Here is a 144,179-nt window from a genome sequence, read left to right on the forward strand (position 1 = left end):
GATATGAAAATAACAGTAAAATACACATTTATGATACATGTCAGCGCCATATAAAGATGGGGAGATTATAAGAACACTGTATTGAAGTTATGAGATTAATTCTTGGCAAAATTCCTTCTTGAGCACAACTGCTGCCCCCATTAAACCCTGATTGAGCAGCAGTTACTCCCCCTCAGCAGGGAAGCGGCTAATCAGCACCCCTGGGTGGCTTCTATTACCAAGCTGCCCTGTCACCATAGCAACCCGTCCCGCCCTCTCCACCGCCTGCTGCCATCTTGCCCGCTGTAAAGTCTCGCGAGAGTTTGCCGCAGCGGCTGAGCGAGAGCGGGCGGGGAGTAACTTTGTTCTTAACTTGGGCAAGAGGAAAACGGAGTCCGGGAGGACCGGGCGGAGAACGTGTCGGTTGCCGTGGGGATGTTGACGGACAGGGGCCCGTAGAAGAGATGGGGGAGGGGTTATCGCGGGCTCTGGAAGCTGCTGATTTGTGTGCGGACAATGAGGGTCTGTGAGAGCTGCAGGAGGAGCCCTGACACAATCCCAGGTATGACTTGTGTGTGTTCTACTGCTGCTGGAGATGCTGCAGAGACATTGTATTCTCAGTCTCATGGATATATAATTATATATTTATACTCACAGCTCAGTCCCACTGTATTTATGTGCAGGGAGCTGCTACACTAACTAAATGCTTTGCTACAAATGTCTCCCTGTATTGCGGGGCTGATGTACAAAGGGCGCCGACCCCACAGCTGTTGTCCTTGTGCAGGAGGAGGAGGAGGAGGAGGAGGAGGAGGAGGCAACGCTGAGCGGCTTTTGTCTCATGGAGACACTGGAGTGAAGATGTTGTGACTGTGACTCTCACTAATGTACCACGTGACTCCCTCTAGTTATTGTTCAACACTTGAGACTTGCAGGGGATTCTGGGAGGAGGGTCACACACTGGACGTCCCTGAGCTCCATTAGTCTTTCCCCCCGAAGCCTTTCTGTGATGCCCAGGTCTCTGGATCACTATTTCCACCTAATGTTGTGCCCGTAGTGTTGTGCCCGTAGTGTTGTGCCCGTAGTGTTGTGCCCGTAGTGTTGTGCCCGTAGAGTTCTGCCCATAGTGTTCTGTAGTGTTGTGCCCATAGTGTTCTGTAGTGTTCTGCCCGTAGCGAGTTCTGCCCAGAGTGTTCTGTAGTGTTCTGCCCAGAGTGTTCTGCCCGTAGCGAGTTCTGCCCGTAGCGAGTTCTGCCCGTAGCGAGTTCTGCCCGTAGTGTTCTGTAGTGTTCTGCTCCTAGCGTGTTCTGCCATTGTACAGTGCTACCATGTATTCATAGTTTCTGGTAATCGATATTAATGTGCCGCACCCCAATTTCCCTCATATTATGTACCACATCCATCTTGCACCGTTGGCACATATTGTAAGTACTGATATAAGTATATTATTGTAGGGGTCTAGTAAATTAGCCACCCGTAGTAATATTGGCAGGCAATTCACCAGTGTTATGGATGCCTAAATGGGTCCTAATGGGGGGCCTATTTCATTATTCTGGCAGGAAGGGAATGGGTAGTGGAACCTAGGTACATTAGGCCTAGTAAAGAATAAGCTATTCTCTGTGATAGGTCACTCTAGGAGTGATAGACAGGTTATTTAGTTGAGCAACCTAAGGGCAGAGACACACAGTCAGATTCAGGCAGATTAGTCGCCCGGCGACAAATCTCTTCTTTGGCGACTAATCTCCCGAAAAGCCTTCCCACTGGCTAAAATCTAGATTCATGTAGGGATGGCAATCGGAACGCTTTGTTTTCCGAAGTATCTCATTAGGCAACTTTGTGTGACTTTGGAAAACGAAGCGATCAGAGTGCCATCCCACCGTCATTTTTCATTCTAGCCGGCTGGAAGGCAGTTTGGGGAGATTAGTCGCCCCACGAAGAGGAGATTTGTCGCCGGGGAACTAATCTCCCCAAATCTGATCATGTGTCTCTGCCCTAATGCTCCGACGAAGAGAGTTAGAGGGATTAAGATGCCGGGTACTAATTGCCCAGAAGTAGGGACTAATGTTGGCCATACACGGGCAGATAAAGCTGCCGATATCAGTCGTTTGGACCTATTTGACAGCTTATCTGCCCGTGTATGGGGGCTTCCGACGGGTCATCCCGATCGATATCTGGCCACTATATCAATCGGGAAGGTTGGATTTTTATCCGACCGACCCGTCGGAGCCACTTGGCACATCGTAATTCGATCGTTCGGCCATACGGCCGAACAATCGAATTACCCCCGATATAGCCTCGCAGTTTAGTGGCATATCGGGGAAAGATCTGCTCGTATGGCGATGTCGCCAAACGAGCAGATCTTTAAGTCTATGGCCACCTTAAGTGTACAGACTTAAGATGGCCATAGACGCAAAGATCCAATCATACAAATTGAGGATTCGTTTGATTTTTGGACCGCGGAGACTAGTCGTTTGGTCGATGGGACAGGTTAAAAGATTTCTGTCGGCTGCTGATAATATCTCTGCGTGTATTGCCGATCGTATGATTTTCAGTGGGAGACGTCACTAGCTTTTGTCGGACATAACTTTCGTACGATTACTGTCAGGGGCAGAACATCGGCTGATCTGTTCTTTTACTACTTTATTTGATCTGAATGGTTAGTGGCAGGTCGGGAGATGGGGAAATCAGCCAGCTTAAGATATGTAGAGATTCTCCTGGGTTCCATTTAGGGAAAAGGCTTGGGTGTACCTTTAATTGCTGCTGTGCCAGCAGGAACTAAGCTGATCATTGATGCTTGTGAGTATATGCGATCCTCTGTTGCGCTATGTTCCTGTTGATTTCTATCAAACTCCTATGTGGATGAAGCTGCTGAATAAACTATGTTCTTTGGTTAAGCTTAAAGAACCACTGGTGCTCAATTATTGTGCATAGTACATTATTACAGTTCCACTGCACCCTGCCTCCACACCGCAAAGGGCTTTACCCCTGAGAAAAAGGTCTCATCCGGAGCACAAAAATATGTTGGAATAAGCCACTCAGTTTACTATAGCTCTACATTATTATTAATGTTCAGGTCACCCTTCTGAAATACAGTGCCCTGTTCTCATGATGAATCGCATCTTTTATTTGCAGGACTCGGCAACTGCCAGCAAGGTACTGGCACTTTTAACTTCAAGCCATAACTTCTTGTTCCTAGATCTTCCAGTGTGTCGACCAGCATAGTTTATTTGTTTGTTCTAGCAGGGAAATGCATGTATGACCTATAGTTCCATAATGACAGCATTTAATTTCCATATTCCGATATTACACTTGCCACTTCCCAAATTGAATACATAGTCTATTTGTGCAGGAAATGTAGCAAATGTGGCATGTCCACTATTCATCCCCAAGAGATTGTGAACTGTAGCTCCCACAGACTTGATATTAAAGTTGTAAGTAAAAAAAATAAATACACCGTGTAATCATAGTAATATTTTCTAATGGTTTTTGATGAGCTTTGACTATTGGGCCTATGTGCCCTGTACCATATACACTGTCTCCCTTATTAGAGGACGCAATATGTACTGTACTTTATTTTTTATACCGTGCATTTTAATTGCACACATTTTACTAGTACGCCTGCTGTGACAAGCAGTTCTATTAGTTTGCACCTTATAATAATTGAAGCCTTTGCTGAATGTTGTCACTGCGTGGCACTAACATCAACAACATCAGTAGTCCTCAGGTTTGGTCCTTGAGAGTGACCTACTCCTCACACAACTATGTACATTTTAGGTTCATAGGAGTCGGTTAAATGTAATTAGTGAAGGTTAGCTATTTGTAGCTAGAGTAGGTCAGTTCTGCTATATATATGTGCCATGCTATATATGTGCCATGCTTCCCTTGGCTCACTTTCCTTCTCACCATGGGTTTTCCCCTTGACCCACTGCTTCCCCACCTGACTTTTTATAGGCAGGCTGCTATCTAAGTATACCCAGTACATCGAATTCATGGGCAGCAGGGATGAAAAATGCATGAACATCCACTACGAGCATGTTCCGCAAGCAATTGACCCCAGCTACGAACACTGGGAAATGTTTTTTGTAGTGGCCGGAGGGCCACATAGTATGTTAATACATCGAACCTTCTTTACTGCTATTTACATTCATTTCAAATAGAGTAACATTTAGGGGCCCATTTACTTAGTTCGAGTTAAGGAATAGAGGAAAAAAAGTTTGAATTTCGAATGGTCGAATATGGCTACTTCGACCATCGAATGGGCTACTTCGACCTTCGACTACGACCTTCATCTTCTAATCAAACGGTTCAAACTAAAAATCGTTCGAATATTCGACCATTCCATAGTCGAAGTACTGTCTCTTCGACCACCTTCTTCGCCACCTAAAACCTACCGAGGCCAATGTTAGCCTATGGGGAAGGTCCCCATAGGCTTCCTAACAATTTCCTGATCGAAGGAATATCCTTCGATCGATGGATTAAAATCCTTCGAATCGCTCGATTCAAAGGATTTAATCGTTCGATCGATTATTCCTTAGATCGTTCGATCGTAGGAATAGCGGTAAATCTTTCGACTTCGATATTCGAAGTCGAAGGATTTTACTTCGACGGTCGAATATCGAGGGTTAATTAACCCTCGATATTCGAACTTAGGTAAATGTGCCCCTTAGGGTCAGCGCACACGCTCGGATTCAGAGAGATTAGTCGCCCGGCGACAAATCTCCTCTTCTTCAGGGTGACTAATCTCCCCGAACTGCATCCTGTCGGCTAGAATGTAAATCGTCGGCGGGATGGCACTAGGAGCTCTTCATTTTCCGAAATCGCCCAAAGTTTCCTCATGAGGCAACTTCGTGTCTTCGGAAAACGGAGCGATCCGAATGCCATCCTGCCAGCAATTTACATTTTAGCCGGCGGGAGGCAGTTTGGGGAGATTCGTCGCCCCGAAGTAGAGGTGACTTGTCGCGGGCGACTCATCTCCCCAAATCTGAGCGTGAAAACGAAGTGTGCCATCCCCGTGTAGTGGTGATTCTCCAGAACAGAACTGTGCTTTTATCATTTTGCACCGCTGAATTGTCCATTCTTCCTGGGGAACACACTTTTTCTTTCTATCCTAGCACTATCTTAGTTTTAATTTCAGTCTAGACGTTATTTTTCTGTGAATCACACTTACTGCTTTGCCCTTTTGAATCATTGCTGTAAACAAAGCTTGCTACCTAGGCCTGTTGATGCAATTGAAATGCCGTCACAATTGAGTCAGTCACCTGCCAGTATCATTATTATTGTGGATACCTGGCTCTTTTGTTTGTGTAAAATAAGCATTATAGGAAGAGTAAGTCTTCATGTATGCACACTGAACATTCCATTTCTTTATATTTTATATATATTTAATTGTGAGAAGGAGCTGCCTATGTATTGTCCATAGGTAGTTCATCTAGTGGCCAGTAAATTGGCCAAGTGTAGGTACTGCCTTCCAAATATTTCCCTGCTGCGAAACTCATGCTCTGGTTTGGAAGTGTCCGTTGGCAGATGTGGTGATACCAAATGGGGCACAATGGCTGACAGCTGCTCCAGGAAAAGGAGATTTGAAAATCCAGCCTGTGTGTGCCAAAGCATGGTGCCCTTCCGTCTGTATGTACGGATAGGGTGAACACAGTGGCAGATATTAGTCTTTTTTTATTAGTTTTTTTTTTTTCAAAATGAATCAGTTAATAGTGCTGCTCCAGCAGAATTCTGCACTGAAATCCATTTCTCAAAAGAGCAAACAGATTTTTTTATATTTAATTTTGAAATCTGACATGAGGTTAGACATTTTGTCAATTTCCCAGCTGCCCCAAGTCATGTGACTTGTGCTCTGATAAACTGCAATCACTCTTTACTGCTGTACTGCAAGTTGGAGTGATATCACCCCCCTCCCTTTTCCCCCCAGCAGCCAAACAACAGAACAATGGGAAGGTAACCAGATAGCAGCTCCCTAACACAAGATAACAACTGCCTGGTAGATCTAAGAACAACACTCAATAGTAAAAACCCATGTCCCACTGAGACACATTCAGTTACATTGAGAAGGAAAAACAGCAGCCTGCCAGAAAGCATTTCTCTCCTAAAGTGCAGGCACAAGTCACATGACCAGGGGCAGCTGGGAAATTGACAATATGTCTAGCCCCATGTCAGATTTCAAAATTGAATATAAAAAAATCTGTTTGCTCTTTTGAGAAATGGATTTCAGTGCAGAATTCTGCTGGAGCAGCACTATTAACTGATGCGTTTTGAAAAAAACATGTTTTCCGATGACAGGATCCCTTTAATTATGGAAAAAATATACTTTGCACTGGCTTCGGGCATAAAGGAGAAGCTTATTGCTGTACCACCATCATAGTCTAACTTGTTTCGCACCCTTTAAAAATACATTGATTCATTGCATTTGCTGTTTATAATGGCAAGTTCAAATTTAAAATGTTACTTTGCATATTTCAAAATATGCCTTTTTAATATAATATAGTGTTTTGTTCTTGAGTGTTTCATGCATTGTGAGGATTACAGTGCAGATTAAGAGGTGGGCTAGCTTTTGCTAGAAATATTGTGCTTAAATATAGAAATCAATGGCAGGCTCTTGTGGCACCAAAGGTGATTTGAGGACTGCTGCCTCCCCTTAACTGCTAAAAGTGAACTGGCCAAGTTCCTGGGAAGGGAGAGGAATAAATATTCTCCCCTAGCTTGCTGTTATATACAGCTTTGCCATTCAGTATTGTATATCTGCTGTGCCTCTTTATTAAAATTTGTAGTTGGCAGATAAAAGTATTGGCAGGGTTGCCACTGGGGTAGAAAACTGGCTTATGGGCATTCAAGGGCACAATACTCAGGGCTACAAGATTTCTGATGGCAGCACTTTGCATTGGTTCTGAAAGGCAGTCTACTTCTATGGCTGTAGCAGAGCTTTAAGTTCAGGTTAAAGCATGTACTGGGGGAAAAGCTAATGATACACATTGCATATGTCAGACAAGAGCCACTCAATTGCTCAGTCTTCCCCTTTCTGGATTGTTTTACAAAAACATCATGCCTGTAGGCCTGGCTATGGTCACGTATTGTTTTATAGTGCTTTTGCAAAGCCATGTGTCTTGTAGTAATGGATCAAGGTCTGTTTGATCTCTCTGGAGGAACGTAAGCAAAGAAAGATTGCCTCGACTGGGGGCCCTGGAGCAAGGCCCTTTTGGTTCTGGGTTCTCTGGTGAAGCTCCTTATTTTATCCAGCACTAGAGCTTAAAGGGATCCTGTCATCTGAAAAAAAAAACCATGTTTTTTTCAAAACACATCAGTTAATAGTGCTGCTCCAGCAGAATTCTGCACTGAAATCCATTTCTCAAAAGAGCAAACAGATTTTTTTATATTCAGTTTTGAAATCTGACATGGGGCTAGACATTTTGTCAATTTCCCAGCTGTCCCCAGTCATGTGACTTGTGCCTGCACTTTAGGAGAGAAATGCTTTCTGGCAGGCTGCTGTTTTTCCTTCTCAATGTAACTGAATGTGTCTCAGTGGGACATGGGTTTTTACTATTGAGTGTTGTTCTTAGATCTACCAGGCAGCTGTTATCTTGTGTTAGGGAGCTGCTATCTGGTTACCTTCCCATTGTTCTTTTGTTCGGCTGCTGGGGGGGAAAGGGATGGGGTGATATCACTCCAACTTGCAGTACAGCAGTAAAGAGTGATTGAAGTTTATCAGAGCACAAGTGACATGCCTTGGGGCAGCTGGGAAATTGACAATATGTCTAGCCCCATGTCAGATTTCAAAATTGAATATAAAAAAATCTGTTTGCTCTTTTGAGAAATGGATTTCAGTGCAGAATTCTGCTTGAGCAGCACTATTAACTGATTCATTTTGAAAAAAAATTTTTTTTCCCCTTTAAGGGCTGGTGTTTATGAGAATTTTATCGACTGTCTACAGAGCAAGCCTCCTGCTGCATTCACTGGAAAACAGCATCCTCTACTTGCCAGTGATTTCTATCTGAACTCGTACCCCGAACTCGCACGCACCCTTGCACTCGCTCCCTGCACACCTTGGTATTTTTGTCAATTGCATTGGGGTGACTTATTTGATTTGTTTAAACAATTCCTATGCTTTGTAGTGAACTGATCTTGTGGGAAGGTTAATGTACGTTTTGCCAAATTGTAGGTGGATCACTTAATATAAACAAGGGCAAATACATGTAATGAAATATTCAAGTCCTGGTCAATGCAGAGTTATTGTTTCATTTCTAGACTGTGCATTAACCCTCTCTCTATCAGCAAGTACACCCAAATAAGCAGAATGTGTTTTGATACAAATGCAGTGCAATGTATGATTATTATTATTAATATTGACAATCCGTTTTCGTTTTCATTAATATATAACTATGGAGTTCATTCAATCTTGTATTCTGAACGGCTGCTTTCGCCCTTTTTCACTTTAATCTGCCATTTAAGATGATTATGTGCTGCGCTCTTATAAAAGAACGGTCACTTGGATCTTTCATGTTCCCCTTGCTGTTGTCTTTCTCGTTAAGTCAAGCAATCTAATGTTTTCACAATATACTGCGGTATGACATGCTTTCATTCTGCTATTACTGAAACATCAGCCTTCATCACCTTCTTGTCTGTGTTTGGGAGTTCACAGTGAAACAACCAGATTTTTTATTATAGTATGTGTCCAGCAACTCAGATGTTGATTGTCCCACTTGGTAGATCACTTCATTGTTACACTATTCTTTCCTTGCTCCCACGATGTGTGCCTGCTTCATTGTTTTCTTTGTGTGCTTAGCTAAATGAATCCTTTTCCTGCAATTTGTGTTTTTAGCACTGTACATCGATGCATTAAGGGAGAGATTTACAGTTCCCAGCTGTACAGTTCTTGTAATTAAAAATTCAGATGGTTTATTATAGGGCAAGTCATATTTTATAAAAGTGAGAAAGTAAAGGTGGCCATAGACACACACATCCTATCGTACGAATCGAGGATCGTGTATGGCGTGTGCCGACATCTTTCGTCCGGCGGAGATCGGTCAGGTTTGATTTTGACCCGCCCGATCCCGTCGGAGCCCATGGCACATCGTGATCGGATAGTTCGGCAATACGGCCGAACAATCAGATTACCCCCGATATAGCCATGCCTGTTAATGGCACATCAGATAAAGATCCACTCGTTTGGCGATGTTGCCAAACGAGCGGATCTTTGCGTCTATGGCCACCTTAGGCTTGGTACATATTTTATTTTAAGCTACTTTTTTAGCCTTTAGGACTACATGGTCGTTCTCACTGCAACAAAACGACAGCGCCAATGCACTCGCGGCGCTTTGATTTTCGAAGTCGCCCGTAGTTTCCTCGCGAGGCAACTTCGGAAATAGAAGCCAGGCGACTAAATCTCCCCGAACCCTTAAACAACTGTTCTCATGCTTCATTGAACTGTAAAATGAACAATCTTTTCACAATTGACCCAGTAGATTCATTATTTCATTCATTTTAACCTCCGCAGAGTAAACAATACGGGAGCTGTTTAAATACGGCTCTTTGTGCAGAACAACCAATAACTGTGTATTGTCCTGAGCATTTCTAGAAATAAAGAGAAAGTAACCTCACTTGTTTAACAGGGTGATTACTGCTAGGTGTTTTTTTCCATTTACCTTTATTGAATGCAAATCCTGTTTTTATAAAAACCCTCTTTAAACTGCTCAACACAAAAGCAGAATGCAAGGCCTATTCATTTGTGAGGCTAGAGGCACATTTGCTTTGTTAGATGCCCTGTGGCAAATTGTGTTATGTTCAAACCTGAAAGAAGTTGCTGGTCGTGTATTGTACAGGGCAAGCTACTGAAATACAGATTATTTTGTGCTGCTTTTGGTTTTTAAAAGGTCAAAACTTTAGCTTCATATAAAAATAATGCCCATGTGCAGGAAGGTAAAGTGTGTTGTTTACTTTTAAAAGAACAGTTCAGAGTAAAAATAAAAACTGGGTAAATAGGCTGTGCAATTTTTTTTCTAGTATAGTTATATAGCTAAAAATGTAATGTATAAAGGCTGGAGTGAGTGGATGTGTAACATAATAGCCAGAACACTACTTCCTGCTTTTCAGCTCTCTAACTCTGAGTTAGTCAGCGACTATAAGCGGGGCAACATGGGACATAACTGTTCAGCGAGTTTGTAATTGATCCTCAGCATTCAGCTCAGATTCAAAAGCAACAGTTATGATCCAGTCGGCCCTCCCTCAAGTCAATGATTGGCTACTGCCTGTTAACCAATCAGTGGAAACCAAGAGAGCTGCAAAGCAGGAAGTAGTGTTCTGGCTATTATGTTACACATCCAGTCACTCCAGCCTTTATACATTTTTGCCTAACTAACTATATTAGATACATGTTTTATATTGCCCAGCCTATCTATTTATACAGTTTTTATTTTTACACTGAACAATTCATTTAAAGATGTTTTGGCCTTCTTTACCATCCTAAAGGAGGCCATAGACTTAGAGATCCGCTCTGTTGTCGATGTTGCCAAAACTCGATTCGAGTTTTTTCTCTGAAAAAAAACTCGAATGTCAGGAAGGAACAAAACAACTCCAAATTGATTCAGATTGACTAAAACAGCAATTCAGCAGGTTTTAGGTGACAAATAGTCGAATTCGAGTTCTTAAAGGGCCAGAGTATGATAAATCTCTTAATCTTAATTAATTTGGAATTTCAAATTTATGGGGGTTTAGGGGAGTTTTTAAAAACTCGCATGAATTCAAAATTCGACCTTTGATTAATGTGCCTCTAAGTGTACTCATACACACCCAATAAACATTACAGAGTATCTAGTGACACCACAGTTTGTCCTGCATATTTTTTGTATGGAGGTTGCCGTCGGAATAATGGAACTTTTATAATAATAAAACCGATATACTGTCATCTTGTAGGTATACAGTATAACTCTGGCTCATTGCCTTATATGAGTAACTATTCTTGTAAATAATTAAATATAATTTGAGCACTTGTAAAAAAAAAAAAAAAAAAAAAAAAAAATGTGAGACAGAGAGGTAGAGCTATTTATAAAATGTAATATACCTCATTTATTTTTAGTTGCTTTACTTAATACCTGAGTTGTTGGAAAGCTCTTTAAATTCTATCCCTTTTTTGGCACACACTGGCTTGTGCTGTGATTATATAAGATTTTTTTAAGTTGGCTGCTTTTCTGCACATTTGACACCCTGTTATTTTGTCCTTTCATTTGCTGTATAGTGTTTCCCAGAATGCATTGCTGGTTTCGGCTGAAATTTCTTACATTTTCTCATCCAAGTCAGAGATATACTATGTCCTTTAAATGCAGGAATCCTAAATTTAATGTACACAATAAAAATCAAGCAGGGTACAAAGGATCACGAATCCTAATTTGCATATGCAAATTAGGGGTGGTAAGGGGAAAACATTTTTTACTTCCTTGTTTTGTGACAAAAAGTCACGCAATTTCCTTTCCTCGTCCCTAATTTGCATATGCAAATTCGGTTCAGCCTGGCAGAAGGATTCGGCCAAATCCGAATCCTGCTGAAAAAGGCCTAATCCTGCCTGAATCCCGAACCAAATCCTGGATTTGGTGCATCACTACTGCTTATATCCAATTTTTTTTATTATTTACATTTTTTATTTTTATTACCTATTGCATTTGCACTTCCCACTGCCATTGTTGGGGAAATAGCAGCAGTCTGGGTAGAACTCCACGGTGCGGCTTGAGCCGACACGTTGCCATGCAACAAAACGCATGCGACGTGTCGGATGTTCTGAAGATACAGGAAGTGAAGGAGAAATCGCAGGTAAGAACTACATTTATCCGACTGTCAGCTGAAAACTCGAGTAAAATTTTGGAGCAAATGTAACAACTTTTTAAATTAAGAAGTTTTATTACATACTCTGTGCACTATCATAAACTATAATGTTTGCCCCCCTCATCCAACAGTAGGATAGAGATTGCAAAGTGTAAGCAAGGTAGAGTCCTGCAGCAGGGTCGGGTACCTGTTTCTGTCCCCGCCCACAGTTTATGACATCACTTCCAGTTTGCAGCACAATCACTTCCTGCTTGATGGTGGTCAGCGGGTTGTGGGCCAGGTTGCGGATAAGGCAGTTGCGGTTTCCGTTGGCGGATCAAAGTGGGAAAATATGCGGGTTGTGTGGTCGGGTCCGGGTCTTAGAAATCCGTTCTGCCCAGTACTCTAATGCCAGGGACTAATTTTCCACTTTGCAAACATTTATTCGCATTGTAAATGATTTTTGCGTTAACAATATTACATTCCCCCAAAAGGCTTTTCCAACTAAATTGCTTGCTAGGAGCGTTAATTCTTCTCTTCTGTGTTGGTCCCATCATTCAACATTTTAGCAATAAAAAATTGATGCTCGTAAGCAATGCAATTGAACAGATTCAAGATTTAGAGATAGAAAGTTGAGATTTTTTAAGTAAATATGGTATAGTTTTTATTTAGATCATGCCCTTCTTTGGATTTGCAGTGGTCAGTTAGTGGTCCGTGGGTTTGGGATGCTCTCTGCAGGTGCAAGCTGTAAACAAAACCTATTACTATCATTATTATTATTATTATTATTATCAGCCAGGCTGATTGAGGACAGATTGTGTGCTGACTTAGCTCTAGTGAATGTGTTTCTCTTTCACATGCTGAAATCATCCCAGCTTGAGCTGGCTCTATATTCCTTCCTGTGGAGTATGAAATAAAAGGAGGGAGTGTGGTTGAAATAATGGATTTCTTACTTTTTCCATTTAGGGAATTTGGGAGCTAAATGAGAACTCGTTCTTGTGTAATTTAGTTTGAAATCTTATATGGAGAAGAAATTCACTACTGTGCAAAATGAAACATAAATGTATTATCTAAAATCAATCCATCATATTCTTATTAAAAAAAAAAGGCACTTCAAAATGATTTAATGTTTATGGAGCACCAATAACTGGTGTTTTGCTTGACCTTGACTAAAGAGCTGACAGTTTGTACAATTGTGCATAGGTGCAGCTTTAAATTACATAAAAAAATCATGTTGCTTAGTATTTTTTTTTTCATACTAGTTGTTCTGCAACATGTTGGACTTATTCATCCACTTTTGAGGCCTAAAATTTGGCCAGGGTCTCCATTAGCTTAAAACAAGATGACACACATACGAACATATTGCTAAAGTAGCCAATCAGCTGTAGCTCCAAAGATATCTTAGACATAAAAAGTGTTCCCCTCAAACTAAACTCCCCCCCTACCAAAAGCCCCCCCAAAACTTTCTTGCATTGCCTCTCCCTGCAATGTGCATTAGTTTAAAAAAAAAAAAAAAAACTTTAAAAAAAAAAAATCTAAATCTAATGATTTAGATTTCTAATCTAAATATAGTGATACTGACACTAAAAATTTTCTTTTCAAATATCAATCTACATTAAAAGATACATATAGGTCACGTTGATCGTTTTTTTGCTGATAGTTCTGCTTTTGTAAGTACAGGTATAGGATCCCTCATCCGGAAACCCAATATCCAGAAAGCTCCAAATTACGGAATGGCTGTCTCCCATAGACTCCATTTTATCCAAAAAATCCAAATTTTTAAAAATGATTTCCTTTTTCTCTGTAATAATAAAAGAGTAGCTTGTACTTGATCCCAACTAAGATATAATTAATCCTTATTGGAAGCAAAACCAGCCTATTGGGTTTATTTAATGTTTAAATTAATTTCTAGTAGACTTAAGGCATGAAGACCCAAATTACGGAAAGATCCATTATCCGGAAAACCCCATTATCCGGAAAACCCCAGGTCCCGAGCATTCTGGATAACAGGTTCCATACCTGTAATTGTTACTTGAAGTTTCTAAACCTGACTGTTTTGCCAACCTGACTGTCCCATCTCAGTCTGTCAGTTAGAGTTTCTAAAGCTGGCCATAGATGTTGAGATTTTTAAAAGATCAGATCCTCATCGTGAGACCACAATCTTCTCTGAACGATCGTACGAATTGACCATCAACTAAAAAGACCAATTTGGCAGGAAAACAAAGGGGAGCTGCTTGGCCCTGCAAACATAGATACATTGCACTGGGACTGACAAAGATTTTTTTAACCTGGCCAATCAATTTCCCGACAGATGTCGGCGGAAAAATCATAAGATGTTCGATTGTTCGAATCCCACTAACCGCACAATAATTTCGGAAGATCGGTCGGACTTCCCTAAAATTGGTCGTTCGGCAAGAAAAATCTTTGCGTCTATGGGGACTTTAAAGGGATACTGTCATGGGAAAACACTTTTTTTTCAAAATGAATCAGTTAATAGTGCTGCTCCAGCAGAATTCTGCACTGAAATAATTTCTCAAAAGAGAAAACAGATTTTTTTATATTCAATTTTGAAATCTGACATGGGGCTAGACATTTTGTCAATTTCCCAGCTGCCCCTGGTCATGTGACTTGTGCTCTGATAAACTTCAATCACTCTTTACTGCTGTACTGCAAGTTGGAGTGATATCACCCCCTCCATCCCCCCCCCCCCCCAGCAGCCAAACAAAAGAACAATGGGAAGGTAACCAGATAGCAGCTCCCTAACACAAGATAACAGCTGCCTGGTAGATCTAAGAACAACACTCAATAGTAAAATCCAGGTCCCACTGAGACACATTCAGTTACATTGAGTAGGAAAAACAGCAGCCTGCCAGAAAGCATTTCTCTCCTAAAGTGCAGGCACAAGTCACATGACCAGGGGCAGCTGGGAAATTGACAAAATGTCTAGCCCCATGTCAGATTTCAAAATTGAATATAAAAAAATCTGTTTGCTCTTTTGAGAAATGGATTTCAGTGCAGAATTCTGCTGGAGTAGCACTATTAACTGATGCGTTTTGAAAAAAACATGTTTTCCGATGACAGGATCCCTTTAAGTGTCCTTGGAACTACCAGCATGGCATGACATCTAATGACTAGGCATGCTGGGAAATGTGGTTGCAAAATTTTTACTGTGCAACCGCACTCTTTGTCCTAGAGCTGTGAAGATTTGAAATGTTGCTCTCTGTGTCCCAAAAAATGGCTTAATAAAGGCATTTTAATAAGCAGTGGAATGCTGCCCTTCGGAATGCTTTGAAATCAATGCAACGTGCATGTGCCTCAGTACTAGGCATGTATCCATGGCCGTGCAGCTGCTTGAGGATCACAGACTGGTTCATTTAATCTCACAGAAAGATATTTCTAGTTGCCAAGGGCTTTAATGGACGACTGTAAGACGAGTATTGTGGTATAGCATTTTTTGTTTTACTGTGTACAAAACAGACTGAATGTGAACGCATGCTTGAGCTCCAATAAATGCAGAAATTTCATTCCAGCGTATTGCTATCCCTGTGCTTCCATACAGAGTAAGCTATAGTAGGCTTATCCAGCATGGCATTGGTTAAATAAGCCTTTAAGCACAGTACAAGTAAAGGATTAGGACGTTTTGAATAAAGCAATTACTGGCTTTGTATTGCTCAGGAGGAGGTTAAAAGACTGGTGAACCAAATCAATACCATAACTATCCTGAATAGCTTCTACCCGCATGTGCAAAAGCCGCCCGTTGTGCGCAGCACAAAACAACTGCATTTAATGCGTAAAGATTTGTAGTTTGACCAGGGATGGGATTTAATGGATAGGTTTTCAGTGTCTGTTTGCTACACACTTCATTTAGGGACTTTGAGGTATAAATGAACATTATTTAATAATGAATAGATAATGTAAGCTATATATTATTAAATAGACTCTTGATGTAACATGGTTGAAGTGAATGAGCCTGGATGATAACCACAACAAGTGTATAGCTAGTAGTATCCTTTGGAGTGTAGTTTATTACAGTTTGAAGCATTCATTTTATAGATGGGGGAGTTAAACCCTTTAAAGGACAACTAAACTCTAAAAATGCCATGTTCCATACAATGGACTTATTGCACGAGGCTAAAGTTTGAGCTTGTCAATAGCAGCAATGATCCAGGACTTCAAACTTGTCACAGGGGGTCACCATCTTGGAAAGTGTCTGTGACACTCACATGCTCAGTGGGCTCTGATTGGCTGTTGAGAAGCTAAGCTTAGGGCTCGTCACTAATTATCCAGCAGAAAATGAGCTTCCCTGGCTGTAATATAAGCTGATTAGGGATGGGCGAATTTTTTCGCCTCGTTTCGCCGAAAAAATGACGCCCATAGACTCGTATGGCAGCGTGCGTCAAAAAAAAAGACGTGCGTCAAAACAGTTTTGCCGCGTGACAAAATTTTTTTGACGCCCATAGACTTTAATGGGCGTCTGCGACATTTCCCCGGCGGCGAATTTTTGGCGAAGCGAAACGGGTCAAATTCGCCCATCCCTGAAGCTGATGCTACAGGTTTGCTGATTATTCAATTCTGATGCTAATTGCACTGGTTTCTGTGCTGCCATGTCGTAATTATGTGTATTAATTACTAATCAGCCTTATATTGTGACATTTCTATTCTATGTGTACTGTATATTGTAAGTGGCTCCCTAAGCTCAGTAAGTGACAGCAGCAGCTACTGAGGCATCTTTGGAGACACCAATCTTTACTGTTAAAGGGCTGTGGTTGCCTTGGGCTTGTACAGAAGCAAAAAACATAACGTACAACATTTCTACCTATTTCTTTAGTTTAACTTTCTTTGTCCTTTAACCCACCGTTCAGTAATTCCGTGTGTATGAAAAACAGTAGTGATAATAGTCAGTAGTGGTGATGTGGCCCCTGAGGTTTGAGCTTAGAATGCAATTCAGGGCTTAATATTGTGTAGTTGTGTTTACGTTATATGTAACAATGTCTGTGTTCTTTGTCACTGCATTGCTGGAATAAGACCTTACTGGTTTCCTTTGGGTGGTGTAAAAACATTGTTGCTGGTGAAACCGTTACGTATATCACATTTGTAGTTTATCCTGTTTTTTTGAGGGTAAGGGCACACAGGCAGATTCGGGGGGATTAGTTGCCTCACGATGAAACTTCGGGCAACTTCAGAAAACTAAGCGCTGCAAGTGCCATCCCGCTGGTGATTTTTCATTATAGCCAGCGGGAAGTTAGGGGAGGCAGTTCGGGGATATTAGTCACCCCGAAGAAGAGGAGACTAATCTCCCTGAATCTGCCCGTATGCCCTTAACTGAGAGGACATAACCTGCTGCTATAAAGCTCTCCAATCTAATCATTGGCAACATGCTGCATGTTCAAAATGTGTTTATCAAAGTCTGGGTGATCATTAGTCTTCCCTTTACTCCTTTGTAGGTATATGCAATGTTATTGCCCTGGGTGATAGTGGGAGACTGCTATTTAGTTAAATTGCTCCCATCCATCATTCAGGATCTAGTCATGGTCTGTACTTCTGCTTGTTTCAAGTTTCTCATAATCTATACCTACACCTCCAAATGTAAATACTTGTCTCCTTTTGAACTTTTAGTTCCATGCGTAAAACTTTCCTGGAAAAAACATTACATGTAGATTTATGGCAGTGACACATGTGGCATTTTGTATGTTTTTTCCCCCCCCCCCAGGATTTTCTTTTTTAGAAATGTCAGTGTTGTTTTCACCCCCTACAAATCCTGGGAAAGCAGCAGTAGAAGCTCCTAATGGATTTGCTGACTTTGATGTTGTAAACTGTTCCTCATTCATATGAGTGTTTAGTCTTTCATTCTGATGCTATTGATCTTCTTGAGGTCAGTTGGTTTGACTTACTACACCCAAAGGTGGCCATAGACGTAGAGACCTGCTCGATATGCCCACAACCCTGAATTTTTTAACCTGGATCGAGATCTGGCCAACTTTTGCCAAGATATCGATCGGGGAAGCCCATCGGATGGCTCCACACACGTGCCGATAAGTTGTTGGCAGCTTGTACCTGCCCGTGTTTGGGGGCCGTTAGGGTCGACATGGATCTGTGCACACTATGGAGCATGCAGTCACACTCTCTGAAAATCGCCTAGAAATTGATGTAAAGGTGACTGAGTGGAAAATGTTTGAACAGTTTCTTGCATGGTGGAACTGCATTGAGCTACACCATTAAGTTAACTGACAATATGCAATTACAATCACAGCAGGAGTTCAAAATAAAAGTTAAAACGTTCTTTAAGAATTTTTTTTTGACTACATAGGTATTAAGGTGGCCATACACATAGTGATCCACTCGTTTTGCGATTTCACCAAACAAGCGGATCTCTCCCCAATATACCCACCTTGAGTTGGTCGATATCTGGCTGATCGGATCGTGTGCTCTAGGGCCCAACAATCAGATCATAATGTATGGCATACAGGTGGTCGGATAGCGGGACTGCATCAATGAACATATACGATCCGACGGGATTTTTACCCCTGCCTGATCAACATCTGGCCGACTTTTGCCAGATATCGATTGGGGAAGCCTGTTGGAGGGCCCCATACACTGGCCAATAAGCTGCCGACTTGGTCTGTCCGCAGCTTTTATTGGCCCGTGTAAAGGTGGCCATAGACTCAAAGATCCGCTCGTTTGGCGACATCGCCAAACGAGCGGATCTTTCCCCGATATGCCACTAACGGCATGGCTATATCGGGGGTAATTGAACGTTTGGCCGTATGGCTGAACGATCGAATTACGATGCGCCAAGGGGCTCCAACGGGTCGGTCAGGTAAAAATCAAACCTTCCCGATCGATATCGTGGCCAGATATCGATCGGGAAGACCCGTCGGAAGCCCCCATACACGGGCAGATAAGCTGTCAAATCGGTCCAAACGACAGATATCGGCAGCTTTATCTGCCCGTGTATGGCCACCTTAAGGCCAGCTTTAAGGTGGCCATAGATGCACAGATAATACCATACAAAACAAATTTTTGTACGGTATTTGGTGCGTGTATGGTGGGTAAAGAGCTGACTGATATCGGCAGAAGACTTGGATATCAGTCGGCTTGTTGATCGGTCTAGATGGAAAATTTTGATTCAGTGCCTTTGAAGGGACCTGATCATCGGCCATTGTTAGTGCTGAATCATCAGATACAGGTAGAATTCTATTGTTTCTATATGTATATCTGACCATTCAGCTCTACACGTGTGTATTGAAACCAATGATCTTTCTTGGTTCCATTACATGGTTCTATAAACAATTTCTGGGCAGTTTAAGCTGGCCATAGAGGTGTAGATTTTACCCAAACAATCGAACGTCCCAATCTTCTGACCTGCCACTAACCATTCAGATTAGATAAAGCCGTAAAATAACAAATCCGACAATATTCTGGCTGTGACCGCAATCATACGAAAGTTATGTCCGACGCGTTCTAGTGACAGTCCCCCACTGATATCATCAGATAGGCAATACATGCCGAGATATTATCGTTAGAAATCTGTCCGATCAACTAAACCATCAACCATCAATCTGTCCGATCAAACAATTGCCATGGAACGAAAAAACATCTGGACAATTCACACATGGTCCGAAAATCACAGGAACCTTCGATTCGTATGAATATATCTTTGTGTATATGGCCAGCTTTATTGGGTAGTATGCTTTGTTTATTAAGATGTATTCTGAGCCAGTATGTGTCTTGAGAAGCAATCCATAACCCCGTAATCTTTTCCCTTTTGTGATATGTCTTTATAAAGATGGTTAAACAAGCAGGGGCTTGAATAACAGGATTACTACTTGCGTGTCATAGACATGTGTAACCAGACTCAGTGCTGTGGGAAGTAATGACCTGAGTCATCACTTTTTATCCATACAGTCCTCTGTGTATAGCAACAAGTTCTACGGCAGACTTTTCTGGTGTGGTCAGAAGCCAGTGGCGAAAGATTGATTGATTCCTTACTGGAAATATTAACAGAGCCACCCAGACAAACGTTCAGTTATGAATCATGTTTAAACAGTAATGCTGCATAAATACACATTAATTGCTGATAAGTGAGAACATGACTCTTAATAAATATTAGGATCTATAGTGTCTCTAAAGCTGGCCATAGACGCAAAGATCCGATCGTATAAATCGAGGATTCGTACGATTTTCGGAACGTGTGTGGAGAGTCCCGACATTTTTCGTCCGGCGGAGATCGGTCGTTTGGTCGATCGGACAGGTTAGAAAATTTCTGTCAGCTGCCGATAATATTGCGTGTATTGCCGATCGTACGATTTTCAGTGGGAGACTGTCAATGGCTTTGGTTGGACATAGATATCGTACGATTGCTGTCAGGGGTTCTTTACAGGATCAGTTCTTTAACTAATCTGACTGGTAAGACTTTGATCTGAATGGTTAGTGGCGGGTCGGGAGATGGGGAAAGTCCGATCGTACGATGATTCGTACGATCGGATCTTTGCATCTATGGCCAGCTTAATGGGAATTACAGCTGCATTGTGTAGCAATATCAACTTTATTTTTCTCTTCTATTATAGTTTATTAGAATATTCTCCCTTTTTCAACACTGGTTCAGTGAATTGATCTGTTGTTTCACTGGGAAATGTATATGGTTGTGGATACTGTCATGGGAGAACGTGTTTTTTCCAAAACACATCAGTTAATAGTGCTGCTCCAGCAGAATTCTGCACTGAAATCCATTTATCAAAAGAGCAAACAGATTTTTTTTATATTCAATTTTGAAATCTGACATGGGGCTAGAAATTTTGTCAATTTCCCAGCTGCCCCCAGTCATGTGACTTGTGCCTGCACTTTAGGAGAGAAATGCTTTCTGGCAGGCTGCTGTTTTTCCTTCTCAATGTAACTGAATGTGTCTCAGTGGGACCTGGATTTTACTATTGAGTGCTGTTCTTAGATCTACCAGGCAGTTATCTTGTGTTAGGGAGCTGCTATCTGGTTACCTTCCCATTGTTCTTTTGTTTGGCTGCTGGAGGGAAAAAGGGAGGAAGGTGATATCACTCCAACTTGCAGTCACATGACTTGGTGCAGCTGGGAAATTGACAAAATGTCTAGCCCCATGTCAGATTTCAAAATTGAATATAAAAAAATCTGTTTGCTCTTTTGAGAAATGGATTTCAGTGCAGAATTCTGGCGGAGCAGCACTATTAACCGATTCATTTAAAAATGTTTTTTCCCATGACAGTATCCCTTTAGACATATTGTATATATGTTCCATTTACCTATAATCTATATACAGGCAAGCTGCACATGTCATTTTCTGTTGAAAGTCACCTCTGATGTTAAGGACACGGGGACTGCCTAAATATGCCGGGAAGCTTCTGAGCTGTCAGTGAAGGTCACTGATGTTTTCTTGTCTGGAACTGTTATTATTTGACTGGTGTTTTCTAACATAATGACTGTATTCTTCCTGCAACGCAATGTTTACAGTTCTCTCTTATTTTATATATTCTATAAATCTAATGCTGAAATATAATATGTTTATGTATGTATAGCTTTCTTTTTTTGTTCTGTGTGTTCTTTACGTTAATCTTGCCACCGCAGTCAGGTATCCTAGCAACTGAGGGGATGATCTCACCAGTTTGCCGAATTCCGTTCTTTAGGGGGGAAAAAAAATGCTGCATTTTATACTTGGGTTACTTAATTTGATTCTTAAAAAAAAAAAAAAAAAAAACTTTTTTGGTTTTTAAATTTTTGTTAGAGGTGCTCTTTGAAACTTTATTTTAAAAAGGCAAACAATAAGAAATAATTGTTGAAATGTAATTAAGTAGTGATTGCTAATGCATTTACCGTTGGCCTTTAGAGTAAAGGATTTCAGACATTTTTCCTTTTGGTTCCCCCATTTCGACGTCCAACATTTGGTCAGGCTACCCTTAAAGGAGAACTAAACCCTAAAAATTAATGTGGCTAAAAATGCCATATTTTAAATAGTGAACTTATTGCACGAGGCTAAAGTTTCAGCTTGTCAATAGCAGCAATGATCCAGGACTTCAAACTTGTCACAGGGGGTCACCATCTTGGAAAGTGTCTGTGACACTCACATGCTCAGTGGGCTCTGATTGGCTGTTGAGAAGCTAAGCTTAGGGCTCGTCACTAATTATCCAGCAGAAAATGAGCTTCCCTGGCTGTAATATAAGCTGATGCTACAGGTTTGCTGATTATTAAATTCTGATGCTAATTGCACTGGTTTCTGTGCTGCCATGTAGTAATTATGTGTATTAATTACTAATCAGCCTTATATTGTGACATTTCTATTCTATGTGTACTGTATATTGTGAGTGGCTCCCTAAGCTCAGTAAGTGACAGCAGCACAGAGCATGTGCAGTGAATCAGCAGAAAAGAAGATGGGGAGCTACTGGGGCATCTTTGGAGACACAGATCTTTACTGCTAAAGGGCTGTGGTTGCCTTGGGCTGGTACAGAAGCACAAAACATCATGTACAACATTTCTACCTACTTCTTTAGTTTAACTTTCCTTGTCCTTTAACTCAAGATTACTGATGAAAAACTTTAAGATATTATAATTTTGTCTTATCCATAGTGAAACCTAAGTCCAAGAATATCAAGGAAAGCAGGTTGGCAACTTTCTGTGCTGATAATACCGGCCTTCGGTTGGGGGGGGGCGGGTGACTATGTAATTGGGGGGTGGGCGATGATGAAAGGAGAGGTGAAAGTGGGGGTGGGGTGGGGCTAGTAAGGGCAAATAGAGCATGAGATTTAATTTAAGCACCAATTAAACCCAGTAGAATTGTTTTGCCTCCAATAATTATTAATTATATCTTGGTTTGGATCAAGTGCAAGATAGTCTTTTATTATAAAAGGAAATCATTAAAAACTTTTTATTCTTTTTTTACAATTATTTGATCAAGATGAAAAATGGATATCGTTTTGTTGGGGGAATGTCTGGGTGTGAGGGGAGAGTGGTTTAATAACTTTGCAGATCCCCCTTATGATCTAGAGAACCACTTTTTTATTAACATTTTATGAATCTCTAATAACATAAATACAAGTGTTTCTAGAAAGCTAGTCTTAACAATCCTGGCCCATTCTTAATATTCTTCTTAGACATGCTATTCAGTTAAAATAAAAAAGAGTTTGGACATTGGCATTGCATGTGTTACATTTGGGAATGAGACATTTTTGATATAAAGTAAGGACTCTTCCTTATATAAAAGGTCAAATTATCATCCATACCCAGATATTTTAGCTTCTGGAGAGGAAAAATAAAAAAGTGGAAACATATGTGAAAGTTTCAGTTCTGAATCGATAAATACTGTATATACTCGAGTATAAGCCGAGTTTTTTAGACCCCAAATATGCTGAAAAACTCTACCTCGGCATATACTCGGGTCAAGCGCATAAACGGTCGCCGCCAATCGGATCAGAAACCCTCAATTTTTTGATTGAAACTTACCAGAAGCTGCTGCATTTCTTACCCTAGGCTTATACTCGGGTCAATAAGGTTTCCCAGTTTTTGGAGGTAAAATTAGGTACCTTGGCTTATACTCGGGACAGCTTATATTCGAGTATATACGATATTCTTTCTCTGTAAAGGTTGTTGTCCAAGAACCTCAACCAGACTGTCTGAGGGACCACTTTTCTATCCTTATTTAAACAGCATATGCTTATGTGTTTGCCGGTTTTGGGAGGGCTATTAGTGGAAACTATTCGGAGTGCAGCAGCTCCTAGATATGGACACGTTCCTATGATTTTTATAGGAACCTGTTGGTATCGATTTAAGGGGATCTGAGCCCTATAAGTTACTATGGGAGTTTGTGCTTTCAGTCAGCTCACACCCCCATCATTACAGTAATTGACGTAATTTGTATCCTTTAAATGATACCAACACCTTCTAGTTCCAGTATGCGGAATACATACCATCTGTATTCATTTATAGCATCCTCTTCTCTCTAGAGAACGTGGCCACACACTGGCTGCTGATTTCAAGAGGATCAGAGATGACTTAGGGATCAGATGTGCATTTGGGGAGGCAAATCAATATTTTTTTGTCAAAACATTGACTGCTATAATTTTCCTTTTATTTCATATAACTGTTCTAATCATCAAACTTTGCAGCCGATTTGAAGACTGTTGGCATTCAAGTTGTCCTTTTATGAAGATATTCAGGAGTAATTTCAACCCACTTAGTCTTCTGTAACTCTGGTTGGTAGGGCGTCTTCTCTAACCTTATGATGGTGCTCTTCCCACAGACAAATATTGTGGGAAGCCTTTACTTCCCCTCATTTGTTTTATAGTGTGAGAATAGGGTCACTTACAATCCAATACTGAGATATCTGCTTTTTTTAAAATAGGTAATTTTTTATTATTTTCGGTTAACGGGTAGGATGCAGAAGAGAAAGAGGGGGTGTACAGTGGTAACCTGATAACATGTGAAGTTCCATGTTTAGTTGAGCAATAACAACATTATAATCGCCGTATCAAGGCAATTTTAACTAGGGATGCCCCGAATCCACTTTTCTGGATTCAGCCGAACCCCCGAATCCTTCGTGAAAGAATCGGCTGAATACCGAATCCGAACTCCAATTTGCATACGCAAATCAGCGAGGGGGAGGGTAAAAAGTGCCGCACAGCTAAAAAAATTTTTACATCCACATTTTGTGACGAAAAGTCACATTATTTTAAGAATCCTGCTGAAAATGGCCGAATACCAAACCGAATCCTGGATTCGGTGCATCCCTAATTAACAAATGTACATCCAGCCAGGGTTTCCATATGTTGCCAAATTTGTCTGGGGAACCCAAGGCTTCATGCATTAGTTTTATCAGTGGGAGCATTTAGTTTACATAGTCAACCCATTCATCTTTTTTAGGGGGGAGAGGGGCCATTCATCTCATTATTGTTATTTTCCTGGCATAGTAAAGGAGGCATCTCACTAGTACTCTTGCTATATTTGTTGTTAAAAGCTCATTCACTAAGCCCAATAAGCATATTTCAGGGTAAAGGATTGGAGGAAGATCTAGGGATTATACCATAGAGTATATTTAGTAACCTTTCCAATACCGATGGATGATAGGGCATGTCCACGCCATGTGCCAGTAGGATCTGTCGTGCTCTCCACATCTTTTATGTTCGGGAGTGGATTTTCCCATGCGGTATTGCCTATTGAGGGGTGAGATAAGTTCTCAATATGAATTGAGGTTTTCTGTCACTTCTTCCCATTTTTCATCACTTAGGTCAGGGATGTCCCTTTTGAATGTTGCTAAGTCTATAGAAAAAGGATTTGGGCAGTTTGACATTATAGAGGCATACAAGGTGGATACCATTTTGGAGGTGTCTTCCTTCCTGAGTTGTCTCAGAATCAGGGGTTCACCCATTGAGATATTTGTCGCCCCAAACTGACCTACAAATATATGGTGTAGTTGCAGGTATCTATACATCGGCAGGTTGGGCATGTACATTTTATCTCTGAGGGGCACCATGTCTATGAATCCTGATCTGTCCACCAAGTTAGCAAGATATTTTATTGTAACAAGTAACCTCTGTACCCAGAAATTGTTGCAGATGGGAGTTTCTCCACAACGGGAGCACTGGGCACCTGATGGGAGGTTTGACCACAGTTAACCATGCCATATATAGGGTGGGAGTTGCTGGCAGTCCACTAATTTCCTAAATAGACAGTTTTTCAGGGCCTCTAAGGAGCCCACCAGCCTGGCTTGTAAAATTACATTTGGATTCTCAAGATCCAGTGTCAGCCACCGGTTAATGTAGGCCAGCTGGGCTGCTAGGTAGTAAGTATAGAGGTTGGGAAGTCCCAGCCCCGTCAGAGTGCGTGAGGAGTAGTGATGTACGGGTCAGGTAAAACTCGCATCCGACCCTAACCCACCCAAGCCCAACTTCCGGTTTCCATTTTAAGGCCTCTTTAAAAAATGAAGCTGGAAGTCGGAAGCCGCCAGTTCCAGGTGGTGGGCGGGGACAGCAGGAAGAAGAGCTCAACCCAGACCCGCCCGCCACCCGCAATTTGAGGTGCAGGGTCGGCCGAACCCGCCCATCCCGCGGGAATCAGGCCTACCCGCACATCACTAGTGTGGAGACCCTTGGCACATTCTTGTTCCACAGGAAAGGTCTAATTAGTGTTTGTACAGAGTCCGATACCCCTTTGGCGATGATTACTGGTGAATTGTGAAGAATGTATAGGGATTTCGGCAAAAAGACAATTTTAATTACATTTAGTCTACCCCAGAGGGTAAGTGGAGAGGTACTCCAGACTGTCTACATATGTTTTACCCAAATAATCTTTTGGATTGTGTGGATGATTTGTATTGTTGCTTTTATGTTAGGTAGTATTTTTACTGAATGATGGCTCATTTAATATACATTCTTAATGAATAGCTGGTGGTTAATTTGAACCATTTATTTTATAAATGGTCTCCCATGGAATCTTAATGGAAAGCTTTTTATGCTTCCCGTCTTGTGCAAGGAGATAACACACTCTGTTTTACAAAGCATCCATAATACATTATTTATTAGCGGAGACACGGAGAGGATCTGATGCTGCACTTGCCTTTTCCCAGAGTCTCAGCATTTCATATTCTCGCATTTCTGTTCAGCATTATCTGTCTTATCTAATTATTATTATTATTTGGAACTAGTCGGATTTCCAGCAATGTTACCGTTAAAACATTTCAGTTGATTTTCCTTCTAACACCTACATCTGCAGCATTCTCGATTCTTTGGCACCGTTCCCTTTTGTCTTGTGTGGGCAGAAGATTTGCCTGACAGATACTTCACAACGTGTTGGGTGTCCACGTCTGAAAATTAACATGCGGCTGCATGAAATAACATTGGTTTCATTTGTACTTTCAAATCTTAAAAAGTTAATTGGATGGTTCTAGGTCTCTTTCTGTTGTCTTAAGCTGGCCATAGATGTAAAGATTTTTAAAAGATCTTTTTGGTTATCGTGAGACCACGATTATCTCGAAACGATCGTTTAAATATACAACTTAAAAGACCATTTCAAGCGATATTGCCAGGAAAACTGAGAGTAGCTGACTGCTTGGCCCTGCAAACATAGATTGCACTGGGGCCGATACATTTTTTTAACCTGGCCGATCAATTTTCTGATCGGGCAGAAATTTTAAGATTTGAAAGTACAAATGAAACCAATGTTATTTCATGCAGCCGCATGTTAATTTACAGATGTGGACACCCAACACGTTGTGAAGTATCTGTCAGGCAAATCTTCTGCCCACACAAGACAAAAGGGAACGGTGCCAAAGACGAACGAAAAATCGCAAGATGCACGATCGTTTGATTTCCACTTACTTCACGATAATTTGATGAATTGGTCGGATTCCGCTAAAATCGATCGTTCACCAAAGAAAAATCTTTGAATCCATGGGGACCTTAACACAAGATAACAGCTGCCTGGTAGATCTAAGAACAGCACTCAATAGGAAAATCCAGGTCCCACTGAGACACATTCAGTTACATTGAGTAGGAGAAACCACAGCCTGCCAGAAAGCAGTTCCATCCTAAAGTGCTGGCTCTTTCTGAAAGCACATGACCAGGCAAAATGACGTGAGATGCACCTACACACCAATATTACAACTAAATACACTTGCTGGTTCAGGAACAAATGTTATATTGTAGAATTAATTATTTGCAGTATAAACAGTGTAATTCAGAAATAAAAAATATATCGTAAAAATCATGACAGAATCCCTTTAAGGTCTTATTCTTGATCTGTTTTTACTGAATGGTATAATTGGATGGTTTGTTTTCCATTTAGTCCATTTTATGCTATAAAAGTAATAATTGTTCAACTGTTGTAGCATTTAAATCATAACCTCTTTTGGGGGGAAGTAGGGGGAAATGTTCTGTACACAAATAGGTGCGCCTGGACGCCTGGGCGTCAATCTCCCCGAATTGCTTTCCCCTGCCTTCCCGCTGGCTATAATGAGAAATTACCGGGGGGATGGCACTCGCGGCGATTTGTTTTCCGAAGTCGCCCGACGTTTCCTTAAGGGCAGACACGTTGCTATTCGGGGAGATTAGTCGCCCTGAAGAAGAGGATATTTGTCGCTGGGCGACTAATCACCCTGAATTGTAGCATGTGTCTCTGCCCTAAAGGAGAGACAAACCCCTTATTAAAAAAAAAACCCTACCCCACATAGACCCCCTACCTCCTCCCCGCCAGCCTAGATGCTACCCTGGGCAAATGCCCCTAACTCTTCAGATTCAGTGATAGTTCATGGCAGCCACCTTCCGGTTCTTTGGTAATCTGACAACGAGGCCGGCGTGGCAGCACATGCGCAGTGGGAGCAGTCTCCCGGTTTGCGACAACTGCGCATGCGCCAAAATTGCCAAAGCGCCGGAAGAAAACAAGAAGACCCGGAAGATGTCTGACGTGAACTCCGATCCCTGAATCTGCACTGAGGGGTAAGTAAAAAGATATCAGCATTTGCCTGGGGTAGCAGCTAGACTCGTGGGGAAGAGGGAGGGGGTCTATCTGTGGTAGGGGGTAGAGTTTTTTTTTTAATAAGGGGTTTGTTTCTCCTTTAACAACTATTTTAGTAAATGATGATATTTCCCTCTGACATTGACATTGCAAATGGTAAAGATGAAGTGGGTGCTGTTATTTTTAGACTGTTGTGCATCTCCTGTCAAAATATCATGTCTACATTCTTTTTTTGGTTCAGAACAGGGGTGCCCAAAAAGTAGATGGGGATCTACCAGTAGAACATTAGCTGGTGATCAGTAGATCTCAAGACTCTTTGAACAAACAGCTTGTCTATATCACCCTCCTGTTTCATTCAGATATTTATTACACATTATTTATTAAGATCGCATAATAAATAGTTGTTTGTTAAATATAGCAATATACATTTGCTCAAAAATCAATATATTTCAGTAATATATTCAATAGAACAGAATGCTAACAATGCTTTTATGGATGTAGATCATAATGGGACAACATCACAAAAAGTAGACCTCGCATTCGTATGGTATGGGCGCTCCTTTAGACAATACATGTACATTTAGGTTCCCATTGGTGGTGACCACAGGAACAACTTTTTCAATAGAGAATGCAAACTGTGATGTAGCTAGAATGCTACAGGCTGAGTTCACTTACTTTTTACTTTCTTGTGCAAAAGGGATATCTGTCCTACTGGCCCCCAGCTGTAAAACGACAACTCCCACAGTGTGAGTCCTAATGGCTTGTGGTCCAATCACTGCAGTTTTGGTGTTGTGTGTTTTAGATTGTGGCCACCCTCTTAGGAACATACTACTTAACCCTTGGCAAGGGTCTCTGGACTGCTCTGCACTTAAACCCACAAGGTTTTATAAGGTGGTTGAAGCACACACAACCTTTAATAATTTGGACCCTCTTAGGGACATGCCACATGGGAATATTTGTCACCCAATTTTCACTACCGCAGATGACAAATCTCCCGAAAAAGACTTTCCCTCGAATAACCTTATGATTGCTACATGTAGAAGTTAGTACTCGCTGCAATCCAGGTTAATCATGGTGTCTTAATGAATGAAATATGCTCAAGGTCCATTATTTTATAAAGAACATTTTGTTTTACTTTTTGCTTTATAAGCCATATCATTTGTGGACCTGTAATCCAGTTTACGTTAGCTGTAATTTTAGCGAGCTGCAAATTTCCTGTCGACGAATTAAGTTTGCAAATATTTATGCCATAAAATAGTCTTGTTTTATGGTGTTTATTATGGAGTGATTCATGGGCAGATAAACTTTATAGATATCAACAACACAGGAAACAGATTTCACCCAATCAAACTTGTAGGCATCATATAAATCCACAGTCACAAGACTTACCCCCTGCCAATAGAATCGTATAAATAAAATTCCTAAACAAGTTTTACCAATAAATCTGTGTGCATCAAATAAATGGAGTTTAATCTGGACTGAAGCCTTTGGTCCCTCCCAGCCATAATAAATCGTCTTTCAGCTGAAAAAGCTGTTGTAGCATCAGACAAAAGAATAATCCAAATCATCTTTGATTATCCTGTCACTTTAGAATGATGGGTAAAACAAGGTGTTATGGGATATTTCCTGTCCCGTTGAGAATTTTCTTGGGAAAAAATGATTTACCGCCACTATATAGGTGGCGGTAAAATTTTGCCAGTATTCTGGTGTTAATTTTGTCTTTCACACATTTCACTGTTTAGTAAACCCATAATCTGTTAAACTGTTGGCTCTCACACAGAATTCATTTTGGTAATTTTGGAGTAAAATTAAGGCTAAATTTATGGTTCACATTGCATTGGGTGCACAACCAGGGAAGTTCTGGGTTCTCTCTTAGTAGAAAGCACCACTTGTGTTTTGAGCAACTATGAGGACATAGTTTATTCTTTGTTCATTTGTGTTAACATTTCAGACATTAAATAAATGCTTGTCATTTATCTGCCTTTGTAGCTTGTTCAGCCAGAGTTGCTTCATTTGCTATAAGAAAATCAAAGCAGGGGGCAGATTTAAACTGAGCTTGCATTTAGGGCACTGTAAAACATCCAATCTTTGCGCTTCATTAAAAGGAGAACTAAAGCCTAACTAAAGAAGTAGCTAGAAATGTTGTACATGATGTTTTGTGCTTCTGTACCAGCCCAAGGCAACCACAGCCCTTTAGCAGTAAAGATCTGTGTCTCCAAAGATGCCCCAGTAGCTCCCCATCTTCTTTTCTGCTGATTCACTGCACATGCTCTGTGCTGCTGTCACTTACTGAGCTTAGGGAGCCACTCACAATATACAGTACACATAGAATAGAAATGTCACAATATAAGGCTGATTAGTAATTAATACACATAATTACTACATGGCAGCACAGAAACCAGTGAAATTAGCATCAGAATTTAATAATCAGCAAACCTGTAGCATCAGCTTATATTACAGCCAGGGAAGCTCATTTTCTGCTGGATAATTAGTGACGAGCCCTAAGCTTAGCTTCTCAACAGCCAATCAGAGCCCACTGAGCATGTGAGTGTCACAGACACTTTCCAAGATGGTGACCCCCTGTGACAAGTTTGAAGTCCTCGATCATTGCTGCTATTGACAAGCTGAAAGTGCCATAGGTTCATAAATTAAATATGGCTTTTATAGCCACATTCATTTTTAGGGGCAAATTCACTAAGATTTGTAGTTGCGCCAGGCGTAGTTTCGCCAGCGCTTCGCAAATTCACTAAAATCCGAAGTTGCGCTCAGGGGTAGCGTAAGGTTGCGAAGTTGCGCATGATGGTTAATTTCCATACGGCGCCAAATTCAAATTTCAATGGAGGAATACATACAATCACTACAAATGCCTGGGAAACCTTCAAAACATCAAATAAAAATTTTATTTTGCCCTACACATGTGCCCACTGTATAGTTAAGTTGCCATGAGTCAGGAAATGTAGGGGGGAAGGAGGGGAGCCCCAAAAAAATTTGCGATCTTTTTCAGCCTATCACCCATAATGTAGAAAACACACCAGCGTTTTTTGGGACTTTTTACTTTTTTTGAAGCAATCCCTATCTACTCTATTGCGCTTCGCCTGGTCTGATGTGGCGAAGGAAGTCTAGCGTAAAAGGTAGCGTTCAGTACACTGCGCGCGTTAGTGAATTTGCGTAGTTACGTCCGTAGCGATAATTCGCCAGGCGTAAGGGTGCGAAGTAACACTAGCGAATCTACACCAGCGTTCGTTAGTGAATTTGCGCAGTAACGAAAATGCCAAACGCTAGCGAAGTAACGCTAGCGTTCGGCGCTTAGTGAATTTGCCCCTTAGGGTTTAGTTCTCCTTTTAAAGTCAAAATATTTTTTTATACAATCACCAGAGTAACAGTTTTGCTAGAAAAGGATGTGGCATTGCTGCTTTTCAGATATACAGTAAAAATCCTGTTGATTTTGGAATGATGAATCTGAACTCCCGCGGCCTTTCTTAAAAGCTTATCCAACATTTCCAGCTCACACAGGACACATTTAATAATATTGAACTTTCCATGCTCCCTTTCATGCAAGTCCAAGTGAAGTTGGATTGTAAGTTTTAATAGCAATTTTATGGTTGGCTGGAGATATTTTGATATTAATAAACTGCTTCATAATTGGTTAGTGCACATATTGATTTACGTAAGCATAGAGCACATTCTGCTAGTGCTGGTAAAACATTTTTCATTTTTACAGGTTACAGTTTTCCCCCCTTTGTTTACATTGTATACTGATTACTTTTCAATAATATATGACCGTATTTTTTAGATTTTTTATTAGTTTTATTCATCATTTATGTTAATATTTTACCAGAAATCGTGCAGTTTGGGAATATGGTTTTTGCTTATTATTTGAATAGAGTGCAAGTGAGGATTCTGCTAACCCTATGTACACTTTTCTTTGTGTTGCTGGTCATGGACAGTAGACTTAAAGGGATACTGTCATGGGAAAACGTTTTTTTCAAAACGTGTCCGTTAATAGTGCTGCTCCAGCAGAATTCTGAACTGAAATCCATTTTTCAAAAGAGCAAACAGATTTTTTTTATATTCAATTTTGAAATCTGACATGGGGCTAGATATATTGTCAATTTCCCAGCTGCCCCCAGTCATGTGACTTGTGCTCTGATAAACTTCAGTCACTCTTTACTGCTGTACTGCAAGTTGGAGTGATATCACCCCCTCCCTTTCCCACCAGCAGCCTAACAACAGAACAATGGGAAGGTAACCGGATGGCAGCTCTCTAACACAAGATAACAGCTGCCTGATAGATCTAAGAACAGCACTCTAGTAAAATCCAGGTCCCACTGAGACACGTTCAGTTACATTGAGTAGGAGAAATAACAGCCAGAAAGTAGCTCCATTCTAAAGTGCAGGTACTAGTCACATGACTGGGGGCAGCTGAGAAACTCACAATATGCCTAGACCCATTTCAGATTTCAAAATTGAATATAAAAAAATCTGTGATGTGGTTCTGCAAAGATAATCATTGAGATATTTATTTACTAATAGACTAATAGACTAATTGGCTGCCAGTTTAGACAAAAAAGGCAAAATTATTAATATATTGGTCAGTATTTGCCCATTAAAAGGACAAGGCAACCTTTTTTTTCATTGTTTCCCCATATGATAAGCCCTCTTTGCTGTGCTCAGTCGCTAAATTATTTTTTCTCAGTAGAGCTTCATTCCGTTACTTGTTGGTTTAGAATGAGCACGAGCACGTGCCAATATAACCCTGCCTGCAAATTTTGAAATGTGGTACTTACTCTTGATTAGTCTGCCAATAACTGGTGACGCATACATTAGAAAGCTTCATCTCGCTGCTGCTCCAGAACCCTTCTAGATTCAACTGCGCAGAATCACAGTCTTGGTCTTGGTCCAGAGAGCAGCTTTATGGGTGTCTGAGATTTAAGTTGTCTGGGATATGTTTTGTACTAGCTTATTCTGCCCAAAAATGGATGTGATTTCGGGTAATTCAAGAGAGCTTTATAAGCTTTATATTATAGTAAGGCTTTTCCTATGCGACAGAATTTGTATTGGCCGTCTTTTAACAGTGTCTTATCTCTGAATGGAGCTGCAAATATCTTGGTACTCTGGATATCTCTGAATGTTGCAGGGAATACCACAGGGTCCCCTGTAGTAGAGTAACAGGGCCCTGAACTTAAAATGTTTTACCTTTGACATAGATCATGTTCAGCCAGTTTTGAATACATTAATCGTTCTTGTCCTAAATCTCATCTCAGAGAAAGGCTTGAATTACAAAGTGCCGAAATTTGGTGCAAACTGGCATATTTTTTTGCCCCCTTCCCTGCACTTTGTAAATCCCTTCTCTGTGATGCAGAGCTTTACGCTCAAAAATGGAGTTGTAGGGTTTTTTGAAGGGCTGTCCATTCAAAACTGCCTGCCAGGTTTTCCTAATTAGGAAAACCAGACAGGATTTCCTATAATTGACGTGGCGATCTGCCAATCACGGATCGTCACATCATAGCTCTGCCCTGATGCCACGACCAACCCCTGCCACATTGTGTCAAGGCTCCGCTCCTTGCCCTTGTTAAAGTCGAGGGTCGGATGAATTCAACCCAATATCAACAAATTCTTCAGGATAATGTTCAAGCATCAGTCACAAAGTTGAAGTTCCGCTGCAGGGGTTGGATATTCCAACAAGACAATGACCCTAAACTCACTTGGAAATCTACAAAGACATTTATGCAGAGGGACAAGTACAATATTCTGGAGTCCCCCGACTTGAATATCATGGAAAATCTATGGGATGATTTGAAGCAGACTGTCCATGCTCGGCAGCCATCAAATTTAACTGAACTGGAGAGATTTTATATGGACGAATGGTCAAAAATAGCCAAATCCAGAATCCTGACACTCATCAAAGTCTATAGGAGGCGTCTAGAGGCTGTTACATTTGTAACTAAGTATTGATGTTATATCTCTGTTAGGGTGCCCAAATTTATGCACCTGTCTAATTTTGTTATGACGCATATTTTCTATTAATCCAATAAACGTTATGTCACTGCTGAAATACTACTGTTTCCATAAGGCAAGTTATTAAAAGGAAGTTGCTACTTTGAAAGCTCAGCCAATGAGAAACAAAACTCCAAAAACTCTTAAGACATTAAACATTTTCCTATGTCTGTATTTAACTTTTATTTTGTATTATTTTGTATTGGCTGTACAATGTACAAGAATCCGTGGAACACACAAGTCCTCCAATATTGGATCTTGAATGATTTTCTTGCGGCTCTTAAATTTAAAAGTAAGGACATTTCAAGTAATAGATATAGGTGGACTAATAAAGTTTTAGGGCTTTTCTTGTTCTTTGATCATGTTGATATCTTTTTAAGAACAAGTATTTTGATTATTGTGAGAATAATAAAAAAACTGGAACATAGCCCAGGCTGAATGATCAGGGAGTAGTTCAAGGTTACATTTTGCATTTTTCATTCTTCAGAAAGGGCGTATAATTATAATATTTGTTGGAAAGCTGTATTTTAATACAAAAGAGGGTGTGTTGTCTATTATTAATTATTAATCGCTTGCTGGCGATGCAATTTCTGTGGATCATTTAGGCAGTTCTCATCTCGGCTGCTGATGATACACCGGCAGTAACACCAGGCATGTGAACTGGCAGAAAGCTCAGACAGTCAAAATGTATGTATGTATAACTTTATTTGTAAAGCACTATGAAGGAGCCGCATCGCTGTACAGTGCATAAAAGTACAATATATATATATATATATATATATATATATATATATATATAAGTATACATGGGGGAGACAAATCACATATAAATATATACAGAATCATATCAGGACAAAGTGCTTAATTGCTATGTGGTAAGATATATAGTTGGATGGAGGTCCCTTCCCCATAGAGCATACAGTCTTAGTGGATGGGAGGCTAATTGGAGACAAACAGGCACAAATTGGAGATGGATAAGGCATAGTCAGTAGGGACAAGACTAGGCTAATGTTCTAGTGCTCCAGCTCTTAATTTTTTCCTGAAGAGATTAAGAGAGGATTCCTTACGGAGGAATTCAGGGATGGAATTCCAGAGGTAAGGAGCAGCAAGATAGAAGGGTTTGAGACGAGAGTGGGGCAGTGGATGTGGATGGTGTGAAAAGAAGGTGACTGAGAAGAGCAGAGAAGACGAGCAGGAACGTATAGTGAGAAGAAATGTAGTGAGGAGCAGAGGAGTGAAGGGCTTTGAATGTCAGTAGAAGGTTTTTATTTGCTATTCTTTGCTTAACAGGCAGCCACATTAAGGATTTTAGTTGGGGTTGAGCAGGTTCCCTTTTAGGAGAGAGCAGAAGGATCCTGGTAGCAGAGTTTAAGATTGATTGGAGGGGAAAGAGATGGGAGTCAGGAAGACCAATTAGGAGGAGATTGCAATGGTCTAGACAGGATAGGATAAGGGCATGGATTAGTGTTTTGGCTGTTGTTTGTGAAAGAAACGTGTGTATCTTGGCTATATTTCGGAGGAAGAAACAACAGGTTTTGGCAGTATTATTAATATGATTAGAGAAGGAGAGGGACTGGTCAAAGATGACCCCTAAGCAGCGTGCTGAGTTAACTAGGTTAATAGTCATGCCATCAATAGTAATGGTGAAAGGAAGACAAGGGCTCGGTTTGGGTGGAAAGACCATAAGCTCAGTCTTGGCCAAGTTGAGCTTGAGGTGGCATTGGTTCATTCAGGAAGAGATAGCTACTAAGCAGTCTGCTATCTTGGTCTGAACATCTGAGATTAGTGGGGGAGTCTCTAAATATATCTGAATGTCATCGGCATAGAGGTGATATTTTAGGCCAAATCTAAATTGAACCTGAACTGGTTTGAGACACAAAAATTAGTCCCTGTGATGCTTTTTGATAGCGTTTAAGTTTCTTCCTACAATAGAAAATAGCTTTTAAAATGAGGCGCACCACTATTTCTTCCCCAAATTTTTGGTTGGAAGTACAGAAAAATGAATTCTAGAAAAAATGCCTATATGTTGCTATAAATGTGCATAAGAATCCAGATTATATGTTGAAATAAAGTGCTACATAGACATGAGGATGGCCATTATGGTGCTTAACTTATAGTCTTTTGTCTAGAGCAGAAATACTGAATTCTAATCACATGCAGCTCTTTTAATTACTGACCCAGAAAACAAAATATGACTCACGCATACTTCAGCGCATGGGTTTCTTTGTCTTCATTGTTAATTGTTCTGTACTTCGAGGAGACCTACTAGGAAATAAGCATCTAACCTAGTGGTGTCATGTTTCCCATGCTTAGAATAGTATTTGCTGCTTTTTAATTTCTAAAGAATGGATGTCATGTGACTCTCCTAAGACCAACCACTTGTATAAGGCCAGTGAAACTTAAAGTGTTACTTCTAACACGGTATTAGGTTATTTCTTATTATTTGTGTGTTCCAAGTTTGGTTGTTTTTGGTTGCATGCAACTAGGGATGCACCAAATCCAGGATTCAGATCCGGCCAAATCCTTCTGCCGGGCCGAACCAAATCCAAATCCCAATTAGGCATACCTCCCAACAGTCCCAATTTTAGAGGGACAGTCCCTCTTTTGACAGCTCAACCCGCAGTCCCTCGTTTGTACTGGAAAGTCCAGTTTTTCTCTGCAATGAACAGCCAGAAAAAGAAACAAAGATTCTAACTTAATTGGCTTTTGGCAGAGAGCCCAGAACAGCTACAGCAGCAGATGCTCCTGAGTGGGTCTGTTGCAAATGTAAGCAGTGACCTTTTTATTAGGGATGCACTGAATCCAGGATTCGGGTCGGGATTCTGCCTTTTTCAGCAGGATTCAGATTCAGCAGAATCCTTCTGCCCAGCCGAACCAAATCCGAATTTGCATATGCAAACTATGGGCGGGGAGGGAAATCACGTGATTTATTGTCACAAAACAAGGAAGTAAAAAATTTTATCCCCTTCCCACCCCTAATTTGCATGTGCAAATTCGGCTTTGGTTCGGTATTCGGCAGAATCTTTCACGAAGGAAAGTTTGTCCGAATCCAAAATAGTGGATTCGGTGCATCCCTACTTTTTATAAGTACTTGTCTGCAGGTGCAACCCTGCCAAATTGGAAGGGCTGGAATTACTACCTGATACTTTAATCCCCTCTCCACTATCTACCTGGGTTTAATGTATGTTCTACCCCAGCTTGTTTTTTATCTCCCCCATTCCCTAAAAACAAACAGGCAGGTTTATTGACTCTAGATAAAACTGACCATAGTGTGTGAATGTGGCAATAGAAGATATGATGGGTGGCACCCCAAAACATTGATGTGCAGGTGGTTACAATAAAAAAGGCAAGTTCCCCGACTGCATAAAATAGATTTTGTCCTTACTGTATCTTTAGCTGAACTGGCTATGGCAGCCGCGTACAGATATTTGCACTACTGGTGCAGTAATGTAATAAAATCTTACCCTGGTGGGGGTCACGGGGACGCCCGCCATGACTGTGTGCTGTGCTGGTTTCCTAGGGCACGCACGGCGCGCCTCTTGTGTCTTAAAGGCGCAGGCGCGCTGACGTCATACGTCATGGCGCGAAATTTAAAAGTACTTAAAGGTACATTTTCTTTTTACACATTGCCCGTTATAGGAGTTTATTCCTGGTGCTTTTGCTATCCTGTTTTGAACCTGCTTGATTCCTGTTGTGACTACTGCCTGGCTTTTGACTATTCTGACCTCTGGATCCTGACCTTTGCCTAATACCGACTACCTCTTCTGTTTAACCCTTCTGATTGACTTCCTGATTTGACCCTTGCCTGCCTGACGACATTTATTCTCTGCCTGCCCCGACCTGTAGTGTTTTCTATGTAAAATAGTGAACCTTCCTTCATGTCCTTTACTCGCTGTTTTGGAATTTAAATTTTGTTACTCTTTCAGACATACAGATTTTGGGCTCACTCCAGGCTTGTGTTTGAGGAAGCCGCATCTGGCACAAGTTTTAATGTCTGACCAAAGTTTAGCCAAAGGCATTTGGACTTGTAGCAGTCGTATTGGTTTTCCTTATGAAGTTTAACAGAAACTGCAGATTAAAGAAATTCTTTGTATATAGGAGTAATTTCTTAGCCCCCGAGTATAAACAGTGTAACTTGAACCCCATCAGAATTTCTCTTGGTTTCAGGTTCACATTCCACTGTACTGTTTGCACTTCTTTGTGTCTTTGCTCGTTGGAAAAAAGTCAGGGTCTTTTAAAGGAGAAGGAAAGCTACGGAGGCTTTTCATTGCCAATAGATTAGCTGCAATAGTGCAAGCTAGAATGCAATATTTTTTCTGTAGAATGTGTTACCATACCTGAGTAAAAAGCTCTGGAAGCTCTCTGTCTGTTTAGGATAGCAGCTGCCATATTAGCTTGGTGTGACATCACTTCCTGCCTGAGTCTCTCCCTGCTCATTTATAGCTCTGGGCTCAGATTACAGCAGAGAAGGGGGGGGAAGAGGAGCAAACTGAGCATGCTCAAGCCCGGGGGAAGGAGGTTTAAACTGAAAACAGGAAGTCTGATACAGAAGCCTATGAGTACACAATAGAAGGAAAGAAATGGGGTGTTTCTTTTGACAGAGGACTACTTTGAGGGTTTACTGGTATATTGAGGCAGACCTTTCTGATAAGGCTTACTTAGTTTTAACCTTTCCTTCTCCTTTAAGACAGTATTTAAAGGAGATGCAAATTACATCAAGAAATTGGCTTTGGAGACCGAAATGGTTAAAAATAAGCTGTGCATGTTGTTTTAATTAAAGGGAACTATCATTAAAAAAAGTGTGATATTCTCTACATGTAATTGATTAAAAATGATGTGCCATTTCTGAAATAATCATCTTAATGTTCACTATCCCCTTCTCAGCAATGGTTATTTTATATTTTCTGTAGGAAGATGAAAATGAACTGTTTTTAAGGTGATCATAATGACCCGGCATATAGAAAAGATGTTCAGCGTCAAGTGAAGTATAGGATTAATTTACCCAAAAAGAAGGGGGGTCCAGGTTTCTTAAGCTCCAGACCTTCAGTTTGGGGATGCAGAATTAGGGATGCACTGAACCCGCTATTTTGGATTCGGCCAAACCCCCGAATAACGAACCAAATTTGAATCCTAATTTGCATTTGCAAATTAGGGGTGGGAAGGGGAAAACGTTGTTTACTTGTTTTGTGGCAAAAAGTCACGTGATTTCCCTTACCGTCCCTAATTTTCATATGCAAATTAGGATTCGGTTCAGCCAGGCAGAAGCATTCGGCCGAATCCTAATCCTGCTGAAAAAAGCAGAATCCTGAACTGAATCCTGGATATGGTGCATCACAGCACAACATCACAACAAGCCTAACGCGTTTCGTGCTTTATGGTAGAGTCCTGCGCCGGTCCATTTTTTGGAACCCAATCCAAAACTCGCAACCCGCATTCTTACCCGCTTCCCGACCCAACTTGCAAGTACCTTATCTGACCCCCGCCCTGCTGACCATCAAGAAGTGCTGTCATTGTAAACCGGAAGTGACATCATTGGAAGTAGGCGTGATCAGAAAAACCCCGTAAAAATCGCTATTGAGAAGACCCGCGGCCTGACCTGCAACCCGCAGAACCGCTGACCCGCGTCTATACCCACATCCGGACCTTCTACCCGCAACCCACAGGGTACCGCAGGTTTTTGTGCGTACCCGACCCGCTGCAGGACCTTAAGGGCACTAAGTCATAGGCTGAACCTATGACTAAGTGCCCTTATGGCACGAAACGCATTAGGCTCGCTGTGATTTTTTGTGCATAAATAAATACTTTTTTACTACATCTGTTTGCGAAGTGTGGTTCTGGTATGTGCCAGCCCTTTATGATCTATGTTCATAATGACCCCCCCCCAGAAAAACACCTTGTAAGATCTGTGCGCCCTAATGTTTCTAATTGCTGTTACCTTTAAGAATATAGAATGCACGGATAACAAGAATAAAAAATGATCACACATTATTTGAACCTCTAACATCTTGGAGAGAGAAAATTCATTGGTTGCATTTATGCTAGGCTTACATATTTGTGCCAACCCTCACTGTAGTTTACACTTGGTTCCAGCATAGAGAAAATATTTGGCTGTTACTGGACAAGAAAAGAGCTTTATGGGTTACAGGTTCATTTTACCGCTTTAATGACTTTAAAGAGTATCTGTCTTTTCCTCAGAGTTGCTGTTTATGCTCTGCACAGACTGAATAGATCAGCTTGGAGAACGAAAGGCTCAATGAGGACAATTTCCTTTTGCGTTGGTGTTTCCCTGCATGTGTTAATGTATTCTCCGTAAACTTTCTGAAATAATTATTTCCAGACTTTTCAGCAGTGGTTGCTTTTATTATTCACACTCAGATGTATGTGCAGGCAGAAGTATTCAGGGTGGGGTTTTTATCTTTTTTTTTTTTCATGCTGCTTTATACGGGCAGTCATATTATTGGAAGGTTAAATACATTAATATTAAGCCTTGCTTGTGATTCTAAAGGGTAGTTCAGTGCCCGAATATTGCTCAAAGCGGTGTGGTAAGGATATACTTGTTCTTGGTCCAACCCATTTACATCACTGAAAATCAACCTACAAAATAGAAGTTTCAGAATACTCTCAAGATTGAGAAAACACCTGGTCCTCTTGGATTCAATCGAACAATGTTTGTGTGAATTAAGCTCAACGGTAGACAAACTACTTAATCTCATCACAAACATTTCTTTTTTGAAGAGACTCACCACGTAAATAGGGTTGCCACCTGGCCGGTATTTTACCGTCCTGGCCGGTAAAAATTATGCTTGATGCCAATGTTATTAATAGGGAAAAAAGGCAAGAATATAGGAAGGCCGGTATTTTTTTCCAGAAAAGGTGGCAACCCTACACGTAAACGAGGAGGCCCAGGTGCTCTGCCCCAAGCCTTCAGCATAAGGGAGCGGACATCACCGTATTGTTTGTAGGGTAGACATACAAAGAGCAATCTTCTAGGCCAGGGGCCCCCAAACTTTTTAACCTGTGAGCCACATTCAAATGTAAAAAGAGTTGGGGAGCAACACAATCATGAAAAAGTTCCTTGGGGTGCCAAATAAGGCCCATGAGGGGCTATTTGGTAGCCCCTGTGTGGACTGGCAGCCTACAACAGGCTGTACTTGGTTTAATATAAAAAGCTCTAAGGGTAAGGGCACACCTGGAGATTCGGGGAGATTTAGTCCCCCGGTGACTAATCGCCTCTTCTTTGGGGCGACTAATCTCCCCGAACTGCTTAACTGTGTCTTCAGTCTGCTTTAAAAAAAAAAAAACGCCTGTGCCAATGCACTTTGGGCGACTTAGGAAGTCGAAGTGCCGTGAGTGCATTGGCGCAGGCGTTAGACTACATACTGAATAGCCAGACATGGACTAGAATATGAAAAGTGTTACATTAAAAGAAACACGTGCAATAGTGATACAGCATGGCAGTTATCAGGACTGGGCATCTGTACCTCTTCTGTCCGTTGTTATTTCATAGAACAAGACTTTGCTAATGAACTCTAGTGTTCTCTTTGATACAAATACAATGCACAATTCACTGTGAATGCTTCTCTAGCTGTAGCTTTATTTAACATTACATTTTGGCATTATTACTGTTGATGACATGCTGAAAAAAATGGTGACCCTCAAAAGAATGTGATTGCACCACACATGAAAAGAATAACAAAATGCACTTTGGATAAATTTTCTGCTGGAGCTGATTCCAGAGTCTTTCCAGCCAACATCAGGAACACCAGTCAAATGATAATGCATCAAGCTGGAGTATCTGACAGACCTTTGTTTTCTTGGATGTATTTTCTGCATGACTGTCTCCCAAAGAGTGGAATACAAAACATTTTCATCAAATTACTTTTGCATAAACTGCATCACTCGGGCATCCAGAGCTTTTTTTGTCTCCAATGCTAACTACAGGGCTTTTGCTCATTACTGAAAAATACAAATCAATAATAGAGAGATGTTATGCCTGATTTTATTCATTGTATATAGCGTAAAAAATAAGCAAAATATTGACACATAAGTGCAAAATATATTGTAACAAACTTCAGGAGCATTTTGTACATAAAATAAGAATCCTAATTTTCAGACACAATTTTACAGGCAGACTATACCAGCCTTAGTGAAAGCATTTTCTAACATCTGGATAAAAGAAAAACAGTTTAGAGGCAGTACTAGGCTGAGGGTATGGAAGTAAGTTTCAGTAGCAAATGGTATATACAGAGCATATATACAGAGCATTTTGATGCAATATTCTCCTTGTAAAACTCAATCCACTTTATATGCCATGGGAAATGTGTTGCTTTTAGCCCACAAGAGAAAATACAAACTATTATACCTCCTTGATCTGGTCCCCTTACCCGTCTGACTGAAGATATTTATATGTTGCTGTTTCACTCATTGTGATCCTGAAAGCACTACAAAGATAACCTGAAGTTTACCAGGTGTATTTCCGGAACCCCAGAGTTTGCATACCTTGCCTCAGAGGTGATTTATTCTTTAGAAAGCTTTACCATACCTGAGTAAAAAGCTACAGAAGCTCTCTCTGTTTGTTTAGGATAGCAGCTGCCATTTTAGCTTGGTGTGACATCACTTCCTGCCTGAGTCTCTCCCTGCTAATTATAGCTCTGGGCTCAGATTACAGCAGGGAGGGGAGGAGGGAGAGAGAGAGAGAAGCAAACTGAGCATGCTCAAGCCCTAGCCTTGGAGGTTTAAGCTGAAAACAGTTAGTCTGATACAGAAGCCCATGAGTACACAATAGAAGGAAAGAAATGTGCTGTTTTGCTTTTGACAGAGGACTCAGAGCAGCATTACTTTAAAGGTTTACTGATGTATTTATATAGACCTTTCTGATAAAGCTTACTTAGTTTTTACCCTTTCCTTCTCCTTAATACTATCAATATGTCACATACTTTCATTTTAAAATGGTCCGCAGACTTATTTGATGTACACAACATTCCATGCACTTTACCTTCTGGCTGAACAGCCTATTGTAAATACTAATCTCTCGTTATTTTTAGAAAGCCTTTAGAGTCTTGTGGAGAACGTGGGAGTTATTGTCAGCCTTGCCATTAACTCTGCTGCTAAAACAAATGATTTTGCCTTTTGTCCTGCCAATTAATTGCTTATGGCTTTGCTCCTTAAAAGAGCTGATCAAAGAGTAACACTCAAGTAATTCCAATTAACACTTGCCTCAGCAGTTAATATTTTTACTTAAAAAACAAGTCAGGCTTGACCTTGTTTGTGGGTTCTGGCTAAATGACAGCTATATTAATTGACTATTTGGGACCTTTGGCTGTCACTTAACCTCAATTTCATTTACCTTCATTCACTCTATTGGGGCCAAATACAATTCATGGCTGAAAATGCACACACACTCGCACACTCCATTGCTGTTTTAAAGGAGACTTTCAGCCAAATAATGAAAAAAAAATGGGATTATGCATGATAAAACGATGGATATGTGTAGTACTTATTCCTCCTGCATATCAGACTGCTGACTGACCACTAATTGTGTTGTACACTGGGAATATAATTTATCTACCTTGCAAGGAACAAAGAGGGAGTAGCTTCAATTTCTCTGATTCATTTTATCTCCCATTTACTCACTACAAAACCCACTAAATACCTATATTATTTTTGTTCTTTTTTCCTTTTCTCCTCCATATTCATATCTGGCTCCTATACCTAATAATAAATCTGTACTTTTTTTTATATGAAACCTGACTGTATGAAATTCCCCCTTTATTTACTTGCTCTGACTGCTCCGTATAGAGTCCTGCGCAGAACCAATTTGTTAAACCCAAACCCGATCCGCAACCGGACCTGCATACTTAACCAATTGGACCTGCTGTCAGGGGCACCCATTGGCGATCCCGTCTCCGTCGGCTTCCAAATCAAGATGGCGGCACTCATGATCCGTCCTGATGCCGGCTTGATGTCATGCACCGGCACGAACGTTGAAATAAAAAGACTTCCAGGTCATGGGTTCGATGCCCGAATATAGGAATTGCTATATTGTGTTCCTAAAGTCCTGAATTCTTGCTTTCTGACCTTGGCTTGACCCTGATTCTGATTCCTGCTGCCTGCCTTGCTGAACATTTTCCTGAACTTGACTATGCTTACGCCTGACCCCTTTCTGGATACCGCGAACTTGGACTTTGACCCTAAGCTTCCTCCTTGGTCCTGACTACTCTCGCTGGGAGCCGATAGGCCCCCTGACACCTGCTACCTGACCCACAAGTACCTTATCCGCAACCCGATCCGCGACCCGCTGACCATCAAGAAACAGGAAGTGCTGTCATTTTAAACCGGAAGTGACATCATTAGAAGTGGGCAAGAAAAAAAGGAGTAAAACTCGCTATTGAGAAGACCCGCAAACCCGGAGAACCGGTGACCTGCGTCTGTACCTGCTCCCAAAACGTCTACCTGCAAGTACCCGACCCGCTGCAGGACTCTTAACCCCCGGAAACGAAAGAGGGCCCTTTATCTTTTATTACAGTTATCTATCCATTTAATATAATTATAGACAAGTGCAGTGCTTCTACCCTCTGCCAAATTAACTTACTCTGTTGCATCCAGCAGCTAATAGGTTTAATAGGTTTAAAATGACTTTCTTTGCTTAGCTTGGCTGTATTTAATATCTCCCAAAGGAGCACTGCTTTATTAGCAATGCCGGTGTGCTCAGCAAAGCGATCAGGTTTTTTCTTACAAAATTAACCAGCGGGGAATAGCTTTAGTTAATTTTTGGCCACAGATTTAGAGCCAGCTTTACTTGAAAGGACCTTATACACAAAAGCTGAATACAACACAAAATATTAGACTCGTGGTCAAATGATCACGAATTGATGCAGTGATTTATTTTCTTCTTTTCACTCCACATTTATTGTAAATTAGGGATACATCTGCTTTAAATGTAGCCTTCCCGATAAATGATAATACATTTTATAGAAGGGCAATTCTTGTTCTTGGAGATTTTTAAAGGGCTTTATAGCCTCTTATATTTCTTTCAAAAAAATTTGAGCTATCGCAGAGATACTTTGCATTACAGATAAAAGTGGGGTAATATAGAAGAAATAGAAGGTCAATATTCTTTTGAGTTTTTATTTTTTTTTATATTCATTCAGAGATATAATAGCAAATTAAAGGGGTGGAACTTTGTACCTTTCTCTAGCATCGGTGCAGGAGGTCAAAGAGAAAGTCAGGACATTTCAGTAGAAACCTGGGACTGCGGGCTTAGCTGTCAAAATCCGGACTGTCCCACAGAAAACAGGATAGTTGTAGTTATACAACCCCAGTCAGACATTGGTGTTTCGTCCATTGCTGCTTTTGACATTGTTCAAAGCACCTGACTTTGGTGACATCTCTGCATGGGAGGCAAATAGCCTTCTAAAGGAGAAGTTACATACCAATTTTAAAGAGCTAAATTTACAGTAAACTTTTTGGGTCCCTTTCTCCCCCAGACATTTGGGGGCAGATTTATAAAGAGTCGAATTGAAAATTCAATTTTTTTTAATTTAAATTTCGAGTTTTTAAGTCTAATTCGACTAGGGAATAGTCCAAATTTGATTTGAGTTTAAAACAAAAAAAATGTGATTCAGATTTCAAAATGTATCATGTACGGTCTCGTTAAGAATTCGAATTTGACTATTCACCATCTAAAGCCTGCTGAATTGGTGTTTAGACCTCCTACAATCAATTTGGAGTCTAATCCTATTCACCCGAATGTAAACAATTCAAATTTTTTATTAAATTTCGAGTGTTCGTTCTTTTTTTTGAATTCCGAGTTCATGGGAGTTTTTATAAACTCCCATAAACTCTCTAAATTCAGCCCTTGATAAATATGCCCCTTGATGTGTTCTTGAGACTTTGATTAAACGAAACATGCTATATATTTTTTTTTTTGTAAAATAAAGAAATTCAATCTGCTTCCCCCCAACCCCCAAAGATTGGCTCCTTAAGGTTGAAGAATTAGCCAGATTTAAAGAGCTTTTCTCTTTCACTGCCCAGCGAAAAACAAATTTTATGGATATATGGCTTAGTTCAGGGGTCCCCAACCTTTTTTTACCCTTGAGCCACATTCAAATGTAAATAGAGTTGGGGAGCAACACAAGCATGAAATAGTCCCTTGGGGTGTCAAATAAGGGCTGTGATTGGCCATTTGATAGCCCCTATGTGGACTGGCAGCCTACAGGAGGCTCTACTTGGCACTATACTTAGTTTTTATGCAATTAAAACTTGCATCCAGGAATTCAAAAATAAGCACCTGGTTTGAGGCCACTGGGAGCAACATCCAAAGGGTTGAAGAACAACATGTTACTCATGAGCTACTGGTTGGGGATCACTGGCTTAGATGATGGTAAAGCACTGCGTATCTTGACAGCGCTATATAAATAAATGATGATGATGATGATGATGATGATGGTTCCTCTTCAGAGAAACAGAAGAATATAAGCAGATATTAGACTCATAAAGCAAAGTGTAAACAAGTAGGTGGAATGAGTTGTAGAAATGGATACCATGCATATGTATGTTAGCTATTGATGTATGTTACATAGAAATGGAAGTGTGCAATACCACCTCTCCCCTTTTTTCTTTTTTCTGTACCCCGATTTATTTCTTTGTTGTTTGAAAAATTTTCAATAAACATTGATACAAAAAAAAAATTCATGGTGAACTCAAAAAGAGAGTTGATTAAAAATTTCATATAAATGTAAAAAAAAGCAGTGTTCAGCATCCATTTATGGAGTAGAGTGAATTGATGGGATTTCTATGCATTGATGTTGGCTGCTTCCTGCCCTAGAACAGTCTTAATACTCCAGTGAGGTGCCAGAGAGGTAAGTGGGGGGCAGTACCCGTTCCTCAGATTGCATGTGCCAGCCATTAAAATATTAAACTGAGATGTTCAGCTCACAGAAATGAATACTTAGGATATAACATATGCTGAAAATACATAAAAATTCAGCAGTTCGTTTGCTGGTGTGTTTAGACTGACATATATTTCTTTATTGCCGTAGTATTTTTCATTGTCAGTGGCTATACGTGAGACTGCTTGTTTGCATTTGTGTATGTCTGTGCCTTGTCTAGACTTTGAAGATCCTACAGTATTAAGGGCTATTACAAATCATCGTGTGCTACATACCACTCCAGGGTTCAACTGCCAGTTCTGTTACAGAAGTTGCCAGTAACCTCTATCTTAGTGAGACACCGGACATAAATCCTGTGTTTCCAGCACCTAATAAGGCAAACTTCCCAGCTCTGAATTCTTCTATTTTGATTAATTTCATTTCCCATATTGACCATTGTGATGCCATACAGCTTCTTTAAATATATATATATATATACACACATGTGCAGTGATATAAATCTCCCTGAGAAACCTATGGCCATGTGCCAAGAAAGAAGAACCTCATTTTCAGAATACTTTTAACTTAAACACTACTGAGAATTGTTTTATCTTTTCCTTTAAAGGGAAGGCATTTTTTTGATAAAGGGCAACCCCAAATAGTTCTACTCTGATCTGTTTATGATGGGGCTTAGAGAAAGTGTTAGAGATAGGCTTTTCAGGTGTGAGTATAGACACGGGGGTCGCGCGACGTGGGTCAGGTTGTGGGTCTCTTCCTGCTGCTTTCCCTCCACTCATCTCTCCCCTCTGGCACAGCACTCTTACATCACATGGTGCGCTTCTGTCCTGACTATCGGGCACGTGTGATGATGTCACTTCCGGTTTGCAGCAACATCACTTCCGGTTTGATGGTGGTTGACGGGTTGTGGGTCGGGTTATGGATTAGGCAGTTGCGGGTTCCGAGTCGTGTAGCAGTTCAAAGTTGGTAAATATGCGGATTCGGGTCAGGTCTTAGAAATTGGTTCCGCACAGGACTCTACCATAAACGGCTGTTTTTAGTCAGCCCTGTGGCATATACTCAGGTTGTATACCAAATATTTGCACAGAAGACAATAATTAACAAAATATTAAGGCTAATTTCAAGATCAGCCTAAATGCATATTGTAGGGCAATATCGTTCATCGTTTAGATGAAACCATGCAGTGCCTATGTTGTCTGCATTCCCAAATAAGGGGGGTATCTGGTTAATGTTAATAGGTACCCAATTGCAAAAGATTAATGGTAAATCTAAGTGAAAGTAACAATGTAAAAATGCACTTACTTTTTTCATCATATGCCTTAAATTTTCATCATATGCCTTTAATACAAGCCACGTGTAAAATCCAGATGCTGAATGGCAGACTTGTAGTAGCGAAAATATTTGCATTGGTTTTCAATTAGCCGTGCAACATGCAATCAGACTTATTGCTAATCAACCAAGCTATATAACCTATGATTACACACCTTGGGGACCCCTACCAAGTATTTCCAAAACCTAACAAACACCCACTAGGTTAGAGTTTTAGTGTATACTTTGTAGCTACATATGAAACTGTAATAAATACAGATTTTTTTTTATTATTGCTATGTTATATAAGCATATATTTTATGTCACCATAGAAGACATATGGATGGTATTATGTCGTCCTACTTTAATTTTTTTTTCCACCAAAGCATATGGCAGAGTCATCTGTGCAATAGGATGTCACAAGATTTCATAAGTTCTTCCAACTAAATAAAAAACGTAAGAATCTTATTTTGGATTGTGTACTTCCTCCAATGGTGGGTGTATAATAAATATCACATATACAGTGTGACATTGTTTTTTGGTGCGGAGCTTAAATATTGGGCTGCGTTTGCTGTACAATTAATCACTAATGTATTCTCTTATAAGTCACCGAGGAGTTCCATGACCATATAAAAGCATGAGGCTGAAGGCCGAGTGTTTTTTATACAGGTCATGGAACTCTGAGGTAACTTCTAATATCCTCATATTTTCCAACAAGGGGTACTTTATTTATTATAATACACAAGTTTTGAGTCATGTGACAAAAATTACATCACTACTCACCGTTTATAACCGATGGCATCAGTACTCACCGTTATATTCATGGCTATTGTGTATTATATAGTGAATAAATTACCCCCTCTTGTAAAATATAAGTATAAGTTACAGAGGAATTTCATGACCATATAAAAGTACGAGGCCGAAGGCCGAGTGTTTTTATACAGGTCATGGAACTCCAAGGTAACTTCTAATATCCTCATATTTTGCAACTGGGGGTACTTTATTTATTATAATACACAAGTTTCGGTGAATCCAATGACATCAGAACTCACCGTTTATAAGGATATAATTTACAAGATTTGGCCCAGGCACACTTTTCAATGTCCCATGAGACTTGACAACTGTGGGTTTCTCACTTTACAGGCGCTATCTCACTATCTACAAACATTGCTGAGTGCCTTGAGCCTGTCATCTAAGGGACCCCTGGCTGCCACATGCCAGTCATGATATTTTGAGCTTGCCTACACGCACCTCACTTGCATTCCAACCAGGGGCAGCAAAGGTGCGCACTATGTTCTGGATCTGAGAGGGAGCGGGCCTGGGTTGGTGAAGCTCAAAGGGATTTTTCCCCTTGTCCTGCCGGCCCAGTCCCCACCCTGACCAGCAGTTGGATTCTTCATTTACCAACCAGTAATCCACACTGCTAAGTGCCGTGCAGCACTGCTATAGCCTTAAAAAAGAAAACTGCTAGATCTTCTACTTCTATTTTATCATCATTTATAGCTCAGGGTTACATTACTCTCAATTTATCCCTTTATTTTATATATATATATATATATATAAGCTTCACAGACCAAAAACCGATTTGACTTTTCTCAGTAGTATTGAGTTTCTACTCCTTTTATAGCCTTGCTCATCAAAGGCCCCATTCTGGCATGATATATTTCGGTAAACACATGTACCTTTATACTTTCTCTTTGTTTCAACCAACTTAATTTGACCTTAATTTATTTGAACATTCTGAATTTGACAAATTACTCATTGGCTGCAATTAGTGAATTTTTAAAAAAAATTACTTCCATACATTGATAAGATGTCTTTTCTAGGTTGTTCCCGCCATTATAATTTAACATGGAATATACAGAGGTAAACTGGATACTCTGTGCAATGCAATATCCGTTAATGTTTCACTTTGGGCACTATTGTATAGGGGATTAACAAAAAACTTTGACCACAGCATTAATACTAGAAGAAGGATTGCTGTTAGTAATCAATCAGATCAAATGCCTTCCATCTGTGTTATCTTTGGTTCCAGAGATCTTTTAAAACCACCCTTCAATGTGTGTGCGTGTGCAATAGAGTAAAATTGTAACTTGACCCAAAAAAAAATAAAAAATATCCTTTTCTACTGTGTGTGCCCCCAGGGCCGGATAAAAGATCACCAGAAAGGACTGAAGATGGCAACGCTGTCCTTACTACCATTATACTGCTACCCAGGGTTAGATATCCAATAGATAAAAAAGACAAAGCAGATGACTTTATCAGTAGTAAAGTGTACCCTTTGGATGTCCTAATGTTAGACCTAAATGTGGTTGACTGTTTAAAGATAATTTTTAAACATATTATAATAAATACTAACTATAAATTATGTTTTCTAGGTTGCACTGGTTAGAGGCATTGCTTGGATGGCCTGACAAATCTGGATTCAGAAACCCTGGAAAGGAAGTCTTTCTGGAAAACACAAATAAAATGAAGACAGCTGTTGCATTCCATGCAAGTTACTAAGAAAAAACACTTTTTTCCCCTCCTTCTATCTTCACCTTTACAGATCTCATGAAACCAGTGCAATTTCTGGAGTATTTTCTCCAGGAGACCCTCGTACAGAACAAACATGGGCGTGTTTTATTCTGGAAGGTTTTAAGTTCAAGAGTATTTTCAGATCATGACCAGTTTGAAAAGGTCCCAGACTGAGAGGTCAGTTGCAAGTGGAATCCAAACTGCTGTACCAGATGGACCACAAAAAGCTCGTTCAGATGACTTTTATATGAGGCGTTTCAGGTCACAGAATGGTAGCTTAGGTTCATCTGCAATGTCTCCTGTTGGGCCACCACGCAGTGAAAGTTCCCATCATATATCTGCTACGCCTGGTGTTCCTAAGATGGGTGTAAGGGCAAGAATTGCAGATTGGCCTCCTAGAAAAGAAAATGTGAAAGAAGCAAGCAAGACTAGTCAGGATGCTGAAACAACAAGTATTGATACTGTGTCTGTTAAATGTAGTCCTAGTAGTCAAGTTAGCATGTCAAGCATGAATTCAAGTGATTCTGCTATGCTGAAGAGTATACAGAATACCCTCAAAAACAAAACCAGACAGGCTGAAAGTTTAGACTCAAGGTTTCTTTCCCCTGAAGGTTTTTCCAGCGCTAGCTCTCCAAGAAAAGTAGTTCGCAGGCTAAGGCAACGGAGCAACAGTGATATTACAATAAGTGAATTTGATATGGATAATTTTGAAGAGTGTATGTCGCCAACTTTTAAAACAGGCCCTTCATTACATAGAGAGTACGGCAGTACCTCATCAATCGATAAGCAGGGGACTTCAGGGGAGAGTTTGTTTGACTTATTAAAAGGATACAAAAACGAAAAATCTGACCACCGTGCCCATGGACCATCAAAACTAAGTGAACTGCTTTTGAGTAGTGGAAACCGAGGATCTGGCTTTTCATTGGATGTTATAGATGGTCAGAGGGAGGGGCATAGAGCTTTCAAGGATAGAGAAAAACAACTTAAAAGACGTTCCAAATCAGAGACTGGAGACTCTTCCATTTTTCGCAAGCTGCGTAATGCCAAAGGGGAAGGAGAATTAGGAAAGTCCTCCGATATAGAAGATAGCCGTTCTGATGATAGCCTCAGACCTTGGACTTGCCCTAAATGTTTTGCACATTATGATATTCAGAGTGTTCTGTTTGATTTGAATGAAGTCGTCATAAATAGACAAAATGTCATCAAAAGAAAAAATACAACAACAGGTGCTTCTGCTGCTGCTGCTGCCGCATCTCTTGTTGCTGGGCCATTGTCACACTCCTCGAGTTTTAACTCTCCAACAGGCAGCACAGAGGATTTAAACCCAAAAGAATCCATGGACCAAGGAGATGACAAAAGCAATGACTTGGTACTGAGCTGCCCATACTTCCGGAATGAGATGGGTGGAGAGTCTGAAAAGAAGGTCAGCTTGACAAAATCAAATTCTGGTTCCTTTTCTGGATGTGAAAATTCTTCTTTTGAGTCTACGTTGAGCTCACATTGTGCAAATGCTGGTTTGGCTGTTCTGGAGGTTCCCAAAGAAAACCTAGTTCTGCACATTGACCGAGCAAAAAGATACATTGTTGAGCATGTTGATCTTGGTGCTTATTATTTTCGGAAGTATTTCTATCAAAAAGGTAAGTTGTTTTTTTAGATATTTTACATCAAACAACATCATCTGTGCCTATTGGGTTTTCTGAATTGTTTTCTTAGCACTAGCATTCATATGGAATATTATTGGTAACATAATGTTTACAATAGTCATTGTAGACAAGTGGACTATTATAACCGAAAGTATAGCACAATTGAGGAATTTTTTCATTTGAGTTGTTGCACTTCTCAGGTAACAACCATTCAGTTGTTGAGATTCCGAAAAAAAGAGCTGCCTTGTTCTGAGTTCTTGAATCAAAACACTTGTTTCATTAGTCTCTCTGTAAGATCAGTGATTGTGGCAGATATAACTGCACAACCATTGTACATATTACTTTATGAGACACAATAAATACATCTAACTAGGTAAAGATATTGTGGCTCCCAGAGCTGCATGGAAGAACATATCCTGTCATGAAAAAATTACATTTAACCCTACCGCAGGGCCAATGGTTATTTGCCTGGCATAGATGTCCCATGTAAACCCATACGGAGAAGACTTCATCCATGGCCCGATGTGATCAAACTGAAAGTTTTTTCACTTTCCGATTAGTAAAAAATAACTTCCAGTTCAGTTCATGTTACTGACTAAGAATGCAAGGAATTGTGTTCAGTTTAGCTTTGTGGAATATTTTACGGTATTGCTTTATGCCACTCTGATTATAATCCTTGTATCACACCAGATTAGGCCAACACCTCCTTGTCTTGTGTTGTGCTGGATGTTTGTGACATTATATTGAAGTCTAATAAAACTCAAGCAAACTCCTATTTTACTCTGTAGTGAAAGCTACAAAATGGGTCACACCCTCCTCCACCCTGCTTATAAATTACTAGTTCCTTATTTCCAGTGCTGCCTTGGAAACTGATCTGTTTTTATGATGAGAGATTAAAAAATTATAATTATCAATAATACTTATAATATGGATGTTGGTTTTAATTATACAGATTAAAGCATTTTGTGCCACTTCTCAAGTAATAAAGGTATTCTTACAACCTTTCTCCCTACATGCAGGCTTTGTGCCAGAGTTGTTAAAATGTTTAATTGTTTAAGTCACTAAATTCCTATCTAGAGAAAGAAAGAGACAACTGCGATGTGCATGTTAAATTGTACCTTGATTAACAGAGTTTTATATATATAATGTCCATACTTGTTTTCATTATATTTAATTCTTTTGCTTTCTGTTCCAAAGCGGTATATCTTTCAGGCATTGTTTGCATTGATGCCAGGTTTTTTGCTACGTAAATGAAAAAAGACATTTATTGGAATTTCAGTATTGTCACTAGTTACCCAAAAAGCTTTTCTCACCTTATGTTGCATCATCTTTCATAAATAAATAATGGAAATATGTAGAGTTGTGTTCAGAATAATAGCAGTCTGACATCACTAACCTGATCAATCAGTTGTCAGTTACTCCCACACTCCTTGATGTCTCTGCAGTTTAGAAGTAGATAACCTCAGAAATAATTTGTTAGCTCAGTAAATAAGAAGGGGCTGGAGATATTGGAAGCAAACTGCAAAGTACAGTACCTATGTTTTCAGTAATGTCATTAAAACACAATGTTGAGACCAATTGCTATTGTTATTTGCACAAGAGAAATTACATGGTTACATAGTTAAATCGGGTTGAAAAAAAGACAGTCCATCAAGTTCAACCCTTCCAAAAGAAAACCCAGCCCCATACACACACCCCTCCCTACTTTTAATTAAATTCTATATACCCATATCTATACTAATTATAGAGTTTAGTATCACAATAGCCTTTGATATTATAGGGCACATTTACTTAGCTCGAGTGAAGGATTAGAATAAAAAATACTTCGAATTTCGAATTTCAATTTTTTTTGGCTACTTCGTCCTTCGACTTCGAATCGAATGATTCAAACTAAAAATTGTCGGACTATTCGACCATTCGATAGTCGAAGGGCTACTTCGACCCCCATAGGCTTTCTAGCCAATTTGTGATCGAAGGAAAATCGTTCGACCGATGGATTAAAATCCTTCGAATCGTTCGATTCTAAAGGATTTAATCGTTCAATCGAACGATTATTCCTTCGATCGTTCGATCGAAGGATTTAACTTCGACAGTCAAATATCAAGGGTCAATTAACCCTCGATATTCGACCCTAAGTAAATGTGCCCCTATGTCTGTCCAAGAAATCATCCAAGCCGCTCTTATAATCATTAACTGAATCAGCATCACAACATCACCCGGCAGTGCATTCCCCAACCTCACTGTCCTCACTGTGATGAACCCCCTACGTTGCTTCAAATGAAAGTTCTTTTCTTCTAGTCTGAAGGGGAGGCCTCTGGTACATGATCCTCTTTATGGGTAAAAAGGTCCCCTGCTATTTGTCTATAATGTCCTCTAATGTACTTGTAAAGTGTCTTTTTTTCCAGAGAAAACAACCCCAACCTTGACAGTCTTCCCTCATAATTTGTCTTCCATCCCTCTAACCAGTTTAGTTGCACTTAGTCTCTGCACTCTCTCCAGCTCATTTATATTCCTCTTAAGGACTGGACCTATAAAGAGACACACTTATGTTTTCATCCCTTGAGTTAATGCCCTTTTTTATGCAAGATAGAACTTTATTTGCTTTAGTAGCCACAGAATGAGACTGCCCAGAATTAGACAACTTGTTATCTACAAAGACCCCAAGATCCTTCTCATTTAAGGAAACTCCCAACACACTGCCATTTAGTGTATAACTTGCATTTATATTATTTTTGCCAAAGTGCATAACCTGCATTTATAAATATTCAACCTCATTTTCCAGTTTGCTGCCCAGTTTTCTGACAAATCACTGTGCAAAGTGGCAGCATCCTGCATGGAACCTATAGTTCTGCACAATTTAGTATCATCTGCAAAAATAGAAACAGTACTTTCAATGGCCACCTCCAGGTCATTAATAAACAAGTTGAAAAGCAAGGGACCTAGTACAGAGCCCTGAGGTACTCCACTAACAAGACTGGTCCAATTAGAAAATGTTCCATTTACCACCACTCTTTGTAGTCTATCTTTTAGCCAGTTCTCTATCCAGGTACAAATACTATGTTCCAGGCCAACATTCCTTAATTTAACCAGTAACCTTCTGTGTGGCACTGTATCAAATGCTTTAGCAAAGTAAATCACATCCACTGCCATCCCAGAATCAAGGTCCCTGCTCACCTTCTCATAAAAATAAATTAAGTTAGATGTATCTTTAGTTCCTTTATAATCTTCTAATTTCCCAGTAATATTTAAGGATAACTAGAAGGGTCAACAAAGAAGGAAGTTGCTAAATCATATTCTGATGACATTGTGGTTTCTGAGGTTTGGAAGGCAGCCATATATGTTTCCCTAAAGGGATCAAGCGCACATGCACTGGGTGTGTTCTCAGGAACTTGCTAGTGATGAAAGGTATTGCTTAAATCAAAGATACAGCGAATTTCTACTGCTCTATATTTGCAAGTGTGTAGCAAGAAATAAGAATAGAAATAATAGCAATACAAAGCAGGTGGGAACAGTTGGCTTATGGACAATTTTTCCTGTCAAATATTCCGGCTTATGTAAACAGCAGATCTCTTCTAAGTCTTAACTTCAGTTTTTCCTTTTGAATTGGAACTGAACTTTCTTCCAGACTGGTTTGGCACCTTGATTCAGCTGTGTGTATATTTATTAAACTTGAACTCCTCAGGAGTCTGTGCTTAGTGCTTTGTTTTTTAATTGTTCGTTAACGACCTTGCGGTTGGTATTGTAAGTACTGTCTTGTTTTTGCTCAATGTAAGGTCATCCGCAAAAGTTCCCTGGAGGAGGCCGGAACCTGGCATATGAGGTTAAATGTTGATTAATGCAGCTTTGGTAGAAGTAGCATAAATGTGAATTATATACTAAATGGTAGTGTGTTGGAGGTTCAGTGACAATTTGGAGATAAGAGCACACCCTACATGTACCGGTATGTAGAATTGCTTTTCCCTCTGGTGGCGTGTCTCTCTGATGTATGGCCACATCAGTGGTTGCAGTATTTATGGATGAAAAGGGGCCCAGTACACACTAATTATTGCTGCAATGATAGCTTATGATAGCCATACCAAAAATATACGTTTTGGGTTGTGCACACCTTCTTTCACCGTATATAGTGTGATGGAGGTCTCATTAATTGTGAACAATTTGGGGATTTTTGTGGAAACAATATACAAAGCCATAGACAGAGCCATTCATCGGCTGCTAAAGCAAATAAAGTTCCATCTTGCATAAAAAAGGCCATTAACTTGGTGGATGAAAACATTTATAGGTCCCTGTTAAGGCCTCACTTTTGGACCCATCCTTAAAGTGGACCTGTCACCGTAAGAAATTATTCCAAATCCTTTTCTATTGCGTTATTCAAGCAAAATAAACGCTATATAAATTATTAAAATTTTTAATCCTTCAGCCTTGAAATTCCCAATCACAGCAGATTGTAGATACTCTTATGAAGGCAAGCTTCGCATCATCCCTAAATCTTGTGTATGTTCCAGAGAGGTGTCTGATGCCCAATCCAATCCATATACTACACAGCAGCAAAATTGCACTATAACCAGCAGCACAACATTTTCTCCTTCCTTACTTAAAGGAAAACTATACCCCCCAAACAATGTAAGTCTTTATAAAAAGATATTGCATAAAACAGCAATATGTAAAACCCTTCATGTAAATAAACCATTTTCATAATAATATACTTTTCTAGTAGTATGTGCCATTGGGTAATCATAAATAAAAAATTGCCATTTCAAAAAATAAGGGCCGCCTCCTGGGATCATATGATTCATGGTGCACACAAACATATCAAACAAACTATACTTGTTAGGTCACATGAGCCAATTAACAGGCAGAGCTCTTTCTTTTGCTTCCACACTTCGTCCTGTTACAGTCAGAGCTGCAGTATTTCTGGTCAGGTGATCTCTTCCTGTTACAGTTAGAGCTGCAGTATTTCTGGTCAGGTGATCTCTTCCTGTTACATTTAGAGCTGCAGTATTTCTGGTCAGGTGATCTCTTCCTGTTACAGTCAGAGCTGCAGTATTTCTGGTCAGGTGATCTCTTCCTGTTACAGTTAGAGCTGCAGTATTTCTGGTCAGGTGATCTCTGAGGCAGCACACAGACCATCACTAAATATTGATTCTGCAATATTTACAGAATCAGCAGCAGGTCATGACTGTTGGGTTTCTATTACTCTACTACACCTACTAGTAAATTATTTGCCATGTAGTAATTTTGACCAAATACACGATTGATTGATCAGGTTAGTGATGGTGGACTGCTATTCTGAACACAACTTTATGTCTGTATGAATGTGCATAGATAGATATAGATAAACATCACACATACACTGGGGATTATTTTGTTTTCTTTTTAACCCAAACTATGTAGTAATTACTTTTAAAAAAGAGAGCAGGTGAGTTCACCCCTAATACTTTCGTTCTCATCATCTCTTACTCCCACACTCCCTTTATCTTGAGATTTTTTTTTTTTTGCTGTACCATATTGACCTTGGCAGAACCTTCGGTATCTAGTATTTAACTGCAAATGGCACAAAGAGAAATGTATATATTTTAGGGATGCGCCGAATCCATGATTCGGTTTGGGATTCGGCCCTTATCAGCAGGATTTGGCCGAATCCTTCTGCCTGGCCGAACCGAATCCAAATTTGCATCTGCAAATTATGGGCAGGGAAGGAAATCGCGTGACTTTTTGTCACAAAAAGGAAGTGAAAAATGTTGTCCCCTTCTCACCCCTAATTTGCATATGCAAATTAGGATTCGGTTCGGTAAGTGGGCGAATCTTTCGCAAAGTAAAGACTGTTGTAACAGTTGAAATTAAAAAAAAGTTAAAAGTTTATAAGCTGTCATGTTTTTTGCGGCTCCAGACTTTAGTGGAAGAGGGGGCAAAATGGCTCTTTTGATAGTAAAGGTTGCTGACCCCTGTTTTAGCTGCATTTTTAAATGAAACTGTACATTAACAAATTGTTTCTCTTTCAATGAACCACCACATTTCCTAGTTTCTTGTAGTATTTTACAAGCTTGCGTAATTAATTTACTTCTCTCTAATTACAAGCAATTCACTGAATTCACATTTAAATGTTTGCAATTGTATCAGCTTGCACATAACATAGTTACTTTCCTGCCAGGGTATTTCACAACATAACTGCCCTCACAGTAAATAGAAGTTTTTTTACATGACTGTACATTTTTTTAGCTTTAGTAGGCACTGCCGGACACTGCCTACAGTTGCAAAGTCTCTTATCCACAATAACCTCTAAATGCTTCTCAAATCCTACACATTTATGGGCATATTTATCAAGGGTTGAATTTCGAATTGAAAAAACGTTGAAATTCGAATTCAAAAAGACTAACCCAAATTAAGTCGAAGGAATAGGTCGAATTTGGACTATTCCCTAGTCGAAGTACACAAAAAATAGCTCGAAATTAAAAAAATTTTCATTCGAAAATTCACCTCGACCGTTGATCAATCTGCCCCTTAGGGTAGAACTAGATGATCAGTTTCCACTTGATTCTGCCGCCTCCCGCACACTGCGCCAAAACGCAGGCATCAAGTCGGATGCGACGGAAAATAACGTAAGAAATCGGAATCTCGCATGGTGTTGCATCGTTGATCCGACACGGCTGTCGGATGCAGACGCTGCACTTACCTTATTTTCCATTGTATCCGACATGATGCCTGCTGTACTGCAAGTTGGAGTGATTTCACCCCCTCTCTTTTCCCCCACAGCAGCCAAACAAAAGAACAATGGGAAGGTAACCAGATAGCAGCTCCCTAACACAAGATAACAGCTGCCTGGTAGATCTAAGAACAACACTCAATAGTAAAAACCCATGTCCCACTGAGACACATTCAGTTACATTGAGAAGGAAGAACAGCAGCCTGCTAGAAAGCATTTCTCTCCTAAAGTGCAGGCACAAGTCACATGACTCGGGGTAGCTGGGAAATTGAAAAATGTCTAGCCCCATGTAAGATTTCAAAATTGAAAATACGTTCAGGGCCGTTTCTGCTTAAAATATTCCTTTTCTTTCTTCTAGCTGTGCCAATAGTGACATTTTTACATCAGCTTTCAGCTAAAATGATTAGGAAGTAAAAATTCTTATTTTCATTATCGCTGCCTTTAGTACATGACAAATGCCTCAAAAACTGCGTTATTTGCACATCTCTGAAAATACATCTCACGGCATCCGCTCTACTGTAGGTGGTTGCTTGGACTTTCAAATATTTTTTCTCACCAGACCAATAAACCATTGTGTTGTATAAACGTTCTCCATGTTCATTACTCCTGTATTATTCTGGGGTACAACAAAATATTTCAACAGGAGAACTGCCAAACATTGGTGCTATATATTTTTTAAGAGAATGTGGGGCAAAACATGTTTTAGACCTCCACTGGTCTTTCCTCCGGCGCACTGAGCCATGGAGGAAGGACTTAAAAGGGAACTGCGAAATTTAAAATATAATACTGAAATAAGAAACTTTCTAAATATAATCAATTAAAAATTCTGCATTGTTTCTGAAATAATCAAATTTATCTTCACTATTCCTCTCTCAGCATCTGTTTCTCTTCATTCTCTCTTCATGCAGGAGTTGGGTGTCAGATGAATGATCCAATATATCTTATAGGGGGCTCCTTTTGCCTAGAAGATGTATTAGAGCTCACTCTATTAAACTCACCAGACATCATGTCTCTCTACATGCAGGATTTGTGCAAAAGGCAGTTATTTTGTTACATTTTGTTTGTACTGGAATCAGTTATTTGAGTGAGCTCTAATTCATCTGCAAGAATTTTTATTTGATTGTATTTAGAAAGTTTCTTACTTAGTATGAGGAAGCTTATATTAAACTTTCATTTTCACGATAATTCCCCTTAAAGGGTCAGGGCACACGCTCACATTCGGGAGATCAGTCGCCTGGCAACAATTCTCCTCTTCTTCGGGGGCGACTAATCTCCCCGAACTGCCTTCCCACCGGCAAGATATGTAAATCGCCCGGCGGGATGGCGTTCGGAGCTCTTCGTTTTCCTCGTGAGGCAACTTCGGGCGACTTCGGAAAGCAAAAGCGATCGGAGTGCCATGCCGCCGGTGATTTACATTTTAGCCGGCGGGGAGGCAGTTTGGGGAGATTAGTTGCCCGAAGTAGAGGAGATTTGTCGCCGGGCGACTAACCTCCCCGAATCTGAGCGTTTGCTCTGACCCTAAGACTTCCATTATGTATATGTAACCTCTCTTTGTATATTTATTTTACAAACCCAGATAAAGTTGCTCTTTTGTGACTGTGTAATTTATGGATGTATTGAATGGGAGTTTAAAGGTGAATACACTCCATTTAGAAAGTAGTTTTACAAACTGGAAGCACGCGTGCAAATAAAGGAAACTGTTTAAAAATTCGTAGTCCCCCCCTTTCTATTAAAAAGTAGATCTGAATGTCCGCTTATGTGAATAGGAGCTGTCATATTTTGCACCTTAGATTAGCCAATCTTCCTGGGCATCTACAGATCTTCAATTGTTAGATGTTGATTATAAATGGGGTGCAATTCTTTTGACAAGGCTACTGAGTAATGTCGTAGACAATGGAAACATGTCCACTTTCATTTACATTATTTACTCTAAGATGTTCTGTTTATACAGTGAATCCTCCGTTTTACATACCCTGATTTTTAAATTTTCCCTCATTTTACCATATTTTGTGGACCCATCAATCAATATATTATATTTCCCTAATTTCACATTTTACTGGATTTTAAATTATTTTTATCTGGTCCCCTAAAAAAATGTGGGTTCTACATTATTATAAGTTATTTTTTATGCACTATTTAAGTGAAAATGAGTAAAAGTTAAAGGCAAATTCTCAAATTGAATGCTGTTAATTTAAGGACTGGGTGAGGGCAGTGTTTCATAGCCCACCATACAGAGCTGCCAGATAATCCATTGCTCTAGTCCTATGTCCAATACAATTAGTTTTCCAAGATATGATTATTGTTTGCAGAACATTGGAATTACTTTGGCTCAGATGAGAACCTAGGTCCAGTTGCTGTGAGCGTGCGAAGAGAAAAGTTGGAAGATGCTAAAGAAAATGGGCCACAGTACAACTATCGTGTAATCTTCAGATCCAGTGAGGTAAACATTTCATTCCTTATTCTCTCTCTATTATATACCACCATCATCTTCATGCTGTCCTCTTACAGTAGGATTTTCCAGCCTTCTAAAGGTGGCCATAGACGTAGAGATCTGCTCTTTGGCGATCTCTTCCTGAAATGCTCACATTGAAGTGGGCGATATCGGGCCGATCCGACCGTGGGCCCTAGGGCCCAACGATCGGATCATAATGCATCTGAAACAGGCAGTCGGATCGTGGGACCGCATAAACGTACAGATGCAGCCGCGATCTGACTGGATTTTTCAACCTGCCCAATGGAGATTTGGCCAGATATCGTTCGGGGAAGCCCATTGGATGGCCCGACAGACGGGTTAATAAGCTGCCAACTCGGCCTGTCTGCAGCTTTTATCGGTCCGTGTATGGGGGGCCTTTGGTCATGCTGGGTCTTGATCAGATATAGATTAGATTGGCTGCTGTTTTGACCCAGGCTGCACACTTACTCAGCTGTGGCCGAGTTCATGGTCATCTTTATTTTATGAATCAAGCATGATAAACTTGCAGTTTCATCATATTGGGGTAATACGGAATATATCTTAAAGGAAGAGTAACGTAAAAAAGGGAAAGTGTTTTAAAATAATAAAAAAAAAAGGCAGTGTTGCCCTGCACTGGTAAAACTGGTGCGTTTGCTTCAGAAACACTACTATAGTTTATATAAACAAGCTGCTGTGTAGCCATGGGGGCAGCCATTCAAGCACAGGATACACAGTAGATAACAGATAAGTACTACTATAGTTTATATAAACAAGCTGCTGTGTAGCCATGGGGGCAGCCATTCAAGCACAGGATACACAGTAGATAACAGATAAGTACTACTATAGTTTATATAAACAAACTGCTGTGTAGCCATGGGGGCAGCCATTCAAGCACAGGATACACAGTAGATAACAGATAAGTACTACTATAGTTTATAGCAATTTGGGCAGTCATTCAAAGGAGAAAAGGCTCAGGTTACACAGCAGATAGGCTCTGTAGAACATAATGGTGTTATCTTTTATCCACTATTTATCCTGTGCCATATAGCTTTTTTTCAATTGCCGCCATTGCTACAGAGCAGCTTGTTTATATAAACTATAGTGTGTGTTTCTGAAGCAAACACAGCAGTTTTACCAGTGCAGGGCAACACTACATTTAAATTTTCATTCAATTAAAACCCGTTTAATGTGACGTGAAAACAGCAAATATGTGGCTTTTGTTAGTTGGATAAAATGTGTGTTGTTTATTTGAAGCTTATGACGTTACGAGGATCTGTGCTGGAAGATGCCGTCCCATCCACTGCAAAACATGGCACCGCTCGAGCATTACCCCTTAAAGAAGTCCTTGAGCACATTGTTCCGGAGCTGAATGTTCAGTGTCTCAGACTGGCCTTCAACACTCCCAAAGTCACAGAGCAACTGCTGAAGCTGGATGAGCAAGGGGTATGTATGTCTGTATGTCTGTATGTCTGTATGTCTGTATGTATGAATTAAGGTGGCCATAGACGTAACAATTACGATCTTTCTTGGAAAAGATGTTTCCAAGAAAGATCGTTGGTTTCAATACACACGTGTAGAGCTGAAGGGTCAGATATACATATAGAAACAATAGAATTTTACCTGTATCTGACCATTCAGCACTAACAATGGCCGATGTTTGGGTCCCTTCAAAGGCACCTGATCAAAATTTTCCGTCCAGTCCGATCGACGAACCGACCGATATCCAAGTCTTCTGCCGATATCGGTCGGCTTATTTTCCACCATACACGCAACGAATATCGGACGAAAATTTGTTTGGTACAATATTATCTGTGCGTCTATGGCCATCTTAACACGTTTCTTCAATGGCTTCATGATATGATATGGCACAGTAATAGATATGGTGCGAAACCTTTATGCTCGGGGGTGATGTTTAATGCATTATTATGCGTTATTTAGTGGAATTGAGCTGATTGGTTCGTTGGTGTATTAACGGCTGCAAAACGTTTGCACGATATACCATGAAGCTCATAGGCCTCAAACACTTGGCCCTTCCCTTGTGACTGGCATATAGGGGAATCATATAGGGGAATCGTATGGGGAAAGCGTATAGGGAAAGCTAATTATCACCCTGACCTCATACAGATCCTTTGATTTTTGCTGACAGGGACAACCAGTTATCTAAACTTTTACTGCTGGAGAGCTTTACTTACCCTTTAGGGCAGAGACACACGTGGAGATTCGGCGAGTAATCTCCCTGAATCTGCCTGTGTTCACTGACCCTAAAGGGTAGGTAAAGCTCTCCCGCTATAAATACCTTAGATAACTGGTTGTCCATCAGCCCATTCATATGTTTGTGTTATGTGTAGATTTTATTTTAAACAAAATGCCCAGTGAGTGGAATAAATTTTTAACCCTGATTATTTTTTTGTACCTGTAAACAAAGCGCATACTTAGTTCCTTTGCTCCTGTGTTTATTCCTTGTTACTGGAAGTATAGAGCACAAATTCAGAATTAGTCACCCTGACCTGACACAGATCCTTTGATTTCTGCTGAAAACTGCTTTCCTTTCAACACCTCTTCAGTCCTGCACTAATTACTTTCCCATTCATGGCCCTAATCAGAGCTGAATTGGCTGAATACACTACAAAGAGCACTGACAACCTGTTTGTTTTTCTATATAAATTATTAGAACTTTAAATTCACAGTCTACAGTGTGGGCCCTTAGGGTAAGGGCACACGGGCAGATTTGGGGAGATTAGTCGTCCGAACTGCCTTCCCCTACCTTCCCGCCAGGCTAGAATGAAAAACCGCCAGCTATAGAGACTACAACTTAAAAAGTTTTACATTTCTATCTCCAGTCTCTCCTGATGAAACATTAATTACTTTAACTATTGAGAATTAGATTGTTTGATAACCTCTGCAGTAAAAGTGCTCCCCAAGTCTTTTTGTGAACTTTAAGGGTAAGGCCACACGAGGAGATTCGGGGAGATTTTGTTGCCTGGCAACTAATCGCCTCGTCTTTTGCGCGACTATCTCCCCGAACTGCCTCGGCGTTTTTCCCCATAGGCTAGAATGAAAAGTCGCCTGCGCTAATGCACATGCGGCGATGCGTTTTCTATAGTCGCCTGAAGTTGCCTCACTGAGTCACGCAAAAAACGAGGCGATTAGTCGCCAGGCGACAAAATCTCCCCGAATCTCCTCATGTGGCCTTACCTTAAATACCATCTGTAGAACTCTCTGTAAAGTTGTACACATTGTCTGTCATTCTCCAGCTAAGCTACCAGCTGAAAGTGGGCATCATGTACTGCAAAGCCGGCCAGAGTACAGAGGAGGAAATGTACAATAATGAGTCAGCAGGACCTGCCTTTGAAGAATTCCTTCAACTTTTGGGAGAACGGGTGCGACTTAAGGGATTTGAAAAGTATAGAGCTCAGCTGGATACCAAAAGTAAGATTAAAGGCACAATTAACTTTTTTAAAAAAAAAATATTATATGATGTAAACCAGGGATCGCCAACCTTTTGAACCCGTGAGCAACATTCAGAAGTAAAAGGAGTTGGGGAGCAGCACTAGCATAAGAAATGTTCCTTGGGTGCCAAATAAGGGCTGTGATTGCCCATTTGGTAGCCCCTATGTGGATTGTCAACCTACATTTAGGTTCTGTTTGGTAGTGCACCTAATGCACCTGGTATTTATGAAACCGAAACTTGCCTGGAATTCAAAAATAATCCTCTACTTTGAGGCCACTGGGAGCAACATCCAAGGGTTTGGAGAGCAACATGTTACTCACGAGCTACTGGTTGGAGATCACTGATGTAAACAGTAGCAGAGGACCAAATAGATGTACTTCTGTTTTATACATGTATACATGCACAGAGCTTTCTGAAGGGTTCGGGTATTTATGGCCAACAATTTCTGCTGTTCCTGTAGGTGTGCTTCTGCTTGTAACATCTGCTTTGTTAAACATCTATTGTTCTAGATTATTTTCAAAGCCTCTTTTTTTTTTTTTTTATCTCCTCCCAAGATTCTAAAACCGGTCATGCAGTTAAAGATCCATTAATTTGGTAAGGTCACCAAATTAACGGATATTTGCATTGGCTTTCTGATTAGTTAAATGGTTGTATGTTAATAGGGACAACGCTAGAGATGAAGCAACTGGTAGAAGTGTTAGGAGTGAAGACACAAATGGCGATTTGTTTGTGTGACTTTTGAAACGAGTCACAGCAACTGATCGCCATGCCACAAGTGTCTTGCTATTCATTGCGTTGACTTGTGCATTAACTTACACCCGCTAAATCGCATCGATCATAAGACGAAGTTCTTGTTTTTAAAAAGTTGCAGCTACAAATCGCCATCTGTCTTTGCCCTTAAAGGGGAAGGAAACCTCGTCGGCGCTAACCCCCCTCCCCCCCTCCCGTGTATTCCCCCCCTCCCTCCTCCCCCCTGGCCTACCCCTCCCGCTGGGCAAATGCCCCTAACTTGTTACTTACCCTTCTGCGCAGGTCCAGTCCAGGGAGTTCACAGGCGACATCTTCTTCCACGCGATCTTCTTCCTCCTTTGACCGGCGCATGCGCAGTAGGATCGTTTCGCCGGTACGATCTACTGCGCATGCGCGTGACTTTTGGCGCATGCGCAGTAGATCCGTACCGGCGAAACGATCCTACTGCGCATGCGCCAAAATGCCGGTCAAAGGAGGAAGAAGATCGCGTGGAAGAAGATGTCGCCTGTGAACTCCCTGGACTGGACCTGCGCAGAAGGGTAAGTAACAAGTTAGGGGCATTTGCCCAGCGGGAGGGGTAGGCCAGGGGGGAGGAGGGAGGGGGGCAATACACGGGAGGGGGAGGGGGGTTAGCGCCGACGAGGTTTCCTTCCCCTTTAAGGTATCCAAGAGAAATCTGGCTCTTGCACACCCTAGTGTGAGATAATTCAGTGCTGTCTGGTGCACAATGGTAGAGGTCCGGCAACCCCAAATCCAATCTAGAAGTCAAGCAATCCAGAGGCACACAGAACAGATGCAAGCAAGGAACACCTTGCACGTTTATTGCGGTATAGCAGTGCAACGTTTTCGGGGTCTGGCCCCTTTATCAAGCATGCTTGATAAAGGGGCCAGACCCCCAAATGTTGCACTGCTATACTGCAATAAATGTGCAAGATGTTCCTTGCTTGCATCAGTTCTGTGTGCCTCTGGATTGCTTGACTTCTAGATTTGCCCTTAAGGTAGCCATACGAGGGCCGATAAAAGCTGCCGACAGACCCAGACAGCCGCTTATTGGTCTGTGTATGGGGCCCTCCGACAAGCTTCCGCATCAGATATGTGGCCAAAAGTCAGGCAGATATCAGTGGGCGATGCGATCCTCACTCCTACTGCCTGTATTCCTGTCGTTGTGATCTGATTGGGCCCTGAAGGTCTAACGATCAGCCCGTTATTGCTCACCTCAAGGTGGACATATCTGGGACAGATCTCCTCTTTTGGCAACCTCGCCAACCTCACAGATCTTTAACTGTATAGCCAGGTTTAATGTAAACATTCATAGGCTGACCTGCCCAACCTGAATGGACAGATACCATTTTATCGCTCCATATGTTTGGGCCAACCAGCGTGTCATTAAATGTGGCAGCCAACTATTAGTTGTGCATCACTAGTGATTTGTGAAGAGCACATCAGGTCATGTGGAATGGAGCATCAATATTTAAAAAGGACAGTAAATGGACAGATAAAGTATAAAACAATGTTATATTTATGCAACGCATTTCAAAAAGCCTTGTATTGCTTATAGTTTGACTGAATGCTTGCTCTTAAAGGACGAATATAATTTCAAGGTAAACATGTTTCATATAATTTACCTTATAGAACATTTTATTTATTTCATTTATTTCCTTTGTTAGTTCCTGTGAGTAAATGTAGATTTTTTTCCCCTCTGGTTGATATGCATTGCTTCATAGCAGATTAACAATTATTCAGCAGATAATGGTTTCATCAGTTATTCATCTATATGTGCACGATAACGGTGGTTTATAATTTCATAAAGCTATAAAGGTGCCAGCAAATTTCTTCCAGATTTCTTCCAATGCAACACTCCTCTGCTTGCCAAACCACTTCTTTTGCAAATCCCTATGATAGCTACTTATTTAATTTCATACCAGAAATAGACTCCTGACCTTTAAAGGGATACTGTCATGGGGAAAAAAAATTTTTTCAAAATGAATCGGTTAATAGTGCTGCTCCAGCAGAATTCTCCACTGAAATCCATTTCTCAAAAGAGCAAACAGATTTTTTTATATTCAATTTTGAATTCTGACATGGGGCTAGACATATTGTCAATTTCCCAGCTGCCCCAAGTCATGTGACTTGTGGTCTGATAAACTTCAATCACTCTTTACTGCTGTACTGCAAGTTGGAGTGATATCACCCCCTCCCTTTTCCCCCCCAGCAGCCAAACAAAAGAACAATGGGAAGGTAACCAGATAGCAGCTCCCTAACACAAGATAACAGCTGCCTGGTAGATCTAAGAACAACACTCAATAGTAAAAACCCATGTCCCACTGAGACACATTCAGTTACATTGAGAAGGAAAAACAGCAGCCTGCCAGAAAGCATTTCTCTCCTAAAGTGCAGGCACAAGTCACATGACATGGGGCCGCTGGGAAATGTTTTCCGATGACAGGATCCCTTTAAAGTTCTTTGTAACAGCAGCCACCTTATATCACGGAGCTCAATTCTAGATACTCTCTAAATGTACTACTACATTCCTTCAGTGAGCTCCTCATGCACACCTGCAGGATTCTCGGGTTGACCAGGCATCCAGCTTGGTCTTTACATTAGATTTAGCTGGCCAGGCAAAATCAGAACGTTGTGTGAATTCTTAAAACATCTCCTTCCCTGCATCTTTGGCATAACCAACTGGGAGTGTAGGGACCAAATGTTTAGTCTAGAGAACCATGGAGCCCGTCCAGGATAGAATAAAAACATATTTCTTGATTTAGAAGCAGTCTGTGTTTCAAGATCCCATAAATAGACACACTTTTAATTCCAAGAATTTGTGCGTTATCAACCCTACTCCAACATACATCTATAAAATTTTACTTTCACACAAAAATACTAATTGTCGCACCCCAAAATCAATTTATTCCAGGGCTTTCATTTAGGGAAAAGCAGTTCCCTAAGACATCGCCTCAACAAGGTAACTGATGAAAATAAGCTGGGGAAATGCATCACAGGCTAAACTGTGGATAAATAAAGCTCTTTCTATAGCGCGCAGATCTGCAATGCTTTTCTTTCTTTTTGTTTTTTTAACCTCTTTTGCCCCCAGGATTACTTTCTCATGGCAGTCAACTCATTAAAGGGATACTGACATGGGAAAAAGTTTTTTTTAAAAAATGAATTGGTTAATAGTGCTGCTCCAGCAGAATTCTGCACTGAAATCCATTTCTCAAAAGAGCAAACAGATTTTTTTATATTCAATTTTGAAATCTGACATGGGGCTAGACATATTGTCAATTTCCCAGCGGCCCTTGGTCATATGACTTGTGCCTGCACTTTAGGAGAGAAATGCTTTCTGGTAGGCTGCTGTTTTTCCTTCTCAATGTAACTGAATGTGTCTCAGTGGGACCTGGATTTTACTATTGAGTGTTGTTCTTAGATCTACCAGGCAGCTGTTATCTTGTGTTAGGGAGCTGCTATCTGATTACCTTCCCATTGTTCTGTTGTTTGGCTGCTGGGGGGAAAAAGGGATGGGGGTGATATCACTCCAACTTGCAGTACAGCAGTAAAGAGTGATTGAAGTTTATCAGAGCACAAGTCACATGACATGGGGCAGCTGGGAAATTGACAATATGTCTAGCCCCATGTCAGATTTCAAAATTGAATATAAAAAAATCTGTTTGCTCTTTTGAGAAATGGATTTCAGTGTAGAATTCTGCTAGAGCAGCACTATTAACTGAATTTTTTTTTTCCCATGACAGTATCCCTTTAAGAACAAAAAAAATCCACACCCATCTGTCTACTGACTCTTTCGCACTATCACAAAGACTGTGCGGCTGTATTGCTTTTCATAGTGTGGCCTGGCAAATGAATTTTGTTGATTCAGCATTTAGAAAGCCAACATTTGGGGTGAACATGGAATTGCTTTTAGACTGAGCATGGATCAGCTCACATTTAGAGTCGGTGTGTTGTGTTGTTTCATTTGTCCTTCCTAGAATAAGATTCTTAACAGCTGCAAAAGCCAAACACGTTGCCCAGAAGCTTTTAGTGTTAACTAAACAAAACCAGGCCCATCTGTAGAGCTATGAGGCATACTTAGTGCAATTGTAAGCAACACATGTTTCATGTGTTGTGAATAATTTAGGTTGAAGGCTGACAACACTGTTTAGAAGCTGAATCCTTTTTCCTTTGGAGATGTTTAAACATTAGGGATGCACCGAATCCACTATGTTGGGTTTCAGCTGAATCTTTCATGAACGATTCCTTCAAATTGAAACCCTAATTTGTATTCGCTAAGCAAAGGTCAAAAAGGGAACACAAGGGGGAAAAAAATCGCTATTACCTTGTGTGTGACGAAAAGTTATGTGATTTAACTGATTTGATTTCATTTTGGCCAGGCACTTGGATTTGCAGAATCCTGGATTCAGTTCAGCCCTATCATACGTGCTTTATAATGACTCTGACTTTTTAACATTCACCTTCTATTAGAGACTCTTGCTACTGTGAAATTATCATGAAATTATCATGTAAAAAAAGCAACCATGCTTTAGCAAATCTTAAAAAAGACTGCTTCTGTTTATAGGGGGCAATTTCATAAAGCAAAACGTTATTTCTCTCTATGGGGCAAATTCATTAAGATTCGTAGTTGCGCCAGGCGTAACTTCGCCGCACTTCGCCAGGTGTAGTTTCGCCAGCGCTCCGCAGTTTCACTAAAATCCGAAGTTGCGCTCAGGTGTAGCGTAAGGTTGCGAAGTTGCACTAGCGTTGATTCGCTAAGCGAAGCGAAATTACGCTAGCGATGGTTAATTTGCATACGGCGCCAAATTCAAATTTCAATGGAGGAGTATGTAGCAGCACTACAAATGCCTGGGAAACCTTCAAAACATCAAATAAAATGTTTATTTTGCCCTACACATGTGCCCACTGTCTAGTTAAGGTGCCATGAGTTAGGAAATGTAGGGGGGAAGGAGGGGAGCCCCAAAAAAAATTTCGATCTTTTTCAGCCTATCACCCATAATATAGAAAAAAACGCCGCGTTTTTTGGGACTTAGTAAAAATTTGAACTTTTTTTGAAGCAATCCCTATCTACTCTATTGCGCTTAGCCTGGTCTGAGGTGGCGAAGGAAGTCTGGCGTAAAAGGTAGCGTTCAGTACAATGCGCACGTTAGTGAATTTGCATAGTTTCGTCCGTTGCGCTAATTCGCCAGACGTAAGGGTGCGAAGTAACACTAGCAATGTTCCGCCAGCGTCCGTTAGTGAATTTGCGAAGTAACGAAAATGCCCAACGCTAGCGAATTGACACTAGCGTTAGGCGCTTCGGCGCTTAGTGAATTTGCCCCATCTATCTCTCTCTCCCCGTCCTTGCCTATAAAGTCAGTCTGTCGACAAAATAAAACTTCTTATTTACATTTAAAGTTTGTGCATGGGATATGCAGATTTCTTTGAATATTTCCAGGTTAAGAATTACTTTTTTGGTCAAATTATGAGATTAGAGAATGTTTGAACTCGGAGCAACATTTTTCAATTCTAATATGTTTTACGGTAATATTAAAGTAGCCTTCACAGCAATTTACTTATCTAATGATGAACTATGGAATTCGAATGTTTTTTTTCGTTTTCTTGCAGCTGATTCAACTGGTACCCACTCACTTTATACAACATACAAGGATTATGAGATTATGTTCCATGTATCTACTATGTTGCCATATACTCCAAACAACAAGCAACAGGTAAGATCTCTTTGTACATAAAAGGCCATCAAAGAATTGTTAGAAGGCGCACACTCCTAAAAAATTAAATGCGAGGTGCCAGTCCCATGGAGGCTGCCCATTAAGGTCTCCGATATAGTGATACTCAAAATAAAGAAAAGGGATTGCACACTCTAGAATGAAAAAAGCAAAAAGGTTTTTTATTTACACCAATTACAAAAAAAGGCCTTGGCAGAAATTGAAAAAAGGATTTATGGCACAGGATAAATAGTGGATAACGGATAACACCATTATGTTTTACAGAACACCTTGTTTATATAAACTTTAGTAGTACGTATCTGTTATCTACTGTGTATCCTGTGCTTGAATGGCTGTCCCATGGCTACACAACAGCTTGTTTATATAAACTATAGTAGTACTTATCTGTTATATACTGTGTATCCTGTGCTTGAATGGCTGCCCCATGGCTACACAGCGGCTTGTTTATATAAACTATAGTAGTACTTATCTGTTATCTACTGTGTATCTTGTGCTTGAATGGCTGCCCCCATGGCTACACAGCAGCTTGTTTATATAAACTATAGTAGTACTTATCTGTTATCTACTGTGTATCCTGTGCTTGAATGGCTGCCCCCATGGCTACACAGCAGCTTGTTTATATAAACTATAGTAATACTTATCTGTTATCTACTGTGTATCCTGTGCTTGAATGGCTGTCCCATGGCTACACAACAGCTTGTTTATATAAACTATAGTAGTACTTATCTGTTATATACTGTGTATCCTGTGCTTGAATGGCTGCCCCATGGCTACACAGCGGCTTGTTTATATAAACTATAGTAGTACTTATCTGTTATCTACTGTGTATCTTGTGCTTGAATGGCTGCCCCCATGGCTACACAGCAGCTTGTTTATATAAACTATAGTAGTACTTATCTGTTATCTACTGTGTATCCTGTGCTTGAATGGCTGCCCCCATGGCTACACAGCAGCTTGTTTATATAAACTATAGTAATGTTTCTGAAGCAAACACAGCAGTTTTACCAGTGCAGGGCAACAGTGCATTATATTTTTATTGCGTTTACTGTGTTACTGTTCCTTTTAAAGGCTTTTTTTTTTTTTTTTGCTTTGACATATTAAAGTGATAGGACAGTTTTTTTAAACCAATTGCATCATTGACTTCCTGGCATAAAATGACCCCTGGTTATATACTTAATTAGCTAATACAAATAAATGGTTAACCTTCATTATGACCTTTAGATCTCTCTTACTCTTTGTTGCCAAGTGTTTGGGGTTGGAATAAAGGGGGTGCTTTCGGTGCTTAAAATGCTTTTGCAAACTGAGCCCATCCGATCTCATGGTGTTGCCACTAAGACTGAAATTATAGTCGAAGGCTAAACTGCAGAGCGTTCATAAGATCAAGTAAAATAGGGGATGTTTTTATTCTTGTTCAGCTTTAAACATGATCGCGTAGCCTCGCATTCCCAAGATGTTTAGCACAATGTAGACAATGAAGAACCCTTACATTGCAGGTAATTATGCAGATCTCCTAGTGATTAAAGCAGTCGGTTCCATAGAAGGATAATTATAACTGTTACAGTCACCGGCTGTCAGCGCGTGTTGCTATAGAAACGGAAGCACCGAATTCTTGCGTCTTGTCGTATATGTACAAATAGATTCTTCTGTGCGTGTGAGAATGTGGGCTTCAAATAAAATCAGGAAGCCGTTATTCATATGTTCTGGTGTTCTCGTCATGTTTGTCATATATTTTAGAGTGTAGATTGCAAGGTCAGTCCTAAAGGTGACCATAGACGTAGAGCATCGCCAAACGAGCGGATCTCACCCTGATTTGCCCACATTGTAGCATCCGATAGGGGCGGTCAGATTGCAGGACCACATAAACGCACAGATGCGGCCCGCGATTCAAGCCCCGCGCCAACCCGCCGATGACGTCACAATAGGGGCGGGGCGAGCAGCAAGCAGCTATAAAGCCGGAAGTCAGAGAGCAGGAGAAGAGCTCAACCTACTCTCGCCTGCCACCCGCGAAGAGGAGTGTGGCGTTGCCGCGATCCTGCTGGTATCGGGCCAGCCCGCACATCACTATCTTATTTTATTTTGCATGGTCATGTGCTTTCAGAAAGAGAAAGCACATCATGCTATACCTTATTGCATACCTCCCAACTGTCCCGTTTTTCACGGGACAGTCCCAATTTTGACAGCTCAACCCACAGTTCCGGGTTTGTTACTGAAATGTCCCAACTTTCTCTTTGATCTCCTGCACTGAACAGCCAGAAAAAAATACAAAGTTTTTAATTTAATTGACTTTTGGCAGAGAGTCCATAATAGTTACATAGATACCTTTTTTTAACAATTTAAGATAAGCAAAGAAAGAATTATAATAATTTAAGATAAGCAGGTCTCTTGAGAGAACTGTGACGTGCAGCTTAAAGGGCAATTCACCTTCATTAGCAAAACTTTAATAACACATAAAAACCACAGAAATGTGTTCAAAGTTTAATAACTTGCCAAATTTTGTAAAATGGACATGGTAATTAGGAGGTGTTTACTGCTCTCTTTGTGTTCCTCTTTCTATTTACAAAATGTTGGTAGATATGACTTCTTGATTGTATAAGGCCAGAACCATCACTGTTATAACATCTAGAAAGTGTAAATGTTATAACTATTGCTCTTTTCTACCCTTGCCCTTTTAAGATGGACATACAAGCCCAGAATTTGTTGGGCTGTTAAGATTATTTTGATTATAATGTCGGAGCATCAGGGCATGCATGGCAGTCCAGGGGGGGCATTTAAACAGATGATCCTGTAATTCTGGTGGATCGAGGATTACCTGTACTAACGGCAAATTCCATAGGTCAGCCAAAAAGAAGGTGCAGCTAGAAGTAGTTCATATTTTTAGTGATCTTATGTTTATCTCCACACCCTAGATCTGTCTTGTATCATTTTTTGTGCATAGGTGGCTTTCATCTCCAAATAGTGTTTTTATGTCAGGTCATTGTTTAAAATTTGACCTAGGTTAAACCAATTTTTATAAAAATATCCATTTGTGCATAATTCATTTTCACAATAGATGCCTTTGTAATCACATTTACATTGCCAAGCTTTTACTTCATATAACTCAAGGTTTTTCAGCACTGATGAAGAACTTTGGTGTTGTATCTCTTTAAATGTCCAACGCTATGATTTTCTTTCATTGCAGCTGCTGAGAAAGCGCCACATTGGCAATGATATTGTGACAATAGTGTTTCAAGAGCCAGGAGCCCTGCCGTTCAGCCCGAAGAACATCCGCTCTCATTTTCAGCATGTCTTCGTTATTGTGAGAGCCCACAACCCTTGCACTGACTCTGTTTGCTACAGGTAGGACTTTCTAAGGATCTCTCACTTTTTTGAGTAAAGGTGCCCATACATGGAGAGATCCGCTCGTTTGGCGATGTCGCCAAACGAGCGGATCTCCCTCCGATATGCCCACCTTGAGGTGGGCAATATCGGCTGATCCGATCGTGGGCCCTAGGGCCCAACGATCGGATCGTAACGATGCCCAAACGGGCGGTCGGATCGTGGGACCGCATCAACGAATAGATGCGGCCGTGATCCGACAGGATTTTCTGTCCCATCCGATCGAGATCTGCCCAACTTTCGGCCAGATCTCGATTAGTGAAGCCCGTCGTGGGCCCCATACACGGGCCAATAAGCTGCCGACACGGTCTGTCGGCAGCTTTTATCGGCCCGTGTATGGCCACCTTTACTGCTAAAATTTTATATGCAAGTTTTCTTTTTATATGAAAGTTTTCAGGTGAAATCTCTACATGGTAAGTTGTCACATAGCAAATAAAGCCAGCATGAAACCTTATAAGTAACCTAGAAAAATTGATAAAGCTATGCTTTTAAATTCAGATTTAAATAAAAACAGGGCAGATTATTTATGTTTTCGTCCTCTAAGATCCCTCCGCTATTGATATGTCAATCACACTTAACTCTATTTTTGATGGCATGACCTATTGTGTGACCCTATAGGCTATTGTGCGACACTAAAGGTGGCCATAGACATAACAATTACGATTTCCAAGAAAGATCGTTTGTTTCAATACACACGTGTAGAGCTGAATGGTCAGATATACATATAGAAACAATAGAATTCTACCTGTATCTGATGATTCGATATCCAAGTCTTCTGCTGATATTAGTCGGCTCTTTTCACACCATACATACACCGAATTTCGTACGAAAATTAGTTTTGTACGATATTAGCTGTGCGTCTATGGCTATCTTAAGGCTTATTCGCCATGTAACATAGTGTTGCTAAATACGCCACAGATCATCAAAACCATGCTACACTGTGTGAAACCAATTGTTTTTATAATGTTGAATTGTGAATGTGTAAATTTCTGGTGTCACAAGGTGTTTGCTTACAGAAAGCTGTGTCAGTGATAATAAGCACCTTTGAGCCAACTTTTAACTTTGTAGTGGATTTAGTTAGACTCTGCGACCCAGTTTTTGATGTAAAGCTTTATAAACACAGTAGAACCCCCATTTTAAGCTTTTCAGGGGACTAGGATAATATGTAAGATCCTGGAAAATGTAAAATCAGTAGGGATGCACAGAATCCTGGATTCTGTTCGGGATTCAGCCTTTTTCAGCAGGATTCGGCCAATCCTTGTGCCTGGCCGAACTGAATCCAAATCCTAATTCTCATATGTAAATTAAGGGTGGGTAGGAAAAATCACATGACTTTTCGTCACAAAATAAGATTTTTTCCCACGATTTCTTTTGCATATGCAAATTAGGACTCGGTTCGGTATTCGGACAAATCTTTCACTAAGGATTCGGGGATTCGGCCGAATCCCAAATAGCGAATTCAGTGCATCCCTAAAAATCAGGGAAATGTGTTAAAGTAAATTTTTCTTCAAGTACTGAAAGGATATAAGCACAGGAGTCCGTTTTACTTTGTGATACAATATTCTGGACTAGCGCTTCTCTGCATCATTGATAATATATTTTTTTTATGTTGTAGCTTAGGATTCATACAATATTAATTAGAACCAGAAGCATTCATTTGGCTGAGATTTTTAGTTGGAAAGTGAGACCGTTCAAGCCTCTGGCTTAATATTCGGAGCGCACACACAAACCTCAAGACTCAACAACCATTTTATCAGGTGTAAGAAAGTAATTCATTATAATACACAAACGCCATGAATATCTTGTAAATTATATCCTTATAAACGGTGAGTTCTGATGTCATCAGTTATAAACGGTGAGTTCTGATGTCATTTCAGTCACATGACTCGCTGACATTTGTGTATTATAATAAATAAAGTACCCCCAGTTGCAAAATATGAGGATATTAGAAGTTACCTCGGAGTTCCATGACCTGTCATGAACCTCCTCGGTAACTTATAATATCCTTATATTTTACAAGAGGGGGTACTTTATTCACTATATAATTGATGTTCTTCTCTCTAAGTTTGACTTATTGGGGAGTATTAGTATTGGAAATGTTTGTTTGAGTTGTACTCGGTTATGCAAGCATGTTAATACCATCACATATTGATTTGTAGGTTCAATTCCTCATGGTTCATGAGTTCTTACTTTACAATATGTAGAGCATTTAAATTACAGTTATTTCAAATTAAAATATATTTCACTAGACCCTACATAGCACCCCCCCTTGTGTGAGATGCCATTGCATTGAGGTAGGTCGTAAAATCGTTTTACAGAGAAACCTATTTTGTTTTGATAGTCTCCATGAATAGAACATTTATTTTGTACTTGGTGAATCTCATTGCAATTGATGTTGTAATAAACTTTTTTATTATATAAAAAATACTTATTTCTAATATCATTTAAGCCATATTATTTTCCTAAAAAAATTAGAAGATTGTAACGTGTATTTTACCTTTTTTGTTTCTCTTAAAGTGTGGCTGTTACAAGATCCAGAGATGTCCCTGGCTTTGGACCACCTATCCCAAAAAGCTTTAATTTCCCTAAATCCACCGTATTCAGGGACTTCCTTTTAGCAAAAGTCATTAACGGTGAGAACGCAGCTCACAAGTCGGAAAAATTCTTGGCCATGGCTACCAGGACCCATCAGGAATATCTAAAGGACCTTGTTGAAAAAAATGTCACCAACACTTCTATCGACTCCTCCGGAAAGTTCCCTTTTATCTCTTTAGCCTCAAAGAAAAAGGAGAAGTCGAAACCATATCCTTGGGCTGAACTGTACAGTAATGGTGCCATAGTGTGGAATGTCCAAGTGGAAGACTTCAGCAATGCACTGGAGATCGAGTGCTTTTTGTGTATCTCTAATGAAATAATGGCACTGATTGATCACGATACAAAAAGTGTTATTTTTAACTGTTTCAGTCGGGATGTTATAGGCTGGACCTCCAACAACACAATGATTAAGATGTTTTATGAGAGAGGCGAGTGTGTTTTTGTCAGGAGTTTAAACAACAACAGCGAAGACATCAAGGAAATTGTCAAAAGACTGGAAGTAAGTTCTATTTCTGTTGGGGGCAGATGGAATGTAAGAAGTCCTGTCATAGCTTTGTGTGTCATTTATAGTGAACGGTTTTGGAAGATCTTTGTTGAGAACTAAATATACTAAAAAGTTTGGAAAAATAGATTGAGGTTTGTGACAGATGTTTTCCTAGTAACATTCTAAGAAAAACCATTAAATTTACATACTGCAGCCTATAGTACTTGTATTAAAGGGGACCCGTCACCCAAAAAAAATTATTCAAAATCCTATTTTATCACATTAGTCAAGCAAAATGAACTTTAATTACACTATATAAATTATTTGAATCTTGTTTCCTTCAGTCTGGGAATTCATAATTATAACAAGCAGGCAGGAGCCATTTTGTGGACACTGTTATTAAGACAAGTCTTGTATCATCTCAGTATCTTGTTTGTGCACCAGAATTGGGGGCCTAATGTCCATCCCCATGTCCTGGCTACACAATTAAATGGTGAAGAGAACGGGGGAATGTGGGGAGAGCAGTGACATGTAGGAAGTGCTGAATGGAAAGTGAAAGTAATTGTCTGCCACAGGCATAGAGGAGGGGCAGACAATATTTGATTGACAGCTGAGATAATTAAAAGAGCTCACAACAGCTATGAATGCTTTAATAAAAAATAGAAATTGGATTTCATGTTTAATTTGAAAAGGACTTTTATTATACAGATTTTTGTGTCTGGGTGACAGGTCCACTTTAAAGGGGTTGTTCACCTTCCAAACACTTTTTTTCAGTTCAGTTGTTCCCCAGAAATAAAGACTTTTCAATTACTTTCCATTATTTATTTTTTACTGTTTTTCCAAGATCTAAGTTTAAAGTTGAATGTTGGTGTCTCTGGCGTTTGAGTCTGGCAGCTCAGTAGTTCAGACGCAGACTCTGTTACTGTTACAGTTTTGCACCATTTAGTTCACTGGTCCCCAACCAGTAGCTCATATGCAACATGTTGCTCCCCAACCCCTTGGATGTGGCTCTCAGTGGCCTCAAAGCAGGAGCTTATTTTTGAATTCCAGGCTTGGAGGCAAGTTTTGGTTGTATGAAAACCAGGTGTACTGCCAAACAGAATCTCCTGTAGGCTGCCAGTCCAAGGGGCAACCAAACAGCTAATAACAACCCTTATTTGACATTCCCATGGACTTTTTCATTCTTGATCTCCAACTCTTTTTTACATTCAATGTGGCTCACCAGTAGAAAAAGGTTGGGGACCCCTGATTTAGTTGATACATTTATTAGCAGTATCTCTGGAGTATTAGCAACTATTGCATTAATTCTAACAGCCGCCTTTAATAAAACTCAGGGATTCTGCTCAACAGGGACAAAGATAAGAAATGTATCCATTAAATGTATCAATTTAGAACAGTTTGGGGGGTCGGCGTACCCCCCTGCCAGAGCTGCTTTAGAAGGTGAAGAATTACACTTCAATATTAGAAAAACGGTTACAAATCAAAACTAGAAAGTAATTGGAAAAAGTAGTTATTTCGGGAAATCTCTCTGAAAACAACTAGTTGTTTGAAGGTGAACAACCCCTTTACGTAGAGAAATGTACTCCGCAATAACTACAGTATATCCTTCAGATTCCTGCCCAGTTTAGTATTGATTTGGAAAAACCCTTGTCTACTTATTTAGTAGAGGTTCTAATTTCTGTGGTCTCCGGTACATAGGATTAATTGATTTCCTCAAATTTTGCAATGGCTGGTGCAATCTATGAATTTGTGACCACAGCTGAACTTTCGTTTCTGTATAGCACAGCTGGATATCTGGAGGCCAACTAAAAGAAAAGCTCCATAGACTTCTTTATACAATATCATAATTTTATTATAATCTTGCCCTCAATAGTTGTATGCTGGACAGCACATCTCTAAAGAGATCATTTATTCATATGGACAAAATCCACCCCATGTGTGCAGTGACTGGTGGATTGCCTTTACATTATACACACTATATTTGCGTCTGCCCAGCCCATTTCAGAGACAGGCGGGTAAAATAATATTGTATTGTGTTGTAAGTTTTGTACCCCCCATGTCTTAAAAATGCTTACTTCACACCTTTTTTGGTTTGTTAACACATGCAAGCAATGTATATTTTACCACCACAGATTAAAGTTTGTTTTCGCTCTTTCGAAGAGTTTACTTTGTTTAGAGAAGAAGGAAAGTCTTCTTCCGTTCAGGGGTGCCAAATGTTAGGCACCCCCAAGTGATTGTATTGACTTACCTCAAACTCCGGGGCCGGTGCTCCTATCAGCAGAAAATTGCACTGGCCCAGGATTCTTCCAGCGAGCGTCACGGAGCGATCCTCTTCCTGCTTCTTCTTTCTTCTCGCGGCTGCACTTGCACAGTAGAGAGCGAAAAGCCGAACTTTAACTAAAAAGTCGATATTTTGTTCAACTGTGCATGCGTCTGGGGTAGACAGTATTCTCGTCACTATCGGCGCTGATCCAGGACACGGCACACAGACAACAGCGTCAATGCAAAAGGTTGGCTTTATTTGAACACACACATGCGGTTGTGGATTACAGCGGTGGATACACAAGGCTGTCTGACTTACGCGTTTCTTGCCGGATCCCCCGGCACTTCCTCAGAGTCTGAGACTCTGAGGAAGTGCCGGGGGATCCGGCAAGAAACGCGTAAGTCAGACAGCCTTGTGTATCCACCGCTGTAATCCACAACCGCATGTGTGTGTTCAAATAAAGCCAACCTTTTGCATTGACGCTGTTGTCTGTGTGCCGTGTCCTGGATCAGCGCCGATAGTGACGAGAATACTGTCTACTCTACACTGAATACCGGCGGGAAGTGGCCGGCGTCTCGTACGGGCTGCGACCAGGAAAGCACAGCGCTACTGGGTGAGCTCCGATGCGGATCGCATCATTCTTTATATAATTAACTGTGCATGCGTCTGCCCCGGGAAATTTGAAGAAAGAAGAAGGCAGAAGAGGATGGCTCAGTGGTGCTCACTGGTATAACCCCGGGCCGGTGCAGTTTTCTGCTGATAGGAGCACCGACCCGGGGTTTCAGGTAAGTCAATACAATCACTTGGGGGTGCCTAACATTTGGCACCCCCAAGTGGAAGAAGATTTTCCTTCTCCTTTAAGTAACCATGGATGCTCCCACTTATGAATGCACAGGAGTATGTTAGCATATTTAATATATTAGGACATTTTAGCATAAATATTTGAATTTATGTGAATGTGTAGCAGCCATTTTTTAGACTAGAAATTTCAAACTGAACTTTATTCACTAACTTCAGTGGGTTGTTATAGGTCTAGAGTTAGTTTTGTTCAGAATAATAGGAGCGTGTTTTAAAACGTGAATAAAGCTTCCTTGTAATAAATTGCTTTTATTTCCATACAACCAAATGCATTGGGGGACACTGCACATTCTATTCCAAATCAATATAAAATAAATAAATATTTACCAAATTCGTGTTATTCCTTTACAGAAAGCGAAGAAAAGGGGAATATTAGGCTGTTCCATAAAATAGCAGTGTCTGCATTCTTCTTTACAAACTCAAACATTCACTGTATAAACTGAAAAATATTTCAAGATTTTACAACAGGCTGTATCAATGCACCGTTTAACTTTTACTCCATTTTTGTGAAATATTTTGCATGCCTTGTATATAACTAGATAGCAATTATTATCTGAAGTCTTTATTCAGAGTGTGTTAGGGCAGAGACACACGCTTCTTCGGGTGACTAATCTCTCCGAACTGCCTTCCCGCCGGCTAGAATGTAAATCACAGCAGGTTGGCACTTGGATCGCTTTGGCTTTTCGAAGTCGCCCAAAGTTTCCTCGTGAGGCAACTTCCGACGACTTCAGAAAATGAAGCGTTCTGAGTGCCATCCCGTCGGCCGTATACAATCTAGCCGATGGGAAGGCGGTTCGGAGAGATTAGTAGCTCGAAGGAGAAGCGATTTGTCGCTGGGCAACTAATCTCCCAAAATACCAGCGTGTGTCTCTGCCCTTAGACATATTGACCATTACCTACTTAAGTGCGATAAGAACTATTGGTTCTATTGGAATTGGTTAGTTTATGTTGTACAAACAGGTCTGAATTAATTATTTTCTATTGATCCATTCAAACATGCTATGCAGTGTAGTGTAAATATTGATTCTTCTACTGCCGCTGTTAAATTCCCTTCCTTATTGCTTTTAAATTTCAGAATATTACTAAAGGGTGTGAGACAGTTGAGATGACTCTAAGAAGAAATGGCTTGGGACAGCTTGGCTTCCATGTAAATTATGAAGGAATCGTTGCAGAGGTGGAACCTTATGGCTATGCTTGGCAAGCTGGATTAAGACAAGGAAGTCGATTGGTGGAGATCTGCAAAGTTGCTGTTGCCACACTGAGTCATGAGCAAATGATTGACCTTCTCAGAACGTCCGTGACTGTAAAGGTTGTCATCATCCCACCACAAGAAGATGGAATTCCTCGCAGGTATTTGGGGTTTTATAAATGCACTTCCAGTACTTTCACCGTTTTGTCAGTATTAATTTATTTAAAGGGGGTGTAAAGGCAAAAAAATAAAATCCCATTTTTACTTTCTCCAATGTACTTTAATAAAAATTGTGTACCATTTTTATAAGGCACCTGACTGTGTATGTAGTGAAATTCAGTTTTACTTGCTCTGACTGCTGCAGTTAGGAAACTTCAGACTGTCCCTAACTGCTGTGCAGGGAAACGATCATACAGGGGGAGCCCCCCCCCACCTTACTTCCCAGAACTCGAGCAGCTTTGTTTGTTTCCCTGTAGCAACTATGTAGTTTTGTATCCATAGACTCAGTACAGTCTGTATATTCTGATTATTAATCGGTCTTGCTGTATCGGCTTCTGGCAGATATTATTTGACTTGTGCTGTTTTGATCATTTATGACGATCCCTAAGCAGCCCAGACCACACTGAGCATGTGCACAGTCTTGGTCTTGCAAAGATGTTTAACAAAGTTACAAGATGGTGACCCCCTGTGGCCAACTTTGAAAGCATAAATTTGTTTAATTAGGCTTGTGGTGCAGTGCATGTTTATGTTTAGTATACAAAACACAGCATTTCTAACATTATTCTATTTTTTAGTTGCCCTTTAAGTACTCCGTTTGTAGGGTGCAAACACATCCTTGGTCTAGATCAGTGATGTCCAACTTCTGTCGTACAGAGGGCTGACATTTTTCTGGCCTACGCGGTGGAGGGCTGATAATGGAAGTCAGTGTTATAAACCCCCTGTTTTTAAACCACACCCACTTTAAACCCACTTAAAACCACACACGTTACCGCAAGAACGTTTGCGATCATTAATGGTGGTAGCAAACCTAAAAAACCAAATGGTTGGTTCTCAATGCAGGGTAATTACTCATCACTCCTGTGAAAATGTAGGTCATATTAAAACATACCCATAATCCATATGCCTTCTCCTCTGTGGATAACACAGCACCCCCAACACATAATTAAACACCTTACACCCCTAACAACAATTTCCAAATTCTAACAAAGCCCCAGAACAAACTACAAAGATGTGTTTTGACCTGATAAGCTCAGGTGACTCAATATAACTGAGTTAGACTTATAATAGGAGAATTAAAGATGATCTTGTCCTCCAGGGATTGGTCTGATGGTGGTACATTAAATGAAGTTAAAAAAACATACATGTGGGTTGAGAGAAATGTCATTTGATCGATGAAGTGATGTCAGAAGAAATGACGGATAAGCTGCTATTGTATCAATAATTAAATGATGTTCTTTTAGGGGCTGTTCGGAAACATTTCACTTACCGTCAGTAGAGTATAAGATGAATGAAATGGTTTCCTATGAACTGAAATTTCCATTCAGAAACAACAACAAGTGGCAGAGGAATGCAGCAAAGGGAGAGAGTGGTCAGTTGAGACAAGTTCCCTCGCAGTTGCAGAGTCCTGTTTCTTCAAGAGTGTCTTCTGTAAAGGGGGAAGGCAAGATGCAAACACAAGAGCGGACCACAAATATTCCACGCAGCATCTCCAGTGATGGCCGTCCATTGGAGAATAAGAGGTAGAATGCTATGACCCTAAAATCACTATTCAGATAGATTTCAGTTGAAATCAAATAATTTGACTTGAGTCTTTGAATTTCTTTGTTTTATTATTGATTAGGATTCACTTGAATCTTCCGTCACCGTATAAATATACCCCCAACGTTTGCTATCCATCCAACCCAAAGATGAGCATGATCGTAGAGAATTCAGCATAATTTGTGTTTATGTGTATATAACAATGTTTGTTTTTCCAAACAGGCTTTCTCCAGGTTCAGACATTTATGTCACAGTTTCCTCCGTTGCTATTAACCGACCGCAGCCATGCCGCAACTCTCCCAGTAACCTTTCATCATCTAGTGACACAGGATCTACTGGAGGCTCTCATCGTAGACAAAAATCAATGCCTGAAGGGTAAGTCTATATTTTCTCAGGTTACCATGGTTGGAAAAATTTTGGCACTGCTTCCCCCAAAAAAACTTTCTTTTTCCAAAATAGAAATGGATATTTAGGGTCAGGGCATACAGGCAGATTCGGGGAGATTAGTCGCCTGGTGACAAATATCCTCTCCTTCGGGGTTACTATTCTCCCCAAACTGCCTTCCAGCTGGTTAAAATGTAAATCGCCGGCGGGAAGGCACTCTGAGCGATTCGTTTTCTGAAGTCGCCCGAAGTTGCCGAATTTTAGCTGGGCGGGAAGGCAGGGGAGGCAGTTCGGGGAGATTAGTCCCCCCGAAGAAGAGATTTGCCCCCAGGCGACTAATCTCCCCGAATCTGCCTGTGTACCCTGACCCTTAAAGTTCTACATTTGTAAATGTTTGTCCATTTCTGATCTCTAGGCTCTTGAGATAATTTATATGTTCACCTCTTGTCTCTAAACAGTAAATAAATCCGAATGTGGACTTCATATGGGGGACATATGGAGGCATTCTTCTTTTGAGTTATTGCTATACTGTCTTATTCATTTATATCCTGAAGATAGATCATTATTAACAGGCAGCTCATTCTATTTTTTTTATTTGTAAATATAACATATAAAAATAAACATAGCATGTAAATAGAAACAGATTTAAACGATTGTGCCTCAGGGCAAAGGGAGGTCCCAATAATGGGACACAGAATATGATACTCGGGTGTGTTGTTTCTCAGCAGTTTTCTTTACACAACTTACGTAATTTAATTCTTTAACACAAAATTTGGTACTGGTAAATCATGGCAGAGTTTGTTGCCTCAGCTCAGAACAGAGGTTACACAGGGTATATCATTTGTCCTCTTCTTTATTAAACACAATACATTGTGTTCAGGCCAATAAACCTATTGCAAGACTTTGAGCGATTGCCGAGGGAGGAACATCAGCATTTTTTATTTGTTTAGAACAAAACTAAGAAGAGGCATAAGCAAGAAATAGTATCTCCACTAATATAATATCCTTTTATTGGCTTGTTAATTTTAATCAGATATTTTCTGAGTATATAACATGGTGACAGCTGAATGCATTTACTGCTTGCATGGAGAGGAATGTTTTCTTGCGTAACATAATGTACAAGAAGGATCGTCAAATTTACTATTATTAATAAATTACTAGTATTTCAGGACTCAAAAATAATTGAGTATTGTGCAGATTTCATAACTATGGAGCGGAGTCATTTTACGGTAACTTGTGTAGAATGGCACAATTTTGTTTTTACCAATGGGGTTGCTGTAAGCAGATTTCAAAGCAAAACAAGAGATAGATACACCCTTGAAACCTTCAGGCCAGCCAATGAGCCACATGCATTAATATTCAGACCAGCCAATGGGCCACATGCATTAGTATTCAGACCAGCCAATGGGCCACATGCATTAGTATTCAGACCAGCCAATGGGGCACATGCATTAGTATTCATACCAGCCAATGGGGCACATGCATTAGTATTCATACCAGCCAATGGGGCACATGCATTAGTATTCATACCAGCCAATGGGGCACATGCATTAGTATTCATACCAGCCAATGGGGCACATGCATTAGTATTCATACCAGCCAATGGGGCACATGCATTAGTATTCATACTAGCCAATGGGGCACATGCATTAGTATTCAGACCAGCCAATGGGCCACATGCATTCAGACCAGCCAATGGACCTCATGCATTAGTATTCAGACCAGCCAATGGACCACATGCATTAGTATTCAGACCAGCCAATGGACCTCATGCATTAGTATTCAGACCAGCCAATGGGGCACATGCATTAGTATTCAGACCAGCCAATGGGGCACATGCATTAGTATTCAGACCAGCCAATGGACCTCATGCATTAGTATTCAGACCAGCCAATGGACCACATGCATTAGTATTCAGACCAGCCAATGGGCCACATGCGTATTCAAACCATCTTGGCGCCAATAGACCTCCTCTCAGAGCTGTATTTATCATAATGTTATCATCATATCTCAGATGAAACATCACATAATAACATATTGATAATAAATAAAATCCTTGGTAGTCTGCACTTCACTGGAATCAGCAAGGCACCCAGGTGCCACTCATATAACAAAAAGCATAACAAATCCGGAAAGCATGAGTGCACACTGGGATTTAATTAAAAATCTGATATTTATTTAATTACATTAAAACTGGTCAACGTTTCGGTCCACCTCTAGGACCATTATCAAGATAATGATAATGGTCCTAGAGGTGGACCGAAAGTCCGAAACGTTGACCAGTTTTAATGTAATTAAATAAATATCAGATTTTTAATTAAATCCCAGTGTGCACTCATGCTTTCTGGATTTGTTATTTTAGGCAGCTGACCATTTTTTAATTTAACTAGTTATTATTGTGCAGACTGGATGAAGGGTCATGCTTCACAGTAATCTGTTGTAACATAAGCCTTACATAGGATTTTTTTTTTTTTTATCAACATTTAAATTTGTTGTCAATGGATATCCAGCCTTCCTTGAGATGTGCATTTTACTGTTTTGTGCTTTTTCTGTCTATGGGAAAGATTTGTAGAGGAAATAAAATCATGATTGCTGTGTTTTTAGAGTATGTGAGACACTGTGACAAGGTGATAGAACTCCAGCCCCAGACAGGTGTCGGCAGAAAATGTTTGTCTCTTCACAATCGCTGTTTACAGTTAAAGTAAAGGTGCATAGCACTCATCATACAGAAATATGTTGGTTTTCGTTTTCCTTATGTATTGGATAACTGAAGCATATATTTCATTTCTAATGCAGCCAGTATAGTCCTCACTTTTTTTTGTTACATCCTATATTTTAAGCGGTAAATCAGAAGTTTACAGTAATAGAACTTGTGTAATAATAAATGTCTAATGTCCAGTCTTTGCTCATTCTCTTTTTTTCTTTTTTTGTCCCCCTCCATTCAGTTTTGGAGTTGGTCGTAGATCACCTGCTTCAATTGACAGGCAAAGCACTCAAACTGATACAGCAGGCAGCGGCAAGTCAACTCCTAGTTGGCAGAGAAGTGATGATGGAGCTCCTGAACAAATCGGTAAGCTTAGCAGTGTATCATGCTTTTTATTCCCCCCGATTTTTTGTGACAATACACATGAATGTATCACCACTATAATTACCTAGAGGCAAATGCACTTCGATAACCGTAACATGTGTCTGTTATCTAGTACCAACATGCAGTGTCGGACTGGGGGGACCCACAGTCTTGCTGCCTCTGGGTCCCCCGCCCCAGATGCAAAGTGCCCTCTGGCCTACCTCCCTGAGCTGCAACCCGCCCCCCCACCTTCATTTTCGTTCAGCTGTGCATTTGTATAATACATTTGTGAATAATTAGCTTATATAACTGCATTGGGGAACCTATTAGTAGTAAAGGAAGACCACAATACTGCCCCTGGCTTGACCCACCACTTTATGTAAACAAGTGCTTCCCAACTTTTGGTATCAAGATAGCATGGCAAAATATTAGATATGTATTTGGATACACTTTTGCCATCCCCAAGTGTTTATAATCACTTTCCTGAGACCACAGGTTATTTAATTCCCTAAAAACGTCACCAGCCCAGATTACTATTGTAGGAGCACCATGTTGCAATCTTCTTCCATTTCTTGTATCTTTGTTGTGACCCCATCCAGGTGTGCATGCACAGTAGACTGAAAAGCTGGCTTTTTTTTGTAAGGTTAGCTCTACACTTTACTGTTCATGTGCTTCCAGACCATAGAGAAGGTGCAAGAAGATGATAGCGGTGTGGTGCTCCTAGAGAAGATGATAGCGGTGTGGTGCTCCTAGAGAAGATGATAGCGGTGTGGTGCTTACAAACTTGCAAAAAATAGTGGGAGCACTTACCAGGTACTAGGATTCACCTGTGCATGTCACAAAACCGAAGATCCCAACGGTTGCTTCCAAAGAAAGAGTGAGTTTGTAGGTGCAGCACCAAGGAATCCAGGAGGTAGAAAAATTAAAAATATAAACCTTTATTCAAGCATTTTAAAATGGTAGTAGGAAAAAGCATGCCCCACACTAAACAATGGGCTGTTCACTCAACGCGTTTCATGGCTCTCGCCACTTCCTCAGGAGCTAACAAACACCCCAAACACCAGGTATATATAAGAGACATCCAGCCCCTCCCTATAGCAGGCCCCCACCCCTCCCCACAAGGTTTAACCCTTTCAATGAAAACCATATGTAAACATGCATCTTCAGACAAAGGTTAACCCCCACATTAATACTCAAAACATATACAATAAAATAAAACCAAACACAATATAACAAACCATCATAAAAAGCAATACATAGTATTCATCTTATCTCTCCCACTCCAGATAAACACTGTTGCTAATAGTAGCTAAAGACTCCAAAAAAGTGAACATTGATGTAATAACCATTTCACTTATGTAATATAAATCTAGAAAGCCCTAATAATCCCCGAAATAAATATAACGAAATATATCCCTCATTCAACATTTAACTCATTATCAGCATATTAACATAAAGGATACAAATATTACCAGTATATCTTAATAATGACTCAATGGATTAAATATCCAAACCCCATGATATCACGAACAATGATCCGCCAAAAATTAATAGAAACAGGAAACCTCCCACTCCCTATTCAACCCCCCAAAAGATTCAGTTGACCTAAGCTGATATATCCAGTACGCCTCCTTACGTAGTAACAATTTATCCAGATTCCCACCCCTTGGTCCCACTGTAACTGTATCAATAACCTGGTAATGTATTTTAATATCCCCATTATGTTTGTCCAATATATGCTTAGCCACTGCGGACTTAGTGTCCTTTCTGTTCACTGAGGAAAGATGTTCCAGTACCCGTGTACCCGCTCTTCTTACAGTTTTACCCACATATTGGGCCCCACAGCTACATGTGACAAGGTAGACCACCCCAATCGAGGCACAATTAAAATATCTCCTTATACCATAAGTTCTCCCCGTTGACGTTGATCTGAATTCCTTTGAAACAAGTAGATATTGGCAAGATTTGCACCTGGTTCTGCCACATCTATAATTTCCCGTATATCTAAGCCATGTCTTATTGTTACCACCCCTTCTGGAATCATAAAGGCTTTTCGACAGCCATGACGCTAAATTCCTATTCCTCTTAAACACAAAAGAGGGGTGGTGCTCCTAGAGAAGATGATAGTGGTGTGGTGCTCCTAGAGAAGATGATAGTGGTGTGGTGCTCCTAGAGAAGATGATAGCAGTGTGGTGCTCCTAGAGAAGATAGTGGTGTGGTGCTCCTAGAGAAGATGATAGCGGTGTGGTGCTCCTAGAGAAGATGATAGCGGTGTGGTGCTCCTAGAGAAGATGATAGCGGTGTGGTGCTCCTAGAGAAGATGATAGCGGTGTGGTGCTCCTAGAGAAGATGATAGCGGTGTGGTGCTCCTAGAGAAGATGATAGCGGTGTGGTGCTCCTAGAGAAGATGATAGCGGTGTGGTGCTCCTAGAGAAGATGATAGCGGTGTGGTGCTCCTAGAGAAGATGATAGTGGTGTGGTGCTCCTAGAGAAGATGATAGAGGTGTGGTGCTCCTAGAGAAGATGATAGCGGTGTGGTGCTCCTAGAGAAGATGATAGTGGTGTGGTGCTCCTAGAGAAGATAGTGGTGTGGTGGTCCTAGAGAAGATGATAGCGGTGTTGTGCTCCTAGACAAATATCCTGGACTGGTGCCACTTTCAGCGATGTGGATCTGTATTCCTATAACAAAGTGTTTCTGGCTTATCCAGGGCCTTGGGGATGTCTTTAAATGGATAGTGTCAAGTTCCAGGTCTTAACAGGCCACTATGACTATATAAACCCTAATGTTGCTCATGGCAATGTCCTGAGGCTGAAGGGCAAATGTAAAAAGAACCCCCCCCCAGGGTAAATCGAGGGAGGAAGGGCAAAGAAAAATTAGCAGCACTGGGGTTTTATATACACGTTCATGTTGAAATTAGAATTTGTCACTTTCCCTAAAACTTTTAGATGTATTCCATCAAATCCAGAGTTGCCTAGTAACACAATGCAATACACTGCCTTGGCCATTTCTTCATTCAGAAGCCATCTGTTCCATTCCATGCACATTCTAACATGGCAAACCTGCAATTAAACTGCTCCATCATTTCTTATAGGGACAGAATGTGTTTTTCAGTCGCAGATGTTTTGATTAATTTGAGCTGGTAACAGTAGAAAGAAGATGTATTTTTGCTACCCCCCCCCAACAAACCCTCCCTTTAAATCCTAATGTAAATGTCATGTAGGAGAGGTGGGATTGAATTTTATTAAAATATGTACTTGTAAAATCACTTTACCCAAACACACAGTCCTACTCACTTGCTGAGCAGTAAATTATCATGCATTTTTTGTTAAAAAAAATAAATGTTATTTTATATTATTATTCAGTGAAGATTACCATAGACTTGCACTATATAAAATATATATGTTCTGCTCTCACAATAGTGTGTATATGTGTGTGTGTGTATGTGTATATATATATATATATATATATATATATATATATATATATATATATATATATATATATATATATATATATATATATATATATATATATATATATAAACAAGCCATGGGAGACATTCAAAAGCTAAAAAGGAAAAAAGAGTGTGTTTTGTTATTAGGGATGCCTCAAATCCACTATTTTGGATTCTGCCAAACCCCCGAATCCTTTGCGAAAAGATTAGGCCGAATACCGAACCGAATCCAAATCCTAATTTGCAAATGCATTTTTTACTTCCTTGTTTTGTGACAAGTCATGCAATTTCCCTCCCTGCTCCTAATTTGCAAATGCAAATTAGGATTCAGTTCGGCCGGGCAGAAGGATTCAGCCAAATCGTGCTGAAAAGGGCCGAATCCTGGATTCGGTGCATCCCTATTTGTAATTTACAAAAACTGCAGATAACAGAAAAGTTCTGTAGTATTTAAATCCATTTGAGCAAACCTTCCATATGCTGAAGAGGAAACATAACGGGACAAACCCCCGGAACAAGCAGAAGTTGAAGGTGGCTGCAGTAGAGGCTTGACAGGGCATGACCAGAGAAGATACTCAACACCTGGTTATGTTGCAGCCTTCAAGCAGTTGTTGCATGCAAGGAATATGCAACAAAGTACTAAACATGACTGCTTTAATATACCTACCATTACTTTGTCCCAAACATTATGGTTCCCTGAAAAGAGGGGGTACAAGTTAACGCTCAGTGATGGAGATACAAGGTACTTCTATGGGAAACCCTTAGGAAGTAAAAACATTTTTATTTGGGATCAGATTTTGCTTTTGATCTGCAGAACAGGAAGGTGTTCCAAGTCATTAGCAAATAGGCATTTTTTCAACCTGATCTAACTTTGAAACTAGTCGTCCACCAGGTAATGTAAATCTTGAGCTTAGCCCCTTATTGTTACATAGTTAGATCAGGTTAAAAAAATACCAAAGTCCCCTTTGCAGACACAAATCCGGCACAGTCATTTGCCCATATGTCATTAACATTACAGTAGATCAGTGATCCCCAACCAATAGCTCGCGAGTAACATGTTGCTCTCCAACCCCTTGGATGTTGCTCCCAGTGGCCTTAAAGGAGAAGGAAAGCTATGGAGGCATTTTATTGCCAATAGATTAGCTGCAATAGTGCAAGCTAGAATGCTATATTTATTCTGTAGAATGTTTTACCATATCTGAGTAAAAAGCTCTAGAAACTCTCTGTTTGTTTAGAATAGGAGCTGCAGTATTAATGTGGTGTGACATCACTTCCTGCCTGAGTCTCTCCCTGCTCTGGGCTCAGATTACAGTAGAGAAGGGAGGGGTGGGGGGAGAGGAGCAAACTGAGCATGCTCTTGCCCAGGGCAATGAGGTTTAAGCTGAAGGCAGGAAGTCTGATACAGAAGCCCATGAGTACACAATAGAAGGAAAGAAATGCAGTATTTCTTTTGACAGGGGACTCAGAGCAACATTACTTTGGGGGTTTACTGGTATATTTAGATGGACCTTTCTGATAAGGCTTACTTAGTTTTAACCTTTCCTTCTCCTTTAAAGCAGGAGCTTATTTTTGAATTCCTGACTTGGAGGCAAGTTTTGGTTGTATAAAAACCAGGTGCACTGCCAAACCGCTCCATTAGGCGCTACCAATAGCCAATTGCAGTCCATATTTGGCACCCCCAGGAATTTTTGCATGCTTATGTTGCTCTCCAACTTTTTTTTACAATTGAATGTGGCTCACTGGTAAAAAAAGATTGGGGGCCCCTGCAGTAGAGTAAATGCTGGTAAAGGTAATCTTAAAGCTCCCCATAGACGCAACGATTCTTCTTGCCGAACCACCGATTTTAGCGAAGTCCGACCAATCCTTTGAAATTATCGCGCGGTTAGTGGGATTCGAACGATCGTACATCTTACGATTTTTCGGCCGACATCTGTCAGAAAATTGATCGGCCAGGTCAAAAAATCTTTGTCGGCCCCAGTGCAATGTATCTATGTTTGCAGGGCCAAGCAGGCAGCTCCCCTTTGTTTTCCTGCCAAATTGGTCTTTTTAGTTGATGGTAAATTCATACGATCGTACGATCATTCTGAGAAGATCGTGGTCTCACGATCAGGATCTGATCTTTTAAAAATCTCAACATCTATGGCCAGCTTTAGCCTTTGTTCTTCACCAGCATTAGCTCTTTACGCTACTGTAACGTTGATGACATATGGGCAAATGACTGTGCCGGATTTGTGTCTGGAAAGACTATGGTCTTTTTTCAACCTGATCTAACTTTGTAGCTGTAAGGGGCTAAGCTCAAGATTTACATTACATGGTGGACAAATGGGTTAGAGACACACAGGAACTGCTCTAGATTCAGTCCTCACTCTGTGGGATGTTTGTGACTTCTTTTCAAATTGTCGAACTTCTTGTTTTTGTATTCCAGAACCAACTTGTCATCTCCCAGCTGTCTCTAAAATACATCCATCATATAGAGACAGTCCAACGGGACGACTCATTCGTCAGGACCCTGTTCTTCATCTCTCTCCGCTCAAGCAGGGACAGGTACTTCATTGTGGTTACGTTTACTCTAGAAACCAACACCGTTGCGTGTTACAACTGCCAATCACCTGTGAATTTGCCTTTTTGTCTGTGAATTTAATCCACTATTTTAACAAACCATGTTAAAGATTGAATTAGTGAGCTATAGTAACTCCTGCCCAGTGCCTTGTTCGACTGGGAATATGAATTTGGAGTATGGACAGTCATTTTGCAACATGTTGCACCACTTACTATATTGGAAATTTGCTTCTGATTGTGGGTTAAACTGCACTGGAAACACGTTGTGAGTCTTTGGCTAATATAAAAATATGTTTGGAAATGTTTCTGCTGCTGTAGGATATTCAATTGCAGTAGAAATGTTTGAGCTTATTATTTTACTGACCACAGACTCACTCTGAGCAAAAAGAATCTGGTTCATTCATTAAATAGAATGGAATCTGTATCATGGAATACTGCCATTCTTTCCCCGTATTTTGCTTAATGTAAGCATCAGGTATTCTACCATTAAAAGGTATCTAATTTGATAATTCTGTCTTGAAAATGCATCCCGTTTCAACCTTTAGTGGAGCTTTCTGTGAACGCAATGAGCTGATTCATTCGTTTAAATAGTCCTTTAAGGGAAAATATAAAGCTTTCTTTTATCGCTTTTTCATTTTCCCTGCATTAAAATCGACCACAAATGCTCAGTTATTTAAGGGAAACAAAATCCCTGAGTCAGTTTTGTGTGCGGTGAGATTCATGTTGAGCCTTCGTTTTGGTTACTGAATCCTTATGTTTTGCCTGTGGATGCGTCGGCACCTGACCAGCTTACTTCCAAATGATCCATTTACGTGTTTGTTGGCATAAAAGGAATTGTGACATGGAAATTACCATAAAATGTTTGAGCTATTTCAAGGCTGTCTTTTCAAATCTTCCTCCAATCACTGTCAGCCTCTCGCTTTACTCTACAAACACATTCAAACACATTCCAACCTCTTAGTGAATTTTGAGAGTATTATTTTCTTCCCTAAAAGATGCATTTTACAAGGAAGCTATTCATTTTTTGCACATGGAGTCTGATCTAGCAAATTTATTTGCAAATTCTAAATGAAGAGCTGGGAGGAAAACAATCTCCAATCTCTCCAATATACTTTAATTGAAAAATGTGTACCGTTTTTATAAGAAACCTGACTGTAGGAAGTGAAATTCTCCCTTCATTTACTGCTGTGGATAGTCAGATGGTCCCTACCTGCTCTGCAGGGAAACAATCATACTTATGAACAGCAGGGGGAGCCCCCGCCTTACTTCCCAGCCATGCAGAACTCAAGCAGCTTTGTTTGTTTCCCTGTAGAGCAGTCGGCGACTGTGTAGAGATTTGTATTGGATTTTATTTTTGCCTTTACATCCCCTTTACTGTTTCCAACTCCAGCTGCAGGGACAAAGATCATGGAGCCAGATTTAAACAGATAAACTGGGATTCTATTTGGAGGATTATTTTGCTGCAGCCACTGGTTCTGCAGAGTTGGAGAAAGTTTGTATTAAACAATACAAAAACTATAAAATCCACATTAGATGACATGACAACACAGGACCCAGTGCAGTCTGTATATTCTGATTATTAATGTACATTTTACGTGAATGGGTTGTCTTTATTTTTTTTCTCTTCTCTCCCAGACTGATAGCCACTATTCCAGCCATTCCAGCACAAATACTCTTTCCAGCAATGCCTCAAGTGCGCACAGTGATGACAAATGGTATGACAGTGGAGAACGTTTAGATTCCGACATAAACAGTTACACCTACATTCAAGGAACATCGGCTGACAGTGGAATAGACACCACCTCATACGCCACCAACCATGTCAATGCCGCCTCTCATGGCAACTCTTCAACCTCACCACGCTCAGGTCCTGCAAAGGAAAAAGTGGCCCCTCTGTGGCATAGTATCAGTGATGTGGGATTAATCACTGATAGGACTTGTGACAGAGACTCGCATTCGTTAGATGTTAAGCGGGAGTCCCCTGTGGCTATGGACAGTCACTCAAAGAGTCAGATTGGCTCCAAGCCCTTAACAAGAGAAAACAGTGCCTACAGCCTCAGTGATACAGCCTCTCACACAAGGTATGCAGCCATTTGTATGTTTAAGTGTGTGTGTGTTGCATTGTCTTCTTGTGGTGTGTTCAGCAATGGTGGTGGTTCATCGCCACCATTAGCCCTTTCAGACATTTTTAAGCTTAAGCCTCGTTATGGTTATGGGATAATAAAACTCTTGGCTTTCTTCCCTTTTTCGCCTTGGTTTCCACTGCTCGTTTCAGATCCTGAACTACACCCCTAAAGAAATGCATAGAGTCACTAGTGCAGCCTCCAAGGTAAACGTATTACAGGTATGGGACCTGTTATCCAGAATGCTCGGGACCTGGGGTTTTCCGGATAACGGATCTTTCCGTAATTTGGGTCTTCATGCCTTAAGTCTACTAGAAATTAATTTAAACATTAGATAAACCCAATAGGCTGGTTTTGCTTCCAATAAGGATTAATTATATCTGGGGATCAAGTACAAGCTACTGTTTTATTATTACACAGAAAAAGGAAATCATTTTTAAAAATTTGTAATTTTTGGATATAATGGAGTCTATGGGAGACAGCCATTCCGTAATTCGGAGCTTTCTGGATATCGGATTTCCGGATAAGGGATCCTATACCTGTACTATGGATGGAGTATCGTATGCTTGGGGTTTATTTACAAAAGCTGTTCAAAAATAAGAACAGCAGAACTTACAAATACGTTTCAAGGCTATGTCAAGTATAAAATGATTTTCTCATGAATAAGTAAATGTGTTCTGACACTGATATATTGCTAGACGTGCCTAAATTGAACTGTCTATCACAGACATGTATTTAATGATAATACAGTTTTACATTTCAGTCCGCTCGGCGAGCAGTATTTGGGGCTAAAAGGTTTATCATTTGTTTAACGTTTAAAGGAAATCTTTTGTTAGATTTAAAAAAAATGTGTTGTCTGTTCTGTCACATTTGTTGTCGTACAAAGTCTAAAAGGAGTGAAAACCAGACATTTAATACATTAATTTAAAAAAACATTTTTTTGCTGTATTAAAAGGCTCGTATTGCTGGCATCAGTCAGTGGTGGAGCCAATTGTTAAAGGGCATGTAAAGGCAAAATAATAAAATACAACTTTTACTTTCTTTAATGAAAAAGAAACCTATCTCCAATATACTTTAATTAAAAAATGTGTACCGTTTTTATAAGAAACCTGACTGTATGCAGTGAAATTCTCCCTTCATTTACTGCTGTGGATAGGAATTGTCAGACGGTCCCTAACTGCTCTGCAGGGAAACAATCATACTTATGAACAGCAGGGGGAGCCCCCACCTTACTTCCCAACCATGCAGTAGTTATGTGCAGGTCGGGAAACATCCGACCTGTGCCCAACTTCTGGGTTCCTTTTATAGACCCAAACTGACCTGCCAATGACATCACAAAAGGGGCAAGGCGAGTAGGCTTGCGTCTATAAAAATGGAAGCCAGAAGCCGGCAGTGCAATGTGGTGGGCGGGGAGAGCAGGAAGACAAGCTAAACTTGGATCTGCCACCACCCACAAACGGGACGGGTCCCGTGGGTATCGGCCCGGAAATCACTATCAAGCAGCTTTGTTTGTTTCCCTGTAGAGCAATCGGCGACTGTGTAGAGATTTGTATTGGATTTTATTTTGGCTTTACATCCCCTTTACTGTTTCCAACTCCAGCTGCAGGGACAAAGATCATGGAGCCAGATTTAAACAGATAAACTGGGATTCTATTTGGAGGATTATTTTGCTGCAGCCACTGGTTCTGCAGAGTTGGAGAAAGTTTGTATTAAACAATACAAAAACTATAAAATCCACATTAGATTACATGACAACACAGGACCCAGTGCAGTCTGTATATTCTGATTATTAATCAGTCTTGCTGTATCGGCTTCTGGCAGATATTATTTCACTTGTGATGTTTTGATCATTTATGACGATCCCTAAGCAGCCCAGACCACACTGAGCATGTGCACAGTCTTGGTCTTGCAAAGATGTTTAACAAAGTTACAAGATGGTGACTCCCTGTGGCCAACTTTGAAAGCATAAATCATTTGTTTGATTAGACTTGTGGTGCAGTAAGTTCATGTTTAGTATATAAAATACAGCATTTCTAGCCTTATTCTATTTAGACTTCACTTCCCCTTTAAATCAGTTGTGCTGCTGTCATCAGTCAGAAATAGAGCCAGTTAATAATTTTTTTTTTTGCTGGCTTCTGAGCATTAATTCCCTGTTAGAGATTATCATACAAACCATGGTAACTAAGGATGCAGATCAGTCCCGTTTGGAATTGCCCAAATGCCTAAATCCTTAACAAAAGGTTTGATGAAATATTGAACCAAAAAAAACTGAACCCTTATTTTGCATATAAAGAAAATAAAAACTTGTATCCTCTCTTATCACATGATCAGTTTGGCTGAATCCATAGGCAGCAAAAAGACTTGGGAATCCAAAACCGAATCCTGGATTGGAGCATCCCTAAAATAGTCACCTTAAAGGAGATTTTATGTTCTTCACTGGATTGTGTACAGTCCCGCTCTTCCATTTTTTTGTCTATATTTTGTCTCTATGTTAAACAAATCAGGTCCATAAATTACTGGCCGGTGACACAGACCCAGACTTTTACAAGTAAAATTTCCCTTTGAAAATGGTTACTAAACAACCATTAAGAATAGCTTTGTCTCTCTGTCCTTTTCCCTTAGCACCATGAGTTCTCGGCACTCAGCGAGTCCTGTTGTTTTCACTAGTGCCAGAAGTTCCCCCAAGGAAGAGTCCCATTCTTCTACTTCCCCACAACTTGCACCTTCTTTCTCCTCCTCCTCTTCCTCCTCCTCCTCTGGTCCTAGAACTTTCTACCCTCGCCAGGGTGCTACCAGCAAGTACCTGATTGGATGGAAAAAACCAGAAGGGACAATAAACTCTGTGGGCTTTATGGATTCAAGAAAGTAAGAGCCCTTTTGCTTTTGTTCTAACCCATAGGTGGGACTGTAGCCTTCAGTATTAAATTGCCTACGTCTGTAGCAGAACAGTATCTTTTCTAGCAAATAGCATCACTAATCTTGCCCTGCACACAACTTAACCCTTTCACGCTATTTTGCATGAATCAAACCTAATGTGCTGATAAAGTGCTAAAATTTCAAATAGGTTAGTTGCCGAAACGCTCTCCGGTAAATACGGCTCTTCCGTTGACAGGTATTCACGCGTTGGTGTGATATCTATAACAAAGAAAATGGATTCCTTTCCTGTGCTTTAGCCTTTTCTCCGATTCTTTACTGTTGATTCATCATATTCCACATTGCGTGAGTTTTTGACCTCTGTCTTTTTCATTAAAGACACCACCAGATTGATTGTAATGACCTGCCCCCGACAAGGCTCAGAGATCTACAGGCCTCCCCGAAGAGAGCGTCTACAGTGCAGGAGAAACTCATTGAATTAGACATCCCACTGAGTGGATCAGAGAAGACATTAATGGTATGATTTAATTTGTTGTTGAAGAGATTAATTAAGTCTTATGTGTCTTTATCCTTGGGCTAAATCAGGATTGATTTATAAGATGACTATGAAGATTTTCATTCATCCAGGTCATAGTATGTCTAGTATAGGTCAATCTAAAAACAACTGGACTTGCTGAGTAATCAATAAAGACGTATACACTACTCATCCGAGCAGCTTCTTCAGTTCAACCAGTCAGTTGAACTGAAGAAGCTGCTCGGGTGAGTAGTGAAACATCTTCATTGATTACTCAGCAAGTCCAGTTGTTTTTAGATTGACCTATACTAGATATTGATTTATAAGCAACTTAAAATATCTGTGATGAAAATAACTTCTCCTTCCCTAAAGCCCTTGTTTTGTCATTCCTTGTTGAGGATCCAATGGTCATATACAACCTGAGCTTTTTTAAAAATGTAAAAACGCCCCATCTGGCCTTGCCCTTATAATAAAGAACTTTCTCAATCTCTTTCTCAGTAGAGCCAGAAATGGTCCCATTCTCATTTCTAACAGATCACACTCTCAGTCTTCATCATTTTGCTTTTTATATGTCTTATATTAGGTTGCATTACCTTGCTTTCTGTTTTTTCATCTAACCTAATCTAATTGCTGCTTCAGAATTTGTCTTTTTTTTTTGTCCCTTCTGATTTATAAATCATAAATTCCTTTTTTATTGTTTCCCTTGCCGTTAAATAGAGAACCTTTATCCATCATATGCAATTTAATGTCCTTTGGTAATGAATCTGCTACTTCTATAAATAGTTTTGAAAATCTGCAATTTTCAACATTTCTGCAGTGATACTTCGTTTAAGTGGCTTATTGTAGGCTTCTTGCTAATCATTCCTAACAGCAAAGCCAAGAGTTCTCCCTCTAATGGTTTCTTTTTCTTTTCTTTCTACAAAAGACGCCGTTTCCGGCAAGTCCAACCACCAGACGATCGCTGCACAGGACCCTGTCAGATGAAAGTATATATAGCGGCCAGCGAGGAATGCTTTATGTCAATTCAAGGGCTTCACTTCTGGATCAAGCGCTTCCTAATGATGTCCTATTCAGTAGCACCTACCCATCTTTGAACAAGTCAATATCATTACGCAGACCTTCATATACTCTTGGAGTGAAAGCAGTACATGGTAAGACTTGTGGCGAGACAACTTCAGAAGTGATGAATATGTTTTCCAACTGACGATTCTCATTAATACCAGTGGGAAGGAAATTAGGGGCATTCTGTTGCCCACGGTAGCACCAGCACAAGAACAACCTTAGTGATTAGATATTTAATCTCTAATTTTAATTGGCTGTGGACCCACTGAAGGCATATCTTCTGGTTTTTCCATGCCAGAATGAGTGACTGTATTACAACTTAGGCTTCCAAAAAGGGCTGTTGGTTGAATATATGGTGTCATGTGTGAATGTTAAAGTGATTAAAATGTCAGGTACGGTTGCCCTGCACTGGTAAAACTGGTGTGGTGCTTCAGAAATATTATACATCAATTGGGAGTCCACATCTGATTTACATTTAATTAAGCCTAAGGGACTCGCCCCAGTTCTCAGGCGATCACATATAAGAAAATCCTTTATCCAAAGATAACTGTCCCAAGGCTTTTGTTTTCATAAAAAAATATTGTTTTATTAAATTAGCATTAAAATTCAGTTACAAAAACCCCACCAGGCCCACCTTACGCATTTCGCACCCTCCGGCGCTTATTCATAGGTGTATCTGTGAACAGCATGTCCTCTGCGGGATTTATACCCTGTCAATCCCTCCCATTTTCTTTAAAACCAATCAAATTCTGCGAGGGATTAACCCTACTTTAATTCCTTCCCAAACTTGCCTGTGTGGGGTGTTTGTATTCTTTTACAATAACCATAGAATACAAAGTGATATATGATGTATGTATTCTATGGTTATTGTTAAATTTAAAATAATATCTTTAAATGCTAATTTAATAAAACAATATTTTTTATGAAAACAAAAGCCTTGGTGCTTCAGAAACACTACTATAGTTTACAGTCATATGAAAAAGTTTGGGAACCCCTCTTAATTCTTTGGAGTTTTGTTTATCATTGGCTGAGCTTTCAAAGTAGCAACTTCCTTTTAATATATAACTTGCCTTATGGAAACAGTAGTATTTCAGCAGTGACATCAAGTTTATTGGATTAACAGAAAATATGCAACATAATAAAATTAGACAGGTGCATAAATTTGGGCACCCAACAGAGATATTACATCAATACTTAGTTACAAATGTAACAGCCTCTAGACGCCTCCTATAGCCTTTGATGAGTGTCTGGATTCTGGATGTGGCTATTTCTGACCATTGGTCCATACAAAATCTCTCCAGTTCAGTTAAATTTGATGGCTGCCGAGCATGGACAGTCTGCTTCAAATCATCCCATAGATTTTCCATGATATTCAAGTCGGGGGACTCCAGAATATTGTACTTGTCCCTCTGCATAAATGTCTTTGAAGATTTCCAAGTGAGTTTAGGGTCATTGTCTTTTTGGAATATCCGACCCCTACAGCGTAACTTCAACTTAGTGACTGATGCTTGAACATTATCCTGAGGAATTTGTTGATATTGGGTTGAATTCATCCGACCCTCAACTTTAACAAGGGCCCCAGTAGTCCCTGAACTAGCCACACAGCCCCTGAACTAGTCACACAGTCCCTGAACTAGCCACAAAGCCCCACAGCATGATGGGACCTCCACCAAATGTGACAGTCGGTAGCAGGTGTTTTTCTTGGAATGCCGTGTTCTTCTTCCGCCATGCAAAGCGATTTTTGTTATGACCAAATAACTACATTTTTGTCTCATGAGTCCAAAGCACTTTGTTCCAAAATGACTGTGACTTGTCTAAATGAGCTTTTCCATACAACAAGCGACTGTGTTTGTGTTTGTGTGAGTGCAGAAAGGGCTTCTCATCCCCCTGCCATACACATGTTCTTTGTGCAAATTGTGCTGAATTGTAGAACGATGTACAGATACACCTGCATCTGCAGCAAGATGTTCTTGCAGGTCTTTGGAGATGATCTTTGGGTTGTCTGTAACATTCTCACAATCCTCCGCATATGCCGCTCCTGTATTTTTCTTGGCCTGTCAGACCTGGGTTTTACAGCAACTGTGCCTGTGGCCTTCCATTTCCTGATTACATTCCTTACAGTTGGAACTGACAGTTTAAACCTCTGAGATGCTTTTTGTAGCCTTTCCCTAAACCATGATACTGAACAATCTTTGTTTTCAGATCTTTTGAGAGTTGCTTTGAGGATCCCATGCTGTCACTCTTCAGAGGAGAGTCAAACAGAAGCACAACTTGCAATTGGTCACCTTAAATACCTTTTCTCATGATTGGACACAGCTGCCATTAGGCTTAACGAGCTAATCCAACCAATTTGGTGTTGCCAGTAATCAGTAATGAGCAGTTACATGCATTCAAATTAGCAAAATTACAAGGGTGCCCACATTTTTGCACAGCCAGTTTTCACATTTGATTTAATTTCATACAACTGAATACTGCTTCACTAAAACTCTTTGTTCAGAAAACCCCCCGGTACTCAGATGTTCCTGGGAAATGAAAGACATACCACTGTTATCTTTTTTGTTGAAAGTATTATGCAGGCTGAGAGGGGTTCCCAAACTTTTCCATATGACTGTATATAAATACTCTACAATGTAGCCATGGGGGTAGTTATTCCATTTGAAAAAAGGGGGAAAAAGGCACAAGTTACATAGCAAATACGCTCTGTGGAATACAATGGGGTTAGATTCTTGTGTAAGAACTAAACCCATTGTATTCTGCAGAGCTTATCTGGTATCTGATATGTAACCTGTGCCATTTAGCCCTATTTTAAAGTGACTGGCTACACAGCAGCTTATTTTACAACAGCAATAGTAACATTTGGGGTTTTTTTTATCCTATAAAGATGCTGCTGCCTTCCAGGGGTTCTTGAATTCCAAATAGGATTGATTAGAATTCAGGGAAGGGTGATAAATTTACCGAATAACAAAATCATTATATACAATAATAATTAGTCTTTTATCTACAATACATTCATAGATACACATATATTTCAGTGCATAATATTCCTCAGTGTTCTTGATTTCTTTTATGTGTCCCTTGGTAGAGAGAGAGAATGGAGCAGATTTTATCCTGACTTTTAAAGCTGCAATTTTCAGGCTTTTGTTCTATTTTTGGTTCTTTTCTAAGTGCTTAGCAACAACAGACTTCCATCAGTATAATCAAAATGCATATTAGCAGTCTTCTGCTGTAGCCATTATTAATATCATCCATTTGCAATAAAGTCATTATAATTGGCTGTATTCAATCTTAGTGTGTTTGCAAACAGGTCTTGATTGACTCACTAACTAACAAAGTATTATTTGTATCTTTAAGAAAGTCATCGGCTCACAAGGTCCATCAGGCAAGCAGAGTACCCAAAACTGTACACTAGGTTTTCTATCATATGTAACATATTTTGTTGGAATGTTTTGCTCTTAAAGGAGAAGGAAAGCTACAGAAGCAGTTTATTGCCAATAGATTAGCCACAATAGTGCAAGCTATAACACTATATTTATTCTGCAGAATGCTTTACCATACCTGAGTAACAGCTCTAGAAGCTCTCTGTTTGATTAGGATAGCAGCTGCCATATTAGCTTGTTGTGACATCACTTCCTGCCTAAGTCTCTCCCTGCTCACTCATAGCTCTGGGCTCAGATTACAGCAGGGAGGGAGAGAGGAGCAAACTGAGCATGCTCAAGCCCTAGCCCTGGAGGTTTAAGTTAAAAACAGTTAGTCTGATACAGAAGCCCATGAGTACACAATAGAAGGAAAGAAATGTGCTGTTTCTTTTGACAGAGGACTCAGAGCAGCATTACTTTGAGGGGTTACTGGTGTATTTATATAGATCTTTCTGATAAAACTTACTTACTTTTAGCCTTTCCTTCTTCTTTAAAAGAGAACTCACTAGTGCCCTAGAAATAAAATAGAGCTCAGTTTTTTTTATTTTTTTTTTGTTTGCTTAGGTGAGTTTTCTGCTTCTGATACTTCACTCACTGACATCCATGATCATAGGAGGCAAGCCATGCCTGATCCTGGCCTCATGCCCCTCCCTGATGCTGCTTCCGACCTTGAATGGTCAAACCTGGTAGATGTTGCAAAAGCCTTTGAGGGTAAGTTTTCTTTGTAACATGTTCAGAAGTAATTTTGAAACGTGTGTTGAGGGTAGATGAAGAATTAACAATGTATAGATCTTAGGGATGCACCGAATCCACTATTTTGGATTGGGCCGAATACCGAACTGAATCTGAATCCTAATTTGCATATGCAAATTAGGGGTGGAAAGGGGAAAACATTTTTTTACTTCCTTGTTTTGTGACAAAAAGTCACACGATTTTCCGCCATGCCCCTAATTTGCATATGCAAATTAGGATTCGGTTCAGAAGGGCCAAATCTGAATCCTGCTAAAAAAAATTTGGCCCGAATCCTGGATTCGGTGCATCCCTAATAGATCTTGTGGAGGAGTTCATGCATGTGAATCAAAAACACATACCAGGGGTAGCTGGTGTCAGCTTAGTCCATCACAATTTAATGAGGCCAATATTAATTTAGTGTAGTTTGGGGGTTGTAATATTGGCAGTCGGAGAATTGGAAAGAATGTTGAGTTTTAAGCGAAATTACATTTCCTTGTTACCTTTATAAATATACTTATGGAACTGGGGAATAACTATACACAGAATGGCTGAACCACTGAAAAAAATAAGGGTCTATGGAAAATATGAAAAGAAGGCAGAAATAGGCTTAGTTTTAGGAAAACATATTTAAAGTATATTTACTTTGCATCCAAAATGCCATGCTTCAATACAGGAAGTCTATTTGCCTTAGCTTTTCAACCCTAGCTCCCTGTTACTATCAGGCCTGGATTTGTGGGAAGGCCCGGACCTAAGGCAGCAGGAATTTGGGGGCGTCATGTCACCCAGCTTCATCCACATTGGTTCTAAAGCACTGGGGGGGGTCAGGAGATATATCTTATTACATTTTCCATGAGTCAATCCCCACTGCTCTGGACCTGATGATTAAATTTTGTACTTATCCGTTTTTTGTATGTAAATCCAGCCCTGGTTCCAATAACCACTGTGAGCGCACACACTTCTAACATATTTCTGGTATATTTCTGCATTTTACCCTCCACCTCTCTCTGATGGTCATCAGTGACTTGTCCAGTGCAAACAACAAGACCTTCAAAATGTTTCTTTTGATTTCCACTTGATACTGAGCTTCATGTGCCTCTAGGGTTACCACCTTTTCTTGGAAAAAAATACCGGCCTTCCTATATATTTATAATTTTTCCCTATTAATAACATTGGGATCAACCTTCATTTTTACCAGCCAGGCCGGTTAAATAGCAGCCATGTAACAACACTATACACCTTACAGAGCATCCTGCTAGTGGAGCAAATTCATTCAGTCCAAAACATTTGTGTTGGCTACTTGCAATACTGATAGCACATTACATTTGACTTGCCTTTATTTGCCTTTAATTTGAAGTCAACCGCAATCTTTGCCTTATAATTATGTGCTTGTAGCTATAGAATTGCACATACACATAGTAAGTGTTCAAGCTGAGATCCTGGTCAGAAAGTGATATGTATGATAGTGGAATGTTTTGGACGGGTGGTCCTAAATATATGGGATGGGTGAATTAGCAGTGATGGACAATGGGAAAAGATTTCTACCAGTTTTTAGCCCTTTTTAATGAATCTATCGATCTAGGTAGCTGTCTATCAAATAATATATGCAAAGGAACAAGAGGTCAGTGAAGTAAAATATATTTTCCCATGTGGTCCATTTCTGTACCTTTAAAGGAACTAGGGATGCACCGAATCTAGGAATCCTTCTGCCTGCCACTCCGAATCCTAATTTGCATAGGGAAATTAGGAACGGGGAGGGAAATCGCGTGACTTTTTAATCACAAAACAAGAAAGTAAAAAAATTGTCCCCTGCCCATCCCAAATTTGCATATGCAAATCAGGATTCGGTTCGGTATTCGGCCAAATCTTTCACGATGCACCAAATCCAAATAGTGGATTCGGTGCATCCCTAAAAGGAACATTAACATCAAAAAATTTGTGTTTTGAAGTAATAAAAATATAATGCAGTATTGTCCTGCACTGGTAAAAGTGCTGCGTTTGCTTCAGAAACACTACTATAGTTTATATAAATAAGCTGCTGTGTAGCTATGGGGGCAGCCATTCAAGCACAGGATACACAGTAGATAACAGATAAGTACTACTATAGTTTATATAAACAAGCTGCTGTGTAGCCATGGGGGCAGCCATTCAAGCACAGGATACACAGTAGATAACAGATAAGTACTACTATAGTTTATATAAACAAGCTGCTGTGTAGCCATGGGGGCAGCCATTCAAGCACAGGATACACAGTAGATAACAGATAATTACTACTATAGTTTATATAAACAAGCTGCTGTGTAGCCATGGGGGCAGCCATTCAAGCACAGGATACACAGTAGATAACAGATAAGTACTACTATAGTTTATATAAACAAACTGCTGTGTAGTCATGGGGGCAGCCATTCAAGCTCAGGATACACAGTAGATAACAGATAAGTACTACTATAGTTTATATAAACAAGCTGCTGTGTAGCCATGGGGGCAGCCATTCAAGCACAGGATACACAGTAGATAACAGATAAGTACTACTATAGTTTATATAAACAAGCTGCTGTTTAGCCATGGGGGCAGCCATTCAAGCACAGGATACACAGTAGATAACAGATAAGTACTACTATAGTTTATATAAATAAGCTGCTGTGTAGCTATGGGGGCAGCCATTCAAGCACAGGATACACAGTAGATAACAGATAAGTACTACTATAGTTTATATAAACAAGCTGCTGTTTAGCCATGGGGGCAGCCATTCCAGCACAGGATACACAGTAGATAACAGATAAGTACTACTATAGTTTATATAAACAAGCTGCTGTGTAGCCATGGGGGCAGCCATTCAAGCACAGGATACACAGTAGATAACAGATAAGTACTACTATAGTTTATATAAACAAGCTGCTGTGTAGCCATGGGGGCAGCCATTCAAGCACAGGATACACAGTAGATAACAGATAAGTACTACTATAGTTTATATAAACACGCTGCTGTGTAGCCATGGGGGCAGCCATTCAAGCACAGGATACACAGTAGATAACAGATAAGTACTACTATAGTTTATATAAACAAGCTGCTGTGTAGCCATGGGGGCAGCCATTCAAGCACAGGATACACAGTAGATAACAGATAAGTACTACTATAGTTTATATAAACAAGCTGCTGTGTAGACATGGGGGCAGCCATTCAAAGGGGAAAAGGCTCAGGTTACACAGCAGATATCAGATAAGCTCTGTAGAACATAATGGTGTTATCTGTTATCCACTATTTAACCTGTGACATATAGACTTTTTTTTCAATTTCCACCATTGCTACACAGCAGCTTGTTTATATGAACTATAGGAGTGTTTCTGAAGCAATGCAACATTACATGATATTTTAATTACTTTAAAACATTTAATTTTTTTGGTGTTACTGTTCCTTTAATGATAGTCTAAAATGATAATGGCTGTGCTTTATTTCACTGTATATGTGGATAGTCTTGGCAGTGTAAAATGTGAGATAATCACAAAATGAGAGAAATAGATCTTTGCTCATATGTTGTGCCCCCTGCTACAAACAAGGAAGAATTCAAAGAAACGAAAACTTAGACACCCCTTTTATTTCCAAATTTAATTGAAGGTCTTATGTTTGTGTTTCTTTTTTGTCGATACAAGATGAAGTATTTCAATTTAGTTTATCTGCAGTTGTTCTTGTGTGATTGTTCCCTCTAGTAATCATTTTATATTGTTCTAAGGAAATGAGCTTTACCACCCACGCAGCATAAAGCCACATTAGGTCCGTTACGTGTAGATTTCAATGTTTCTGATGTTTTATTTCCAAAGAAAATAAGATAACAGGTTTGTTCTGTACTTTAAACAGTTTTCTAAAGGACGATGTAGTGCCAGTACCCTTCTAGTGCCATTCCTGGAGGAGACCAGTGTACCCCAAGGTTCCCCATTTAGGGAGCAGGATGCAAAATGTGGCCCCTTTAATTCTGTCAGCCATTGGCTTGTTTTTTATTTGTTTTTTTTGTTTTGCTATTTGTTATTCAGGGAGCTGTGGAGAAGCAACCAAATAGTTGATTGTTTTTAACCCCTTGATTCATGCAGATACATTCTTTATTGGCGTTTACAGCAGTATTATGTACAGAGTTCACAGCAGAGCTTCATGTTTATCGGTTAAATTCAGTGCGGAATGTTGCTTTTAGCTGGAACAGTTTAAAAATGACATGGAGTGCCTTAAACCCAACATCCTTCTCGTACTCCTGTACTGTATACACTCAGCTTTGTAGTGCATAACATAGGGACATAGTAAGTTTGGTTGAAAAAAGACGTCCATCAAGTTCGACCTTTTAAGTCTATATATAACCTGCCTAACTGCCAGTTTATCCAGAGGAAGGCAAAAAACCCATCTGAAGCCTCTCCAATTTGGGAAAAATTCCTTCCTGACTCCAAAATGGCAATGGGACCAGTCCCTGGATCAACTTGTACTATGAGCTATCTCCCATATCCCTGTATTCCCTCACTTGCTAAACACCATCCAACCCCTTCTTATACCTATCTAATGTATCAGCCTGTACCACTGATTCACTTCCCAGCTCTCCCTGTAACACCCCTTTCCCTCCTCTAATCTCATTGGCTCCCTCCTGTCTGCTGGGAGGAGCTACTGGTGAATAAAGCATCCGACCCTTCCTTGTACCTATCTAATGTATCAGCCTGTACCTCTGATTCACTTCCCAGCTCTCCCTGTAACACCCCTTTCCCTCCTCTAATCTCATTGGCTCCCTCCTGTCTGCTGGGAGGAGCTACTGGTGAATAAAGCATCCGACCCTTCCTTGTACCTATCTAATGTATCAGCCTGTACCACTGATTCACTTCCCAGCTCTCCCTGTAACACCCCTTTCCCTCCTCTAATCTCATTGGCTCCCTCCTGTCTGCTGGGAGGAGCTACTGGTGAATAAAGCATCCGACCCTTCCTTGTACCTATCTAATGTATCAGCCTGTACCACTGATTCAGGGAGACAATTCCACATCTTCACAGCTCTCACTGTAACAAACCCCTTCCCAATATTTAGGTGGAACCTCTTTTCTTCTAATCGGAATGGGTGACCTTGTGTCAGCTGGAAAGACCTACTGGTAAATAAATCATTAGAGAGATTATTATATGATCCCCTTATATATTTATACATAGTTATCATATCACCCCTTAAGCGCCTCTTCTCCAGCGTGAACATCCCCAATTTGGCCAGTCTTTCCTCATAGCTAAGATTTTCCCTTTACCAGCTTAGTTGCCCTTCTCTGTCCCCTCTCTAATACAATAATGTCCTGTTTGAGTGATGGAGACCAAAACTGTACGGCATATTCTAGATGGGGCCTTACCAGTGCTCTATACAGTGGGACCCCCTCCTCCCGTGACTCTCTGCCCCATTTAATACAACTCAAAACCTTATTTGCCCTTGATGCTGCTGACTGGCATTGCTTGCTACAGACAAGTTTATCATCTACAAGGATGCCAGGCTGAGATAGTTATTCCCTTTTTAAATATTGGAATGACATCCGCTTTCCTCCAATACATAGGTACCATACCAGATGAAAGCGAATCTGAGAAAATCAGAAATATAGTCTAAAACTGAACTAAGCTCTCTTAGAACCCAGTGGGTGTATTCCATCTGGCCCTGGCACCTTGTTCACATTAATTTTTATTAAAGCTTTATGAACCAATTATGAATCATTTAATAAACCCCATCGAATGGTATTTCTAAATGAAAGATGACAAGTTCTGAGCCCAATTACCTCTTGAACAAAGGTAGGATCAGAGGTTTTTTTGTAGCTCTGATTCATTACAAAATATTCTGTCTTGCCTAAGTGTTTCCAAGAAATCCCACCTTTCCTCTGACACTGTAAAACAGTCGTACAAGTGTCCTGTTCTGCACCTATATCCTGGACAGAATTTGCTTACAAAATCAATATGGATAGGCTTGGGGTGTGGGATGGAAGGGAGTAAGGGAGTGGTGTGTATTTATTTATTTTATTTTTTTTTACAGAAAACATTTTTTGTGCAGTTAGCTATTACATTCCGTCTTGATATTTTCATACTAAATTTGCAAGATAAGGAATGTAAAGGACTTAATCTTTGCTTCTTTTTATATATATATATATATATATATAGTTCAAAGAGCCACATTCTTTGTTAGTCCTGATGAAGAACACCGACCTGGGAGCACTGAATCCTTGGGTGACCAAACAGAGAGCCAGTCTGCATCTCAAACCAACACATACTTTGGGTAAGATAATTGTAACTGCCAACCTGTATCTTTGAATACATATCTCTGTACACACAGAAGTAACACTATTTATATTAATGTTTTGGAGGAATGCTTTATGGTCTTCAAAGGGGAAATCAACCCCAAAATAAAAAATGTGTCTAATAAAAGAAAACCTAGTTGCAAGCAACTTTACAATATACATTTATTACAATTTTCAGTGCTTTTGAAGTTATTTGTAAAAGCAATTGCTATTAAAAGCAATATTTGCTTAACTCCTGGTTGTTACTTTTTAAAGGAGAAGGAAAGGTTAAAAAGTAAGTAAGCTTTATCAGAAAGGTCTATATAAATACACCAGTAAACCCTCAAATGCTGCTCTGAGTCCTGTGTCAAAAGAAACAGCACATTTCTTTCCTTCTATTGTGTACTCATGGGCTTCTGTATCAGACTTCCTGTTTTCAGCTTAAACCTCCAGAGCTAGGGCTTGAGCATGCTCAGTTTGTTCCTCCCTCCCCTGCTTTAATCTGAGCACAGAGCTATGAACAGGCTGGGAGAGACACAGACAGGAAGTGATGTCACACCAAGCTAATATGGCAGCTGCTATCCCAAACAAACAGAGATACATTTTAGAGCTGTTTACTCAGGTATGGTAAAGCATTCTGCAGAATAAATATAGTGTTCTGGCTTGCACTATTGTGGCTAATCTTTTGGCAATAAACTACCTCGGTAGATTTCCTTCTCCTTAAAACAATGTTGCAAAAGTCTTGCTTCCCCAGCAAAGACATGTCTGTTAATCAGCTGCCTAATCTTACATTGTTTCAACAGTTTGGACCATCAGGGCAGAGAACAGAAAGAAACACTGCTTTCAATAGCAATAAATGTATGAATAACTTAAAAACCATAAAAATCATTTAAAGGAGAAGGAAAGCTACCAAGGCAGTTTATTGCCAATAGATTAGCCAAAATAGTGCAAGCTACAAAACTATTTTTATTCTTTAGAATGTTTTACCATACCTGAGTAAACAGCTACAGAAGCTCTCGGTTTGTTTAAGATAGCAGCCATATTAGCTTGGTGTCTTCCTCCTCACTTATAGCTCTGGGCTCAGATTACAGCAGGGATGGGAGGAGGGAGGGAGGAGCAAACTGAGCATGCTCAAGCCCTAGCCCTGGAGGTTTATGCTGAAAACAGGAAGTCTGATACAGAAGCCCATGAGTACACAATAGAAGGAAAGAAATGTGCTGTTTCTTTTGACACAGGACTCAGAGCAGCATTTGAGGTTTTACTGGTGTATTTATATAGACCTTTCTGATAAAGCTTACTTACTTTTTAACCTTTCCTTCTCCTTTAATGAACGTATACTGCAAAGTTGCATACAATTATGTTGTGTGTTTCGAAAACTAGGCACATTTTTACTTTTGGGTTGCCTTTTAACAGTGGAAAAAACGTGGGGCTTGTCTTTTACATTCTCCAAGTGTTCCATGCCATGCACATTACAGCAGTTCATAGTTTTAGTAACACACAAGTATGATATGCTGCATCTGGAACTTGAAGTTCATCATTGTGGTCTTTCATTGGACAGGAAAGAGTCTCCTGCAACACTTGGCTCCAAAGTGGAACAGCTGGAAGGCATGCTCAAAATGCTGCAGTATGATTTGAAAAAGGTAATATCTCATTTCTCTGTTATAAAACAATAGCTTTTGCTGTGGTTATGATTTGTACAAATAGTGTACAATGGTGCTTGAAAAGTTGGAAACCCTAAATTTTTATTTGACCGAACACATCATCTGATTTTCAAACAATCCCTAAAAGTAGATAAAGAAAACCTTGTTAACGAAATGAAACAAAAATTATATTTAGTCATGTGTGAACAAAAAATGTTCCAATAACAATCCTTAGGCTTAACATATAATTTAAAGGTGAAATCAAAGTCTGGTGTTTTCAATCAATGGGATGAAAATCAGGTGTGAGTGAGAGACTCTTGTTTTAATTAAAGAACAGGGATCCAGCAAAGTATGATCACACACAACACCCATTTGTGGATGTGTATCATGGCTCGAACAAAGGAGGTCCTCAGAAAAAGAGTTGTTGATGCCCACAAAGTTGGAAACTATTATAAGATTTTCTGTAAAGTTTTTTTAACACAGACAGACTCTGGACGAATGGAGAAAATTCAAGACCGTTGTTACCCTACCCAGAAATGGTCCATCATCAAAGATAACTCCAACTGCAAGGTGTCTAATAATCTGAGAGGTTACCAAGGAACCCAGTGTAACTTCTAAGCAACGGAAGATCTGTCTTACATTGACAAATGTTGATGTTCATGAGTCTACCATCAGGAGAACACTGAATCGTAATGGCGTGTATGGCAGGGTAGCAAGGAGATATTCACTGCTTTCCCTAAAAATATTGCTGACCGTCTACAGTTTGCTAAAGATCATCTGGACAAACCAGAAGGATCCTGGAAGAATGTTTTGTGGAGGAACAAAGCCAAAACGACGAGCGTTACATTTGGAGAAAGAGAAGCATTGTATTCAAGCATTAGAACCTTATCCTATCTGTGAAACACGGTGATGGAAGTGTTCTGGCTTGGGCCTGGAAGGCTTGCCACCAGTGAATTCTGAACTATACTGGAGAATTCTAAAGGAAAATGTCAAGACATCTGTAAACTAGATCTCAAGAGACAGTGGGTCATGCAGCAAGGCAACAATCCTAAACCCACAAATTGTTCTAGCAAAGAACTATTAAAGAAGAATAAAGTGAATGTTTTGGAATGGCCAAGTCAAAGTCCTGACCTTAAGCCAACTGCAATGTTGTGGAAAGACCTAAAGCAAGCGGTTTATGTGAAGAAGCCCACCAACATCCAAGAGCTGAAGCTGTTCTGTATGGAGGAATGGGCTGAAATACCTCGGAGTCAATGTGCAGGACTGATAAAAAGTTATCACAAACATTTAGTTGCAGTTATTGCTGCACAAGGGGGGTCACACCAAATACTGAGCAAAAGTAAGTGAACGCGGATTCACCTGCTTTTGCCACACACAGATGTTGTTGGATCTTTTTTATTTTTCAGTAAATACATGACCAAATATAATACATTTTGTTTAACTCGGTTTTCTTCTTGTACTTTTAGGACTTATAAGGAAATCAGATGATGTTTTAGCTCACGTTCATTTTAAAGGGTTCTCAAACTTTCAAGCACCACTGTATATTTTTAAGGAAGAGACTTCAAAAGTTATGCTTATTTCTTATAAGATGCTAGGAAATATATGAAAGGTGTTTGCTGATTAATTAACCTAGATTCCACAAATGGCTTGCAGCAGTTTTGTACCCCTCTAGTGCTCTAGTACTTAAAGGGATACTGTCATCGGAAAACATGTTTTTTTTCAAAACGCATCAGTTAATAGTGCTACTCCAGCAGAATTCTGCACTGAAATCCATTTCTCAAAAAAGCAAACAGATTTTTTTATATTCAATTTTGAAATCTGACATGGGGCTAGACATATTGTCAATTTCCCAGCTCCCCCTGGTCATGTGACTTGTGCCTGCACTTTAGGAGAGAAATGCTTTCTGGCAGGCTGCTGTTTTTCCTTCTCAATGTAACTGAATGTGTCTCAGTGGGACATGGGTTTTTACTATTGAGTGCTGTTCTTAGATCTACCAGGCAGCTGTTATCTTGTGTTAGGGAGCTGCTATCTGGTTACCTTCCCATTGTTCTTTTGTTTGGCTGCTGGGGGGGAAAAAGGGAGGGGGGTGATATCACTCCAACTTGCAGTAAAGAGTGACTGAAGTTTATCAGAGCACAAGTCACATGACTTGGGGCAGCTGGGAAACTGACAATATGTCTAGCCCCATATCAGATTTCAAAATTAAATATAAAAAAATCTGTTTGCTCTTTTGAGAAATGGATTTCAGTGCAGAATTCTGCTGGAGCAGCACTATTAACTGATTCATTTTGAAAAATATTTTTTTTCCCATGACAGTATCCCTTTAACCTTCCATTCAGCACTTCCTGCATATCACTGCACTTCTCGCATTGCCCCTTCCCTTCTCGGGCTCTATAATTGTATAGGACACTGTGCATGGGCATTACGTTACCCATTCTCGTGTATAGACAAGATTTTGGGGTGATCACAAAATGTATCTTTTGTTTTTTTTTTGTTTTTTTAATTTGTTTTTAAATTACAAAATTTATCTTAAAAACAGTGTCCACAAAATGGCTCCTGCCTGCTTGCTGTGATAGTGTAATTCCAAGACTGAAGGAAACCCAATTTAAATAATTCATATAGTGTAAGTAAAGTTTATTTTGCTCAGATAACATGACCATCAAGAATTTGGAATTATTTCTTAGGGTGACAGGTGCCATTTAAAAAATGCCATTGTTCTAGATTTACTATTGCCGACAAACAATGCTCATGAAATAGTCATTGTATCGTGTCGATTCTCCTGCTGCTCTAGGAAAGAGAAGATAAAGCCAACCTTCAGGCTGAAGTTCAGCTTTTACGTGAGGACAATATGCGTTTGCAAGAGGAATCCCAGAACGCTTCGGCCAAGCTGAAAAAATTTACAGAATGGGTTTTCAACACCATAGATATGAGCTAAGGACAGGTTTGATCGCAAGCAAAGCCCATCACGTCTCCATAACTTAGCACTGTAGCTTTAACTGCTCCTGGATCAACATGTACATGAAGCAGAGCCACAACCTCTACTGTATCCGTATTGTTTCAGCAACACACACACACGCAGCCGCTTTTGACTTCAGAAAGCAGCACAATTGCCATTTCTGGCCTCATTTCCAGACATGTCAACCCTGTGCGGAGTTTTTCCTGGTTTGTATCACTTTGCATTAACCTAAGAAAGAGACAAAAACCTAGAAGACAAAAATTTAGACTTAAAGTAAAATGGTGCATTAAAATATACTCCTCTTATCAGAGCTCCGCATGTTTTGGATTTTATTAAAATATTTTATCAGTTAATTTTCATTTGGTTTGACCGTTTTCCCCTCTGCTAATGGGCAGCAATAATAGGTGTTTTTACCTGTCAAATATTCATCATTCCTGTATCCTCTTAGTTGTACAAGCCCAATGTTTAAATTTACATCCAACGGATTGAGAACGGATATCTGTGACCTTTAGCATTTACTATTACAGGTATGGGATCCGTTATCCGGAAACCTGTTATCCAGAAAGTTCCGAATTACGGAAAGGCCGTCTCCCATAGACTCCATTATAATCAAATAATCCAAATTTTAAAAAATGATTTCCTTTTTCTGTGTAATAATAAAACAGTCGCTTGTACTTGATCCCAACTAAGTTATAATTAATCCTTATTGGAAGCAAAACCAGCCTATTGGGTTTATTTAATGTTTAAATGATTTTCTAGTAGACTTAAGGTGGGAAGATCCAAATTTAGGAAAGACCTGTTATCCGGAAAGCCCCAGGTCCCGAGCATTCTGGATAATAGGTCCCATACCTGTATTATTTTAGTATATTTAGGGTACAAAGCCAGGGTATGTGGCTTCCTTGCTTTGTCTATAAAGGAAACCTGTCTGGAGAAGACACGGGGCCCTGAGATTCCAAACTTGCAGCTGAACTCAATAGCAACACCGGTGAAACCCAGATTCTTCTCATTTGTTTTCTTTTTGTCTTGCTTTCATTTACTGGTGTATTGTGTTTACCGAAGTATAATTACCAACGTTGATTACTCAGAGCACTAATGTGTTTGCATATTAAAACACTGTTTTTTTTAAAAAATATTAATGCGTAGTCACAAAAGTATAACCTAACCCTTTAAAGCAAGTCGTGGGTTTGAATATTGCAGTCTCGTACGACATTGTTCGTTTTGCGTATAAATTCTACCGTATATACTCGAGTATAAGCCGTCCCGAGTATAAGCCGAGGTACCTAATTTTACCTCCAAAAACTGGGAAAGCTTATTGACTTGAGTATAAGCCTAGGGTGAGAAATGCAGCAGCTTCTGGTAAGTTTCAATCAAAAAATTGAGGGTTTCTGCTCCCATTGGAGGTGCCGGCGTCTCGTTTTTGGATGCCGGCGACCATTCTTGGACGCCAGCGAATATTCTTGGAGACTATTCTTGGGCACCGGCGACTATTCTTGGGCGCCGGCGACCGTTTTTGCGCTTGACCAGAGTATAAGCCGAGGTAGAGTTTTTCAGCATATTTTGTGGGCTGAAAAACTCGGCTTATACTCGAGTATATACGGTACATTGAATAGTGTACAAATGTATTTTAGTAATTTGATATTACTGCTGCATAACATGATTTTAAGGGATAAAACGTTGCTACCCAGCCTGAAAATGGGCATTATTTTTAATATATGGCAAAAGAAGGTATTACTGAAACGATTCAATGTAGAACTATTTCAAACGGCATTATTTAAGTACATTATTAATAACCTTATATACTACAACATACAAAGCTGTAAAGATTTAGGGTTCTCGAGGAGACCCGAGGGCTTGGCTCATGTACAGCATTCGTTTGCCCGCACACCCTTTTATTTTACAGCCGGACAAGGAAAAACGCAATTCACACAAAAACAAACAGTTTGAAATCTGTTCCCTGTATTTGCTAAGAGATTCTATGTAGGCAAAGAGATATTTATATTTTGTAAGAAAATGTTATGCTTCGCCAGTACAGCTTGTGACGCTGAAAAGAAAATCAATAAATCTGATTTTTTTTTATTTTTTTTTTCCTTTACAATGTTTAGAAATGTTTCTAATGGATGAAGTGGAATGTACAGAAATAACCGATTTCCCTTACACAAGCTGACGATTATTTCCCCCTTCTGGGATCATTTGTAGAAAAGTTATAATGCCGAAACTAAGAGTGTTTGAGTGTCTTTTTTTTTTAATAACTGTATGAAGGAGATTTATATTCGGATGCTTGATATTATTTGTAAATGGATTCTTTTGCAAGGCTCTCTCTCGAGTGCTCGGAGTTCCTATTTTGAACAGGGAGTTGTTAAAGGCAATGCTATTTATTAGAATTTCACCAGAGGCTCCAGAGAAAACTTGTAAAATGACAACAATAAAACTGCTTTTAAATTGTTTGTACTGTTTTTTCTTTGTATTATCTATTTATCAATATTGTTTATTTATGATCGATCTTAAATGTTTCAGGCAACATTCTTGACCAGCCTTTTTCCTATTGTGTACTAGCAATTCTGTTGAATGGGAGAACAAGGTGAATACCTAGGGCAAAGGAGCAGAACCATATACAGTGGCCATGTATATCATAGGATCCCAATCGATGGGGTTCACCCCAGTAGAGCTCAAGGCAATAGACTGGGGAGCCCAGGCTGAAGGTAAGATTTAGGGTGTAAACTATTTGCAGTGGAGACTCCATATACCATAGTAGGCTGACTATTATGATGATATAATAAATATGTAGCATTATTATGAGAGTTAAAGGGATACTGTCATGGGAAATTTTTTTTTCAAAATGAATCAGTTAATAGTGCTGCTCCAGCAGAATTCTGCACTGAAATCCATTTCTCAAAAGAGCAAACAGATTTTTTTATATTCAATTTTGAAATCTGACATGGGGCTAGACATATTGTCAGTTTCCCAGCTGCCCCCAGTCAAGTGCCTTGTGCTCTGATAAACTTCAGTCACTCTTTACTGCAAGTTAGAGTGATATCACCCCCTCCCTTCCCCCCAGCAGCCAAACAAAAGAACAATGGGAAGGTAACCAGATAGCAGCTCCCTAACACAAGATAACAGCTGCCTGGTAGATCTAAGAACAACACTCAATAGTAAAATCCAGGTCCCACTGAGACACATTCAGTTACATTGAGAAGGAAAAACAGCAGCCTGCCAGAAAGCATTTCTCTCCTAAAGTGCAGGCACAAGTCACATGACCAGGGGCAGCTGGGAAATTGACAATATGTCTAGCCCCATGTCAGATTTCAAAATTGAATATAAAAAAATCTGTTTGCTCTTTTGAGAAATGGATTTCAGTGCAGAATTCTGCTGGAGTAGCACTATTAACTGATGCTTTCTGAAAAAAACATGTTTTCCGATGACATGATCCCTTTAAGAGTGGTCCAGCTTAAATGTGTGTTCTCTCACAAAGTCTGAACCTGATGTAGGTTTATATGTGGAAGAACCTTCCCTAGTTTCCTAGTTTGCAGTCCTCTAATGTACAGGATCCCAAAATATTGGGCTGGCCCTAGGTGTGACTTCGTAATAGGAAGGTCTAAACTGAAAGTCCAGACATTCTTGAGTAGTTATTGAATGGAAGCATTGCAGCTAGTACTTTATCTTATGCAGACAAAACCACAAGAAATATAGAGGCCTGTGTGTTTTTAAACAATAAACACATAATGTAACAAGGGACATTGTGGTGATTCCCAGTCACTCTGAATGTGAAACACTTTTAGAATTTTGTCCCACATCCATGAAGCAACACAAATGAGAGTTCCGGGCATGACCCATTCAATTCAGGCCTTTGTTCTCTTGATATACATTACTAGTAACCACTTCTGCTTCTGGAAATGTTGTGTCTAGGGATGCACCGAATCCTCTATTTTGGATTCGGCCGAACCCCTGAATCCATCTCGAAAGATTCGGCCGAATACCGAACCCAAATCCTAATTTGTGGTGGGAAGGGGAAACCATATTTTACTTCTTTGTTTTGTGACAAAAAGTCACATGATTTCTCTCCCCACCCCTAGTTTGCATATGCAAATTCGGATTCGGTTCGGCCGGAGAGAAGGATTCGGCCAAATCCGTATCCTGCTGAAAAAGGCCGAATCCCGAACTGAATCCTGGATTTCCTCATGAGGCAATTACGGACGACTTTGGAAAACGAATCGCTCCGTGTGCCTGCCCCCAGGCGATTTACATTTTAGCCGGCGGAAGGCAGATCAGAGAGATTAGTCTCCCTCAAAGAAGAGGAGATTTGTCACCTGGCGACTAATCTCCCCGAATCTGCCCGTGTGGCCAGACCCTTATGCGTCCCACAAGCTGGAAATCTACAATCCTATCTATTCTGGTCTCTGAAAGGGGCTTCCAATTGGTCCACTTGGTACAGCTGCCACTTCCATTTTATGTCTGACGTCAGCTGTTTTTTCTCTTCCCGTGGCTTTAAGCATTGAGTAAACCTCTCCAGATCTGATGAATAAACAAACTCAGTGGCAAATGTACCCAAATCAATATCATATAGTGGAAAACATGATAAGGGACATGTCCTCTGTACTTTATCACACCCCATGCATTGTAATGGAAAAGAGAAAGTCGGCAACCGGAATATACCAAATTAAATCTCTGCAACAGCTGGGGCCTGTCTGGATTTACTAACCCAGGGAGAAGTTACTATGGGGGTTATAGGGGCCATGATTTAGCTAGGTAATTGGTTTTTTTGCTGCTGCAGTATTAGTGAGTGTCATCAACTTCCCTGCAGTACTAATCTGTTGTCTAAGAAAGGTAGGGAGTTGTGTTTGAGTTTTTGAATATGTGGACCTACTTTTTTAGTAATTTTAAAATCCCCGTGCAGAGGAGAAATGTGTTTGAGCCATGGCAGGTAGGGAGATAGGACTTACTGGTGAAAGAAGAATTCTGGTAGAGTTGGCATTGGAGTGAATGAGGATTCTGAGCTGCCACTATGAGGGAGAGGGCAAAGCTGGGACAAGAAGAAAGAGGACATCGTACTGACTTCACTCACTTGTTCTCATATCTAGCAGCTTTAGATGACCTGCTCAATCACACTAATGTACACCTTTCTGGCTGCTGAACTGCACCAATAACTATAGAATGTGTCCATATTTGGGTTTATTGGTGCAGCACAGAAAGCCATTGTGTCCATATCAAACGGCCTTACGATTGACTTGTATCCTATCTAGGTGCCACCTACCCGGTATCTTCATTTATCTTCTCTCTTGATCTGCCTGTATTTCATTTAGTGCTGAGCTCCAGTTTTGCACATTTGCTCCAATCAAAACGAACCACGTTCCTTGCCCTAAAATGAATTGCCCATGTATGTCCCAACCGCAGCATCTGAGGATGATTTTATCTCCGTTGGATGGACATCATTTGGATTTATGTTCTTTGCTCAGTACAATGTTTACTCACTTCTATTTCTTTATCTAATCGGTGTGTGTATTAATATACGTTACTTCCTATTTTTACTGGACTGGAGAAATAGACTTTGCACTTTTGGTGCTGCTCACTGAACCCTCATTAGACAACTGAATTGCACCATCTAGTGGTGACTGAGTAAACTTCTAGTAAGTCACAGAAGCAAAAGTCTTCAACAGCAGCACCAGCGGATTCTATTGGTTCAGGCTGCATTGAATCCAAGACTTGGTTCAGGATTCTTTCTTTTTCTGCAGGATTCAGGTTTGGCCGAATCCATAAAATCATGTGATTTTTTTCATCTCACAAACAAAGAAGCAGAAATTTTTTTAACTGTGGACATGGTTTTCTTTAACCCTTTCTAGACCTGATTTGCATATGAATCCCAAAATAGTGGATTCGGAGCATCTCTACTGTCACGACCGGCACCCAATACCAGAACAAGTGCCAAGTACCCTGGTCTTGGCTCGGCTTCACCAGTAGTGTGACCACCGTTGGGCTTCGGGAGGAGCCCTCAGCTTACTTGGGTGCCACCTGGACTTAACGAGGGGTACAAGGCGAGGTGTTCTGGCTGGCAAAGGGGCACGGCTGTTAGCAGAGTCTTTTGGGCCGAAGGTCACGGTACAAATGGAGCAGGCAAGAGAATCGTCAGACAGGCTGGGTCGAGGCAGGCGGATATCAAGAATCATCAGGTAGGCAAGGGTCAAAACCGGGTAATCAAACAGATGGGATCAGGCAAGAGAGTGGTCAAAGTTCAGGCTGGGTCAGGATACAGAGTTCAGAGTAGTCAGGATACAGGCAGGGTCAAACACGGATAATCAAGATAATCAGAATAACAGGAACAGACGCACTAGGCTCAGAAACCACTAGAAACAGAGTTCTATCACGGGCACTGGCTGGGGGTCAGAATGGGCCTTAAATACAGTCAGGTTTCGCACCAAAATGTGCGTTAGTGCGCGCTGTACCTTTAAGAGGCGTGCAGGTGCTCCGCGCGCACCATAGGAAACAAGATGGCGCCTAAGAACCACGCTGCGGGCGACCCCGCCGCACAGGTAACTTCCTTACACTCTACTTTTAGTAAAAAAAAAAATTATTGCAGATAAATGTTTTACAGTGAAACCTTAATTTTACATCCTCTGATTTTATTTTTCTTTATTTTAACCATTGTTATCTGATCCCACCATTGTGGAAACTGGAGAAGCAAGACGGTTTGGTTTGCTGTCTGGGCACAACAATCACCGTTTTATAGCGCACAGTCTGCACTTTAAAGACTATAAAGACTTTGCCACCTGCTGAGTTGGGAATAGAGCCGGCAACCAATCACATGTGTCATAGCCCTTGCACCAATGTTTCTCTATATATATATATATATATATATATAGTCTTTTTTAAAATAAACCATTTTTGATTTTTAAGACCTGAGAGTGCGGACCTTCTCTGTTGAATTGTAATTCTAAATATTTTGGACACTGCACCCAGGCACGTTTATACCATGTTACGTGAGTGCTGACTTCCCCATGGATCGATACTATATATATATATATATATATATATATATATATATATATATATATATATATATATATATATATATATATATATATATATATATATATATATATATATATATATATATATATATATATATATATAGTCAAATACAAGAGTCCTCTGCACTCAACCCATTATCAATATATTTAAGACAGAGACATTTTGTGCTACTGCTACTGAAAAATGCCTTACCCTTTAAACAGGGATTGTTTGTCCATATATTACAATATATTTAAGTTGAACAACTACGTCAAAGTCATCCAATATCTGGCCAGTCCTACGCTTAATTTTCATCTGATTCATTAAGAATTCAATTGCTTCATTATACATTTTACAAAGGGACTAAGTTTTACCTGCAACTTACTAGCTGCTTTCAAAGTAAAACTCCCAAACTTGGCTGCCCTTTTATTAGACACCAGTGGGATCACCTGACTATAGCTGGGAAGGGTGGGAGCTACAACATGGAGCTGGTCACTGCTCCTGTAGGTGTCTAATAAAAGGGCAGCCAAGTTTGGGAGTTTTATCTGAAAGCTAAAAGGACCCAGTCTGCATCTTATAGAGCCAAATGCAATAATAAAATAAAAATACCATTATCAAAACATTTCTTTTCAGAGAGACTCACCACGTAAACGAGGAGGCCCAGTTGCTCTGCCCCAGGCCTTCAGCATAAGGGAGCGGACATCACCGTATTGTTTGTAGGGTAGACACTCAAAGAGCAATCCTCCAGGCAGAAGTAGTAAAAGAAGGTCTTTATTGAAGTACAAGTGTGGATTACAGCCTTACACTTTTCGTGTTCTCACAACACACAATACTTAATAATAGAGCCTATGATTAGAGGGCAGATTTATCAAAGATCGAGGTGAAGTTTCGAAGTGAGAATTTCAAGCTATTTTTTGTGTACTTCGACTAGGGAATAGTCATACTTCAATTCGAATTTGAAAAAATTTCGTAGGTCGAATTTTGATGTACTGTCTCTTTAAAACTTCGACCATTCGCCACCTAAAAGTTGCCGAAGTGCTGTTTTAGCCTATGGGGGACCTCCTACAACCTGTATGGAGGCAATTGGGGGAGTTTGGGAGATCGAAGGTCAAGGTGAATTTTCGAATTAAAAAAATGTCAAGTTATTTTTGTTTACCTCGACTAGGGAATAGTCCAAATTCGATTTGAATTTGCCAAAAATTTGAATTTCGAAATTTATTATGTGGGGCATATTTATCAAGGGTCGAATTTAGAATTGAAAAAACTTCGAAATTCAAAAAGACCAACCGAAATAAAGTCTATGGGTTTTTTTTGGTCGAATAGGTCAGTTTTCGATCGAATAAGTCTTTTCAAAATGGAAATTAAAATCCCCCCCAAGGTTCTCTACTTTATTAAATCTTACATATTGCATTCTCGCAAACAAAACTATATTTTGATCTCTACACCAAGGGGCCTATTTATCAGGGGTCGAATTTCGAATTGAAAAAACTTCAAAATTTGAATTCAAAAAGGCCAACCGAAATCGAGTCGAAGTTTTTTTATATTTGGTTGAATAGGTCTGTATTTGGCCGAATTTGAATCGTACGAATCGAAGGAATAGCACATTAGATTCGAAGTTATCCTCCCAAAAAACTTACATTTTTCAAAGTCCACCAATTGACTCCAAATAGGTTCTAGGAGGTCCCCCATTGGCTAAAACAGCAATTCGTCAGGTTTTAAATGGCGATTGGTCGAAGTTGAATTTTTAAAGAGACAGTACATTTTGATATTCACATTTTCAAATTATTTACAAATTTGAATCGAATTTGGACTATTCCCTAGTCGAAGTACACAAAAAATAGCTTGAAATTAGAATTTTTTTTCATTCAAAAATTCACCTCGACCTTTGATAAATCTGCCCCTTACAAACTTCGACTTTATTTCGGTTGGTCTTTTTGAATTCGAATTTCGACGTTTTTTTCATTTCGAAATTCAACCCTTGATAAATATGGCCCTTGGTGTACAGATCAAAATATAGTTTTGTTTGCGAGAATGCAATATGTAAGATTTAATAAAGTAGAGAACCGTGGGGGGATTTTAATTTACATTTTGAAAAGACTTTGATTACATTCGTAGTTGCATAGGAAATGTCAGGCGCTAATGAACTCAAGCTCAAGGGAACGTGTGTTTGATCACAAACAAAAAACATTCAGATGGAAACTGTTATTGTAGAGACATAAAGCTCATCGCTCTACATTATTAAACACAGAGAGAAATGAAGTTCAGTTTTGCAGGATCGTTTCCTATGAATCAGTAACAGAATTAAGTGTAATACTTTCACATATCGCAATGCAGATAAAGATTAAAATGAAAACCTGAATGAACAATAAAATACAATCTAGTGCTAATAAGCAATTGGTTTATTTCTGATAATTATGGTTGAACTGCGCATCTCCGGTTTGTAACACTCCAGTTCACTTAATTATTCTTTTCCTAAAGGTTCCCTATTGGTACTGACCTTTACGGCTCAATTAAGTCAATGCTAAAAAGACATAAAAGTGTTAAATAATACATGTTTGTGCTTCATCTAAATATCATGCATTCCATACTAGTTTCTTCTGTACAAAGGCATCACATTAATAAAAAAAAATTTGTGTACAAAATATTTAGATATCAAAGTCTGATTTTATCTCAACATTTTCTGCTGCAAACTCCGATTAAATCCGCTCGGGTTTTTTGCGCTTATTTATTATTACATTTTCCCGAAAATTTGCTTTGCTGGAAAAAAAAAAACCAGTTTTTTCCTCCGAAAACTCATTTCTTTTGTTTCAAAATGTTTTTATTATTTTCAAATAAGCAGGATTTTAAAGGGATACTGTCATGGAAAAACATGTTTTTTCCAAAACACATCAGTTAATAGTGCTGCTCCAGCAGAATTCTGCACTGAAATCCATTTCTCAAAAGAGCAAACAGATTTTTTTATATTCAATTTTGAAATCTGACATGGGGCTAGACATTTTGTCAATTTCCCAGCTGCCTCATGTCATGTGACTTGTGCCTGCACAGGATGGAACTACTTTCTGGCAGGCTGTTATTTCTCCTACTTAATGCAACTGAATGTGTCTCAGTGGGACTTGGCTTTTACTATTTAGTGCTGTTCTTAGATCTTCCAGGCAGCTGTTATCTTGTGTTAGGGAGCTGTTATCTGGTTACCTTCCCATTGTTCTTTTGTTTGGCTGCTGGGGGGGGGGCGATATCACTCCAACTTGCAGTACAGCAGTAAAGAGTAATTGAAGTTTATCAGAGCACAAGTCACGTGACTGGAGGCAGCTGGGAAATTGACAATATGTCTAGCCCTATTTCAGATTTCAAAATTGAATATAACAAAATCTGTTTCCTCTTTTGAGAAATGGATTTCAGTACAGAATTCTGCTGGAGCAGCACTATTAACTGATTCATTTTGAAAAAAACATGTTTTCCCAGGACAGTATCCCTTTAACAAAAGATCAAAGCTTTACAACGAGGCGCACCAATACAACTTGTTTTGCCTAAAAATAAAATATGGATTTGAATCTTTAATTGGTGATGTCACCTGAACGGTTCAACGTGGTAAAACCAAATGAAACAACCGAGCGACGCTCAGTGAATAAATTACAAGGATCTTAAATGGTACAATCCTACAAGGAGGAATGAAAAGTGAAATCTGTTGACATGCCAGATGAACCACTAAAGGAGAGATTTTAACCATAACAAACCCAAAGTATGCTATTTGAAGTTAGAATCAATTTGAACCCAAAATAATGACCAGTTTTAGTAAATATTTGTTTAAGATGTGATTCTGATGAATTAATCCTAATTGCTTCTTGCCAACAAAGTTGATTTAGGAGGGACAGAATATAACTATGATGTTTTATGTTTTTTGCCCGAAAAACCCTGAAAACTTTGGGATAATGCACGAAACCCAGCGCACATCAAAAAATCATTGGGACTTCTCCCATTGACTTATATGTAACCTCGACAGGTCTGAGATGGCGGATTTTCTGTCCTCGGAGTTTAATAAATTCCCAAAAAATTTGTGAATTTTTTTTTTTTTTTTGAAAAGTCCAATTTTATATTAAAAAAACAAACACACTGCAGACTGCAAATGTGCAAGGTCACAAATCCTTACTCATTGGGATATTATTAAGCCTTCCCGAACCACATGAGTATGACACCTGATGGGATACAGTAGAAACACCGGTTTTACATAAATGGATTTTTTTCGGTTTCCCAAAAAGAATGCAGGTTTGTCATGATTGCCTGGATTTTTTTCACCTGAATTTTATGCTGTATTGATGCCATCCCTTGTACAAATAAAATTGGGGGTCTACTGTAGTTTAGGAGGCCCTTGTTTTGACCCTTCACAGAGCTTGGTAATGTACTGACCCAGTCACGGTTGACCATGTTGGCAGACAATTTAGGGTCTTGTATAAGGTTATGATACTCAAAAATGTTGCTTAGTTAAAAATTAAATATGGATCTAAATGTTAAATCTATAAGCCAATATTGGGAGAAAACCCTGTAGGAAGCCTGAAAACTGCAAGTGAGATCATTCTTGAATTATAAGTAGCGATGGGCGAATTTATTTGCCAGGTGCGAATTCACTGCGAACTTCCACGTTTCGCTGCCGGCGACAATTCAGACGCTGCGACAATTTAATGCACGTCCATTGACTTTAATGCAATCGGACAAAATAGGCGCGCGTCAAATTGTCGCTGGCATCGGAATTGTCGCCGGTGTTGATTTTAATGCATGAGAATTGCCGCTGGCATCAAAAGTCGCTTTTCGTGCATTTCGCAAATTTTTCGGCGATGCGAAACGCAACATATTTGCCCATCTCTAATTATAAGCAAAACAGGTCAAACAAACAATGTTGCTTTCTGTTATGTAGGAATTTAAGACAGAGGGGTTGCAGTCTCGCTAATGCTGGAAGATGAGTAGGGAACTGGCTGAAGGAAACTGTACAGATTACTTGTCAATGCTTCCTCGTGTCATTGGACTAAGCTACTAAGTGTTCTGTATTGGGTCCACATTTATATTTAATCTATTCATTAGAGGCAATGAATCGGTGTTTAGTTGTGACACAAATTTATGCAAAGCAGTTGAATCTGTCATTCTAGGCGTCTAAGTGGCGGATGAGATTCAATAGTAAAAAACGGAAGGTCATACGGTCATTGGGGTTGAAGAATGTGCATCTTATTAAACCCTTAATGAGACTAGGACAGGTAAATGAACTACGAATACTGGATAATAAACGTAACCAATATACTTACTGTATGTCTGAGACAGTGAGTGATACAGGTGATACAGCGAGTGATACAGTGAGTGATGATACAGTGAGTGATACAGTGAGTGATGATACAGCGAGTGATACAGTGAGTGATGATACAGCGAGTGATACAGTGAGTGATACAGTGAGTGATGATACAGCGAGTGATACAGTGAGTGATGATACAGCGAGTGATACAGTGAGTGATGATACAGTGAGTGATGGTACAGTGAGTGGTGGTACAGTGAGTGGTGGTACAGTGAGTGATACAGTGAGTGATGATACAGTGAGTGATACAGTGAGTGATGATACAGTGAGTGATGATACAGTGAGTGATGGTACAGTGAGTGGTGGTACAGTGAGTGATACAGTGAGTGATGATACAGTGAGTGATGATACAGCGAGTGATACAGTGAGTGATGATACAGCGAGTGATGATACAGTGAGTGATGGTACAGTGAGTGATGGTACAGTGAGTGATACAGTGAGTGATGATACAGTGAGTGATGATACAGTGAGTGATGATACAGCGAGTGATACAGTGAGTGATGATACAGTGAGTGATGATACAGCGAGTGATACAGCGAGTGATGATACAGCGAGTGATACAGTGAGTGGTGGTACAGTGAGTGATACAGTGAGTGATGATACAGTGAGTGATGATACAGTGAGTGATGGTACAGTGAGTGATGGTACAGTGAGTGATACAGTGAGTGATGATACAGTGAGTGATGATACAGTGAGTGATGCAGTGAGTGGTACAGTGAGTGATGATACAGCGAGTGATACAGTGAGTGATGATACAGTGAGTGATGGTACAGTGAGTGATGATACAGCGAGTGATACAGTGAGTGATGATACAGCGAGTGATACAGTGAGTGATGGTACAGTGAGTGATACAGTGAGTGATGATACAGTGAGTGATACAGTGAGTGATGATACAGTGAGTGATGATACAGTGAGTGATGGTACAGTGAGTGGTGGTACAGTGAGTGATACAGTGAGTGATGATACAGTGAGTGATGATACAGCGAGTGATACAGTGAGTGATGATACAGCGAGTGATACAGTGAGTGACGGTACAGTGAGTGATGATACAGTGAGTGATGATACAGTGAGTGATGGTACAGTGAGTGATGGTACAGTGAGTGATACAGCGAGTGATACAGTGAGTGATGATACAGTGAGTGATGATACAGTGAGTGATGGTACAGTGAGTGATACAGCGAGTGATACAGTGAGTGATACAGTGAGTGGTACTACAGTGAGTGATGATACAGTGAGTGATACAGTGAGTGATACTACAGTGAGTGATGATACAGTGAGTGATACTACAGTGAGTGATGATACAGTGAGTGATACAGCGAGTGATACAGTGAGTGAGCTTTTGTACTCTATTATAAGGTGCCGCATGGAAAAGAGGAACAAGAGGAGATTTGTCACCGGACGACTAATCTCCCAGAATCTCACCGTGTGTTTCTGCCCTAAAAGACATTCACATTAGAAAATATGGGTACTTCATCATCATCATCGTCATGGATACAGTCTGCCTATTGATCTGAGAACAGATGAACCTTTATCTATATTTTCCAGTCTGCAGGGCTAAAAGAGTTTTATATATATATATATATACACATACATACAGAATGTTTCAGTAGTCTAACCTGGATTAACAAAATACATATACTGTTTACATTGTTTAGCCATTTTGTACTGCCCTAATGAGTTTATGTATATGATAAGAGCGGGTGCACCCATCTGTTGTTAAACATTATTATTATATGTCCATATTAATTGTATCTTCTGCTTGGAGGGCCCCAGGCAAATGCCATTTCTGTCCTCACCTTAAGTTTTCCCTGAATGCAAAGAAACACATTTCCATCGACAGTCCCCATAATCCGATTCCTCCCCCTGATGTGACCTCTCTAATCTGCCACCTCCATCGCGCAGATGCTCCTGATCCTTCCCCTCCTACAGCAACAGAACAGCAGTGTAATCCTTCCGCTCTCTCAAGGTTTGTATAGTAAAAACTCTAGGCTCTAAATTTCATCCCTGAAAAAATGATCCACAGACTCGTTTGTGCCCAGTTCATTTTCCAACACAAGTGAACGGAAGGTTAAACAAGGAAATCACAGAATGATGAGGCTCCTGCTGGAGTATCTCCCTGCTACACAACTGACGAAACAAATGTATTTTAAAGGAGAAGGAAAGTCTGTTTGCATTTAGGGGTGCCAAATGTTAGGCACCCCCAAGTGAATGTAGTTACTTACCTGACACCCCGGGCCGGTGCTCCTATCAGCAGAAAACTGCACCGGCCCAGGGTTATACCAGTGAGATCCGTTTCCGGCTTCTTCTTTCTTTAAATTTCCCAGGGCAAACGCATGCGCAGTTGAACGAAATAGCGACTTTTTAGTTAAAGTTCGGCTTTTCGTTTCAAATTGAATCAGTTAATAGTGCTGCTCCAGCAGAATTCTGCACTGAAATCCATTTCTCAAAAGAGCAAACAGATTTTTTTATATTCAATATTGAAATCTGACATGGGGCTAGACATTTTGTCAATTTCCGAGCTGCCCCTGGTCATGTGACTTGTGCCTGCACTTTAGGAGAGAAATGCTTTCTGGCAGGCTGCTGTTTTTCCTTCTCAATGTAACTGAATGTGTCTCAGTGAGACATGGGTTTTTACTATTGAGTGTTGTTCTTAGATCTACCAGGCAGCTGTTATCTTGTGTAAGGGAGCTTCTATCTGGTTACCTTCCCATTGTTCTTTTGTTTGGTTGCTGGGGGGGGGGGAAAGGGAGGGGGTGATATCACTCCAACTTGCAGTACAGCAGTAAAGAGTGATTGAAGTTTATCAGAGCACAAGTCACATGATTTGGGGCAGCTGGGAAATTGGCAATATGTCTAGCCCCATGTCAGATTTCAAAATTGAATATAAAAAAAATCTGTTTGCTCTTTTGAGAAATGGATTTCAGTGCAGATTTCTGCTGGAGCAGCACTATTACCTGATTCATTTTGAAAAAAATTTTTTTCCCATGACAGTATCCCTTTAAGTATGAAGCATGGAGTCAAGGCAGTGCCAATATCTTGGAATAAAGGGCACAAGACCCTATGAACATTTGAAGGGTTGCACTGATCACATTTAAGGAAATGATTGCTTTGCCAGGACCTGACAGCACCTAGGGATTCCAGGCTGCCTCCGTCACCTGATCTAAAGCACAAAAAAAAGCAGAAGAAAAAAAATGTAATAAATAACCTCAGCCTTGGAAATAAAACCTTGCTCCCATCGTTACCGCTTATGTTCATCAAATCAGACTCTTTTGAAAAATACTGTGTTGGGGTGCGTCAGAATCCTACAGTGTTGCTCACACACAGGCAACGTCTTCTGTACACACTAGGCTGTCTATGTCATATGTTTTTAATATAAATGTGGATGTATATTATTATTTTCAGAAATATTACTCCAGATTTCCACACTTACTGGGATAGTTTCCAGCAGAGGCATCCATGATATAATTTACATCTGCCATATTTATTAAGTGGAATGTGAATACACATTGAATGCATCTGAAACCTTTAAAAATAAACATCAAAATCAGTTAAATCTGGCATAATAGGTTAAAATATAGCTGCAGGGCGGACTACGCATGCATGGTTTAGCTCCATCTATTCATCATTCAACTCATGCTTGCTCTGTCTTGCATGGAATCCACTTAACCCATTATGGATCTCTTCATTAAGACGCCTTTAAGTTTGTTTTATCCCTTTGTTTGGAAGCAAATTTGTAGCCAAAGCTAGTTCTAGGTAGCGCAGAAAGAGCATTTGTCTCCTGTGTGTGTATAAATATATATAATTCATGGTTTCTCCAGTTGTTATTAAACTGCCCCAGCACCCCACTGATGGCTGTATGTATTGCCTGGGACCCATCCTGGTGGTTATTATGGCCCTTGAGACCCTTGAGGATTTCTTGCAACAGTATGTGCTCAAAAAGTAAAAAAGCAAATCTACAGACCTGTTTTTGGGTGGGCCCCTGGTGTCCCAGTCCGACACTGTGTAGAACAGTACACAAACCTACCTTGCTGTTTACTAAAGTGGAAATGAATGAAAAATAAGCCTTGCTTTAAACCGGGTATAATTTACCTGAAAGCTGAATTACATAATAATAAACGACATAATAATAAACTGTAAAGATTGTGCAGAACCAACACTAGAACTCCCTGTGCCTGCTCTATCTATATAATTCTGCCTACAAATTAGCTCCTGTCTCTTTGTCACTGCGTGCTGTGTGCATTAGATATAATTGCTGGTATCTAATCCAGAGGATAGGACAACCAAATTAATAGAATTTTATCACAGGTTCTCCCAGAGGCATCTTAAAATAAAACTTGATATAAGCTTGTGTGTGTCCTATTTATCTATATCAGTGTGTGTCCCAAGGTGCAGCCTATACTCTTTAATTCCAATCACTTTTCCATGTGAAGTCCTTATTAATGACATGTTAATCTCATGCATTCATTAAAGGAAACTATGGCAAAGTTTTGTGGCTACTTTAATGTTGTTTCATGAGAGTAAAAAACCCAAGCATATCTGGGGAGAGTCTTAAGGTGGCCATACACGGGCAGATTTAATCAGGTCCTTTAGACTAAAGGTGGCCATACACGTAGAGGTCCGCTTGTTTGGCCATGTAGACAAACGAGCGGATCTCTCCCCGATAAACCCACATTGAGATGTGCAATATCGGGCTGATCCGATCATGGGCCTTAGGGCCCAACGTTCTGATCATAATGTAAAGAATATAGTCAGATCGTGGGACCGCATCAACAAACAGATGCGGTCCGCGTTCCGACTGGATTTTTAACCCTGGCCAATAGGATATCTGGCCGATATTGGAGGGCCCCATACACGGGCAGCTTTTATCGGCCCGTGTATGGCCATCTTAATTTGGCAGCTCATCTGCCCTTGATTGGAGCCCTCCGACAGACCCCCCCAACCCATATCTGGCCAAAAAATCTATTGGCAGGTTTGATTTTCCTGCGATTGAGGACCATCAGCTGGTTGATGCTGTCCTCGTTCCGTCAGTGCCTATTCCCATTGTTGTAATCTGCTCATTTGGCCCTAGGACCGAACAATCGGATTAGCCCAATATGTCCCTGCCTTTGGTGGACAAATCACAGGAAAGACCTACTTGTTTGGCAACCTCTCCAAAAGAGCAGATGTTTAGTGAAGTTTTCCTGAAAGGCATGGTGACCTCTTTGCTCTTCAACAAGTCCACCTAAGTCAAGAGACCAAGGTGGACCTAGTTAATTATAATTAACTAGGGCACAGTGTGACAGACATTCTCATCAATATTCAGTCTCCCACCGTGAGTGTGATATTTTATTTCCCTTTCAATATATTGTCAGATGGGGGATGCCCTTTCCATCTATGTTTATAATTGCTACTGTGCTGAACCGAACTCTGTCTCAGCCGCCTGAGAGAATCTTCAAGCCAGTGTACCAGCTGGTGGGATTTTATGGGATTTCGGTAAGAATTTATACTAAACCTGAATTATTCCATAATCCGTCCATTTTGTCTTTTTCCCTGTACTGTATCTTATTCTGGTGATGCTGATGCTTGATACATAATCCTTTTGTATGTTTATAAATCTCTGTTGTACCCATGATTTTTGCTGGATATTGGCCACGGATTAAACTTCAAAGTCAAAAGATAACTCCTTCCTTTCTCTTTCTTTATTTATATGGACATTATTTAGATTGGGATCATATATTAATCATACACCAAATATTAGGCCTTATCAGATTTATGTTACTAATTTACATTCCGATGTGCTGCCGCCTTTTTGGGAGGAGGGGGTCATTGTTCCACTGTATAGAGCACTGGTAAGGCCCCATCTAGAATATGCCGTACAGTTTTGGTCTCCATCACTCAAACAGGACATTATTGTATTAGAGAGGGGACAGAGAAGGGCAACTAAGCTGGTAAAGGGAAAATCTTAGCTATGAGGAAAGACTGGCCAAATTGGGGATGTTCACGCTGGAGAAGAGTCGCTTAAGGGGAGATATGATAACTATGTATAAATATATAAGGGGATCATATAATAATCTCTCTAATGATTTATTTACCAGTAGGTCTTTCCAGCTGACACAAGGTCACCCATTCCGATTAGAAGAAAAGAGGTTCCAGCTAAATATTGGGAAGGGGTTTGTTACAGTGAGAGCTGTGAAGATGTGGAATTGTCTCCCTGAATCAGTGGTAAAGGCGGCTGATACATTAGATAGGTATAAGGAAGGGTCGGATGCTTTATTCACCAGTAGCTCCTCCCAGCAGACAGGAGGGAGCCAATGAGATTAGAGGAGGGAAAGGGGTGTTACAGGGAGAGCTGGGAAGTGAATCAGGGGTACAGGCTGATACATTAGATAGGTATAAGAAGGGGTTGGATGGTGTTTAGCAAGTGAGGGAATACAGGGATATGGGAGATAGCTCATAGTACAAGTTGATCCAGGGACTGGTCCCATTACATTTTGGAGTCAGGAAGGGATTTTTGGAGAGGCAAATTGGAGAGGCTTCAGATGGGGTGATTTGCCTTCCTCTGCAGTTAGGCAGGTAAAAATAGAGTTAAAAGGTTGAACTTGATGGATGTGTGTCTTTTTTCAACCTAATTTACTATGTTACTTATTCATACTTGGGAGCAAAATGTCTCATCTAGTATTAGATACAGCACTGATACTGAGTGCTGGTATTCCAAGGGGTACAAATTACACCATTAGGGAGTCATTCACTTAAAACCTGTGCTTTTCTAGTGCAAAATACATCCTGCACCTTGCGCTGGTTCTGCAAACAAATGCATAAGGGAACCATGTACTCATCCCTGCCAATGACCAGGAGTAAACTGCAGGGCTTCCCTTACACATTGTGTCTGTACACACAACATCATTGCACCTCTGAAAACATATTTTTGCAGATGATACTAAATTGTGCAGAACTATAGGTTCCATGCAGGATGCTGCCACTTTGCAGAGGGATTTGACTAAGTTGGGAAACTGGGCAGCAAACTGGAAAATGAGGTTCAATGTTGATAAATGCAGGTTATGCACTTTGGCAAAAATAATATTATACACTATATTATACACAGTTTCTACAGTTTACTGCAAATACAAATGAGAATTAGATGGAATCACACTACTTTACTCTCTTCTTAAACCTTCTTAAACAATTAATAATTACATTTTTCATACACTCCATTCCATTACTTCTCCTGGGGTAATAATTAGCTTTTTTTCAGTGAAATCATAGGAAAAGTTTTCAACTAAAGTTAATTATAGGGAAATTGGAAATAAATCTGAATTATGTATTCAAGCACACAAAGTTCATTTGACACAAGCTCTGTGGATTCTGAACTCACAAAAGTCAGAACCCTGAATAAAGGAATCACAGAATATTTATAGACTTGTAAAAAGGGAGATTCCAGTTGAAGAGCATAGAGATAACTCTTCACAGCACAGAAAAACAAAGAACTGCTCTTACAGCCAAACAGGTGGCTCTGACCTCAAGGCCAGGGTAGTAGTGAACAAGGTTAGCTTGAGAACAGAATCCATCCAAGAGGGGGGCTCATAGGATTATGAGAATCATTTACAAGTAACTAATGTACAAGTTATAGTAGTGTCAGGTGCATTACTGCATTTTCACTATGAGACATGGACAGCAACAAACGCAAAGTGTTCCCTGATCATTTGAGAACAAGTTGGGGAAAGTCAGTTTTTTGCTATTTCTGCACAAACATATTTCTGTAAAGAATAACATTTTGCCAATTACAATTCACTAACCAAACTGAAAGTCAGTAATTTACTGTATGTGTTGTGCAATATTCTTGGTATGTTCAATATGTATTAAAAACTACTTTTTACTACTATTAGGATTTTTCTTTATTATTTTAGGAAAAATAAGTTTCCTGTACTTGCAGATGTGCTGGATTCCACTCATCCATCCTTTTCCATATTAGTCCAATACCACTTTCTGAAGCTTTCCCATTGCATTGGTAGAATATATACAATAAACCATTCATTTAACTTAAATGTATTCAGCTTTAATGCCAATGTAATAATGTGGATTAACTGATTATAAGAAAAGTGTTACAGGTATTAGATTACATTATTTAAAACTGGCCAGTCTCAAAACAATTCTTGAAATTAGTCTTCAATGTATAAAATGAGTCATTAGATTAGTCATTACAGATTTGGTTGAACATAACTGGATTTGAACAATACTAAGAACTTTAGAGCAATTAACACTGGTATAACCTTGGGAAACAGATCTGCTCAGCTTTAGCTTAGTAATTAACTCACGGCCACTCAGCTTTTGTGCATGACACTTTCCAGCATTGCTTAGCTTCTGAAAGCTATTTGTACTACAGGGATTTGCAGGTTCCGAGAGTCAAGGGACCAAACTATTTTTTTTATTTAATGAATGATACAGGAACAATAAGAATGAATAATCACAAAAATCCATATCCAATATAATGCAAGTAAAAATTAATTAAAAAAAAACAACAAATCACACAAATACATTAAATACAAAATCATGGCCGTATTAATTAGAGTCATGTGTCGGAGTGACACTTTTAAAGGGATACTTTCATGGGAAAAAAATTTTTTTTCAAAATGAAGCAGTTAATAGTGCTGCTCCAGCAGAATTCTGCACTGAAATCCATTTCTCAAAACAGCAAACAGATTTTTTTATATTCAATTTTGAAATCTGACATGGTGCTAGACATTTTGTTAATTTCCCATCTGCCCCTGGTCATGTGACTTGTGCCTGCACTTTAGGAGAGAAATGCTTTCTGGCAGGCTGCTGTTTTTCCTTCTCAATGTAACTGAATGTGTCTCAGTGGGACATGGGTTTTTACTATTGAATGTTGTTCTTAGATCTACCAGGCAGCTGTTATCTTGTGTTATGGAGCTGTTATCTGGTTACCTTCCCATTGTTCTTTTGTTTGGCTGCTGGGTGGGAAAAGGGAGGAGTGATATCACTCTAACTTGCAGTACAGCAGTAAAGAGTGATTGAAGTTTATCAGAGCACAAGTCACATGACTTGGGGCAGCTGGGAAATTAACAATATGTCTAGCCCCATGTCAGATTTCAAAATTGAATATAAAAAAATCTGTTTGCTCTTTTGAGAAATGGATTTCAGTGCATAATTATGCTGGAGCAGCACTATTAACTGATTCATTTTAAAAAAAAGTTTTTTTCCCCATGACAGTATCCCTTTAAGAACGACTTGTATTTTAGACCTTTCAATGCGATCTAGGATATATAGAAATGTTTTCCATTCTCACATAAATTTGGAACGTTTCTTAGAATTACTGAATTTATAGGAAATTGCTTCCATAAAACTTAAGTCTTGTAGCTCAGCTATGGTTTCTTTTAGTCTAGGAGGGTAAGCTTGGGCCCAATTCCTTAATAATACTCTTCTAACAGCAGCCAGTGTTAAGAAATTTAGATTATGTGAATCAGTTAGCTGAGTTGGAAAATTTGGAGAAGTTTCCATAATTGAAGCTGCAGGTAAGTTGTAGGTTCAAGTTAATTTGGTTGAAGAGTTGAAATAACCCTCAATTCCTTTCCAGAAAGATTTTATCGAGGAGCAATCCCATAAGTTGTGAACAAAGCTGGGTTTGTGAAGAGAACATTTATGACAATTTGTAAGTAAATTAGTATTCTTAGAATTATAATGGAAACTATAGGGTAGTACTACAAGGACGTTTTCAGTGCGATCCGACGCGCTGCGACAAAACGTCAGTGTCAAATCACATGTGACAGAAATAAGGTAAGAGATTGAAATGTCGGATGAAGTCACATCGTTGATCCGACTTGACACGACTGTCGCATGCAGATGACAATGCATTCACTTACCTTATTTCCGTCGCATGCGATTTGACGCCGGCGTTTTGACGGATCACGCCTAAAATGTCCGTGTAGTCCTACCCTTATAGGCAAATTTTGGTCTCTCCAAGCTTCAGTTGATATTCATTTGTCAAAATTGTTAATAGAAGATACTATGATCCCAGGAGATATGTCTGTGTTTGAATAAGATGACCATTTTAGCGCTGTATATTTCATTGGATGTGAGTTAAGAATAGGATTTAACCATAGTTTACAAACTATTTTTTAGATATGACAGATCTGCTATGTCTTTGTAACCAAGCAGAGGTACAAAAATAGTTATAGAAAGAGATTTTACCTTGATTGGTTTAGGGTAGGGGTCTCCAACCTTTTTTCCCAGTGACCAACATTCAAAAGTGTAAAAATTTGGGGAGCAACACAGGAATGAAAACAGTTCCTGGGGTGCCAAATAAAAGTTGTGATTGTCTATTTGGTAGCCCCCTTTTTGGACAGGCAGCTTACAGGAGACTCTGTTTGTCAGTACACCTGGGTTTTATACAACCAAAACTTGCCTCCAAGCCTGGAATTCAAAATTAAGCAGCTGCTTTGAGGCCACTGGGAGCAACATTCAATGGGTTGGGGAGCAACATGTTCCTCACGAGCTACTGGTTGGGGATCGATGGTTTATGGTTTAGACCTAGAGATTAGTAGCTGCCACCTCTTGCTGTCCAACACTAAAAGAGTAAAAACATAATGGTCCTACACTTCCTGCAGCTCCCCACCTGCTCCACATAGAGATGGCAGGTAACCCAACCACCCCATATTCTGTTTTGAATTAATGCATTTTTCTTGCATTACTGTGGCAATGCATGCCTATTGCAGGTGAAAGCATTTTATATCGATTTGTAGGGGGTTATTTATCAAAATCAGAAACGTTCTCATTATTTTCTGAAAACTACTCCGTCCAAATCTGCACAGACTTCCCCCATCTTCACTAATTGTGTGGAAAAAATCACGATTAAATCGTGAGAAAATCTGAATTCTACAATTTTTTTTGCATCTTGCACATGACAGCTACGAACTAAGGAACTAGGATGTGCGCAGGTACAGCTGAAGAGAAGAGCTAAACATCTGTAATTCCTAAATTATATTGTCCCATCCTTGGAACAAGGTATATATATGCTTACATTAAAACCTGTGAATGTTAGAGTACACTCTTTCATCCTACAACCAACTTGTATGTTAGAAGCAGTCGACACTATCATTTTGCATGGGATCTAGTGATGATGAATGTTTTTTTCAAAATATCAATGTGTTTCTATAATTTTTATGCTGCAAATGACTTGTTGTCTTGCGCACCACGTAATTAGCCATATTCACTAATAGGAAGACTGATATATTTCCTTTTGAGGCACCTGAGTGATTTTATATAACAGAGGTAATTTAATACTGCAGGAGTGTATGGCACTACATTTGACAACTATTGCTATAGCAAGGGAAAGCAGTAAAATGTAAGAAAGGATTCTGTAAAAGAGTGTTATTTGTCCACCTGCTTAAGCTGGCTGTGGTTAAACAGTACTTGAGTTTGAGAGAGAGGAAACATGTTGCTTTCAAAGAACTGTAATATTTTCTGGCTTCTGTCCAGGCCTGCAAACAATGGTACCTAAACAGCAGAGCAGCTGCTCACAGTGCCTTGTGCATCTATGGATCACACAAACTGCCAAGAAAAGTTTGACTGTACTTTGTAGTATGCTGTAGATTTGTAGTATGCTGTACATATTTTGGAAAGTATTATTTCAAACATTGTTTTTTTATAGCCAATGATATTAGGGGTCATTTACAGTTGCGAGCATAGTTGGGGTTGTGCAAATTTGCCTTGTTATTGAACATGGAAATCTCATAAAAAAATATTTAGTGTCAAAAGGTGCCCCTTGCTCTTGGTTGCGTTTGGTGCTGCTTGTTCCAAGGGGTGCCTAGGAGCTACCCAAGGTCCCCACAACTGCCTGCATCGATTGCCTCTATGAACTTGTGCCTAAACAATCAGGTGCATGTGTCATTTTTATGCAGAACGCAAAGGAAATGACGCCAACCGTACTTTAAACATTTTCAGAGCAATTGCATCAAGTGCATGGCCTCCCTCATAACCACTATTAAATGATCCGATTCAATTGGCTCAGATTAGTTGTGGCTCTTAGGAATTACCAAGTCCAGGCTGGAGGGTAGGTGCAGGTTCCCTAGTTTCCATGGTTGTAATTACTTGCCACTCCCTGCAAACAGCTCCAAGATGGTCGGAGGGTGTAAGGGCGCCCAAACTAGTGCTTTGCACTTGAGCAAGCATTTATAGATGAGGCAATTATTTAATTCAGAATGCCACCCATAGAACAATGGGTCAGCGTCACCATCCTCCAAATTATAGAGCTTTATTTATAAAGGAATAAAGGGCAGAGCCTTACGTGTTTTGGGTTTTACCATCTTTAGGCATAGGGTTGGACTGAGCCAGCAGGACACCAGGGAAAAACATGGTGGGCTCTGGACCTTGTGGGCTCCACTTACCCAGGACTAATTGTATAAGGTAAAAAAGGCATGCAAGGGGGGCTCGGGTGGAGGAGCTTGCAACTTAAGCCCCTCTGAGGTGGCAGCCCCAGATGACCCGGAAATCCCAGTCCAAAACTGGGCTAGTCATACCCATGACTAAGGGTGGATAGATCTGAAATGTGTAAGGCTTGCCTTGTTCATTTGTTTGCAGGGCATAATAAAGATCTGTGATTTTAATGGAGGATGGTACTGGTGACCACATACCTCCCAACTGTCGATTTCATTTTCTGCGGGTCAATCTTGTTACTAATAGCTCAGTCCACAGTCCCAAGTTTCTTATGGAAATGTCACAAGATTCTCGTTGAGATACTGCATGGATTAAAACTTAAATAAAATAAGAGGTTTATATGGCAGAGAGCCCAGAATACCCAACACCTGCACTTACATACATTTTTAACAATTTAAGATGAGCAAAGATACAATTGTAACTATTTAAGATGAGCACGTTTCTGAGGCTTAAAGGGCAATTGACCTTCATTAGCAAAACCGTTATAACACAGAGAAAATGGCCCTTAAACCCCCAGAAATGTGTTCAAACTTTCATAACTTGCCAAATTTTGTAAAATGGACATGGTAATTAGGGGGTGTGGTCATAAAACAGGCATGGTCATAAATGTTGCCGCTTCTCAAATACCCAAAAAGAATAATACCAAAAAAATTCTCTCAAAATAAAATTAGGAAAATAGGAGATCAAAATATCACAAAGATTCTGACAAATTCAAATTGGATAAAAATGCCTTTAAGGGGCATGTTTACTAACAATGGAGATAAATATCTTGAGAGATTTCTGGAGATATTGCCCATGACAACCATCAGCAATTAGATTTAAACAGCCACCTATAAGTTAGAAAACAAAAGCAAAGATCTCCAGAAATCTCTCCAGAGATTTATCTCCAATGTTAGTAAACTTTTTTGTCACATAACTAACACAGCAAATGTTTACAGAAATTGCAATATTCACAAACTTTCCAGAATTTAGTTCATAATTTGGACTTTACAGTGTTATTTTGTGCCGCTCGCTCTTGGTTACAAAGATAAAATGTTATAAATATAAATGTCGTGTGTTTAGATAAACCACACGTATAGGGTAAGTGTAAGTGATTTCTAGAGACCCCAAGGGCTAAACTCCACAGGGGATTAAGCAGGATGGCATTGGATGGATAAGTTAGATGTAGTTGCATGAGTGAAAAGGTAATGGGTTTTTAAACCGGAAATTCGACTTTACTAATGGGAATCTTTGGGTCCCTTTGGCAATTTCCACGGCTGTCGGTACATGTGCAGCTGTTTGGGACCGGAAAATTGCTACAACTGCGCATGTGCCAATACTCCACTTACTGACTGAAGACTCCCGAATCGGTGAAGATGGCGCCCGTGAGCTCTGCTGCGCTGACTCTGCATCGAGGGGTAATTAGAGACTTAGGGGCATTTACAGGTATTAACACCTGTGCGGGGGGGGGGCTATGGAGGGTAGGGGTTTTAACAGTAACGGAACTAGGTGGGGGCGGGCCCTGGTGTGGGCCGTGCAGCCGCCCCCCCCCCCGTCCGTGTGCATTTACTTTGCGGCTGCAGCTAACTCCAGCCGGCTACAGTGCCAGTTACACCCCCTGCTCCCCCGGTAGTTACGCCACTGGGTTTTCATTAGTTCAGATTCGGACTGGCCCACCAGGATACCAGGAAAACTCCCGGTGGGCCCAGGTGTCAGTGGCCCCTCATGCTGCTAAATATTTGGCTTATTTCATGCCATTTCCTATTTCTATGAGAGCAAAGAGGCCAAATAGATGGAATAATAGATTATAGTATGTAAAGAAAACAGAATAGGCAAATAGAGGTTGCGTGAGGAGAAGAAGAATAATAGTACTGAGAGTGGTTCCCCTGGTCTAAGTTTTTTTGGTGGGCCCCTGGTCTAAGGTATTTGGGTGGGCCCCTGGTGTCCCAGTCCGACACGGTATTAGTTTAGGGGGTTAGTTCTCCTTTAACAAGTGCCTTCAAAGGCTCCAATCAAAACTTTCTGGGCAGCCGATCAAAGAGCCGACTGATGTCCAAGCCGTCTGCGGATATTGGTTGTGTTGTGTCCCACACACTGAACATCGACGAAAATTGGTTTTGTAATAATATGGGTCAGGCCTGGATTTAGGGTTGCCACCTTTTCTGGAAAACAATACCGGCTTTCCTATATATTTATCTCTTTTCCATATTAATAACATTGGGAGCAGCCATCAATTTTACTGGCCAGGCTGGTAAAATACCGGCCAGGTGGCAACCCTACCCGGATTTGTGGTGAGGCCATAAAGGCCCGGGCCTAGGGCAGTAAAATTTTAGGAGCATCAGTTACATTAGGAATGAATCGTTGCTGCGCTCGTGTGGGGAATGCGCACGTAATGTGAGGCCTCAGACATCGGGCGATACGATTGGGGCCTCAGGGCAACATGGACACAAATCGGGCCCTGATATCGGAGCTTGTGTCTGTGTTTGGCCACTAAAGCTTCAGATGACTTTAGAAAAAGAAGTGTATATGTATGTATAATACACAAAAGCCATGAATATCCTGTAAATTATATCCTTATAAACGGTGAGTTCTGATGTCATCAGTTATAAACGGTGAGTTCTGATGTCATTTCTGTCACATGCCTCATTGAAACTTGTGTATTATAATAAATAAAGTACCCCCAGTTGCAAAATATGAGGATATTAGAAGTTACCTCGGAGTTCCATGACCTGTATAAAAACACTCGGCCTTCGGCCTCGTACTTTTATATGGTCATGAAACTCCTCGGTAACTTATAATATCCTTATATTTTACAATAGGGGGTACTTTATTCACTATATATATCTATATAGTATTTTATTCCGCGGCTGATTTACTTTATTGTCAGTGGGAAAACATTTGTGAGATTTGTCGCAGGCCCAGATATAAATGTGGAGGACAAATCGAGGACAAGTAGGTTTTACACTTCAAGTCGCCGGACTATTTTCCTCAGAACTGATTCTGGCCCTGTGAGGAGGTATATGGGCGGCTTGATATCGGCATTATAGGAATGATATAAATGACAGCGAGCTAGTGGAACATACAGAGGCCACACGCTAATGTCAGTCACGCGCTTGAGAAGCGCTCGTTATATACACAACGTACCACGTGACCAGTCTGCTGCACCTGCCGCTCCCGTATCTCAAGCGACGGGCGCGCTCCGTGTTTACTGTGCGCGCGCTCATAAGGACGTCGCCGGCAAAGCTCCAGCAGAGGGCGCTCCCGTCTACTGCAGCGTCTCTTATAGAAGAAGAGGAGAGAGGTGGGAAGCAGCTCGTCCTGTTTATTCCATCCTCAGCAGCTGTGTGCGCGTATAGGGATGGACCTGTCTCCGGGCGACCCTCAGGCTTCTCTTCCACCTCCTTCCTCGGACTGAGCAGCAGCTACAGGGGAGTCTGTGGGACAATGTCCGGGTCTCGTGTCTGTGACTAGAGACAAACTGAGGAGGAGACATTGTCTGGTTACCAAGGTAATAATCCTGCCTGGTCCTCTCACTCCCTCTATTCTATATAATATTCTATACTGTGTGTGTGGGGGAGGGGTCAGGGTATTGGGGTATCTCCCCTCCCCCCGCTCCTGTGAGACTGACCACGTGACACTTGTGTAGGAATGTGGGGGGGCTGCTGACATGACACTTTGATTTGGGGCAAATCCTCATTCCTGAGCTGAACTGGGGGATTTACTTCTCTGCTCATCACAAATCATAACACAATCTGCTGCTTTGTGTCTCTCCAGCTGCCATTGTGTTACATTTGTATTGTGTTACATTTGTGTCACATTTGTGTTACATTTGTGTTACATTTGTGTTATATTTGTATTTGTGTTACATTTCTGTCACATTTGTGTTACATTTGTGTTACATTTCTGTGTTACATTTCTGTGTCACATTTGTGTTACATTTGTATTTGTGTTACATTTCTGTCACACTTGTGTTACATTTGTGTTACATTTGTGTTACATTTGTATTTGTGTTACATTTCTGTCACACTTGTGTTACATTTGTGTTACATTTCTGTGTTACATTTGTATTTGTGTTACATTTCTGTCACACTTGTGTTACATTTGTGTTACATCTGTGTTACATTTGTATTTGTGTTACATTTCTGTCACACTTGTGTTACATTTGTGTTACATTTGTATTTGTGTTACATTTCTGTCACACTTGTGTTACAT

At 40.1% G+C, this 144,179-nt stretch overlaps 2 protein-coding genes across 5 annotated transcripts in view; both read left to right on the forward strand.

Annotated features, from left to right (window-relative positions):
• The first annotated feature begins 282 nt into the window (after positions 1 to 282).
• sipa1l1.S (signal induced proliferation associated 1 like 1 S homeolog) lies at positions 283 to 115,538 on the forward strand. 3 transcript variants are annotated; one of them, XM_041574748.1, is made up of 21 exons: positions 283 to 541; positions 50,807 to 52,582; positions 61,598 to 61,728; positions 62,995 to 63,183; positions 64,995 to 65,169; positions 71,549 to 71,652; positions 74,849 to 75,006; positions 77,563 to 78,139; positions 82,321 to 82,595; positions 83,895 to 84,173; positions 84,415 to 84,567; positions 87,522 to 87,646; positions 93,521 to 93,639; positions 95,290 to 95,735; positions 98,400 to 98,642; positions 99,030 to 99,168; positions 100,091 to 100,316; positions 104,208 to 104,354; positions 110,517 to 110,631; positions 112,191 to 112,272; positions 114,812 to 114,868. In XM_041574748.1, the coding sequence occupies exons 2-21, from the start codon at positions 51,091 to 51,093 to the stop codon at positions 114,851 to 114,853; spliced, it is 5,217 nt and encodes a 1,738-aa protein (XP_041430682.1). In that variant the 5' UTR covers positions 283 to 541; positions 50,807 to 51,090; the 3' UTR covers positions 114,854 to 114,868. The 3 variants fall into 3 exon arrangements, with proteins under 3 accessions (XP_041430682.1, XP_018087732.1, XP_018087733.1); XM_018232243.2 differs by lacking the exon at positions 114,812 to 114,868 and adding an exon at positions 115,064 to 115,538 and having other exon boundaries at positions 284 to 541; XM_018232244.2 differs by lacking the exons at positions 98,400 to 98,642; positions 114,812 to 114,868 and adding an exon at positions 115,064 to 115,538 and having other exon boundaries at positions 285 to 541.
• Positions 115,539 to 143,245: 27,707 nt separating this feature from the next.
• rgs6.S (regulator of G-protein signaling 6 S homeolog) overlaps positions 143,246 to 144,179 on the forward strand; it is a 173,064-nt gene continuing 172,130 nt past the window's right edge. Inside the window, exon 1 of one of the 2 annotated variants that reach the window (XM_041574327.1) lies at positions 143,246 to 143,475. The gene's annotated coding sequence lies outside the window, so the exon portion shown is untranslated. 2 annotated transcript variants of the gene reach the window in all.

Source organism: Xenopus laevis, chromosome 8S, assembly GCF_017654675.1.
Source record: "Xenopus laevis strain J_2021 chromosome 8S, Xenopus_laevis_v10.1, whole genome shotgun sequence".
NCBI lineage: Eukaryota > Metazoa > Chordata > Amphibia > Anura > Pipidae > Xenopus > Xenopus laevis.

What these genes read in the sequence shown, in the direction of transcription:
- sipa1l1.S (XM_018232243.2), top strand. Translation starts at nt 51,091, where the DNA reads ATGACCAGTTTGAAAAGGTCCCAGACTGAGAGGTCAGTTGCAAGTGGA. An exon ending in TGGAGCTCCTGAACAAATCG is followed by an intron (nt 87,647 to 93,520) that starts GTAAGCTTAGCA and finishes TTTGTATTCCAG; the next exon opens with AACCAACTTGTCATCTCCCA. An exon ending in GATCAGAGAAGACATTAATG is followed by an intron (nt 99,169 to 100,090) that starts GTATGATTTAAT and finishes TTTCTACAAAAG; the next exon opens with ACGCCGTTTCCGGCAAGTCC.